Consider the following 106,989-nt stretch of genomic DNA (forward strand, 5'->3'; position numbering starts at 1 on the left):
AATAACAAATCAATAATTTCATGCAACACAAAATGATTGCTGTTGCAATGGCGGCACCTTTTATATCCCTCACCATCATACGTATAAATAACTTTAAGCGATTGCGGTTTTTGCTTCATCTCCCAAATAGAAATCTACGAAGGCCACTTACATACAATACTCGTACGAACAAGCGTCCGTCGAGCCCCTGTCGCCAACCCGAGACTGTTCCCGCCCGCCCGTCCATACCCGACAGCAACTAACTGCTGAAAAAAGAGATCCTGGTAAGAGTAGCGTCGCCGATTACACCAGCCAACAAAACCAGACTTTTATTTGTGAAATGGAAGCTAACCGACTTTTTCCCATAGACTCGGGTGGCTCCTGGGTTAATTTCGGCTGCTGCACAGTGTTATTGGAGGCCGCCGTCGTCGACTGCTGGCTGTCATCGTCAATTAGTTTTCTCACCGCAGACATAACAATATATTTTATGTATCGTTTGCTGACTCTTGCATCTGTGTGGAGTTCTTCTACGTACACGTACACGTATACGTATACGTAGTCTTGGCCGCCGAAGGTTTTGCATTTTTCAGCAGAAAGGACAGCAGAAGCATCGGCTCGGATCGGCTCAGCTCGGCTCGACCAATATCGTTGTCGCTTATTGAAAAATTTCCTAATTGGGTTGAAATTCCAATCTAACAACGATTTCGATTTGGCGCTGACAATTTTTAGCTGCCGCTACTGATGTTTCTCGTTCTGCTTCAGTTTCGTCGGTGGATCTGTATCTGTGCCTGTACAGCAGTCCTCGCCGCAGCTTATTTCGAACGCTACAAAATGTGGGAAATAATAAGTCGAAGCACCCGCAGGTGCAATATTGTGGGTTTAGTCTTCTTTCTGTTGCTTTTTGTTAAGCTGCAGCAAGATTTGTCCGTGCAGCAGGTCCTTCAATGTGGACGGGCGGGTAAATTGTACGAGTACGAGTGTACTCAGTGCCACATTGTTTCTCTCGAGCACTGTGCAAATACATACGATGTGTGCGGCCAACGGACGCGACACCGACGCCCTCAAGTAATGAGTAAATACTCGAATTGCAGCAAAGGTCCGTCCGTCCACCAGCCACACATGCTCTGAAAATCCGTAGTTGAGAGGCCAGAATCGAGCCGGCAATTTCCGAGATATCGGTTCTATTGCTCAATAGATTGCAGTCCAGACCCACAAGCTTTAATGAAGCTATCCATTTCAGGTCATTCCTGAATTTGTGGGCCCAATAATTTGCATGCAATTTCACCAAAAATCAATGGCGTAAGCTAACCTTTGATTAGGCCATGGCATAGCCAGTCAATCCAGTAATTGCGGAGTCAGCTGGCAGCCCCAGCTGCCATTTTGAATTTGTCTGCCCTCCGCAAAGGGCGTGAAACATGAATTATGCTGCTGAGGATGTTGCGGCCCAGATCGGCCCGGCCCTTGTCTTGGACTAAGACAATGGACGGACGGCAAAGCGTTGATCGCAAGGCGTTGAATGCGCTGGATAACCGCAAAAACACAAAACAATACAAAATACTCTGAAACGAAAGCATGGCAAGCAAAGCCAAAGCAAAAGAAAAACAAAAACGAATATGCAGGCAGGCTGCAACATGTCGAAGCCTCAATGGACAGTCCGGACTCTGGGACAATGGGGTCCATACGTCCTATACATAAAACCATCGAAGACACAGCCAGTTTCAGGCCGAGATCCAAGAAATTGCAGACGTTTCGGTTGTATTACGAATTTATCTACCTGAGCAGCAACCATCGTCAATCGTCCATCGACGTTGCTGCTGTGCTGCTGCTGCTGCTGTTTCTGCTGTTGCTTTTGCCGTTGCTGTCGCCGGATCCCCAAGGAGCAGCATCATAATGGCCACCGAACGCCAAACCTGGTGCTTCTGCAACCACCACACCACCGAGCCTCTATTTTGCGACCTCCGCAAGTTTCACATCCACATCCACATCCACATTGCCATTGCCCGATGTTTCGCCGTTTTCAGTGGAAATTGCAGTCCGAACTGTGCCCGAGTGGCAGTGGCAGTGGCAGCATTGGCAGCAGTGCCAGTGCCGGTGCCCAAGGTTCCTGGCTTATCAATACATTTGATATCTTTGCTGTAGGCACTGCGAACGTCGTCGCGACGTTCGTGGCATCCAATTGGTACGCTGCTTTGGAGCCGCATCCAACCGTTCTCGCCCTCACCCTCACCCTCGCCCTCGCCCCAGCCACAGTCCCATCCGCAGTGCTTCCTTCACGGCCTGTTGGTATTTCTTTTGCCTTTGAAGATTGGTTGCGTTTGCGTAGGATTCATGTTGTTACTTTGATGTGGACTGCAAGTCAACGCCATTGTTGTAGTTGTTGCTGCCGATTCTGCTGGAGCTGCTGCTGGAGGAGCTGCCTGGACGTCAGTTAACATTTCGAATGCCATACAAATCGACTATCGGACAGTGGCACTGGGGACGGGACGGCTGCCAGGGAGGGGGGCTTTGTTTTTGCTCAGTGGCATTGTTGCATTGAATCGTAGCTGGTAGTTCTGTTCTGTACAATGTTTCAATTTCCTCTTCAGCAAACATCGAAAAAACCAATTACTAAACTGGCAAAATCGCCAAAATTTCACATTTCCAATCGGAATTGTGTGATGTTTTGTTCTAAAAACCATTTGATGACCAAACAAAATAAGGTAACACGCATATGAATCCTCGAACTCTGGATTTTCGGCCAGTGCATGCACTGTTTTTGTTTTGTTTCCGAACCAAGGATATGTTTGAAATTAGATGTTGATGACTAAAAAAGAAATTAGCACCACAAAACCGTACAAAAATGCTCAAATTGGTATTCTTCTATTGTTTTTGCGCTGATACAAATGGTTTAAGCCAGAAAGAAACATTTGTAGATTAGAAATTCTAACAAATTTAAATCAGCAGCCATACAAAAATGAATAGACAATGAATGTGTGTCCCATGTCTGTCTCTTAGTATTCCAAAGGCTATACATTTTTGGAAATTCTATTTATTTCCGCCACCACGCGTGGAAATACTTGGCATTAGTACTCGATTAATACGTCTTTATCATACATAAGGTTGCAGGTCGCAAATCAAAATGCTACCATAAAAAGAACCCAATTTTGCTGTTTGCTTGGGTTACCTCAAAACACCTGAATCCGATCCAATTTCATATAAATTGTATATTCAGCCATGAAAGCAGTATTGAGATGGAGTACAGAAAAGATTGCCCTGTCTGTACTTCAACGGATCGTTTGTGTTGTAATGCTGCACGTTTTTGTGTGCAATTTGTGTGCAGTGTACGATAGATGTGTACTCTGGCTGGCAGCCGCAGGGCGTCGCTTACCAAAGCTGGACACATGTCCGCACATTTCAGTGCTTAGTGCCGGCAGGATGGATGGACGGTAGATACTCGTACTTGTGCAAGTGAACTGCGCTGCAAACCAAACCACTGCAGTGCAGACCACCGACCACCGACTACCGACCGCCAACCACCGACCACCGACCTCCGACCACTGAGAGGAGAGGAGAGGAGAGCAGCCAGGCCAAGCCAGGGCCTGTGGATTGGCGTTGGTCCATGTCCATGTCTCCGTCTACGTGCATGTCCAAGTCGAGATCCGAGCAGCAGTCAGTGCCAGAATTCTATTTATTTATTTATGTGGGTTTTTGCTAGCTGCTGGCAGGATTTCAACATTTGGTGCGTTTGACAGCAGCCCAGGCTCGCTGCTTGTCTCCCGAATGTCATGAGTTATGTGTTGGCTCCAATAGAAATGGAGGCAAACATAGAAGAAGCAAAAAGAGAAAAAAAGCATCCAAGAGCCAGGTCAGGAGATGGAGCTGGAGACGGAGACGGAGATGGAAACGGAGACGGAGACGCAGCCAGACAGAGCCGCCATTTCTTTTGCATTGCGCCTGTGCGCACAAAAGTGTGTCGCTGTGTGTGTGTGTGTGTGTGTGTGTCTGTGCTGTGACAGGAGGGTTAGGAGGGGGAGTTAGCGAAACGCCATGGAAGCACAAGAGTTAACCATGTATAGGTTGTCGTTACTGCCGCTGGGCACAAGCACAACCACTGTCAGCATCAACAGCATCAGTAACCATTGTTTGCCCCACCACGCAACCCACAGCGCCAGGAGTGCGGATGCTGCGAGCAGGAACAGATACAGATACTCAGCTTGAGCCGCAGCCAACCATCCCCAGCAGCACACACATCCCCATTCCAATTCCCCATCTACTTCCCCTTTCCATTCCCATTCCCATTCCCATTCCATCTCATGATGATACGAATTCGCAGCCCATATTCGAATGCGATTGCGTTGAAGCTGTGTGTACGTTGTATGTGGTACGTTGTATGTGGCATGTACATTGTTGCAGTTGCAGTTGCAGTTGCAACTTTGCAAAGTTTTCGTTGTCGCTGTCGATGTCGTTGTGAGATCCATTTACAATTTCTTTGTGTTATTCCTGAGTCTGTTGTTTGTTTGGATGCTGATGGAATTTATTTTGCCCATTTGCGAATGTTTTATTCATAACTTGCAATATTTGGCATACAATGTGGAGTCAGGTTTATTTAAATTTGTATTTTTCTTTCTTTTTTATATTTATTTGTACGCACAAGCAGTTTGGCATCTGTATTTAATGCAATTTTTCCATTGCATTTCCATTTCGATTTGCCATAAATAAATATTATCCTGCAGCCATTTTAACTGTCAACACACACACACACACACACGCAATGGAAATGACATGCAGTATATGTATGTATGTGTGTGTGTGTGTGTGTGTATATTTATATGTATGCACATATCGATCACAGAAAGTTCGTTGAACTACAAACAGCTTTTGTTGTTGACGGTGTGGACGTGGACGTGGACATGTGCCAGCCCCAATCCCCACCCCCAGGCTGGCAATTCAATTGACTTTTGCATTTCAAGTGCAGCCACAGCCCATGGCATGGCCGTGGCCACTCAGACGCACAGACGCACAGCCACAGGCACGGGCAAAGAAGAGCGAAGGAGACAGAGACAGAGGCAGAGGCAGAGAGGAGCAAGCGAGAGATAGACACAGAGTGGGAGAGAGACCGAATCGGAAGAGAGCGTTGACTAATGCTCTTGAAAATTTCAAGTGTTAATTACTAGCCTTTGCTGCACACACACACACTGCCATATATGTGTGTGTATGCATCTACATTACAGCATTCGTATGTAGGTATATGGCACAGCCATCGGATATGCCAGACGGGAGCGACCGACGAGCCTAATTGCTCAAGGTCACAGGCATGCGCATTTCTTCGTTAAATGTGTTCAAAATTAATTAAATACAACAACAGGCAACAGAAGCCGACAACGGCAACGGCATAGCCAACCGGCAGCAACCAGCGCCGACCGGAGCAACAAAGCGAACAAAACATTGCGCCGAAATGGAGCACAGAAGCAACGCAGATACCAGCCTGCACTTGTCTCACATTTGGCCCCCGCCAACAATCGCAACAAAATTGCCAGTGGGGGAGGAGCATCACCAGAAATTTCACTTTCCACATAATTGCTGCCATTTGAGAATCCGCGAAAGTGTCGCAATGTGATGTGTCGGTGGCGTAAAAAGCAAACAAAAGCCAAACTTTAATGAGTGGCAGATACCACTTATCGGACGGACTCCACTCTCCTCCACGTAACCAGTGGACTCGGACTCGGAGTCGGCTTGCGGCTGCGGCAGCGGCAGCGGCTGGGCCAAAGAACAGGGTCAAACGGGGCGGCTTAATCGGGGCAATTTAGGCAACATGTGTCTTGTAATTAAGCTAAATTCGCAGACCCACCGGATTGTTCATGCTGGCAAGGCCCCACTGTAGCCGGAGAAGGGTATGCGTGCAGCCCTCCTCGCTGCAGCTGCAATTTGTCGCAATTGCATTTCGTTTAGTTATCACGTAGCGTTGACACCTGTGTAAAACGCAATGAATTTGTTTGCCGATGGCTTCGACGGCTACTGCGACTGCGACTGGACCTGGCCAACTGGCTGCTCATTCATGGTGTTATGAAGCCGGGCTGGTAGCTGGCTTCGCTTCCCTTTTCCCAGCCACTCTCCCACTGTTGCTGTTGCCTGGCGTGGCACTGCACTCGGAATCAATGCTCAGTGAGTTTCTGCTCCGCTCCCTCTCCTGCTCGGCGACCACCTCATCCAACCCTTGCACATGCGCAGCAAAGTTTTTCATTTACATTGCAAATTACTTTTCATTCGCCGTTCGTCGTTTTAATCGCGTGCGTTGCTCCGATTGTGCGCTTAAAAATTGATTAAAGCAGCAGCACAGCAGCACAGCACGTCTAGTAGTCGTGATAATTGAAAAGACTGACAATTGTAAAATCGTTTTAGGAGGACAACCCAGCGTCCGTTGTCTCAGATTCATTAATAATTTCCCCTTGAACAGGGTACTTTTCTTTACTTTACTTAGTTGATGGCTAAATTGAAGCATTTTACTGATACCTGAACCAAGTTTCAGAGTCTGGTCATTGCTTAATTGTTTCTGGAAGATGTGCGGCAGGAAGTCTGGAAAAAACAAGTCCCAAATTGTTTTATTGGAGAACAAATTGTACAAATTGCTTCTCGAAATAACCAATTACAGATCTTTGGAGAATATGAGAGCTTTTGAATGTATTTCAACTGCAACTTAGTGGCTCGTATGACGTAGCAGAATGTTACAATAATTGGGACGGGCTCGCTCTGTTTGGCACGGCTTGTTTTTCCAATATTTCATTTTCATAATCAATGAAACACCATCAGCAGCGGCCCCACCCCAGTGCGATGGCCCTTGAATAAATGTAAATATGTACTTCAGATTTCATGGAACTGAAGTGCAGGTAGCCAACAAATAAATAAAATTCCTGGTAAGGCACACGGACATAAGAACAATGGGCGCGCATTGAATCGGAGCTCGCCACAATGAGGGGCGCTGCTGTGGACAGGTTCGGGGGCAGAGCAGGAGCGGGAGGAGGAGGAGAAGGAGCTGCTGCCACTTGCACAATTGTGTCGCTCTCGAAGGCTCCCTGCTGCCGCAGGCCACCATTTTAATCGATGCGCAAGGGCCAGGGCACCTTCGCCTTTTGCCATTAGTTACTTTTTGTAGCCCAAGCGCCGCTTTCGGTTCTTGTACCCCAATCCCCACCAGTCGCCTTCCGCCTTCCGTTTTGAGTTGTATTTTTTTCACTCGTTGCACAGCCTTACGAGTGGCACATGCACACCCCACACGCGCTTCTTCTGCCATTCGCACGAATACTTCACACGTCGCCCTCATTCCCCATATCCCACTTTCCGCTTCCCGCTTCCCACTTCCCTTCCATTTCCCCCTGCCACGAGCAGCCGGCAAACGTGTCGCATGCTCGCTCTCATATTCCGATCATTTTTTCACACGCAAATTCTTATGCTTATTCTTTTGCACACGCCGCAAGGACCAATCGCATAATGGGGGCGTGGTGACGACGACAGCCACGGCGCTCGCTCTCCATTTGATGTTGCTGTTTATGTTTCGCTATTGCGCAGCGACAAAACCAGGAGCAACTGAAGCAGGATGCCGGGAGCGGGGCGTCTGTCGGTGGCGATGTCGGTGTCAGCGTTGGCGGCGTCGGGCAGAAGGAAGGCGGCGAACTTTTTCTTAAGCAAAGCATAGTTTTCCCCGGGCCCAAGCGTTCGTTCGTCGTCCATGTGCTCGGGGGAACTTATCTCTTTTTTTTGCTTTGCTTTTTGCCTCCCTCGTCTTCGACTTTGCTCTCGTTGTGGGCGCCATTTTCCGTTTGTCTGGCTCCTGGGTTCGGCTCTGGTTTCGTCTCAACCGCCGCCATCTGCTTCACTACCCACAAGGCGCGATGCCAGTGGGGGCAAAAATGTGCTTAACAAAGTACCGTGTGGAAAAATCAATGAAGTATCCGAGTGAAGCCCTCATTGCGTATACGCATCGAGGACCACTCACAAGGCAGTGTCGCTTTGGCGCAGACAAATCAGACAATAGTCTTAGCATTTTTAAGCTCCTGTTTTGTTTTTCTCTCTTTTCTTTGTAATCTGCCATTTTTCTCCCCAGCTGTAAATACCCCAGAATGCCTAAGCCTGTTCAAAGGCAAAGCGATGGCAACAAGGCAGTTACACATTAAACATTCAAGTCATTATACAGTACGTTAGACTACATTGGGAGCATAAGGGTAGCGCATTTGCATGCAAATGATGGTCTGTCTCTGCAAGTGTGACGCTCTTGATAGCTGCATATATACACATTTATCTATCTTCATAAAAATCTTAATAAATATGAGAACTTGATACTTGCTTAACGCCAAAAGCTAAGCGAACGTAATCTACTTAATTTATGCATTGATATGTTGAAGCATTTGTGAAATTCGTTTGCAACTTAATTAAAACTACCGATTCGACAGCTCAGCCACAGAAAAAAGCCCAGAGAATGGAATAGCTACACTTACGAGTGTACATATTTGAAATGTGTACCAATAGATGTGCACAGAGAGTTGAAATGTGAAAGGCAAAAAAACAGGCGGCTAATGTTAACAAATGCGTTCTCAATATATGCTAAATATATGTAAAATAATATGTTTTTACCATTCCACGTTTCTCTGAGTGTATCTATGTACATATACATCTCTCATTGAACTTCCTTGGAACTCGCATTGAGGGGAGGCTGGAGAAAGCTACGCCCATTCACGGCTTACCCCACAAAGGATGGGCGCATTATTTGCCATGGCTTCCGCATTTCCTCGCTCGCTTGTCTGGGCGATGTGCACAATTGGCTACAATGCAACTAAATCCTCCAAATCACACGCACAAATAAACAGTTAGAGCCCAAGAGGAATGTACCGTTTCGACCCCGTTGCCCCCACACAACCATCAACCTTTCATAGCGGCCATTTTTGATAATCGCATCGATTGAAGTGCGACTGACATGGCGGGTGTGGGGTGAGCGGGGGGGCGACATGCCTGACCAGGGAGCGCTTTTATTTGTCCATTGGATTATCCCTTTGCCGTCAGCTGAGGTCGCTCGCTGCTCAGATACACATATTTGCGAGTCGCACTTGTTGGCAATGCGCACAATCATTAACCAAGGATGGGCATGATGTCGCATTTGGCTCGTGTTTGGCTTTGGCTGGTCTGGGCCGGGCTGGGATCGCGCTTTCGTTTGTGCTCGCGGGCACTTGGACCCTTTGAGGGGTTCGGCCTGCCGGCAACGTGCACGGATGACTTATCCTGCACCTGTCAGCGAAACGGCGGCGTCGGGCAACTCCATGCGTAAGAGCACAGACGCCTTTTTAAATGATTTATTTTAATTTAATCAGCTGCCAAACAGAGCAATGATAAGCACCCAGCAACCAAAGGCGCTCCTCCAATTATAGCGTGCAAATCGGCAGCAAGAGCCATGAAGCAAATGCAGACATATGTTGCACTCGGTTACAAAGCCGATGCCGATGCCGATGCCGCAGCCACATCCACAGGCACAGGCACAGCCACAGCCGAAGCAATGCAAGCGGCAGAAGCTGGAGTGCTAAAGGCGTGGGCCTGTGCCTGGGCAAAGATGGGGCTGAGGCAGAAATGGCCACATAATTGAGGGTTCAAGTGGCGTGGCTCAATTTGTGGGAGCGTTTCGCTTTATTACACACTTTCGACACGGCGACACACAGCACTGCCAGCGAACAGTACGTACACTCGTTCAAAATTCAACATTCGACTCTGGCTCAGGCTGGGAGCAAGCCAACCGTACACCGTACACCGTACACCCTACACCATCCGCCGTACACCGTACACCGATCCGATCCACTCTCAGTTGCAGTGGCAGTGGCGGTCCCAGCTCTCGGGCTGCCTGCTCCTTCTGCTCTAATGACTGACTAATAGAAAAATTCGCTCGCTGCTGGCAACCAAGTCTGTGCGGGGGGATGGGGCTGCGGATGGGGACGGGGACTCGGAGGGACTTTCTTTGACTTGACGTGCGCACGTTTCTTACAGCGGATTGTCGTAATAAACTTGTGTAATAGAATAAACGCCACACGGCACAAACAAACTCCCCGTTGAGCGTGAGTTTGGTTAATGGTCGTGTCGCTGGTTGGGTGTGGGTGTGGGTGTGGGTTCGGGTTCGGGTTCGTTCAGCTGCGGTGGGCCTTGCCACGTACGTTGCATACGTCAGCCTGTGTACACGTGCGGCTTGTTCTCATCGGAAAAATCTTTGCTTTGAGCACGTGCACGGGATTTTACATAATCAAGAGCCGAGAGCTTCACCAATACTCTGGCCATGCGGAATATTTGTCAGGATGTGTACGGGTGTACTCGCACATTCGTCAGAAACAACATCGACGTCAGGCAGGCTATCATGTTTTGAGAAAGCAGCTTACACTCCACTCCACTCCACTCCACTTCACTCCCACCCACCCACGGAGCAGCAGCAGCATGACTGAGCTACCCGCTGTGCCGCCTGCTCAACCCACCTGAGCTCGACCTCTGGCCAGGGCAGAGCTTCTGTTCTGTTTGCTCAAAAGATGGATTTTGACTTTTACAAATTTTCGCACAAGTCGAGCAGAGCAACCATATAGCCAGAAGCACGGCCACGCCACCCTCGGGTCCCAGCATGTGACCGGATAATAGCCTTGGTGGGGGGGTTGGGCTCGTTTCGTTTCGTTTCGTTGCCAATACCGCCGCAGGTATTTCCACGGATTAAAGCACGCAAGCCGTGTCATTTGACACCACTTGGTAATCCGAAATGCCGCAGCAGTCATCGAGGAACTCATTCCACCACCACCACTGCCACTCCCCGTCCCAATCCCCGTCCCCGTTCCACGCCCACTTACTCTCAAATCGCAAACATATTTATTTTTAATGACGCAAATCTCAGTAGCAATAAGGTTGAATTTTGTTTAAAAACAACCCACTCTCACCCCAGCATAAATAACTTTTCTTTTTCAAGATATCTGATACATTCTTGATCCTTCTGCCCATGTGAACTGGTGGCTGTATTCTTGATCTCTCCACGCAGGACCCAACTATTGGTGTTCTTGCAAATAGTTCCCGAACTATTAGTTCGAGCGAAAGTCGGCAATTTGTTGTCCGTTGCAAACTGAACAGCTAGCAGCTAATGGATGGCACGCAACATTTGTCAGGGGCCGTCCCCGTTTTGTCCTCGGCGCAATCACAGTGCTTGCCGTTATGTGTGTGCGCCGTTTGTGCCAAATAAGGCTGGCAATTTTTCTACGAGCGGCCATAAAATGACGCATGCAGCGACCATTACTGGACAAGTAATGCCCCTTGAAACGAATTCACGAATAAGGCCCATCTTCTGCCCATCTTGGTCGTGGCCTATCGTTGCTGTGGCCTTTCTTTTTTTAAATAATTTGATCCCCTGGGTCCTAATTTGTGACTACTGCGTTACGTTGTGGCACACGATGTCCATGCTGATGCTGCTGCCATGCCGATGGCCAGCGAGCTGCCAGCGGATTGACTTTGTGTCCTCATGGCGCGGGCTCCGTGTACGCAGCGACAACATGGAAACAACTGATTTTATGTGTCCCCAAGGCTTGCCTCATATTTCTCGTGGTGCTGTCATAAAAAATTATTGCTGCACACGTCGACCGGCGAGGAGGGATCGCGAGAGCGCGAGACCGCGAGAGCGCGGCGAGTGTCCAATGTCCTCGCACTTTTCTATGCACTCACGAAAGAGTTTTGCCAAGTTTTCGGCAGACATATGCTCATCTACTTGATTACTTGATCTAACCCACTCCCAGCCCATCGCCAAGTCAACGAGTTGCTTTGTTAACAATTTTCCATAACATAATGAAGTGGTCAACACTTGATTTGCTTCATTACGGGCTCGGGGTGCGACCCATCCATGTCCTCTGGGATCCCAGCCTCACATCAAATAGAGTTATGACGGCGATAATGCGCTCTAAAGCGTGCCGAGACACCGCCCATGCGATGAATGCGCTGTCCGGGGGTAAGTTAGAATCAGAGTTCAGCAGAGACTGCGAGACCGAACAACCCTAATTGAAATTATGCGGTGTGTCTCTGCAGCGATTGCTCGTTTAGGCTGGTATTCCGAAGGGAGTACTGCAGGATTTCATCGGGCCAAAGCGAACCTTTTGCGGCGGAACTGATTAGCAGACAATATGTCAAAGCTCGTCCTGGGGGAGGGTGGCAGTCGTGTAAGCATAGCTTCAGCCCTCGGCTCCGATGAGACTTTGAATGAGACTGGGACTGGGACCGGCCGCCCGGTTTCGAGGGTCGGTCGGTCGATAAGGGAAAAGTCATGACAAATAAACGGATACATGTGTCGGCAATAGTTTTGCTCATTGCCGCGATAATAATCGACATGAACAACAATGGCCTTTGTCCTGGTCCTGCTCCCTGTTCCCTGTTCCCTGTTCGCTGCTTTTGCTCCTGCTTGGGTGCCCATAAAGGCCATTCGCGAACGCGCGCCCAACAAAATTACAGGATCGCTTTTGCGGCGCGGGCAGCCGCTCACGTACACAGGTCGCTCCTGGCAGCAACAGCAACAGAAACAGCAACAGCCCGGAAACAACCCTAAGGCGATTATCTCAAGTGCTTGCCAGGCGTACGGCTCGCCGTACGGGTACAGGGTACAGGGTTCGGGGTACGGGGTACGGGTACGTACGAGAGTTCGTGTGTTGCCACAGTACACACTCCTGTTGCTGTTGTTGTTGCTGCCGATGTTTTTGTTTGCCTGTAGATGCTTATCGATTACACGGCGCGCGATGAAATCATTACTCCGAATTAAATAAACGTCATACTCGCTTTTCGTCAAGCCTTCTTTGACATCTCAATACACTCGTGGGGACGTTGAGCGGGGGAGCGCGGGCTGTGCATTTGCATTTGGGATTTGTTTGGTGCAAACAAGCTGTAATTAGTTGGCTTAAACGAGTGCCACCACAACACCCCCGCATACAAATCACTTGTGTGTCTGTCGGTGTTCCAGTTCCCGATGACGTCACGCGTCGAAGGTACTTTCTAGCTAGCTGCTTGGATGGGTGATGTGCTGTGCTGTGATGGGAGACAGCAGCTGCCTGCAAAGCCCAACTCTCGCTATCATTGTCCGACGACCCATGGCTCGTATTTGTATTTGTAGTGCGACTTTGTTGTGATTACGGGCGATAAAGCGCTCCAAGGAAAAGTAAATCACAATAAACAGAGGCCCGACCCAGTCGAGTCGAGTCGAGTCGAGTCTGACGGAAAGGTTCGAAAGAAAGTGTGAATAAAGTCGCGGACAATACCCAATAACAATGGGGCTCCCCCGGCCAACAATAATGAACGTACATATGTACATATGTACATTCATACATACATAAACACCTATACATCATGGATGTACGAGTACTCGTTTGTGCATGGCCATAAAAAAGTTATAAGCCATAGAAACAATAATTGTGGCCGCGTCATGGGCACGTCAGGCGCAACCAAGCAACAATTGTACGACACTTTCTTGGGTGTCGCCCCACGCTTCCACTGCCACTGACACAGTCGCTGCTTCTGGTGTAAATTAAGTTACTTTGTAGCTGAGGCAGGGTGGGAGAGGACAGGAACGGGTACGGGTACGGGGACGGGGACGGACCTTCTTCCGTTTGCTACTGGTCTTAGGCCCTCAAACCAGTTTCAGCTCCAGTTTCTGGCCTTTGTCCATCATCGGTTTGTGTGGTGCTGAGTTGGTCTTTGCATGCGTCAGCGTTAAATTAAATCGTCAACATATCATTGATTGTTCGAACTTCGAATACAAATTCTGCACGATCACTGCCGGCTTTTGGATCCGTGGGGCATTTCCTATTCTCAAATTCGTGGGACTTAGTGGACCAACGACACAGCACTCGGAGATGCCATCACGTATGGGCCCATTCCCTTGCGTTCATCGAATGATGGGAGAGAACGGGCTCCACGGAAATCCTTTTCATCGTAATGACACTGATGCGTTAGTCAAATTGCCTGGCAAATTATAGGAGACATGAAATCGATTTACCTGTCGTCGGGGGCAGGAAATGCGAAATTCGGTAGCCCGTTTATTAAATACAAAAATATTTCACTCGAATATTGTATGTGGGGCAGGACTTGGCAGGAACGAGACACTCCAGGTCTGGGTTCTGGGACCTGGTCCGCCTTCTACCTGTGGCCCGGAATGAGCTCCGAGATCACACGAAATAGGCGTAGCCATAAATTAGATGCTTATCGCGTTGCCCGAGCTGGAGTTGGAGTTGGAGTTGGACCTGGACCTGGACCTGGAGGGATACGCAAACAAAAACCTAACGTGTGTCTCAAGCTCTGGGTGGCTGTGTTGTCCCATTTGGGGGCAATCCAATTAAGTGGTAATTTTTAACATTTTGGCGTCGCTCGGCCGGTCTGGGCCCAGCTCCGATCTGAGGCTTCATCGGACACATCGGAATATTGGCTGACAAACGGAAGCGATATGTTGACATTGTTCTGCGTAAAAATTCCTGGGTCTTCCAACTGGGCCTGGGAGAGAAGTTCGGGCATTACCGGCATTTCGGTGTCCTCTGTGCCGTTGCGGAGGCTTTCCATGTGTTGGGTTGACTCTTTTTTTGTTTTTGTTTGACGATGAGTTCATAAAAAGTATTTAAGACTGTGCTGCTAATCAGTATAGCACATACATAAGTCGAGGCGGTTTGTTTGTATTGATTATATGCATACTATGGATGCATCATGGTGTGTAGGCAGAGGAGTCTTCGAGGCGTAGGTGAGAGTTTTGTTCATTGCAACTCGCATTGTTTGCCAATGGCGTCTGCCCCGTCTCTTTGTTCTCGGCTGGTTCCTCCGTGGGCCAAACGTCAACGCAGCGTGGTAATGCGGCAAGACTGGCGGCTCCCGGGCCTATTCAATGGCCTCATCATTTGGAGGCGTACTTTTGGGCATGCTCGAGCTTTGCCCAAGGCATTAACAGCCCCGCAATCGGTATTAGGTGTGAAATACTTTGATCATCTTCTGTAGGGTAAGTACACAGTCCCAGACAGCTACCTATAAGCACCCCCTAACTCGGTAGCACTCGATATTTGAAAGAACAATAATATTTTGTATTGATTTTTGCTAAACTGGATTTTAGAGGGGTACTCCATTTGATCTCAACCCGCATTTTTCGGATCAGAGTACTGTTCGTAAAACGAGAGAGTTATATTGCCCTGTGCTTAGAATAATAAATCGTTATCCCAAAATCAGGAAGTCGAAAAACAAGCTCGAACCTCGCCACAAAACATAAATGGAAGCTAAGTAACAAAGTTGTAATAAAGCACAAGTACAAAAACCTTCTTAAAGGTATAACTTAAAAGTTTTTTCCACATCGATTTGATCTTTGGCTTCTTTGGTTATAGTTTTTTCAGCAAATGGCCTGTCTAATTGGAAATAAAGTCAGATTAGTTTGAATTCAAAAACACACAAACACCACCTGCAAATCAAATGAAAATAAATGCTTACAGACATAATGGGCCCGGGAAGAAAGGCTTTAGAACTGGTGAGACAATTTATAACCACTCTAAATAATATTCAATGTGCAGCAGTAAGCCGAGTCGATATACATACATATCTACATATGTCTGCAACATAGCCCAGATACGTCTCTCTCCTTTGATGATTCAATACACTTGCAGGCAACATAATCGGCTGCCTACTTAGATGTTTGCATAAATTTCAGAGTTATCGGATGCACCGTCATTACATTACAAAGGTAATAGCATGTAGTATGTGAGCATTGTATTAAGTCAATCAAATACTCGACGATGCTTTCCACAGCGTGCCATAATTGATAATCTTGGGAGAGTCGATGGCTTGCAGCAAAGTGGTTAGAGCGGGTGGTGGCTCGGGTCTCGGGGGCATGTCAAACGTTAAAACAACAAACAACGATACCACTCGACTTCACCTTTGCACCACCAATGACAGCGGGTCGCTGATTACGAAACTGATAATTACAATACGCTTATGAGCGTTAAATCAGGACCAGCCAGGGGCAGGATGAAAGAGAACCATTCATCTGCTGCATGGCAATTCTTCTCTCTGCTCTCCTCTCCTCTCCCCTCCCCCCCTTTTCTTGCCACACACCACAAAGCTCGTTGCGCCACAAAGCTGCATTGTAGTCGGTTGGCATCAGGCGGAGGTGCACGAGCATCCCCATCCGCGACCGCATCCACACGGTAGCCGCCGAGGGAGTGGAAGTTTAACGAGACTGACACGTGCACGCCTTTAATTTGTTTACAAATCACTTCAGATGCGTTACACGCACGAGTACGCAGCGGGGCAGAGGCGAAAGGTGCGGCGGGGGGTGTCCTCGCAGCCTTTTCCACCTCGGGTTCGGTTCACACGCACACCGCTGCCATAGATGCAATTTTTTGACCATTTTCAGAAGTTCAACCCAGAATGGAATACTTGGCACACGCTCTGCAAACTTTTTATTTAACCGCATCTAGGGCGCATCTTTGGGCATGGGCCTGGGCTTTGGGTTTGGGTTTGCCGAAACTAAGGGCAACATATCAGATTTCCCTATCTTCATTGTTATGATCGATGAGCAGCTTACAAGGATTAAAAGAGCGTTCGCCGCTCCCCTGGGCTCCTGGATATTAATTGAACTAACAAAAATTAACAACATTTATGGACTTATGGGATTTAAAATAAATGTAACATAAGCATAAGAGTAGGCATTCATTTTCAGTTCAAGCTTTATCGTCTAAAGTTACTCTCAGCCTCCATTCTACTTTTGGTGTCCGTTCGGCAAACAACTCTTTTTGAGTTCAAAATTTTCAGTAAAATAAGAACTAAAATAAAAAGCAATGCAAGCTGAAGAGCTGAGTACTTCAGAGATGTGCGCGAGAATTTCGCATGAAAATAATCCAAAAGGGGCCGGGCAGGCGCGCATGGACCCAGCCTTTTTGAAGCTCGAAAAATATTCAAACATATTTGTTGTAGTTTTGCCTTCGTCGATTTGGCAACAAAACCCTTTTGAATTATTGGCATAGGTCTTAATGGGTGCAGATTAAATACACAGCATTACTTCATTAAGATGTAATATGGATGACAAATTAAGCATCGAACTCTGTTCGCGACTGCCCCATTCAGCTCCCATGAAGCTCGAAGACATCCACCACCGAATATTGCATTATTATTGGGTCCACAGAACCCTTAGAAAAGCAACTGTGCTCTGCCCTAGCATATGTCTCCCTCTTTTCGATGATTTTGAGCCGAGCATTTGGAACGGGGACCGGGACTGGGACTGGGACTGGGAGCAGGACCGATGGCCTCGCCTTTCATCGCACACTCGTGCGGGCTCAAAAACACACGCTCTTTGGCTTTCAGTCGCTCAGTCAATGATGCTAGGCAACGAATTGAAAAATCCGGGCTCAGAAAATTGTACACAATTTTCTGTCTATTTAACTTTTATGGCTCTGCAAGCAGTTGGAGGTGGTGAAGAAGAGTCGAGATGCAGAGGGGCGAAGGCAGGAGGGCGTGAGTTTGAAATCCTTTTGCCAGCGCCCACATAAAGAAACATAAAAACCTTTTCGCTTTGAAACTCGGCAAAAACACAACGTAAGCGCAATGCTTCTCTTCTAGTCTTTCTCTGTGCCGTGCCTGTCTCTGTCTCCCCCACAAACGGCAGCACCAGCACCAGCACCAGCCCCATGACGATGCACACCGCTGTGTAGGATGGCCTTCGGGCTGGCTGATGCTGGGAAGACGGAGATTGGGCGAGGACCTGCTCCCGCCACCCACCACATCGGCATCGGCATCGGCATCGGCATGGTTGTCAAAGTTTACGTTTCACTTCGAGTGCGGTGTGCTGTTTTATTTGTTGTTGCTGCAGAAGCAGCAGCAGCAGCAGCAGCTGCTTTGTGTGCGTAACGGAGCGGGGACTGGGAGGGCGTCGGCAGGAGTGGAGTGGGGCGAAGGATCACAGGGCAGGACTAACAGGGTACGCGTTTGTGTGTGCGCATGGCGGGTGCTGGAGCGGGTGCGGGTGCGGGTGTGCCCCACAAAGCAACCTTTTGGCATTTCAAAGTACACAGAAGAGCAACAAAAACTACTGCGACGGCAATGGCGACTTGTCGGCTGGGGGCTAGGGGCTGGTGCTGGGGACAGGGACAGGGACAGCGTGTGAGGTGGAACCACAGTTGCGTAAATACGAAAATCCGATATTACGTTTCCATTCGTCGGGCTGCATGTATTTCCATATGTGTGTCTGTGTGTCTTGTGTGGGTGTGTTTGCTTGTTACACAAGTGCTGCGCTTTGGCACTGCACTCAAAATACGACAGCAGCGGCATTGGATCATGGCGGCGGGGCTGCGGGGCAGCAGGAGAAAAGGCAACAGAGACTCTTTGCACGCAAAACTAGAGCCCGAGCACTCGCTCTTCCTCTTCGGAGCCTTTTTAAACACAGTACAACCCGAAAACCCCAGCGAGAGGAGCGCTGCTAAACAAAAAGTTGAAATGGCAAATTCAACGCAAAAGACAAGTAAACTCAAGTCTCGGCCTCGGTATACATATGTACATGTGTATGTATGTGTGCACATCGTGTGTGTGTCTGTGTGGGAGGATGGCGATGGGGCAGGATGGTTGTGGGTTCATCCAGCTGCCACACCCAATACAAAACGGGCCAGGAAGCTGCTGCTACTGAATGCCAGAATGCCAGAAGCTCGTTCGCCAGAAAGAAATAAAAGCTTGACATGAGACCACTCGACTGTTTGATATCCTGTTTTTAGTCGGACGGAAAGAGCTTAACTTTAAAAATTCAACAAGTTCAAATTATATCGAAAACTTGCACCACATAAGAAAAATAATAAAGTTAGATTTTTAATTGTTAGTTATATCCAATGCACAGCTGATCTGTTCTCTGAATACCCTGCAATACAGGGGGTGTGGGGCAATAAAAAATGCAGACTTCATGTACAGCAGCAGCGCGGCACAGAAAATATTGAAGAGCGTGTCCCGGGGCCAGCCAGTCAGCAATGGCGACGGCGGAGGAGAGGATGAATGCCGGAATGGATGGGGATGGGGATGTGGATGTGGATGGATGTGCATGTGGATGTGCATGGCGAAGGGCCGGACGGGGCAACGTCGCCGACAACACCACCTTTGTATCTTTCCGCAGACTTTCAACACTTTTAAGCTGCAAGAAAAATGTAAAAAGCAACTGCGAGTACGAGTACGAGTACTAGTACGAGTATCTGAAAGAAAAGGAAACCAGAGGGAGAGGGAGAGGGAGAGGCAGCAGAACAGCTAGCAAAAGGATTTCAGCACATTGTTTTTGTAGGATGTGTTTGTTGTTGTACTCGACAATTGCCGGAATGGATGTACCTGAACCAGAGCGCGGCAGGGGCGATCTGAAAGTTCTCCAAATACATTTGTACATATTTATGTACATATGTATGTACATATGTAAATATTTATGTACAAACATATATGCATAGACATATTGGATTGCTCAGTACTTGGAGCGCAAAATAATAACCAAATACCTTCAGCGAAATTTATAACAATTCTCATACGCAATATCACTCTCGAGTTACAGTTTTCACATATAAAATGTGTATAAAAATCGTAATTTGAATATTTGCATACATGTTTATACACATACATATGTACATATGCACATACACATATTCATATACATATATTCAGCGAGGGAAACGTTCATATTGTGGCAGCGAAACTTCCATTTAAATTGAGAGATTATTCTGTGTTCCCTTTCAGATCTTGCTTTCAATCTACAATGTTACCTGTACATCAAAGAAATGTTCTTCTTTAGATTATTTCCTCATAGTGCCTTAATAAATATCGATGAACTAATACTGGAAATAGAAGGGAGTGGAGTTTCCATTTGTGACTTTCCTTTTTGGCAGATTTTACTGTTCTAATTATAGCTTTCAATCGTAAATTTGTACATCCATACATACATATGTCATACACACGAGAAAGGTGCTCCATTCCCTTGTCAATTCATTCCACCATGCCGCGAGGCATCTTCAGCACACATCCACAATACACCTCCAGCACTTTTCTTTTGAATTTGTATTCTGAAATGCGAAACTCAATGACATCCATCGAGAACGATGCCAGAAGAAGCCGAGGCGCAGCATCCACATCCATCCCCCCAGCGACAACTCAAGCTTTCGATCCAGCGGTGCCATTGTAGCATAAAAATCACATTGTCAACTTGAGAGCATCTATCGACTCGTTTAATTGATCCTTCTTCCCTTTGTTTCTGCCTCGATAAGACAGCGGCGGGGACAGTGACGTTCCCAGGCCAGATGCATGTATTCTATTTCACATGGAAATATGTAATATGAAGGGCCCACTCGACTCCATACACACAATTAGTTTATAATTTAATCATTTTAACATTGTTTGTGATAGAATAGTTCCATTCATCACACAGAGTAAATCGCTTACCCACAGCCAAAGCTAAGTTTGCAAAAATTAAAAGAGCCAATGCACATGCCTCCTCCCCAAACCCTTCCAATCGACCCTCGACTCTTGCGAGCTCTTTTTCGTTAGCCTTTAAGGCAACGACAATGAAGAAGAGTCAGCAAGAAACGACTTTAAGGCCAAAAAGAAAAATAAATACACAGGTACAAACAAAAACAATAAAAAAGCAAAAGCAAAAGCGCTCACAAAAAATCTAAATAAATAAGACCTGCTCGATTTTCTTAAAACTTTTTGCCGTTTACAGCGATGGCAGCGGGAAGGTAGAAACAGGAAGGTGGGGAAACGAGGAGTCGCTGGCGACCCAAACGCACGCATACACACACACACACACACAGCCCCAACATCAACAACAACAGAAGAAACAGCAGCTTATACATACATACATACATAAATATAATATAATTGTATGTGTATGTGTGTGTGCTTGGATGTAGCAGGCGAAGGAACATCTTTTGCGAGCGCAAAATTGCTGTCATGGGTCCCCGATCCAGGTCCAAGTCGAGGTCCAACCAAGTGATGCCGCTGCCGATGCCTTCAGCCTTTAGCATGCCACTGCCACCGACACACGGTGGGGTTTTTTCTCTTCCAAAACCATAAAACTTACAAGTTTAATTTTTTTATTTTTATTTTACCATTGACTTATTGACTTACAGTTTATTGTTAAAATGAACTATGAAACTGGATATAAATATGAAGATGTAAAAATATTGTAGAAATGAATGAGCAAACATATTTTCGAATTATTCGAAATATTCGGTAAAAACAGTCCACTGTGCAACACCGCCACCGCCACCGTTGTTGCTTCTGCTTCAGCTTCTGCTGACTGCTGTTGCATTATTCATGTTTGGCAGCCAGCCATCGTGCCCCAAACACCGTCGCAGGCCCACTGCGCAGAGTGTGGGGGGCACGTTGACAACACACCACGCCCTCTCAGGCAGCGGCAAATCACAAATCAGCTGAGAGCGCCGCCATTTGCTGCAGAGAGAGCCGCTTCCCTCGAAGAATGAGTGCAAGCGAGCAGGCACTACTCGCACACAGGCCACCACACAAGCGCAAACTCACACACACACACACACACAGAGAGTCATGGGGAGGTTTTTGAAAAGCAGTTTTCCTGCTGTTTGAGTGTTCTGAACAAACATTCCCAGTTACGCAGCTCCGTTGACTGGTTGTATTTTTTATTCGCGCGAGTTAGCTGAGCGGTGCGGGTTCAGTGTTCAGTGTTTAGTGTTCAGTGTTCAGTGTGTTCGATTCGAGTCTGATTCGATTCCGAGTCGAGTTTTATTTCGTCGCTCCGCGCAAGCGGCACCACACAGTGAAACTGTTCCGGCCGCGGAACGCGATTTTGTTTTTGATTTGAATTAATTTTGCGTCGAGTTTGCTTTGGGCCCAGCTGCACGAGACGGAGCCATCGGAATAGAGCCGCCGGGGCCGTACACTCAACTGGCAGACAGCTTCTTGTTTTCTTATCAATCTACAACAACAACAGCAGCAGCAGCAGCACCAGAAACAGAAACACAAAAAAGAGAAACGAAAAACACAGAGAAAGAAGCTAACAAAAACTAACACTCTATCGGGGATTGCCCGGCAGTAAAGAGCAAAGCAGAGAAGCCGAACGAGCGCATCCGCCTCTCTAATGCCTTATCAGTAGCACGTATCTAGAACTGCCGTAGGAACACACAGGAGAAGGTCCGACCCCGACCCCAGCACAGACCCGAACCCAGAACCAGGCAAAAACCGACCACTACCACTCAATTTGGATTTGGAGTGCCATTCTCGCGCTGTCTCGTAAATTAATGTCATAAATTAATTTGGACCTCTGCCCGTCGTTGACATTGCAACCGGTGTCGCAGACGCAAACTCAAACGCAGCCGCAGTCCCCCGACTACGACTCCGGCCCGGTGTCGGCATCTCGTTGTCACTGTCACCGGCCCAACATCTACATTTCGGTTACGCCTGTGCGGTCAGGAACGCGTCCGTTTGGAAGCCATCGTCCGTCTCCCAACGATCCTACCTGCCGCAAAGTCAAGTGTGAGTTTGTTGTGCGTTGTGCGTGCTCGTGTGTGACCCTAATGTTCCTTAAATTACCTTGATGCTGAAAGAAAAAAAATAGATAAATTAAATAATAAAAATAAAATACGCAAGATAAATACGTATTTAATGTTATAAATTCGTCATAGTACATGCATACTCCTTGCTGACGACACGCTGATACGCCAGCGGCTTGCTCACAGATTTGAAGAATATGCTGAAAAGGTGTTTGTAGAATGTTCAACCTTTGAGGGAAGGGAACAACGTTCAAAGTGTTCTTGGACTGCCAAACCAAACCGATCGTAAATCAAGTTCTATTTTTTGGCAACAACAATCGCCCACGCATTTTCGGCAAGTGTCCAGTGTTCTATCAAGTTCATATCAATAAATACGCTCAGAGGATTACCACAGAGGACCAACATAGCACCGATACTTCCTCCGCCGGATAGCCACCGCTTCGACAGAGGGCAGAAGCCAGCGGAATACGAATATACAGGAGCAGCAACATACCACGCCAGACAGAAATCATCCTTGGAAATAGACCTCGTGTCATTCCAAAAGACGCACATGGGCGTCTGCACCGAGGAGCGCCCTGTGATGCATTGGGTAAGTTCTCAGCTCAGTTCTCGGACCACTGATCGGACTGCACTGCTGCAGGTTCATTGCGGTTCAGCGATAAGCCTGACAAATTTACGAAGCATTCTGCCTCAACTCATCTAAAGTTGGTTGGAAGCATTTACTTCAGTCAGGGCTTGGGAGCGCTGATTAATTTTTGATTTATCTCGAATCGATCCCGGGTTACTAGGAGTTATCAATGCCAGACCAGACCGAAAGCTAGCCGGGCAGAGGCAGAGGGCTGCAGAGACAACGGAAAACAGACAACAGCAAAGGCCACAGCTACAGCCGTTCCATGGCGATAACAAACCCCTTGTGCATTTCGCTTTAAAACATATGTACATACATATGTACATACATACATTCAAACATACTTATGTACATATTTCACAGAATTCTCGATCTATGGGTAGTGTTGTGTTGGGAGATCAGATCCCATGAGCTTTGGCTCGTAAGGTTCACTTTGTTCGTACAGCGTATGTAGCAATGCACATTTCACGGTAACGAAGGGCTCACTACTTTTGAATCTATTGACAATAAATAGATGTTATGGTAGATATGGTACTAGTACTAGTACTAGTACAGAGTACTTGTTTTAATTTACATGTGCTCATATTTATCTCCTCTGATTAATTTAAAACGAACCCAAAGGTAACAATACTCATTTTGCATGGATTCCTTGATAGATTCTTTGGGCGAGTTATCGTTATTATTATAGGTGCATAGTCTTTGGTTATAGTTATATGTATGATACGCATAGGAGGCTTACACGCAAGGCGGACTTCGATCTATGGACTTGATTGTGGATTATGACTGCTTTCGGAAATGCTCCCACGTTGCATGCTCGCTAAGAAACGAGAGAATTTAAATTGTGACGCTATCTCTCGGACTCTGAGTATATTTTTAGAGCTACGAATAGTCAATTTCATGATTATCAGTATGAAGTTGACGTTATTACGGCTCTATTTGTTATTTTGTGATTCATACGGGTTGACAGACTAGTCAGTGCAGAATATTATGAATCCAATTTAAGATTCAAAGTTAAAAATTTCTTTTGATTGGTTACGTTTAATATCAGCTCAAGACTATACACAAATCGGTGCACAGTCACATCCTCCACACAGCTAATACCACACATGGACACCATAATAGTTTTTGATCATATTTAAGCACTGAAATATTATTGAGAGTTGCAAACGCTATTTGTGTGGACTAAAATAGAGACATTCGTACATACAATAGACCTGCAACCTGCAACCTGCAAGACCTCTTCCATACATTTTGGTATACTTTTAATAACTTCAAGACATACTTTTTTGAAAGCTAATTTCATAATTTTATAATTATAAAAACACACAAAGCTCCACTGACTCCAAAGAAAGCACCCGACATAAACACTGGGCTCTAATCATGATTATAAATATAAAAGACTCAGATTCTCCCACGATTCACATCAGAATGGAAAGTGTCCTCTATACCCGCAATAAGGAAAACAAAACAGAATCGAAGACTCCGGCGGTCTAATATTATCACCTTGATATCGAAGATTCACAGTAGATCAGTAAAGCCTAAGGACATTTCGGTGCTAAGGCTGTGTTTCTGGACAAAGTTTCCCGACAAAGCGTCAAAAATATTGAAAAATCGGATTGAACTGGTAGAGAAATATCCATAACAGGCTGATTCTAGAAAGGAATATACATATACTCATTCGGAAGGAAGTGCTCTCCCCAAAAGTAAAAAAACTACCTTCCAAAAACGTTGCTTCAAAAATACTCAATTGATATTAAATCATAGTCATAGTGAGTGCAGAATATTATGATTTAAGTTATGGTTCCACCAAGGTTGGATGCTGAGTAATAAATAATACAGTAAAATAGAAGGAATGCTGTCCAAAACCCAATTGGCAAACGCATCTGCCTAAAGGATCGAAAGATTTTTGTTACCTTTAAGGGAGTATTGCACATTGTACAACTTTATAACATGACCATACAAGTGCTAGTTTATTTTTGGGCAGTGATTATTTTTCTATATTACGTAATAGTTTGGGTCCCGAACATACGAGTCCGATTGGCAAAAAAATTTGAGCCAAAATGGCAATACGAAATGGGCACAACGAATGTGAGTTTTGGCATGGGCATCGTGTTCCCCTAAAGGTAACAACGTGTTCCTAAGCGAATACACAACAAAATGTTTTTAAATTTTGAAAACAAATACAAAATCGAGAGGGAAACGCGGTGGGGGAAAATGTGAGAGGCTTATGCTGAGAGGCTGCAGGGAAACCTGTCATCCTTCTAACTCTCACTGCGGCGACACCAGCAGAGAGCAGCAGAGGGGCAGTGAAATAGGGGCGTACGGTCGCATCTATTTTCAACTAATTAATCAAAAATAAGTAAACTGGAGCATCGATGAGTCGTGGCGGGAGCAGGCGAGGCGAGGCGATAAGAGGTGCGATGGGGCGGGACGTGAGCACAACAGAGTTGCCTGTATGAAATCTTTTACTTGCCAGAGTGCGACATGATGTCTGATGCCTGATGTCTGGCCTCCGCTCGCGCTCGGTACTTGAAAAATTTTGTATGTTTTTCAATGAAAGCACTGCTGCCATCACACTTTGTCCTCCTCAACGTTAGCTCAGGGCCGGGGTGGGAAGAGATGGCATGGAATGGGACGGGATGGGATGGGATGGGATGTGAGCTGCTTTGTGACTTGGGCTTCCTCCTAAATGTGCCGCAACGTTTTCTGCGAATAAAGCGGAGAGTCTTTCTTTTTAATTGAAACGATCGTTGGCTTTGGCTTTGGCTTTGCCGCAGTTCCCATTGAAAATTAAACGCTTCATTTATAAGCCAGCACATCCTTTAATAATTATTTAGTATTTTAGAGCTTTGCATGTGCTCCGTTCTGAATACGTTCTTTTTCCACTGTGCAGCAAACCCATTAACATGTGCATAAATGTGTTTTTATTTTCCTGCAAATTACAGCAGCAGAGCGCAAGATTTCTTGGGCCCGGCGCAAGGGAGAAAAGTCCAACACCACCTGTAGCACATCAGGGGAGCAATCAATGTGGCAGTGCTGCAGGTGCAAATAACAATCACCCATTGTTTCGCACATGCTCCTCATCCTCGTGTCCAGATATTTGTGATCACAGTACAAAGCCGTTTGGCAATGCATACGGCACTGAGTCATTTAGAAGGTAAGTTTCATTCAGCCATAGCCAAACCGTCCACTCGTAGACTATAAACCTCTTTGCCAGCTATGAAACCGCCGATCGCGCTACCTTCGAGGACTCCACGGCCAAATTCTCGATTAGTCGCAGTCGCACGGACTGCACTGAGGTCAGCGATGAGACCACATCGGGCATTTCATTCAAAACGGAACCTTTCGGACCGCCAAGCAGTCCGGAGTCCACCAACGATAGCAAAAACACGCGCAATCTTGATGATTGTGCCGGCTGTGGGCGTCAAATACAGGTAAGATAACGGTGCCCCCTCCTTCAACTAAGCAATACCCAGCCTAGATACTGGAAACTATATAGTCAAAATATCAATTTTATTTCAAAACTTAAAAGCTGTTTATCTTCACGTTTTGATACATCTAAAAATGGATGGCTAATTATGCATTAATTCAGACAAACTGCACCACTGCACTGAGGATTCGGCAAACACTTGAGGATAAATATCCATTTGTAGTTTTAATTTTTACCCGCCCATAACAACGCATCAAGAATGCATCATTTTATTTGCAATATGTCATTTATGGAATGTGCCCTGACCTCTCTCTCTCTATCTCTCTCACTCTCTGTAGGATCGTTTCTACCTCTCCGCTGTGGAAAAACGCTGGCACGCCAGCTGCTTGCAGTGCTACGCCTGTCGGCAGCCGCTGGAACGGGAATCCTCATGTTACTCACGTGATGGCAACATTTATTGCAAAAACGATTATTATAGGTAAGTCGCTGGGCCAAAGCCCCATCCAACACCACATGCAGTGGCCGTTCAGTCCATTCAGAGAGTAGTGCTGGCTGGGCACAATTACTACGGGAGCAGCAGAAGCTCCTGGGAATCGAATCGCGGCTTGGAGCTGGTACTGGCACTGGGACTGGGGCTGGGCTAGGGCATGGGTCTGATGAATCAGATAACACCCCGACTGCATGCCAAGACATTGACTAGAAAATGATTTCCAAACACGCGAATGAAGTATTTATGCATGCAGCTTTTCCAAAAGCCGCCAAGCCCGTCATTGTTTTGCTCCACTGTGCGAAGGCTGAGCGAGTGCCAACGCGAATGCGAACGCGAACGTGAATTCGAATGCGAATGCGACTGCGAGAAGAAGCAGACCGCATCGGAGATCCGATACCAGCGGACCGACCGGGCTAGCGACTGGCTCCGCTCCTCCGCCTGACCTGGCTGGATGGATGGGTCTGCGTGTGTTCTGCTGCTTGCATTCCGCCGCATTCTCAAGAACGCTCGCTCACCTCGCTGCAGCGCACGCTAGCCTACTACCAAGACCACGACGAAGACGATGAAGACGAAGACGAAGACGACGGCAACGGCGACGACAAAGACGTCTACGGTGGACGTGGATCGAGGTTGGCTGGGTTGACAATCTTCGCTTGGGTGGGTTCCGGTGTCCCCCTCCTTCGCACTGGGTGAAAAAGGAAGCTGCAGTTGTGCGGCGATTTCACGCGCCGCAACCATCACGCGAGAACGGTGCATGTGCAGCAACAAAATGAAACAGAAACAGGTTATAATTATTCCAAAAATCCACCTTGGTGCACTTGCATACATATTTATGTACATACATATGTATGTACATATATGTACGAGTTGTAAAAAGATTCTCAATTGTGTGTTTTGTCAGACTGAGAGAGGCAGAGAGGAGACAACACCTGCTTACCACAGCGTAAATCAAAAAGTTTATCATTGACGCCGCCGCGGAGATGAGCAGTGAAAATGTTCAACTTTGCCTTCGCTTCTTCACAGGCGCACCATAAATCGAATGCAAGTCACGCTCGTCACTCGTATTTCCTCTCAAATGATTCTTGTGACATTTATTACCGCTCCATATTTCAAAATACCCAGCATGGCATGGTAGTCGGATTGGGAGTCACAGGCGGAGTCAGTGTCAGCGTCAGTGTCTGCAAGTGCGGCTGGTCTGGTCCCCACGGCAACGGGCACCGATGCAGCCGGGGCTGGGTCTGGGTCTGGCTCTGGATCTAGGGTCGGGTCCGCTGTGCTCATGCCCGGGTATTCGGATCTGTGTCGGTATCGGTGTCTGGATGTCTCTGTATCTGTATCTGTGTCTGAGTCTGCGGCCTGATCCCCCCATTGCAATCAGCGTAACCGAACCGCCGCCTCGCTCCGCTGACACGCACACAGGCACGGCACACATACCGATGCGGGTCGGATCTGTCAGCTTGTGTTTCGTGAATGCCGGGAGTGGGAGGATGGGGATGCGCTTGGCGGTCGCCATGTCATGTCGTACACAATCCATTCCTCCGTAATGTTTCATTTCGTTTCATTCCGGCGGCTTTTGCCGCCACTGCCGCTGCCACAGACTCACTCTGCCGTCGCTTCTGCTGCTGCTGCTGCTGCTGCTGCTGCTGCTGCTACTACTAGTCATTATCAATCACATCGAATACCGCGCTCGTGGCCCCTCCCCTGCAATCTACGAGTGCACACTCGCCTCTTGATTTATACTGCAGATGTCAAATATGACAGCGGTGGCTGCCTGCTGGCGGGGGGAGTGCAGAGTGTATGAGCAGGGCGACAGAAGCGAATTTATGCCCTATGCACCGTTAACTCTACGTAAATCTTGTGGGTGTTTGTGCATCGGGTCGCGAGCCTGACGGGCTGTGAATCGAAACCCCAACGAAAACGAGATCCAGCGCATCCAATGAAATAAATTCATGTTTTGTCAAATTGAAAAGCAAATATTTTCCACCAAAAACACGGCGGCTGGAGGGGGAGAAAATAAAATATCCGGCACAAGTGGACATGTGTGCTTCCTTTCATAAAGTTATACATAGCTACATATGTATTTACATCATATAAATGACATCTAGGGAACATCAATTGCCTTTTTACAAGTTGTTTACCTCATCGATTTGGCGCCTCTGAGTGTTTTTTAATTAGAGTTGATGAGATTTGGCCTTTGAAAAGGACTTAGAACTCATTCCCATAAGGTCTTTTGTCCCTATATATGTATATTTACAGAAAAATATACAAAGCACATGGGGAACCGTGCATGGGGCAAACATTTCCATCCATCAATTTTGTGTTGTCCTCAAGAAAATATATTTTCAATGGAATTAGTTGGCTTATGTTTTGTCAGTACTTGTAGGCAGTTCAGGTCGATAGCGGAAATTTAGAATCATTTAAAGTTTCAATGACCAAAAACATTCAGTAGATTAATTTAGAAAACGACAATAATATTGATATTCGTCACATAAATAGATAGAAATGTACATACATGTACGTAGACATTAATGTGTAGCCCCTGCTCTGCTAATTAACGGAATCCTATTAATTTAACAAATTGATTTCCGATATGTAGATATGTACAAGAAGCAAGTAGTTATATAAGATGCATACATATACATATGTATATATGTACATAATGTTATAAATATATCTGCCACATTCTTGCGTTTCCCTGTATATACATACATATGTACATAGCTGTTGAATGTAAATGTGAATGGAATTTTGGGAAGTCTCATCTTTCCACCCCACATCACCTTTTGCAAACTGAGAACTATCAGAAACTATCCAGAGCTGACTGCAAATTAATCTAAGCGTGGCTTGAAATATTGATTCATTTATCCGAATCGAAACAGTGCAATCGTTAGTAATCGTTTGCACATTTATATCACATTGCAGATTTGCGAATTAACTTAGATTTTTCAATTAAATTCACGCCTCTCATACACGATGCCAATTTTCGGAAAGCCCCTGGTGTGGAGTTGCAAAAATATCCGATAAGCTGGAAACATATGTATGTTAACCAGCTACTGGTTGCTTAGAGTCTCATTCAGCGACTCCGCCAGATCATAGCAGCATAGAAAAGATACATATACATACTCGTACATGCAGACAAGTAACTAATGTTTTTGTATCTCACTAATCTCGTCATCAAAACACATGTTTGCCACTGGTACCGCCTCCTCCGCCGTCAGCACAGCAACTGCCGGCACTGGGACGGAGACGGGGATGGGATGGGATGGGATATAGTGACTGGGCTGGGCCTGAGAGCCGTTCATAATTCTGTTGCTTATGTTTTAAGCTCTCGAGCAAAGCAAATAATTGGATTGTTGTGGATTATACGACACCGTTGGCTTCTGATGCCGATGCTATTGCAGTTTCAACATTGCCTTTGCCGTTGCCGTTGCCGTTTCTGTTGCCTTGTACATGTGGCCATGGTGGGTTTCACCATTGTCCCCGACGAGAGCCCCTCTCAGTGGTGACATTTTACAATCGGGCAATGTACCTGTTTCGCCTGGCAGTTCTGGTTTTTCCGCCAGTCAGGAGAAGCGAGGCGAAGGAGTGCAAAAAAGTATGCTGTCACCTCATTTCTGCATATTTCTTGGCCCTGGCTGTGGCTGACGCTGCTGCTGCTGCGAGTGTCTATCGTGATAATGTTGTGCTGATGGTACAACGGATAAGACCAAGCGAGCAAGTGAGTGGAGGCTGTGATCAAGGCGACAGTATCAGATTGGGTCGCTTAGCTCGGGCAGGACCAGGAGGCTTCTTGGGCAGCCATGGGCAGTATTTCGGACCGGGTGGACACTGTACAGTGTCATAATTTTCATTTTATGTGGCCCCTCGGAGCACCGGACCCAGTCGGGGGAAGAGGGAAAACACTGGAATTGGCTTCGTTATCACTGAAAAGGCTTTGCTCCAGTGCAATCTCAGAGGCAGGGGAAATGTCTTAATCAGCGACCAGGGATGCGCCCTGCTCCGTCCACCCCACTGGTGCCAGTGGCTGGAGTTGACGGTGACGGCGGTGACGCTGACCACAAAAGAAGGCAAGTGGAAGAAAAAGTTTTGGCATAAAATGTTTACAGTTTTAAAAGTCAGCGAAGCGCAACCATTTAATTGTGGCCAGCGAGCAAGAGACTCGGCCACCGAATTTATGGCCCCTCCGAAATCGCGGGTTATGCAATAAAATAATTTCTTCCCCCAGCTCTAGCTGCCAGCTAGCCAGCCAGCCAGGCAGCTGGAGCTCCAAGCTAGAATCATAGAAAGTATAACGAATACATTAAACGAACAAAAAAACAAAAGCATCTGCGTGATGGAAACTAAAATATGAAAAAAATAAAACACAAACACTCCAGACCAGAACCGGGCTGAGCAAAAGCAGTATTCAAGGGATTGGATTCAATCTCACGTTGGGTTTTTATGTTCTAGTCGCCGCCCCCAACGGTAGGCATCGCATCGGCCCTGCCCCAGTGTCTGTCTGTGTCTGTGTCTGTGGCCTCATCAAAGAGTTGAGCAAAAGTTTAATTTGATGGTGGTGGAAAGAGCATGCACCCAGCAGAAAAGGCTGAAGCGCAGTATTTATTTTTTATGAGCACTTGTCAGCGACCTCATGTAGCGCCACTCTGTCGTTCGGCAACCACAAAATAGTCACCGTGGGCAAACATGTGCAACTGTCCGATCAGATATGCCCTTACCGGTGAAGCTTGACAGGTAGCCTCATGGTATAAAGATATTCTTATATTTATCATTTTTAAATTACATTTATTTAGGTTTGGAGTAGCCTCGCATAGGTTGATATCCATCATCTGTAGATCATTAGCATTCATTTAGGTATCGTTTTTTGCATCCTTATAAATACATAAACAGTAGATAGTAGTTTATTCCAGCAGTTTGAAGCTAAATCTATCATTTCACCCACTGTGCTGTCGACTGGTTCTGGAAGGTGCCTCTGCGCTCCTTCATGTCTGATCGGAGATCGCTCGCTCTGCTGCACAATGCTCTAAGTCTCAGTTACCGCCTGGACACTCGGTCGACAAGGTGTAAGAGGGTTTAGAAGAAGAGCAGATACAAACATATACATACATATGTATGTGTGTACAGGGGCAGCGCGATAATTAAAATGTTTAATAGGCATCTTAAAAAATCATTTTACGCCGAATTTATGCGATGGACAGCAAGACCCCGACAGACAAATCTTTGAGCGGTGACGGTGAGGGGGGTCAGCGGTCCGTTCCAGCGTCAGCCAACTAACAATGGGGCGCTAATCTAATCTACTTGCCTATAAAATTATAGACAGAATGCCATTGGGCATGGGCTTGCGTTTCTTGGAAGCCGGAAAAGTCCTATTAAAGAACGCTTAGAAATGCAAATTTAAATGTAAATGTAAATGTTAATGAAACTATTAAGAGCGGCGTTGGAGTTGGGCCAAGTTGAGAGAGTTGAGACTTTGGGTTGAGTCTGAGCCAGGGGGTTGTTGGTAATCGGTAGTGGCAACAGTATCACCATGTGGCATAAGCGGCAGCGACCGTACGCACAGTCGAATAGACAGCAATCCAAACTAATTTTCCAGTGCATTTAACACGTAAAAAACACAAATCTTCACCAGAAAACTCATCGATCGGCTCATGTCGACTGATGTGGTGTGGTGTGTAGTTGTAGTTGTAGTTGTAGGCACAACAAAAACAAACCAAACCCCAAAATACAAATATAAATGCAAATACTCGTAATTATTGTATACGTTTAGGCAGACGCCGGACGAGGGCCTAGAATCGAATTATCACCATGGGACGTCATCGTCAGCAAAGCACCGAGGGAGAGGTAGAGGTAGAGGCAGAGGCAGGGGGAGGAGCAGGAGCAGCTTCGATGCGCTCTCACGAAACCCGGCAGCGAATATTTTTACAAATTCCGTGAACGGGGAAGGTTTGGTCGGGTTGATGTTGATGTTGCTCCTGAAGCTGGGTGGTGGCGTCTGGGAAATCCGCTGCGGCCTAGTTGTTTCTTTTGTTGTTGTTTCGGTATACTCGAACATACACTCGTACACGTGTAATCGGAAGAGCCAAGCCCAGCGGGTGGCACTTGAGACTTCATCGCGCAATCCCGATCCCTCTGCGCGTTACAAATGCTCTCACGTTACAAAACGTGGCCAGGGGACGAGACGTGGACGGGGACGGGGACGGGGAAGGAGGGCGTCCGTATCCCGGCCTTCTCTCAGCGTCCAGTCGGACCACACGTCGGTTTACACTTCGGTGTGCACAGCGCTCCTCTATGTGTGTGTATATGGATTTCCGCCCTCCAAACAGAGCTCGCCAGATCCGTCTCTTTAGGGTTTCAGCCAGCCCATCCATCGCTATCATGGGGTCGAGCCGTCAGGGCATCGAGTGGCCGCGAGTGGCCCTGTGAGTGCAACGCTGCGCCACTTGGCCACGATTCCATTCAGCTGTTATCATGGCAGCCTCCAGTAGCCCATCTCCACCCTCCCTGCGTGATTTAATCTATTTGCGTAATCAAAGGAAAGACTTGACTTTTTACTGTTTGCCGTGAAACAACATTAAATATGAGCCTCAACAGCCAGCCAGCCAGCCAGCCAGCCAGCCAGCCAGCCAGCCAGAGCCTGGGTACGTGGCTATCGTGTTGTATCAGCGCTGATGATCAGCAGTTTCCTCACACGCACACATGTCCCATGCTAGTACGAGGCAACACAAGTGGGGCTACGCCTTCTTTGCACAGTTTTCTGGGCAGAGCAGAGCAGAGCGAAACAAGTGCAGTGTCGCCAGGATACGAATGATGCGATGCGATAACCGAGGCATCGGTTATCTTACAGAGGTAGGGACAGATGCAGTGGCAGAGGCAGATGCAGGGCCAGGTCTGGAAGGGGTTTGATGGGCGCCGCGTGGTGTGTATTATGTACAGTAGTATGGTATTTTTGCCAGAAGCTGCAACGACATGTCCGCATCAGAAAGCTGTCTTTGGGGTTGTGGGTCTGGCTATGGCCTTAGTTTTGCCTACTAGCTGGAATGGATGCTTTGAAAACTGGAACTGAGAACGATAGCGGGACCAGAGTGTTGTCCGCATCCAGAATGTGGCTGTGTGTGTGAGAGAGAGTATCAGATTTCGAGCCCTCGAAAACATAATCATATATTAGGCGTTGTCACTTTGACATTTCGCCTGCTCTTTTACATGGCAATAATCATAATTCATTTTTCTCTCTCGCTCCCGCTCCCGCTACCGTTCCCGTTCCTCAGCCGGCCGGTCTCGGCTTTAGGGCGCAGGAGGGGCGTGCCAGGACGGTGGAGCCCATGAAATAAAGTGCTGTGGAATGAACTCTGCTGAAGCTGAAGCTGTGCGAGTAGTCTGAAACAGTTTTATGAGTTGGTAGCCGGGACTCCGTCGCGCCGCACCGCCGCCGTCCCCCTAGTCGGACGTAGCTGCCTGCATCCATGTTTAATATTATTTATGGGGCTCGCGTCTCCCGCAGCAGCACAAGGTACATATAGATGTACATACATCTGTATGTATGCATGTACATACATACATACATACGTATGCATTTGCGGCCTGGAATGAAGAACGAACGAACCCAAGTGAAAGATCGGGTGAGAGTTGCCGTCGACGCGACTCGTGTAGCGACAAGATGTGCGACAAGGCGAAATGACAAAAATCTCGGCGTCACATCCCAAATAATATTCAAGAAAATGAAAACACAGATGGAGGAGATGGGTGAGAACTGGAACGGGAACGGGAACGGTAACGGGAGCGAGGGTCTGTCTTGAAGTACGCTCCGCGAGTGTTTGAATATGATGAATTTATATGGAATTGTTTGTGGTGTCTACCCTGGGCTGCCTGCCTGGCTGGCTGTTTATTTTTGCCAGGAGCCATCTAGCACTCCAAAATGTGAGAATGAGTATGTTGAGCGAAGTTGAAACTGAAGTGAAATGCGCCAATTATTTTGATTAATGTCAAAGAAATCGCGTGTCTTGCGCATTTGATGTTGCATTTCCTTTCCCCTTTTTCCATTCCATTCCGTTCCTTTCCTTTCTCCACTGCTCACAGGAAAACGCTGCCATGCCACAGTCGTCATCCGTAGTGCGGGCTCCACTCGTCAATTTTGGCACGAAACCAGCAACTCCCCAATGATTATGGTGTTGCTGGTAATCTTTGATCTGTCATTTGCGAAAGTGAAAACAGTAGCCGCCAGGCCACAGATCGAAGCCCAAAACGAAAACGAATACGAATAAGAAGACGAAGACGACAACGACAACGACGACGCAGGCGTACACGATGACGATGTGGATGTCGATGTCGATGTCGATGATGAGTAGGCGTTTGAATTTGAGGGCCACTCATTGTTGGGACCCCTGGTCTGATCTGTCTGGGTGCCCCTGTTCGTGATTACTGGGACAGCAGACGGTAGCTGCGCAGCTTCCTGCCAAACATATTATTAGTTATGAAATTATAATTCTGTTGGGGAAGCCGACACAAAATATACTTAGCATACATATGTATGTATGTATGTACATACTTATTTATGATTTTTATAAATATCATGCCGAATAATTGTATCCAGTTGCGGGGGTGTGCAGAGGGAGTACACAATAGTTGCCTGGGCTTGCCAATTCCTTTAGAATGTTGCGGACTTATTCTAACAAATGTATGAACACATTATTTTCTTACAGTTTTTTCGGTACTCGTCGTTGCTCCCGCTGTCTGGCTTCCATCAGCTCCAATGAGCTAGTGATGCGCGCACGGAACCTGGTCTTTCATGTGAATTGCTTCTGCTGCACGGTCTGCCACACGCCCCTGACCAAGGGCGACCAGTACGGCATCATCGATGCGCTCATATACTGCAGGTAAGCCGCGCCAGTCTCAAATCTCCAGACGCCAATAACGCATCTTTGTCCAACAGAACCCACTACAGCATAGCGAGGGAGGGAGACGCCGCCTCGTCCAGCATGAGTGCCACGTATCCATACAGCTCGCAGTTTGGGTCGCCGCACAATGACTCGTCGAGCCCACACTCGGATCCAAGTCGGAGTATTGTTCCTACGGGCATCTTTGTGCCCACATCACATGTCATCACCGGGCTGCCGCAGCCGGCGCGGCAGAAGGGCAGGCCGCGCAAGCGCAAGCCCAAGGACATCGAGGCGTTCACCGCGAATATAGGTATGTTGGCTATGTTGGGCCATAGGCTGTAAATTCCGAACTGTTTCGAGGTACGAGTGGGCCATAAAAGCAGCAGCATGCAGCGTGCAACATGCCGGCTTGGCCCGGCCCGGCCCGGTCTTTATGGCCACTGGAGCTGGGATATTGGCGCCATTGAGGCATTAGCAAAGGCAGAAGCAGCTTTTATGGGTCTTCGTCATAAAACTCGGAAGGAGCTGTAAAAGTCTACAAGAGTTTCTGGATTGATTGCAGATCTCAACACAGAATACGTGGACTTTGGCCGAGGATCGCACATGGGCTCCTCGTCGCGCACCAAGCGCATGCGCACCTCGTTCAAGCACCACCAGCTGCGCACCATGAAGTCCTACTTTGCCATCAATCACAATCCAGATGCCAAGGATCTGAAGCAGTTGTCGCAGAAAACGGGTTTACCAAAGAGAGTCCTACAGGTGAGTCTTTACCCAGTCCCAAACCCAACCCCCACCCCAACCACAGCTCCACCTGATGACAGTTTCACATTTGCAACGCTTCCCATTCCCAATTTCCATTCCCATAGGTCTGGTTTCAAAATGCTCGGGCCAAGTGGCGCCGCATGATGATGAAGCAGGATGGCAGTGGAATGCTCGAAAAAGGAGACGGCACCCTGGACCTGGACAGCATCTCGGTTCATAGTCCAACATCGTTCATAATGGGCGGACCCAACAGTACGCCGCCCCACAACATGGACTAACATCTGCTCAGGGAAAATGGGAACGATGCTGCCTACAACATGGAGCTCGCGCGCCTCCGCCAAAGCTGCCCCTGTCCTTGTGCTGGTTCCGTCCGGGAACAAAGCCTATTGGTGGACCTGTTGAGTGGCAGTGACAATTAGATCGTGTGGGACCCGAATACCACATTCAAAACATATACTACCCCTAGAGAATGTTGTTAGACAAGCTAGCTAGCTGCCCGCCTGCCCGCCTAGCCTGCCTAGCTGTTGAAAAGCGCATAACTTATGTATTTTTGTAGTCGCTTCTAGCTCGTTGCCAGCACTAAATAAATATATTGACTGGGTTTCAGACGACAGCTCAGCTCCATGACTGCTCCAAGGCTTTCGGTAGTAGGTATTTTTGCGCTGCAGGAGGTCATCCCCGATGCCCCATCTCCGATGCCCTATCCCTGATCCCCTGTCCTCGATCCCAGTGTTGTTTCTATTTCTATCGTTCATTTGTAAATATGTACTGAAACCTTTTAGCAGATGTACTGGCCTGGCTTAGACACCGGATATTGTTAATATATGAATATTATTTATAGCGTACACGTACACTTCATCACATATGTATATAAAATGCATATATCTATATTACATATTTATATGTATTTAATATTTATTGCCCAAATTTAATAGTTAGAGATGAATTTAGTTTAGCGAGAAGCGGTCTATAAAATATAGTACATATATGTATCGTACGAGTAGAATAACAGTGCTCTACTGGCTTGCAAACACTCCGACAGATGGAGATTTAAGCGCGCTGAAAGCGAAACTGACATCAAGTTATGAGCAATGACATACTTACGAGTATACAGCTGTGAAAAAAATAATAGCACCACCACCACAAGCAATTTTCAAATAGTTGCCCAACTCACATTTTTAACTTTAAGGAAACTTTAAGCACATTTTTTAGAAAGGGAAGACTATCTGGGAACAACAAAAAAAATCACCTTTTTTTGTAAGGCTTTTAAGTTATTTAAGGAACTTTAGTAAAACTCGTAAAATTAGGCGAAAAAAATAATAGCACCACTTTTGAAAAATGGATTTAAAATTTAAAAAATGACCAACAACTAACGAATTTCTTAGTTAACACTTTTGAACTATTAATTCTAAATATATATTTATCATTCAAGATATAGTTCAGAGTCCTATTTTGGCAACATCAGCTGCGCAGCGTCATGGCATGGAATCCACTAAGTCCAGGCATAGCTTTTGAGGAGCTTTGGACCAGGACTCTTAAATTTGTTCTCAAAGTGATCCGACAGTGGTTGGTTTAGAATCAGCAACTGCCTTCTGGACGTCGGACCACACATTTTCGATGGGTTTTATGTCAGGCGACTGTGCAGGCCACTTTAACACGTTCAGTGTTGGCCCCGAACCATTCCTTTGCTTTCATGCTGGGGCTATTTTCCGTTTGAAAGACCCATACGAGTGGAATTTCGTATTCTGCAAAGGGTAGCATTACTGTCTCCATGAAATTCAAGGACACGTGCTGATCCATGATGGTTTATAGTCAATGTATTGGCCCTACTTCATAGTAAGAGAAGCAGGCCCATACCATTAAATTCAACCTTTTATTTTAAATGGTTTTCTTTGGTGTACTGGTGTTCCTTGAACGTCTTAAGTATGATCGAGATCCCTTTTCAGTAAATAAAACACTTTTTACTCATCTGACATTAAAATTTATGCTCCATTATAGGGATGTCCAATTGGCATGCTCCCTTGCAAACATCATGTGCTTAGTAATTTGTCTGGCGTTTAAAAGTGCGATTTTTTTTGGGCAGCAGGCTTTTAGGCTATGTTGTCTAAGATATTTCCAAACTTTCTAGCCCGTCGCTTTTATTTTAAGCTCTTTTTTTAAGCTCAATAGCAGGCTTGAAGGGAACCTTCTTGCTCTTGCGAATCAGCCTTTTGTCCCTAAAAGGGGTCATAGATCGTTTTCATCCACGTGTTTTACACTTTTCTTCATAGTTTAAGGCGTTTTTAATCATTTTATTAAAACTGCCTACCAATTGACCAAATTCTCTGTAAGTTTTTACGTCAAACATAAATTTTTTGCAAGGGTCGCGCTTTTTCGCATTTCAGAGCTTTCCACGTATTATTGTATTGATTATTATTAGCTTTTATGATAGAAACAATGAAATATTAGTTAAAACTAATAAATACGTGGTTTATACAAAGTCAATTCCGCGAAATTACGGATATTCACTTAAAATAGTGCTAACGGTGCTATTATTTTTTTCGCCATATTCGTGGTATTTTTTCTTAAAGTTCAAAAAAAATATATAAAGACAGAATTTTGAAGAAAGGCAACACTTTGTTTGTTAATGGAGAATACTTAACTATATGAAAAAACTAAAAATTTAGAAAAATCGCAACAGTAATTGCTTTTTTTTTGTCTAAGAACAAAATGTGTTGTAGTGGTGCTATTATTTTTTTCGCAACTGTATGTATGTATGTATGTATAACCGAAGCAAAGTGAGCAACAAGAGATTTGTACTTACAAATAGTTTAACCATAAGTCGTACCATAGAAGCCAAATAAAAATTATTAAAACAATCGAACATTTGCTTTCTTTTAATCGTCCTTAATACTGGTTCACCACTGTAAAGGAAAATGTGTTGAGTGGGAGACCACTTTGCCTATAAATAGATTTTAATTGTAATGGCTGGTAAGGTTGTAACGATTGTCAGGCATATACAATTTTTAACTGGTGTTTGCTATTTTTTATTTATGCATGTGTACATATGTATGTATCTGTCGCACGTACTTGACAAGAACCTGGAGAAGATGTGAGGCAACCTGAATCCGTATCCGAATTTCGGAATGGCTTGATCTTGAATTCGCGCGTTTCGTTTCCATACTGCAACTTGGAGTTACCACTAAGTATTTTACCTTAACTGCTGATCCCAATTCTAAGCCATTCTAAGACACAATCCTCAAAGACAGAAATTAAGTCACCGTAATAAGAATACAATTTGTTACCACATGTGAAAAATAATTTATTACAAAATATTAAAAATTAATTGAGAGTGAGATTGAGTGCTTTTTTATTTGCAGCTTCACAACTTCACAACTTCACAACTAGAATAATCAATCTCAGTTCATGCAGCTGTTAATATGCCAAAAAAATATATATATTTATGTGTGTATAATTTAGATTCGTTACTTTTCAAAAATGAATATAAAAGATCGATTTCTCTAATACAAGGGATTTGTTAGCGTTTTGTGTTTGTTTTTGTACCTATTTCTTGTGTAATTACGCAAGAATATATGTCTTTTATAACTGTCATGAACAATTTCAAGTAGTTTAGAGTGCGTATAGCTAAGTTGCTTAACGAGCGCAGATAAGGCAAATTTTATAAACCATTAAAGGCGCTATCGAGCCCATCAATGTCGCTATCGATGCTGGAGCATGTGGCTCACTGTATCGACCCACTAAAAAATAAGGCGGGCCGCTGGTGGCTTGCTCTACATTTGTGACACAAGAATAATCATGCAGTTCAGCTCCACCGTGTGCATTTTAGTTGGGACTAGTTAAGGATTAATTCAACTAGGAATTTCTAAGCATATGTAGTATGGTCTTGTTATGTTTGTGTGTACGAGTATGAGTGTGGTTTACATTTGTGAGTGTGTTAAGTTTAAATAGATTTATACCTAGAGAGCATGTATTGCCGATTGCAATGAGCACTATTTAGCTGCTGTTCTTCACGCCCAAAAAGGCAGAACTCTCCCCGATTCCTTCCCCCTGCTGCCCTGGGGCGTCTTCACAGGCAGTTGGACTCTTAGTCCCAGCGGCCAGGGCCTCACGGCGTTGACGCTTCATCTCCAGCAATTGCTTCCTCTGGGCCTCACGTCGCAATGCTGCCAACGAATTCGCAGTAGCTGATTTCGAACCATTTGCTATTTTAGTCGATCCGGCCGTTTTCGCTTTCAAATTTCCCGCCTTTGCAGTTTTTATTGTTTTAGTGGACACCGTCTCCACCGCAGAAGGTTCAGGTTTCGCCTGGAAATGCCAACACAAATTGTTATTGCAAATTAAATGTTAAATTTTCAGTGCTCACCTTCCAATCATTCATTTTAAGCTGGTCTATATCGGCGAATATGGAATCAACCTGCTCCACCTGTAAATACACCATGTCCCAGAATCCCTGCAAATCGTCGCCTGTTGTGGGAAACGCGTCCTCTGGTGAGGGATTCAAATTGTTGTGACAGAGGCCTGAAAACCAGAGTTTATCGAAATAAATTGCACCCTAATAGGAAAAAAAGCTGCTATTCACTCACCCTCAAATTGCTTCATTTTCTTCGAGGCCAAAAGACGAGCCTTCCCAGAGGCAGACCGCAGCAGTCCAAAGGTGTCCTCTGTGATAGCGGGATTATTCTGCGGAAAGTTAAGGTTCAGATTGTTAATAAACGAACAACTGTAATAAACATCAGGTCTCTCACAGCCAAGGCATCTGTGTACTTTTCTGCAAGGGCGGCCAGCGCAAGCAGACGATCCTGTTCTCCTTTGAGTATTTTAAGAAAATGATTTCCATCCTTTTCCTTTAAAGGGGATGTTATAATTGATGTGTTGACAATATACTGCTCCGAATCCAATTGGGGAATTTGTACGGCCTCGTGGTCAACAACATCTATTGCAGCTGGTGCCGACAGTGGTTCCCCAGTGGCCAGATTTACCTCTAAAGAGGCAATGGACCGGGGCACACTTCGCTTCGGCGACACCGTGGGTAACTGGGCACGGAACTCATGACTTAGGTGCCTAAATACAGGCAAGTCTACGTCGCCGTTTTTCTCTGGCGAAGACTCCTCTAACTGTCGCGTCGTTGCAGTCTGGGAGCAGTTGTTGTGCAGCTTTTTCCGAAACTCTCCGTAATCCTTGCTGGGAGAGAGCTGTTTAAATTTGCGAGCCAATTCTGAGTTTTGCGAGGTCTCCACTTCGAGCTGATGCTTTGACGCCCACGCTGAGGATGGCGAATTGGACCGGCCATGCTTCTTTGGGCTGTAGAAGCCCTGAGTCAAAGCACTTGCCCCGTACAGGCGCTCCACACGCTGCTTTATGAAGCTGCTGGTTGAGCCATTTCTGCCGCTGCCACTGCCGCTTCCATTGGCACTACCATTGCATTGGCCGATAGCTGAATCCACTCCATTCTCCGGACTGTGCCCCTTGTTATTGTTGCTCTCCTCGACCAGGCTGTACTTGCTGGGCGTGCAGGGCTGTTTGATGACAGGCATGCTATTGAGAACTGGGGCCGCCAGGGAATTGTTGCGCTTGCAATATTGCAGACTGCTGGTGGAGGGGCGGATCGGCGAGACCTCACGCGACTTGTTGATGTCTTGGCGAATCTTCGAGTCGTAGGTGGTCAGATTCGAGTATCCGTTGACGCTGCAAGCCAAGTTCAGGTAACTAGGCTTTTTCTCAGCTGCAGCGATGGCGGTGGCGGTGGAGTTGATGACAATGGAAGAGGCTCCAGCGCAAGCATCGATGTCAAAATCGACGCCTGCAGCGTTCGGCTCATTGGCGGACTCTGCGGCAACAGGTGACAGCACCATACGCACCAAGCCCGTCCCGGGATCTACAAAGGCGGTTGTAGTGTGCTGTAACTGCTGCGGCGATCGCAGAATGCAGCGCTCACGTAAGTTGGCGGTAAACTCGCGTGTGATGTCCTTCACAGAGAGCGGCGTTGGGAAGTTTAGGCTGCCACTGGTATCTGCAATGTGCCATAGAAAGAAGATTCAGAGTTAGTCTCGTTGGCCGGTCAAGTCGCGAACGAACGCAAGCAAAGAAACAAAAAGTACAGCAAAGAGCAGGCAGAAGAAGCTGAAACGCAAAACAAAAGGTAAACCAATAAATAAACTTGAGGCAGCATTCAGATTGAGGTTAGATTGAGGTTCAGCAGCAACCCATTTGCCATATGCCATATACCATATACCTGATATATCGGAAGAGTCCGCGTCTACATCGAGTGAACAGCTGCCAATGGAGTCCAAGCTGCGATCCATGGGAACTTTGGCTTTGCGTTTTGGAATCTGGGCTCTGGGTTCTGGGAGCTTTCACAATTCTAAAATTTGTGGGGAATAATATAACAGATTGCTGACTTCCGGAAGCCTGGCGAAACGAACGCTCGCTATCTTGCTCAAAACCAAATTAACGCCCATTTCTGTTTTACTGTGCACTCGGAGCAGCACTGCGCCCCGAAGAGAAATGCAATTATTTGTGTAATCGTTAAAACAAAGCACAAGCACTTGGTTGGTGGTTGGCCGAGACACAGCACAGGCACCGCGAACGAGGGCGGTGGCAATTATTTGCCATTTATGCAAAGCGGAAACTCGACTGACTACTGATCGTTGCGATCGCTCTTTTTGGGCCCCGCACCAGACTGCTGCGACAAATGACCAAACTGTGAATTGTGACTGTGTTGAGTCTGAGTCTCGAGGGCAACAATATCGAGCTAAAGATCAATGGAAACGACTCTTGGTTTAGCTGCTCTCCACTTTCATGCCATACACATGTACATATGTACATAAGTATTAATGTATGTACATATGCATGCACATATTGTTGCTGCCGCGATCGACAGCTTAGAAGATGGGAGCGGAGAAGCTCTAACGGCACTGTCATCTACATTTCCAGTTCCGCTTTGGTAACTTTCTGCCGTTGCTTCGACACTCCGTTCCGTAGTCTTGTTGTTGGAACTAATAATTGGCACCGAAAATCAACTCGGCCACAAACCGACACAGACGCAAACGGAGTAATATACATACATACACACAGCAGACACGGCAGACATACTCACACAACTATTTATAATCCGGCACAACGGAGAAGACGGGAAAGGCGAACGCAACAGAAAACATGACGATACGATGATGATGTCGCCTGGTATTTGGAGTTTGCAAACCAACCCAAGGCGACAGAAACAAAAATGAAACAGACGGAGCACTCACACGCAATAAGTTCTATTTTAGTCTCTAATGTGTATCATAATGACCTTTGAAAGCCAACAGTGGACGCTCCTGATGCCTGGTGTAGAAGAGCCACTCAATTCCCTCCAGTTTAATTTATTGGAAAAATATGAAAAATTGCGAATGAAAACACTTTTATGCAGCCAGTGTGACCGCGGATTTATCGATCAGCTAGACCGCACTTCCCTCAAAAATATACCAAAATATACCTTCTCATTTTCAACAAATACCGATTAAACCCATATTCCTTGATTTTAATTTTCCACTATAATTTTATTCGATTGTCCAGATTAGCAAGTTTTAAAAAATTGAATAAAAATTAATGAAAAGATTTAGCTACGATCGCCAAAATATCGGAACATTTGTGCAATACTGGAAATAATTTGTCGGTCACATCAATAGCCGAATTTGCATTTTATTTTCAGGCCGATTTTTGATATACTCGTATAGACTATACAACTTTACTTAAACCTAGAAAGTAACCTACTTGCCGGCCGCACTTTGTAACACTATATCCACTACAACTACATTATTCTTGGCGTCTTTGTGCCGCCACCAACGACCCAGTCGATGCTCCTGCCCGACGCCCACATAGAGTTTAGTGCCTTCGGCATTAAAAATGAGGCCGTTAACGAAGCCAACTATGGGTATGCTTTGAATCTGTTGCAACTTGCGGGCATTGGGATTCGTTTGCCAGAGTTTCACAAAGCCATCACAGGAGCCTGAAATAGGATGGAGAATGTAAGACAAGGTGGAAATATAAGTTAAAGAGTGCGCCCAACCTGTTGCCACTAAATCCGTATTGACCACCACAGCGACGGCTGTTATCCAGTTGGCGACTCCGTTTTCTCCCACACCATGGGCCAGCTGTGTGGTACAAATGGGTTTCTTCTTTAGGGCGCTCCACAAGCTGATTGCACTGCAAATGTTGGGAAATTTTATTAGTCTGCCAGTCCCGAGATCTTCTCTTACATACCCGTCCATTCCACCGGACACAAAGTGCTCATCGTTCATTAGTTTTACACATTCAATGCTGTCCCTGTGTCCATTGTAGATCAGTTGCGACTCTTCTGTAATTTTCCATATTCGCAGGGAACAATCCGAACCGCCTGCGGTAATGGCCCGCTCTCGACTCAGCGCATCGATGCTGGTGACTCCAGTTTGATGACCAAATCTGCAGATGAAATGGTTTAAAATATGTTTAAGGGTGTACGCTGTCCGTCACCTACAAACTCTCCACATAGGCCATCTCGTCCAGTGACCAAATCTTCACTGAGCGATCTTTAGCTGCCGAGTACAAGTCGTGCGTGCCTTTGCGGAAGACCAGGCCTGCGACGCTATCTCTGTGACCCTTCAGTGTCTTTACGTGCTTCATCGTTTGTGGGCACCAGATTTGAATGTGCGGTCCGCCTTCAGCCAGGGCCATGTACTTCATGTCCGTGGACAGACAGATGGCTATGACATGGGAGCGTCTCTTCTTGCCAGTCTCGGGCTCTTCTCGGTGTGGTGAAACATCACATTTGTCCTCGACCTTTCCACTCTGCGTAGACCACTTCAGGACAAATTGAGATTTGGCTCCCGCATAGAGGAACTTGCCGTCTGGACTAATCGCCAGGGCACAGATTGGCGTGTGGTGGAGCTTGTGCTTGAGAACACTTGTCGCTTCATTGGTTTTCAGGCTGCCAGCGATGTTCCGTCGCAGCTTCCCCACACTATCCAAGTAGTCAGTCTGTAGCCGCTGCTCGACACTCTGGCCCAGCTCCCGATCTTCGGCACGTTCCGACTCCTGCTTCTCAATCTCCGACAGATACTGCTTGGCCAGGCGCAGACGTTTGTCCTGTGCAGTCTCCTCCTCGCCCTCGTCGGAAGAGAACGCCAAAGCGTTGTGGCCTCCGTCGCCCAGGTCACTGTTGTACTCCTCGTCATCACTCGCGATTTCCTCATCCTTTTCTTTGGGACGCCGTTGCTTCTTCGGCACTGGCCCTTCCGAACGAGCATTTTGGAAGCCTTTCCCCGATTTCGCTGCTGTTTTGACGCCTTTACCTTTTGTAGCTGCGGGATTCTTTTTCGAACATTAAAAGGTACGTTTCGTTTTACGCTGCTTTTAGCTTACCTTCCGTTTTTTGTTGGCTTTAGCGCCTGCTTTTAAAAAGAAGGACGATGACATCTTGATAATATACCAGTGCAAGGGCTTTAATTCAATATATTTATTTTATAAAAAAGAAATTTGTTTAAGCGCCGCACCACCACGTGCATACTATAAGGCGGTAGGGATTTTCTAGTACATAGCAACAGCTGTTTAGAAGGTTGCCATTTCTGTGATCAGGCAACTCTGTTTTGGGCGCGCATTCGAATATGTCTCACTTCAAGTATGTACATTCACGAATTTTATTCTAAACTGCATTAAATTGAAAAGCAAGACAATTTTATTTGTGATTAATATACTTTATTTCGAGTATTTATTGATACAATTTAAGTATGGATAACAATAACTATGCGATTCAAAAGTATTCAAGTAATTTGGTTAATTCAGTTTTTCTGTTTATTCTTTTCTTTCAAATTAACATTTACAAATAATTAGCAGTCACAGAAAAGCATGTGGATGTGTGGCTCTTGTAGGGTATTCTAATTCGTTTTCCTGTGTTGTAAAATTATCACAAAGTATTTTATTCAGTTTTTAGATTGTAATTGTTTTTTTTATTAAATTTTGCCAAGGGTTTGCTTCCGTAATGAACGATGAAGACGAATGTGTATTGGCTAGAGGCTCCCGGTGGGAGGAGCGCTCGGCCCCTAGTGCGTAATGGGTACCTACAAAGAACAAATAACGCTCCGCGATGGAGAACGTTTGCATAATTATCTTGCTAAAACTAAGTAACGTGTAAAAATAATTGCAAAAAAATTAAATAGGAATATCTGTGTTCTCTCTCTGCCGCGTTACATGATCGAGCAGAGACCCGAGGTTTCGGTGCCATTTTGCACCTTTTTCGTTCGTTTGAGCGTCACATTCCGTAACGCTGGCTTCAGTTCAACCACCGGCTCCGGATCGGCATCCACAGCAGGCGGAGGTGTTGCTGGTTTCTGGGCAACGACGGCAACCCCCGCCGAGACTGTTGCCGAACTCGGTGCCATTGTGGTGGCTATTGTGTTGGTGCTGCGACTGTTGCTGCTGCTGCTGATGTTGCCGTAGCTGCTGCCAATGACTGAGATGGAGCTGATATTGGCTGGAGCACTGGTGGCAATCTTGGGCACGAATGTGTTACCGCCGCAGAGAACTGGAATGGTGGAAATGGTTTGAATTGCGTTCACCTGCTGCGAGGTCTCCGCAGAACTGCAGTTTCCGGATCCGCCAATGACACTGATTGCCGAGACTTGCGTATCCGCTCCCGATCCCATCGTTGCTGCTGTTGCTGCCGGCGTCGATGAGGCGTTGGAGGCACTATTATGACTATTACTACTTGAATTCTTAGTGATATTTATTTTTATTCTATTAACTAAGCTAGCCAAAGGTAACGCCGGTGCCGGTCCCGCTGCGCTCAGGTTATGCATCGACTCTTGCGGCTCTCCATTCAGTTCTGTTTCCGCGCTGGCCACCGTCGCCACCGAGTCGGCGGCCTCCAGCTCATCGTCGTTGGCAGGAAGAGAGAGAGAGGCCACCGATGCTGGTCGCTCCACGGTGGCCGGCGATGGGGAGGACCCAATCGTTTGGGTTTGTGTTTCTGCCATGATGCCAAAAGTTTCAGCTTTTTGAGCTTCAATAGCTGTTTGCGGGACACACTTACCGCTGCTATTGATGGATATCTCATCCTCGGGCAACGGCAGCAGTGGCACTACCGTTCCCACATCTTCGAAGCCATCGTCTTCATCCTCCTCGTACTCGTCCTTGGGCTCCTCTTTGATCTTTACATTCAGCAGGGCCAAGCGCGTCTCCTCATCCATCTCCTTCTCCACATACGTGTCCAGATCGGTGAAGGGAATGTTCGGCTCTTGGATCTCCACATCGGACTCGTTGGCTGATTCATTCTGTGGCTGCTGGCTGCTCTTCTGCTTCTCCCCATCCTCCTCGCAGCCAGAGCTCTGATCCATCTTGTCCTTGTCCTCGGCCTCGACACCCATTTCGGCACGCGTCACATTAGCCGGGACATACTCATCTTCATCGTCGTCGATTTCCGTGACGCTGGGCTCCTCGTTGGGCAACACAATGACATCATCATCGTCATCATCGAACAGGTTCTGCGACGGCTTGCTCGTGTCTATTCACAAAAGGGAAGAAATCATGTAGAAAATCACAGGGTAAAGCTTAAGCAGCAACTTACCATCTGACTTATCCTCATCCTCCAGCTTAAGTATCGTGTCCATTGCATTGTCGTCCGTGTTGTTCATGTCCACATCTTTGGCGTCGGTCTGCTCGGCCTTAGCTGGTGCTGGAGGGTTCAACGAGGCCTTGTAGTCCTCGTAGCACAATGGATGGTAGATCTTATCCTCGACGCGAATGGCACTGCGCAGGTGCCATTCCTCCAGCTCCTCGTTGTAGAACTGCTCGAACTTCTCGTGGCACATGTCGCACGAGCGGTCCACATCATCGTTACCGGCTGCGCAGGTGGGCACTGGCGAGTCCAGCGATCGTTGCTGGGAGAGATCATCGATTGCATCGGGTCCGCCCGACTGGCCCTGTGTCTCCAGGAAGTTCTTCTCACGCTCTTCCGCATCCTCGATCTCTTCGTACTGCCGCCAGTCGTTCAGGTCATAGTACCAGCGCCGGGAGATCGCCTTGCGGGTCGAGTCACGCTCCCGTCGGTTCTGACGGAAGTGCCAGTCAAGGTGCTGGCTGTACTTGATGGTCTGCTCGGGCGGGAAACGCACACCGCAGCTGCTGCACTGCATTCCCAGGTAGAGCGTGGCCACCACGGCCGACTGTCTGGTCTTGATAGTCTCTGGCCTCTGCAGATTGATGCGTTTAATGGGCTCCGTGGGCGGCGAGGTGTACACCGGTGCGGCGGCTGTTTTTTGGGCTTCCACTGGAGCTGCAGCTGCAGCTGCAGGAGCTTCTTTGGTGGAGCCTGAGTCGGCACCCGATATGCCCGGAATAGAAGAGTTGGCGGCGCCACCAATTATTCCAGACGAGACTAGCTTTTGGAACAAGTCATTGATATTCAGATTGCCAAGAGCAGCGGATGCAGCTGGCAGGGAGACGGCTGGTGCTGCTGCCTTTGGCTGCTCCAACACGGGCAGGGGCTGGACAATCATCGGTGGAGGCTGGGGTGGCTCAGCGGGGGCTTCTGTCTTGATGTAGACCATATCAGCCACGTGCGTCTTGCCGGCCACAACTCCTTTTGGCAGCGTCCCGAAGCGAATGAAGCAGCTGCGTCCGCCATTAAGCTTCATGCCCTTGGGCAGGCCGCCATATTCGATCTTCTGGAGCTGGCCATCGAGGAGAGCGTACTGGAAGCTATCCACAAACTGAATGGAATGCTGTTCGGCTCCTAGCTGGAAGGTCTGCTGTCTGGCATCCAGGAAGAGAGGCACAATGGTGTGCGCGTCCACAATCATGTTTATTTTGCCAACCACCAGGTCGCGACGCACCCTGCCAATGTCCACATTGGGCGGAGGACCCTCCGCCTTGAGCACGTGCAGGCTGTTGCCAATGGGCAGAGAGACTGGCGGTCCTCCAAAGTAAATCTCATACCAATGATCGTCGATGTAGAGCTCGCGGGAGGGGAAGCCAAAGCGAATGCGATGCAGGGCGCCATCCAGCTGGATCGGCTTGTAGTCGTCGTTGAAGCTCAGCGGCAGTGGCTCGTTGTGGTCGATCAGGATCACGCGCTGGCCATGCTGGAAGCCAATCTCGTGCGGCTCGTCGCCATCCATAAAGATGATGGCCACCTGGTTGTAGAACCGAATCTCCTTCGACCCGCCATCAATGGTAATGCTGCGCACCACATCCGCCATGGGGTTGTCCAGTGAGTTGATGGCCTTGGTCATTGTTACGGGCGGCACTGGTGGCAGACCCAACATCGAGGGTGGCTGCGGGGGTGGCGGTACGACAGTTTGAGGCATCACAATCGCTGGCGGCTGTTGCCAGGGCATTCCACGGAACCCGGCTGGCACAACAGGCATCGAACCACCACCTCTCTTGTTGTTGTTATTGTTGTTGTTGTTATTGACATTGGCCAGCTGCCAGGCGGCTCTTTGAGCAGCCGCCGGATCCACCTGTTCACCCCATTTGCTGGGCTTTCGTCTCTTGTTCTCTCGCTTGGACTTCTCCCGTTTGTTTTGCGGCGGCTTCCCGGGTGACGTCGATCCCTGCGTTGCCTGATCCTCGTATCTGGGAGAACCATCGCTGCGTGGGGAGCCAGTGGCAAGATTCTCGTTGCTCTTAAGCTTCGGTATCCGCTTGCGTAGAACAGCATCTCGGGCTGCATTGCGCTCCACTTCGGCACCATCGGGACGGCGCCGGGACTCCTTGCTGTTCAGCTTGCTGTTCTCGTTAATGGCCACAACCTTCTGTACGAGGTCCTTGTACTGGTCCTCGTTCATATTGTGGTTCTCGAACATCTCATGCGCCTGGCTGAGGATCGTGCGCATCTTCTCGTCGTGCGCCTCCTGCGAATCATCGTTGGCCTTAAGCTCGGCCAGCTGCTTGATGCGCTGCACCACAGACTGATCTCTGGCTTTGTCTATCGGCATGGGAGATGCTTCATTAGTTCTTCCCTTTGCTGCTTGGGGTTATGTCTACTTACCGGCCTTCCCGGATGGCTTCTGATGACGGGCAGATTTAGCTAGCTTGGCGCGCAGCTCACTGAATGTTGGCTACAACACACCATACAAAAAAATGTAAATTTTAAATAGTTATACAACACTGAAAGTAGCAGTAGCACCGGCTGGGAAACCTACCTTTTCCACGTCGCAGTTGTCCATTGAGTCATCTTCCACGACGATGACTGCGTTAACACTTCCAGGCTTTACCACAGCGGGAATCTCGCGCCGCAGATCAACATCCTCACTGCCAAAGAGACTGAGGGGAAAATGGGGTTATAGACGAGCTTCACGTTTAGCCTAACACTCCAAATATATAATCAGATCACTCACGCGTCCAGTTTAGTTGACTTGCTGCGTTTCTGCTGCGGCGGCTGTCCCTCCTCGTCGATCTCTGGGGGCATCGAATCTGCGGGACGCTTCTCCCCGGTGGCACCTTGGACCTGCAGCAACTTGCTGATGGATTTCTGCAGTGCCTCCGATACATTACCCTGATTGACCAGCGGTGCAGATGCGGCGGCTGATGTAGATGGGCTTAGCAGTAATGCTGTTGATAAATTCGCTGTAGATTTATCTAATTTATTAAACTGTTTTTGTATTTTGAACGACACTTTTGCGGGCAATTTTGAAGAAGACGTAGTACTAGTAGATGATGGCGATGATGCGTTGGAGGCGCTACTAGCAATTTTTGTTGTGCTGCTGATGCTGATGCTGTTGCTGTTGGATTTGGATGTGAATGGGGTAGTCGTGTTGGTGTTGCTGGTGCTGGCGCTGGCTCTGCTGCTCTGGTCGACTGGTTTGCTTTTGGTTATGCAGAACGATGGAGGAGGCGGCGTCTGGGGCCGCCTCAAGTCAATGTCCATACTGGATGCCACCATAATGGGTGGACTTGGAGCTGCAGGAGCTGGAGGGCCTGGTTCGAGTATTTGAAATGTATCTAGAAAATTGATTTTGCTTTTGGGCACACGTTTTGTTCTTACGGAAAGGGGAAAATGAGATGGAAGCAAGAGAAACGACCAAAGTAAAAGGAGTAATAAAAGCAGAAAATGTGCTAAGCAACTTAATTTTGGGGGAGCACCAAATGTGAGCAAATCATAATGAAATCATACAGATAAGAAAGGACAGGCACAGGCCATGAATCATCATCATCAGGCACAACAGCCAGGCTAGTGTTGAATTAGTGAGAAATTAAATAAAATAATACAAAACTCAAAAAGAAATGAATGTGATAAATCATAACTGAAGAGTTCCAACGGGCAGGGGCTCCGTTCGTGGAATCAATGAGGCGAAATGAGGGGTTAGACTATCAAAAAAAAAAGAGGATTAAAGGATTAAAATGGTATAAATACTAGGGGTAAAAGTGCCGTTCTACAAATACAAAAATAAGATAGATGTACATACAAATAGAAATACAAAATACAACTAACTGGTGAGTGGTTGGGCTGGCTGGCGAATATACAATACATATGGGGGAAGCCAGCTCAACTATAAAATTACGCTTCAAACAATTATAGGTATAAAATAAATATATAAGTCTCGCTTGTCTTGCTTTTCTGGTTGATATTCCAATATTTATAAATTAGTATGTTTTAAGTTTCGCTTTTGTTTACACGGTTGGTGTTGACAACAAATTAAAACTGCAGTCTTTATTTTTTTATTTTAGTTTCTCTTTCATCTAATCAATCAATGTTTTATCAATAGGCGGTTTAAGTACAAAAATTACTTGACAGTTATCATTCATATTGTTTTCTTTTTTTTGTTTGTTTGGCTTTTTTCGCTCGTTTCAATTTAGTTTTGTGCTTTGTTTGGTTTGGCATTTACAGACTGTAAATAAACTACAAATCACACCAAAGGCGGCACCCTGGCTACATTTTGCATCAATTAAAACAACTGGGAATGCAAAAGGTTTTTAAACACATTTTATTTACACTTTAGATTACGATTTGATTTTCAAAAGGTTTGGTTTTGCTTGGGTTCTTTTTCGATAGCACTCTTAATTATTAAAAACAAAAATTCCATAAATATTAAGTGATCATTTGGTGGCCAGGCTGCGTTCTATTCCCCCCAAACAATGGACCAGAAAACAACGAAGGAACCAAAACATTTCGGTTGTATTCGTAAAGTGGAAGGTTTCTACAAAGTGTAAGAATGTTTTAGAATGGGTTCTAACGATCCTCTATTGAGAATGAAGAGCACACGAAGACATGACCAAAGAAAGTTTATCTCGTTTAACCATTGCCATTTGCTCGGTTGATTTTTTTACTCTAGATTACTTTAGTGCAATTTAATATTATTATTTTTTTAAACAATGCTAAGCCTTGACAAACTTTCTGTCTTTAGGATGAATATCACAATTAATCACAGCGTTTATTGAGGGAGGGAGAGGAGGAGGTAGGTAGAGCAAAGAGACCTTACGATGGGTCAACAACACACGCCCACAAGAGCCCGCCCTTCCACCTGCCTAAGCCAGAGAGTGCCGCCGATTTGGTTTGTAATTTCAGCTTTCTCAACTACTTTGCCTGTACGGCCATGAGCTTCGAGGTCGACTTGGTTGTTGGCTAACAAATGTGAGATTAGAATTAAAAGTTGGTTCTTACGTTTCTCTAAATCATTCGTGATGACTGTCACTTTTGCCGCTACCGCCGCCGCCGCCGGTGCTAATGCTGATGTTGATGATGGTGCTGATGCCACTTGAGATGCCGCCGCTGGAGTGGTAGATTTCTGTTCAGGAGATTTTCGACCACCACTGCGCAGGTCCACGTCCATGAAGATCGGCGAACGGCTGCGGGATCGAGTCGAAGACGACTTTCCTCGCATGGACGATGACGATTTGTGTGACGCATTGCGCTTTGACTTTGATGGCGAGGAGGTTGGAGAGGTGCTCTTACGCTTCGAATTTGACGGTGATCCATTGCGGTCATATCGCTCGGAATGCTCCTTTGCGGATTGTTTAGATGAACGTTTGCCAGGCGATAGTGTGGAGCTGCTGCCACCGCCAACGCCGCTTTTGTGTCGTACATCGGAGCCCGAAGAGGATGTTGAGCTCTTCGACTCGCTGCGTTTGCGATTCGATGAGCTGTTTGGATGGGAGCTGTTGCCATTGTTGCTCTTGGTCGAACGACTGTTGCTGTTGCGTGACGGTGACTTGCTGCGCGATCGACTAGATTTCTGTGAAGATGAGGATTTGCCTTCCAGACGGGGATCGGACGAGCGTGAGGAAGCAGCGTCCTGATGAGGTGACTGTGATTGCATCTGTCGTGCCAAACGGGGGTCACGATGTCGCACAGAGTTTAGTAGAGCCGGATTGACCGGAGTAACCCTTGGCTTTGCGGCAAATGGCTGTGTGGGAAAAAATTATGTTAGTGGCAATTGATATTAAAACTCTATGCCTCCGGGATTACCTGTTGTGCAGCTGGCGTATTTGGTATCGCAGGAATCCCAGGGGTTCTAGAACTTCGGATAGCTGAATCCATAATGGGTGGACGTTGAGCAGCAACAGCAGCAGGTGGCGCTGGCATAGCGACAATGGGTGCGACAGCAATGGCATCGGTCGCCTGGTTCAGCTGACGCTCCTGCTCCTCTAAATGCTTTTTGGTTTGCTCCAGCTCAAGCTCCAGTTTGCGCTTCTTGAGCTCCAGAAGCTCGCGGGTCTTGGCCTGAAGGATCTCCTCCATGTCGCTGGACAGTGTGGCAACTGTAGCAGCTGGCATCCCAGGGACCATACCCTGTTATGAGTCCCCAGAAACAACAACGTTAGCCAATTGATTTCTGTGATCACGGACTATTAGCGGACTGCTTACCGTTTTCAGAAAGTCCGGATTAACATGAATGGCGGGATTAACATGTATTTTGTTAGTGGGATTCTTGGCCGTAATGGGCCAGTTATTATCCAGACGCTTCACCTTCACGTCTAGGGCATACATCTTTGAGGGCGGAAATACCTCGTTCCAGGTCTGTCGCAGGGCGTACATTCGTTCGCGCACCTTCTCCAGCAACTGCGACTGGGAATGCTGGACCTATGGGTGGATGAGAGTAATGATAAACGTGGTTAGCTTCAGGAAAATCTGAATTACTTAATATCAAGAGATATGTGACTTACCGATTCAAACGCGTTGAGGAATATGTTGACTATACATTGCGCAAACAACTGTACGTAGCTGCTTTTCACATTCTTAATTATCGAATCAATTAAATATAGTATGGGCAATTTAAACTCGGGCGGCACCTGTTTGAAGTTTGGTAAAATAGGTAAGAATATAGAACAATAAGTTTCTACGGAACGTCGCTAGCAGTCAGACAGAGGGGCAGAGTCAGAGATAGAGAAAGAGAGCGAAAAATAGGGGACAGACAGACGACTTTCTTCCATCGGCGACATCATCAGCGACGGCACAAATGTTATTTCTGATATCATCAAGATATAACTGCACAACGCTAGACAAAGCGAGACTCGTACAACAGGGAACAGGGATACTTCTAGGCATCCGAGCAGCTGATGAAGTTTGGATGAATCTTTGTGTAATTTGTATACCAATGTGATGAACATGAGTTCGAGCAAATGAATTTGTTAGACTGTTTGTTTGTCCTTTTCCACTGGTGTTTCAGGTGAGAGATATTTATGATTCATAACAAGAGTTTACTTTCGGATTAGATACAAACATAAGCTAAGTTACTACTGGGTCGGCTTTACTTTTACCAAAAAGTGCGAGATCTTTACTTCGCAATAACAAAAATTGCTGCATTTTTCTTTCATGGTTATTTAGAAGCAGTCAACGTTTTTGTATAAAATAAAAGACAACTTGATGACGATTGTTTAAGTATTTTCTGTTTTTATTGCATTTTTCAGTTTACTTGTGTTTTTTCTTTTATTTTTTGTTTTTTTTAAGCTTTAAACTCAGCGTTCTAAAGTGGAAAGAAAGTAAAATTGAAGAGGAAATCAAACTTCTTACCTTTGTAGAGGATAAAATCAGTCTCGGCTTAAAACCCAAATTATGTCATAAATATTTAGATATAGAACCTAACTAGAATTGTAAGGGATCTGATGTGACTATTTCCAAACGAAACCAACGAAGACCCAGGGAAAAACGATCGCATTTCATCGCAAGGGAAGCTGATGTCTTTCGTTGGTTTCCTTTGAAAATTGGCAAACAGATCAAGAGGGTTTTTAAAGAGTACCCAAAGTTCCTATCACATATCGAAATGGAGATTCACTGTTCTCGTCCCAGACAGCTGACGAGGACGATGACGACGACGACGACGGGGGCTTACTAGTCACTGTTTTGTGTGATTTGGGTGTCTTGGTTGAAATAAATATGCGTATTATGTTAACCTGGCTGATGTAGTATTCCACCACGCGGACTATGACGTGGGCATAGTTGATGTTCTCCTCAGCCAGCATTGTGAGCATGTTGATGAGCGGTTTGCTATTGCAGTTCAAGTCCTGTAGACTCGACAGATACTCCTCACCAATACGCCGCTCATCATCCCGGTAGGATTGAAATAATTGATCCATCTTTGCCGTTCTTCCCTAGGTGCCAATCCTCGATCTGGCTATTGATCAAATTAATGCTTAGAAGAAACACGCAGTTGCTATGGATAACGCTACAAGGGAGAGAGACAAATTGTAGTTAGTACCTGCTAAGCAACCGTATTGAATTTGCTAAGCAACAGTTTTAAATTTATCTCAATATGCAAATTTTTTCAAAAAGATAAGGGATGGGAATAGAGTTGATTGGCGCAGAGGCAAGGTAAACAATCACGCGCGTCTGAAAACAAACCACAAGCACACCCACATACATGCCAACAAAATTCAATATGGCGCCCATCAGACACATTTCTTTGATGGCTGCAATTGCAAATTGCATTCTGCAAACGCAGGTCGATTATTTTAAAATGCAAACTGTATTTCACTTTATAGTCTGCATGTTCAGCACAAAAGTTTCTAACAGTTTTGTACACAGCCTCAATGTTTATGTATCTTTTGCAAAATTTTCTTAGACAAAGCCACGTTTATGTTACCAACACATTCACACGCGTTTTTCACAGTTTTTAAACCAGCATTTAATGCTTATAGCGATTTCATACACATACCTTTTCTTGTTAATACATTTGTACAATCAGTTAAAGACACTTTCATGAATTGAAAATTATATTAAATCACTTTTAAATAACAAAAACTAGCGTTGAAAATTTTCACGTAACAAACTGCGATGTTGGTGTTAGGGATGAGTGTGACAGCGCATTTTTCGATCAAATATACCTCTGACCTCAGAAATATACCGAAAAATACCTTCTCAATATCCAAAAATACCGAAAATATATCGGAGATAACTGGGTTATATGATTTTGAATTTTCGGTTTAATATTACCAGCTAGCCTGGACTCTCCGTACTTGACATATAATTTTATCCTATTGATGAATACATTGTCCACAAGATTGGCTAATTTAAACGACTCCCTTTTATTGGATTGTTTCTAAGATAATGTTTCGGAACGCTGGTGTTAGGTATATAAAATATGAAATATCGATATACTTGTAGGTGATATTTTTTCGGACTGCCTGGCGAAAATGTTAATATGGATGTATGGATCAACTTACCGAATTAAAGTAATTCACAGAAAATTATACAATGTTTTGTTGCTTTTTTGCTAGCCCCTTTGAAATATAAAATGCAATGCTTACCTCCTGACAGCTGGGGCGATATTTTTAAACGATAGTTATTGAAGTGCAATTGACAGTGCAATTAATTATGCATAGTATTATTAACTGGAAATGGAAGCCAACACCTACCTTCGCAGCGCCTACCAAGTTGCGATAATACCGACAGATCTGCATCATGAGGCGACCATAATCAAAGCAGCCCAGTCACTGGACTGTCTACACAAAACAATAAATTCTATATTCGAGCGGATTGATGCCCGCCTCGAGAGAAATGGTGCCAAGGTCCAGGATATAAACAGACGTGTGAAGCGGGCCCAGGGGAAAATAGATGCACTGGTCGGGTCCAAACGAGCGATTAAAATCTTCGCTCCGGCCCGATTTCCCGCCGGCGAAGTTTTCGCCAACATAGCCTCCACCTTTCCACAGGTGGCCGGCCAACTAATGGAAGGGAACCACGAAAATCCAGACTGTCGACAGCAGGAGATGGCATCAGTGGCCGATGAAGATCCGACTTCCTTTCATGTGCGTGCCGAGCAGGAACATGAAGCGCCTTTGGTCGCCGAGAGGAAGCTGACTAATCGGACTTCTGGCTTGGGTGGTCTGCCCTTGAATGGCGTTAGATCCGTGCCTTCGCTAATGCGCTTCAACACCAACGAGTTTGCCTACGGCGATGATCTAAACGCCTGGAAGCGTTCTCTTCCCCCGCAGCGGACAAGACGAGCAGCCAGCCAGAATAAGATCACGACGGAGAACCTTTTAGCACCGGCTCCTCATTCACTGGCACATGGCACCACAAAGTTGGCGACTCCCGCCGGGGACTTGCGATACAATCCAGCTGCTTTGGCTGCTCCAGCCATCGATGTGCCCCTGGATTTGCCCGACCTTCCAGGCATAGCCAACGACTTGCAGTACGAGCCTGTCGAAGAGAAGACTCCCATTGCTCCGTCCCAGCAGTTTGGAGAGTTGCCAGATTTACCCGGATTGGAGGTGGTAGAGCAGGAGATCACAGTGCAGGCTCTGGCAGCTCAAACGCACATTCCAGCGCCAGTGAAGAAGACATTAAAAGGATCAATTGGATCAGATCCCGTTTCGTGCACACCACCACCACCACCGCCGCCACCTCCACCCCCTCCACCGACGCCACAGCCTCCTAAAACAGAGTCCCCGCAACCAACCTTTTCCACCCAAGGTCCTATTAAACCACTCTCTCCTTCTCGTGAAACGCCCCTGATTATGCCACCGCCTCCACCACGCCAGGCTGATCCACGATCGGAGCTTATGGCTGCCATTCGAAATGCTGGTGGAGCACTGGGCGGACGTCTCCACTCGGCTGCGGCTGCACCACTCGACGTGGTCGACACCACAAGACCCAAAGCAGGAACCCCTGCCACGGGTGATCTTATGGCGGATCTCCACAACAAGCTCCTGCTTAGACGCAAAGGAATCTCGGGCAGTCAGAATCCCGGGGACCCAACCGCTGGAAATCCGCTCATGCAGCAGCTGTCTAAGGTTATACCGCAGAGAAAATCCCCTCAATCCAGCGACGGAGAGAACTCGGAAGAGGACGTGGATGCGTGGACGTAAATAAATTAGACGTACAAATATGCTTTAGCACCATGTTCCATGTGCCTTCCACGGGTTTAAACACTAGCAAAATTGTTACCTCTTTTGCAAAACGAATGTTTGGAAAACAAATATGCAAAATTAGCAAAGTTACAAAATTTTAATAAAAATACAAACTAAATGCCCTTCAAGGATATGAAATGGAGCGTTCTTTGACTTCGGGTATAGATAGTATTAGGTATTAGCTCTAGTTTATTTAGTTAAGCGCCCATATTTTTTGGCCATTTATACGCTAAAGTGCCACTACCACGAGTTTTCGTTGCTCAACACTTAAAAATACCATTTGCCTGATCTTACTTTTCGGTTTTTATATGTTCTTATTAAAATTACTAGCCAATAAGGACCTCAGACCATTTATTGAATCGGATAAAATTATATTTTTAGGGCTGAGCGTCCTAACTAGTTGGTAATGTTAAAAATTGAGTCACACATATATGATTCAGTATATTTTTGAGGGTCAGACGGTGTAAGATAAATATAACAACAATATATATAATGCTCCGGAGCATTATCAATTTCGGAACCATCATTTAAGCGTCTTGCCAACTGTAGAGGGGGACTGATTTTATCACATTTAACCTTATAATGTCCGCTCCGTCGCGAGATATTAACGATTTGTTTGATGATATAGTGCTAACCGAGGAGAAACACGCTCGCACTGGCTACGACGAAGGCTTGAAAGACGGCAATTCGCAGGGGAACGAGGAGGGTTACAAATTGGGCTACTCCCAAGGCGTGCAACTGGGCGAGGAACTTGGCAAAATACTCGGAGAGGTGGTGGCTCAGCAGCAATTTTCGCATACGGAGAGAGTACGACGAACGCTTGACCAGCTGCGGTCCCTCATTGAAGGATTTCCACGCAAGAACGATCCGGAAGCGGACATTATCGGAACCGTAGAAACCATACGCAATACACATCGTCGCCTACGTGCCCTATTGGGTACCAAAGGAACAGCTTCTCGTGAGCCATCTCCTGCCAATCGCAAAGACTATAGTTTCTAGGCGTAATGGCCAAAGGCGTGACTCAGCTGGAAAAACGCCTCGATGCGCTGTTGTTATACATCCAGCCCCATTGGGATTTCCTCAATTGTCATATGGTTAACTACCTGACCGATCAGCACTGGAGCCGATTTATGCCAGAGGCAATGCGAAAGGAGATCAATAACAGGAAAGACCTAGACCTGGCCATCGAGAAACTTTTCTGGCAGAAGGAGCGTTCCAGCAATCAATTTCCTGAATGGGAACGTTTCTTAACAAACGGAGAGCACGAACGTTTGTCTGAACATCCAGAACTACTAACAACAGTGGACCAACTGATAGAGGAGCAGGAAAATGCGACCCAGCTCAACATCAGGGAATTCATGAGTGCCAAAAAATGTCATGAGGTATGAACAATAAAAATTGTTTGCTAAATCTAGTCCCTCATGTGATCCCCGTCACAGGTTGAGCTTGCAGCCGCTCTGGTCGACAATCTGATACAGAGCACTGGACATCAGCATGATTTCTGCATTGTGGATGCGGGAGATGGCAAGGGGTATCTGTCCTCGCGGATGGCGCTCCAATATGGGCATCGTGTGCTGGGCATCGACGCCAACGCTGCCAACACGGAAAACGCCTTGAACCGTAATCGGAAACTTCAGGTACCACTCGACTACAAAATAAATACTTATTTATTTCATTAGTTTTATACACTTAATATAAGTAGAGTTTCCAAGTAGCATTAATTTCTCCGCGAACTGCTGCCGCGTTCGTTCCTAGTCGCGCATTTCACCCTCCTCGTCGTCATCCTCCATGCCCTTTATGTAGAGCACATTGTTGCAGCGTATCAGCACCTCTCCCAGATTGCCGGTGACAGAACCCTCGATGACTTCCTCTGTGTTGGCCAATTGCATGTTCATGTAGCCGTCCACGGAGACCAAGAAGCCTTTGTATTCCTGTCCCCATTTGAGTTTCACCAGCACGGGTTTCCCAGTAAGACCATTGAGAAATGGTTTGGGGTTGATTGGCATACCAGCAGACATAGTGTTTGTTTTATTATTAAACGGTTCTGGAGTGAAAACAAGTAAATATGGTAAAAATGCCGGGCTTTTCGCGTGGAAAAAGTGTGAAGAAGCAGAAGTAGGGATGGTAACAGTGTGACCGCAAAGTAATCTGCACCACAAAAAAATACCGAAATATACCGGTATTTGTCAATATACCGATACATATTTTGTTTACTATTTTTTGGGACAGCTGCAAAGGCAGGGCTGTTTCACGCGTTCAACGGTGTTGTATAATTAAACATTTTTGAATTTAAACTGGGTTTTTTCATTTTATTTTAGCGCGCATGGAATGGACTTACAGAACGCGCCGAGCTTCAGAGCCAAGGAATCACACCCAAACGGCGTGGCAAAAAGTCTCCAACGAGAAAGACAGCGAAGAGTATGCCCGTTCTGGAAAACTACAAGACGACTGCAAGATTCATAAACACCGAAGTAGACTTCGGTAATTTGCTTGCCGAGCACTTCCCGACAGTTCCTTCGGCGGGTAATTTAAGCATATGCCTGACGGGACTGCACACCTGTGGAAATCTGGCTGCCACCTGCCTGCAAGTATTCCATGCCCGGCCCGACTGCCAGATACTGTGCAACATTGGCTGCTGCTACCACTTGCTAAAAGAGAGGTACTCGCAGCAGGAGTTCTTCGGGAATAAGGCGTTGATGGACATGCAAACAGACTTTGGATTTCCGCTTAGTCAATATCTCCAGAAGCTTCAGATCCGATTGGGCCGCAACGCGAGGATGCTGGCGGCGCAGTCCATTGAACGCACCTTGGATGCCAAGGAACTTCCCAATGTAACGCTCTATTACCGCGCCCTGCTTGAGGTGCTAGTTTGCCGGCACGCCCCGCACTTGAAGAACGAACTGCAGGTGGGCAAAGTGCGCAAGTTTGAAAACTTCCAGGATTACATCCAGAAATGTGCCAAGAAATTGGACGCACCTTGGCTAGCAGCCATCGATGTTGCGGAGCTGCAGTCCCTTCTTCAGGAATTCGCCCAGGATAAACACTCTTTGGACATGTTCTACCTCGTACGCATGTCATTTGCTCCTTTATTGGAGAGCCTTATTCTGCTAGACCGCCTGCTTTACCTCAAGGAGCTGGGATACGATCGCAGCTATCTGATTGATCTGTTCGATCCTGTTATATCGCCCAGACACTTTGCCATTGTGGCTCTCAAGACAAGCCTCTCTCAAGCCGGACAATGACATGGACATTGATGAATGCATCAAACCGGCTCTGCGTGGCATTTAATTAAACCGAAGCATGCAATAATTTAAATACATTTTAATTGATCGATGCTTGTTGTTAGACACACAAGCCACTACCTTTCTCTACTCGTTTCCCATTTATAATGTATTTTAAATATACATTTTAAGGTGCCGTGCCCTAAGCCTTTCTAGTTAATTGTGGAAACTTCCTATTAAACTTCTGTTTAGGCAACTTTAATTTAAAATTAAAATTGCAAAAGTAAACTTCGTTAGGGGCTCTTTTAAATGTTCCCTTCATACATTTTTCTTAACTAATTTTGGTACCCCCGTATCTGGGCTTAAATGATAACTATTATCATTCAATTAAGAAACTTGGCCTATCTAGCAAGTGCTACTAGTCTTCCATTTGCACAGGCATACACACGTGCCTGAGATTGTTTTTGCAACAAATTTATTTAAAGCCTGTCAGCCTTATGTACATGAACTGTAATCGCTGTGTACATATGTATGTAATCGCTATCTCGCAATCATCTATAAATATGGCAGCACACTTCAAATTCGCGTTAGTCTTAATTGTCGGCGTTAAAAGCGAGGACTTACAAAAACTTGACTGAAATAACTCAACTTGTAACTAAATTAGGTGAGTTGAGGATTGGGAATTGATTGGCGAGAACAATATGCACAGAACTGCTACGGGGTGTTTAATCAAGTTTAAAATTTAACAACAAAAACTCGAGTGACAGTGAACATTATTGTAGAAAGTCCTCTTTGATCCTTGCGATAACTTAATTTATGGACTGAAATTATAGATTTCTATGCATGGAAAATCACTCGTGAAAGATTAGATTCAAAACGCGTAATTAAAACAATTCGCTGTAAACAAGTCCAGCAAAACACTTGGTGGTGGAGCTCAGCAGCCACTTAGCAAGTGCGATAAGATAGACCAGAGTACTGACCTACTGGTATCATAAGAACTGGTACTTAAGAACAGACTTAGGTATAATCGATTGACACTATCGTATATTGATATTTTCAGGAATAAGATGGCTTTGACCGAGGCTCTCTTCCTGATTGTGGGTGCTTTGAGTGCCGTTTACATATGGTTCCAGCGGAGCCACAGCTACTGGCAGCGCAAGGGCATTCCCTACATACCGCCCACACCCATCATTGGCAACACAAAGGCCGCTCTCAAGCTGGATACCTCCTTTGGGCTGCACCTGTCGGATATCTACAACGATCCCAAGATGCAGGACGAGGCTGTGGTGGGCGTGTATGCAATCAATAAGCCCGGCCTGATTATCCGCGACCCAGAGTTGGTGAAGTCGGTCTTGGTGAAGGACTTCAATCGATTCCACAATCGTTACGGCCGCTGTGATCCCCACGGCGATCCTCTGGGCTCAAACAATCTCTTCTTTGTGAGGGACACGCACTGGAAAGACATCCGCAATAAGCTGACGCCCGTTTTCACGAGTGGAAAGGTCAAGCAAATGTACGTCCTGATGCTAGAGGTATGAGTATACAAGGTACAAGTAGGATTCAGTTAGAATCTCACGCGTTTCCCTGCAGATTGCTAACGATCTGGAGGAACATCTGAAGCGGCATGGCCAGAGCAATCCCGGAAAATACATCACTGAAATCAAGGAAGTCTGTGCGCTGTTCTCCACGGACAGCATAGCCACAATAGCCTTTGGCGTTCGGGCCAACAGTCTGCAGAACCCAAATGCAGACTTCCGCAAACATGGACGCAAACTGTTCACCTTCACCCTCGCCCGTGCAAAGGACTTCTTTGTGGCCTTCTTCTTGCCGAAGCTGGTATCGCTGCTGCGTATTCGGTTCTTCACCAAGGAATTCTCTTACTTCATGCGAAGCACCATTGACCATGTCATGGAGGAGCGGGAGCGCACCGGGACCGTTCGAAACGACCTAATCGATGTCCTGGTTGGCCTACGCAAGGAAGCGGCCGAGGAGCCCACCAAGCAACACTATGCCCGTAACTTTGATTTCCTGGTAGCCCAGGCCGGTGTATTCTTCACTGCCGGCTTCGAGACCTCTTCGTCTACCATGTCCTTCGCCCTGTACGAGCTGGCCAAGCATCCGCAGCTGCAGAGTCGCTTGCGCCAGGAGATCAACGAGTCTCTGGTGGAGGGTGGCGGTACTCTATCCTACGAGAAGATCCAATCTCTCGAGTACTTGTCCATGGTGGTGGACGAGGTGTTGCGCATGTATCCAGTGCTGCCCTTCCTTGATCGCGAGTACAACAGCATCCAGGGCCAGCCAGACCTCTCCCTCAAGCCCCACTATGACTTCACGTACGAGCAAGGCACTCCGGTCTTCATCCCAGTCTATGGATTGCAGCACGATCCGAAGGTAACGTTAACGATGAATGAAGACCAAAAACCAGATTAGGTCTCAATGGTTGGCCTCTCTTTTCTTTCATGCAGTACTGGCCCAATCCCAAGCAGTTCGATCCGGAGCGCTTTTCGCCGGAGAACCGAAAATCCATTGTGACCATGGCCTATCAACCGTTCGGATCCGGTCCCCACAACTGCATTGGCAGCCGCATTGGTCTGCTGCAAACGAAGCTGGGACTGGTCCACCTACTCAAAAATCATTCGGTTAAAGTGTGCGCAGACACCATGAAGGAAATGAAATTCGATCCCAAGGGGTTCGTTCTGCAGTCCCTGTCAGGCATCTACCTGGAGATAGTCAACGATCGCCTCTATGAGGAGAGTGCAGCTAAGGCTCAGTGAGTCGAACTCCGACTACAGATTGTTGGGTATAAAATGATGAAAGTTAGACAGAGAGAGTGTGCCAGTCGCAATGTGATGATTAGAGAGGTTTATGTTGTTATTGATTGTACAATAGTTCGAACCAGAATTGGCAGCCGCGTGATAAAAGCGATCTTTAGTTGTCTGTTGCAGAAAAACAAAATTATTATTATAATATAGTTATCAAATTGCATTTAATCTCTCACTTTGTGTGGTTGTGCGTTGAGCTTGAAAACCTGGAAAACTGCGCCACCAATAAATAAATATAATCTAAAGTTAGTTGAATGCACTTTTAAGTGTTTCCAAAACGCCATAAAGTTAATGGGGGATTAGGCGAGTATTAGGGAGCGGCGATTGAGCCTAAGAGCAGCGAATAAATGAATGAAAAATGCCCAAAGAGAGGGAGGATAGATTGATATCTCGTGGGGGCTAGAGAGTGCACAGATACTATGTAGACTCGGTAATCCGCGTGTGCTTCTTATTGCTCCGATAGACACGCAATTTTCCAATCAAAATGCACTCCAAGATCTGACAGTCTCGGCTTCCCAGTTCAATTTTAAATGACAGAACACGCGAATCTCGGACTTAGTTCACATTCAGTTGCTGTTGGCTGCATTGCTCCGAGACCCAAAGCTAGGTGAGTCATCTATTGTATGTGCATTAGATGCCCAAAGGATTGCGCACGAGCCTCAGGTGTATGCCGCCGTGGGCCTGCAGTATTATTGCCTTGGGATCCAGCCTCATGCGCCGCGGAGTGCGCTCCGATGTGGTTACCTGGTGATTGCGCAGCAGATTCACCAGCCCCACCTTGGCCTGGAGCAGTCCAAAGCGCTCTCCGATGCAGCCATGCGGACCCAGGCCAAAGGGCATGTAGGTGTAGGGCGTCTGAAGTTTTCGGTTGGCGGGCGAGAAGCGTTCTGGCTGAAACTTTCGCGGCTGTGGAAAGTACTAGAAACGTGGAACGAGGTCAGCTATATAACCAGCTATGGAGATTGATTCTGTGCTCACCTGGGGATCCATGTGCAGGGCATAGCAGGGTATGTAGATGGGCATTCCCTTGGGCACACGGAACTGGTGATACGGCAACAGGGAGTAGTCCTCGTCCTCGGCCGTGCACTCTCGGTCCAGGAACGGCAGCGGCGGATACATGCGCAGAACCTCCAGCAGTATCATCTGCATATACTCAAGGGAGTCGATTAGCTGAAGTGTCACCTGTCCTCCGCTGGCTACCAGCGCCTCCTTGATCTCATGCCTCAGACGCTGCTGAATGTCGGCATCCTTGGCCAGCTCGTACATGGCAAAGGCCATTGTGGAGGAGGAGGACTCGAAGCCGGCGGTAAAAAAGAGCACAGCCTGTGCCACCAGGATGTCGCCCTCGAACACAAACTGGTCCTGATCCCCAGCAGCCTTTGCCTGTTGTGTGCTGCGGCGGAACTCGATGAGGATGTCGATGAGATCGTTTCGCGTCTTCTGCGACCGTTCGCGCTCGGCCATCACATAGTTGATGGTGTTGCGCAGAAACCGCGTAGCCTCCGCGGGGACCACCTTGAAGCCAAAGAGCGGCACCAGGTGCGGCAGGAAGAAGACCAGCGTAAATTCCGCCGCCCGCTTCAGGCTAAACTCGAAGACGGATCGGCCGTGCCTGCGGAATTCGCCGTTGGGCTGAGTGAAGCTATTGGCCTGGACCCCGTAGGCCACCGTGGCAATCACGTCCGTGGTGAAGAGGGCGCACAGCTCCTTGGCTTCCAGGTCGAAGCAGCGGGTCCGTTCGTTGTGCAGCGGCTGCTCCCGCAGATAGGCGTCCAGATTGGAGCCCACCTCCGCGATGAGCGGAAACATGTTCTTCAGCTTGTTGCTGGTGAAGAAGGGCGACAGCTTGAAGCGCACCTCCTTCCAGGCCGGATTTTTCAGGAAGAATATGTTTTGCGATCCCAGCGGATCGCCCTTAAAGTCCGAGTTGGAGTATCTGTTGGAAAACTTGCCAAAGTCCTTGATCATGATGCGCTTGATCAGGTCGGGATCGCGCACCAGCAGCGCCGGCCGGTGGAACACGTGTATGCCCACAAAGGGCTCGTTGACAGCATCCGGATGATTGTACAGCTGCCCCATAAAGTCCGCCGGACTGTCCCTCATGCTCAGCAGTCCCGCCAGGTTGCCCACTATCCAGTGGGGTCGCAGCTCTCGTACTCCTCGACGCCGCCAATAGGCATAATGCTGCTGCAGCAGGAAGCAGAGAGTGGCCAAAACTATGACCACCAGCAGGAGCAGTAGAAGTACCATGTTTGCCCCAAGAGATTCCTACGGCTACTGAGGGTTTCCCTAGCGAGCTCATCGCGGGTTTAAGCAGCTTCGGGAGCTGCTTGGGTATACCAAACATCAAGGGTTCATCAAGATGGTCCCGGGATTTATGAATGAATTTAGTTTCTGAATGGGCGAGGCGAGGCTTTTGTAATGCGAATTCTATTCTCTGTCAAAGTTATGTCAAGTTTTTGTATGAGAAGATCAAGGTGATCTTTAATCTACACCAAGCAGCGATTGGTGGATGGATATATTTTTGAAAAATGTATAATTTTATCATTGGTAGAGTATCATCATCATGGTTCCATTGTGGCTGCTGATGCTCGCGATTCTTTCCATCTACCTCTGGCTGCGGCAAAGGTACAGCTACTTTGAGCGCCATAACATCGTCCACCTGCCCGTCGCCGCCTGGACACCGCTGGGACACCTCAGGCAGTTGCTGCTGCTGCGCATCTCGTTCGGCGATCTCTTCCACAATATCTACGCTGATCCGCGCGGTGGTCAGGCCAAGGTAGTGGGTTTTTTCCTATTCCAGACCCCAGCGTTGATGGTGCGGGATCCGGAGGTCATACGCCTCGTGCTCATCAAGCACTTCAACAGCTTTCTCAACCGCTATGAGGCGGCAGATGCTGCTGGTGATCCGATGGGATCGCTGACACTGCCGCTAGCTAAGTACCACAACTGGCGGGAGAGTCGTCAGTCCATGGCGCAGCTGTTCACCAGCGGGCGGATGCGGGAGTCAATGTACCCCCTGATGATGAGAGTGGTGACCGACCTGGAGCAATATCTGCACAGGAAGCTCGGAGACCGGTCCGAGCGGATGCTACCGCTCAGTAAGATGTGTCAGCTATACACCACCGATGTGACGGGAAACCTCTTCTACAGCATGGATGTGGGCGGACTGCGCCGCGGCAAGTCCCAGCTGCTGAAGAAGACCAAGGAGCTGTTCGACCCCGATCCTCGGAAGGTCTTGGATTTCATGAGCATCTTCTTCTTGCCCCAGTGGACCAAGCTGCTGCGGGCCAAGGTTTTCAGCAAAGAGTACGCACAGTTCATGCGCAGCCTAGTGGGGCATCCTCGGGAGCGGAGCAAGGGCGATCTGATCGATCAGCTGCTGCACCTTCAGAGCAGTCGACCCTCCAGCCACTACGCCCAGCATCCGGACTTCATAGCCTCCCAGGCGAGCATCATTCTGCTTGCTGGCTTCGAGACTTCCTCGGCTCTGCTCGGTTTCACCCTCTACGAGCTGGCCAAGCAACCCGATCTGCAGGAGCGTCTAAGGGAGGAGCTGGCAGAGGCATTTTCACTGGCTCCCACCCTCACGTATGAGACGCTGGTCACCCTGCCGTTCCTTCGGATGGTGTGCCTGGAGGCACTTCGTCTATATCCAGCCGCTGCGTTCATCAACAGGGAGTGCACCAGCCCAGATCCCAAGGGATTCTCACTGCAGCCACACGTGGACTTTGTGATTCCAAACGGGATGCCTGCATACATCTCCATCCTGGGCCTGCATCGCGATGAAAAGGTAAGACTGAAGACGAAGACTCAGAGACGCACCGCTCATACTGCTCCATCCATTTCCATTACAGTACTGGCCGAATCCGAATCGCTTTGATCCCGAACGATTTGGTCCAGATCGGAGCAACGATATCGTGCCCATGACCTATATACCGTTTGGAGCTGGCCCCCACGGATGCATCGGCAGTCGTCTGGGGTCCTTGCAGCTGAAACTGGGTCTGGCCCACATATTGAGGCTGTGCCGGGTGGAGGTCTGTGAGCAAACGGTGCCGCAGATACGCTTCAATCCGAAAACGTTCATGCTGGAGTCCAAGGATGAGATCTATTTACGATTTTACAGGGACAAGCTATAAATGAACAGCAAAGTGTCACCGCCTGGCTGTGGTACTTGGGTATGGGGAAGTGGGAAAGTATTATTTGAGAAATTGCATTCTTGAAGTAAATTTGAATTGTTTTGTTTTATTTTATTTGGATGAAACACCTTTTGTTTTGTGGGGTTATTTATGTGGCGACAGACACACGCAATATGGATTAGCATTCACTCGAGAGCGAATTATATTTTCTTTACATTTTGAATACTTTATACACAGTGAATACTTTATACACACATAGTATAGTATAAGATAAATATCTCTCCAAAAGGAGAATCTCTTTTAAATTCAGCCAAGGTTTTTGTTTGCAGACTTAAGCCCAAGCTACGCGGAGCTGTCATATATCTGTATCTCTTTCACCCTTTCACCCTTTCCCGATCTAATCGGGATCGACCGATCGATCGATCGATTGTTGGCTCTAATTGACACCGTCCAAGTGGCTGAGCTTATCCTCAATATCTTTGATACGGCAACGGATTTCGGGGGCCGAGTCTCGCTGGAACTTGGTTAGATTCAATTCGAAGCTCTGCTTGATAAGGGCCAGCGGCTGCTGATCCTTTGCCATGCTGAGGCGCTTGATGAGCATGAGAACAATGTTGAGGGCCTCCTTCTTGAGGCCCGTGTGCGGGACACCAGCGGCCAGCGAGACTGCGGCCAGGACATCGCTGCAAATCTTGCCAACAATGGCCTCACGCGTCTGCAGAACTGGCGTCTCTGTCTTGAGCTTCTTCTCTTGATTGATCTGCGACAGATCGGGTAGCTTGGCCGACTCATCAAAGATGTACAGCCGTTCGATGTATTTGGTGAGGGCGGCCAGCAGACTCACCTGGACCGGGCGCGTGCTCTCGCTTAGGATGCTGGTGCAGTTTGCGGCGAAGAAGAGCTGATATCTGTGCTGGGTCTCGATCGAGTGGCGTGGCCACGACTTGCCCAGCGTCTCCCAGACAACCTCCTTCAGTTTGTTCAGAGTCTGCGCCCGCTTGTTGCGTTCATCGGCTGTTAGATCCTTGCTTGTGCTTGGCTCGTCCTCATCATCCGACTGCGGGTCGCGCAGCTCCTTCTTCTCCAGCAGATTCCAGATCATGTCGTAAACATCCTCGAAGCGATCTGCCTCCAACTGATCCAAGATGTCGCCCAGAGCAGCCAGGGCCAATGTGCGGTAAACTGGCTCCCGTTTGCGGGCCTCGCGCATTGCCGCCTCAATAATGCTCGGGCAGATCTCGTTCTTCCGGTCCAGACCCTTACAGAGAGCAGCCAAGGCCTGCAGCAGTCGCTCCTTGCCCTCGAACGTGCGTCCCTGCAGCCCACTCAACAGCAGGCGAATGAGACGGACTCGCTCCGGCTCCTCAAGGGTGCTGCACAGACGTGTGGCAATTGTCTGGATGGCATTGGCTGCCTGGGCCTTGCGTGACCAGCTGGCATCGGTTAGCGAGGACTCCAGTTTGGGAATGATCACGTTCAAATTGAGACGAATTCCCGCATCGCCGGGACTAGTGTCATTCCACAGATCCTTCCACAGCTCCACATTGGCTTTCGTCTCCTCCGTGGCCTCCTCGTGCATGGCAAAGAAGATCAGCGGCAGCATGCTATCCATGTAGTCCTTGAGCAGCTCGTGGTGACGCTTGTTGATCGACTGTATGGTCAGGGCAATGGACCGGTTGCTCGGCTGCTCCAAGTACAGCTCATCCAATTTGGCAAAAAAGTTCTTGATCGACTGTTCCTTGGCCAGACCCAGCAGATGTCCAATCGCGCTGGCATTATACTTGCGTACAGTCACATTGCGATCCTTGATTCCCACAAAGCAGGCGCGCAGGTATTTGCCCACCACCGGCGTCATCTCCTTGCCCAAGCGGATGCTGATCTGAAAAGGAGAATTGCAATCGATGAGCTTGGGGAAACAATCAATCAAGCGGCTGGGGCACACTCACCAGGCAGACAAAGTGGGCACATCCAATCTTGGTGCCCAGATTCACGCTGGACTTCATCAGCTCGAGCACTTCGGGTGTCATCCGCTCCAGCACGGGGTAATCGATGTAGCGCACGCACTTGCTGATCGTCTCCATGGTGTGGTGAGATTTGGCCGCCTCGGCGCGCAACGTATCCACCACCTCCTGGGCCTCGTTATCGGCGCCGAGGCGTGTGGACACATAGGATAGCTTTGTGTTTTCAAGTTCGCCGGTGGCGCGGAGCAGGCAGGGAATCAGGGTAACCAGGTGTGGGGCGATGAGGGCGCCGGAGGAGTCGATCATGTCTGATATGGTTTTAATGCTCACTTTGCGTATCTCGACCACTTTGTGGCCCACTCCCGTCTCCAGAAGGTAGGGCAGAATGGAGGCAGCGACAGCTGTGCCCGACTTGCCATGGTCCGAGGAGGCTGCGATCACACAGAGCTTGCCCAGAAATGAAGCCGTGCCATGGGCAGTGACCCGGGTGCCCTCGTGTATGTCATCCATGACACGGAAGAGCTGAAACCACAGTTCCTTCAACTCCGGTTCGGGCGCCTCGTCCACCTGCATGGCGTCGGGTGTCACTCGGCTTGGACTTCCAGCGGGCCGAACCAGCTCCTCCGACCGAAGCTTTAGCCCATTGGGACGCTTCAAAAGATCCCTAACGGCCAGACAGCAGGCGATACGCACTCTCCACTCCTTGCTGGTGAGATTGTCCAACAGCTCGCGCAGGATATCCCAGTAATACTTCTCGGTCACCTCTTTGGAGTCGTTGACAATGGTGTCCCATATGGAAATCATCGAGTTCTGTATCTTGGGCGTAGGATCGTACTTATAGCGATAGAGACGGGGTATAATTTTGCCCAAATATGGCTGCATCTTCTGTTTGGATTCGGCGGAGAGGGTCTTCAGTCCGAAAGCAGCTCCCAGCTTACTGGTCCACGCTGCATTGTGGTTCGCCAGCTGCATGAACTGATAGATCATGTCCGGCTGGTTGAGATCCGAGGCCAGGGAGCACAGCTCCTTATATGTGGTTATGTTTCCACCGGTCGGCGTCTTGCCCAGCATACCTTCCGCAAAGAGTTCGGTGTCGGCAGCGACCTGATTCACCTTCCGCTTGCCGCCAATGAGCTGGTCCAGCAGCGAGTTGGCCAAGTCGGTTTGACTGCCAGCATCGGAGAGGGTGTACACGAGTCCCAGGCCACGGGAAGCCACATCCTGCACAAATTCTGCAAATAACAAGCAATAATTAGTTCAACACTCTTCTAGTATGCAAAATGTTCTTTCCTTACCACTATCATCGGATAGTAGCTCGGTGAATGCGAATTGTAGGAGCTCCTTCTTGCGGAGCACAGCGGGCCGTTTGCTGCAGTGCTTGACCACGGCCAGCAGCCATACCGAAATGGCCTGGCGGGAGTGTGGATTGGGTTCAGTGACCAGTCGGATCAGGGAGTTGAGGAACTCCTCAAATGTAGCGTCGTTGCAGTGGACATTGACAAAGTCCTCGGCCGGCTGTCCCTTGTTGACATCATAGCCGCAAAGGGTGTTGACAATCGCCTCCGATATGGCTATATTGAGGGCTGCATCCTTTTGAACCTTGGCGAGGGTGAGGAACTTTTCTAGGTTGCGCTTGGTGAAGTGCTCGCCATCGCCAATTGCCAGATAGCCCAAGCACTTGGCCGCCTCCTCGCGATTCTTTTGGCGGGACGAGGAGCTGCGCAGCAGTTGGAAAACAACACCAAAGATGAGTAGCTTGGTCGAGGCCTCAATGTTCTGCAGCTCGGTCATTTCCGCATCGTCGTCGCCACCATTGCTGCTGACGGCCGCTTGTATCTCGACTTTGACATTTGGAATCTGGACTGCCTTGCCGATCATGGACAAGCACTTAACGGCGGCCGAAACGAGCAGCCATTGCGACTCGCACAGGTTTTTGGCTGGAGGAATAAATCCAATAATTATAATATTGGAATTCTGTTTCAATCAAGCGACCACTTACAAATAATCTTTACGGCCTCGATAAACTGCGGCCATGTGGAATAATCCTTTGGCGTGTTCGCCTGCTTGAGCATGGCAATCTTTCGATTGAATGCGTGTCCCAACACCAGCAGCCAGCCATGCTTGTGCTCAAGAGTTTTCTGCGTGAGGCTGACCATGCACTCAGCGACCTCTTCATCGAACTGATCATCGTCCAGCCCAGAGGCCCACAGAATGGCATACACCTGGGATACATGGATGCGCATGGTTTCGGACACATCTTTCAGGGAGTTGCTCAGAGGCTCCAGCAGATGCAAGTTCTTTGCCGCAAACAGGTCAGGGGCGGCAGTCAACAGGTCGTACAGACAGATAAGATTCGATTCACCTGGGAAAAATGGGGAGAAATTGTAGCAGAGTCTGAAAATGATTCCATTCGTTTACTCACTCCTTTTGGCCTCCACGCCACGCTGTACAAACTGCACATATTGATTGATGGCATTCCCTTCCGCGTCATCGTAGTTGATGTTGATGTATTCGCGCAACTCCGGGGTGTATTTCTCATCGCCCGGAGCAGCCACCACCCCAGCCGAGTACCACAAACACAGACGCAGATAGTCGAGCAGCTCTTCGTAAACCTCCAGGCTATAGGGAAGCTTGGTACGACCCACCACCACACACGAGCTGTTCTTCTTCAGCCGCTTGTTGGCCATTTCATGGACATGCGACATCATTACCTGGAAACTTGGCAACACCACACGGCGCTGTTCCAGCGAGAGATGGTTAAAGTCGCTGATGGTCTCGCTGTTGCTGTGGTTTCCCGCCTTCTCGATGGAGGAAATCAGGCTGTAGTTGACATGATCCTTCTTCGAAGTGCCGTACAGATACGTGGTCACATTCTCGCGCAGAGAATTGCTGAGCGTTGAACGAGAAATGCATCAATAAGATACATGGATCGGTAATGAATAAAAGCATGTAGTTACCGTTCGCCTGCAATGAGCAGCAGCAGGTATCTGGCAGGCGCAAAATACTCCGGATAGCAGCTGGTTAGGAACACGCTTGTCACATTCTGGACAATCTGTACCTTCGACTCGGCGTTATCCAGCAGCATGGCCAGAAGCAGATGGTGCTGTCCGTCCAGCTTCACCTCAGATGGATCATCCACATCCATTGCCTCGGAGGTCTCCTTCGTTTTCCATGCGAATGCCGGAGCCATGGAGACTAAAGCCTCGCGTATGGAGGAATGTAAGTCTGGGGCACTGTTTGCCAGGTTATTGAAGTAGCCCAGCACCAGCTTTAGGTCCTGATTGACGTCATTAGGGAAACTGCGGGCATGTTGAGCCAGCGCTGAATAGGCCGCATTCTGCACATCATTGGGCTCGGCTGTGTCGCGTCCAATGACTTTGGTGATGCCAGTGAGGATTACCCTGGAAACCTTGGAGACCAAATCACGTGGTCCGCTGTGGACGGAACAAAAGGTAAGCGTAACATGAGCGCACAGGAATTTGAGTTAATACAATCTATAAATCTATTTCTTACTCTTTAAGAACCAGTTCCACAAACTGCAGCGCCAAAACCTTGCATTTTTGATTGGTGTTTGTGCCAAACAGTCCCTCAAAGATTACCTGCAGGCCCTTGGTGACATTGATGCTCTTACCACGGCACCTGATCAGATACTGCAGCAGCTTCTGACGGACCCGGGCGCAGCAGGGACGCGTCTGACGGTCTGGTAACTTGCTCTGATTACCAATAAAGAGCGTGTAGAGGGGAGCCGTGACGGCTGGATTGCTGAAGTCCAGCATGGTGCACAGCTTGCTCAGCTCAGCTATGGCCGGAGTGGCCACACTGAAGCGAGTGTCTGCTGAAGCCACCACGAGGGGCACAAAGACTTGGAGATCGGTGAAAACGCCGGCGCACAGGAACCGAACGATGCCCTTCTTAACCTTCTCCAGCTCCTCGGCCCGCCAGTTGTTGGAAATAACCCGCTTAAAGTTGTAAACACTGAGACCTGCAGGGACATCGTGCTCCTGGGTGATGCCATAGGGAAGGAGCAGTACGTCTTGAAGGAGTGAAAGGAAATTCGTGCTTATCGAATGCTTTCCCTGCAGATTCAGCAGGGTCGCCCGCTGTGCGGGATCATCCGGTATCTTCATCTCGCTCAGTATCGGCAACAGCAATGTGAAGAGTTTGTCCTGGTAGGTTTCCAGCTTATCCTCGCTTCCAACTACTTTGGCGGCCAACGCGGCTTGCTGCTCCAGCGAAAGGCGCGGGAACCCCATCGCGATGAATATGATGCCAAAGTTCTTGAGAAATGTTGTGCTATTATGGGCTGCATACTGGTCCAAAAGAGCCTCAACGGGGATCTGCACTAGCGCCCGAGAGGCGAGCCGGCGCTTGATGTGAGTGAGCACCTCCACAACCTGCGCGGGGGGAAGTGCAATATATCAGTACAAAATGACTCAATTTTTTGCAGCGTCATTCTACTAGACGGCGATGACGACCGGCACCAATGGGTGATCCGTTTTGGCCATTTACTTGCCTTTGTGCGGACTTCATTGTGGGGGGAGTTGATCTTAAGTATAACTGGAGTCAGAAACTTTCCCACCGTGGCCTCCAACTTCTCATCGCTGTCTGTATTGCCCAGACGCAACAATACGCGCTCTAGGAGCTCTGAAAAATTGAATGCAAGTTGTATTTTCAATAAGCCAAAAGCTTCGTTCGCAGCCGGTTTATGCATCGATCCAGGCCGACCTGAACCGGGCCTCTTATATTCAGCTAGGTATGCTTTTCAATTTAATATTACCAATTTCCGCACTAGGTCCAGTTTCCATTTTCTTGTTTTTCTTTTTGTATTCAGTTCAGTGAACAGTGTTGCCAAGTTCTCCGTGGACAGCTGCTTTTTCGTATATCGAAATTAGTTCAGTTCGATATTAAGTGTTAATTAATGCCGCCCCGCAACTGTCTTTTTGAAAATGTCCAAGAACTCCTTTTTATTGTACAAAAAATTTGTACATACATATGTATGAATATATGTGGTCATATATTCCTGAAAAGTTTCTTGCTCGGACTTCCACTTGCATCAAGCTGGAAAATTCTGTGTAATTGTCATGATGCACAAGCGCCTATCAGCATCTCCATGAACTGCATTATTCCGACGATGTTTCCTTTGTCTGTTCATAAGAATCAATCCAATACTGAGCTACATTTGCGAAATCAGTTCTTGGTACCCGTTCTTGGGAAAATTCTGCAAAAAAGTCACGAACTTATTGACTATAAAAACTGCAGCAAATGTTCAAAAGGCATCAGTGAGCTTTCAAACGATTCACAAGATGCATTACTCCTCGTTGATCTTGGCTGTGGCTGTAGCAGTGCTGGTGAGAATAATAGCACATCAAGCCTTTGAGTTTCCTTATTCAAGCAATTTGTTTTCTAGGGCCTTGTCAGTGCTGCTCCAAGCCAAAATGACACGGAGATGGTCTGTGAATTTCTGGAAAATCTTGAGGTGGATCGCCAAATGATGCTAGAGAACCTAGTGAATAAGGCAGCAAATCTTGGACAGGAAGCCATTCGGCAGCTGCCACCAAACTCGGGTTTTGAAAAATGTGTGGGTCGGGAGCTATCCGTATGGTACCTTACTCAAGGAGCCGAGTCGATGATTCGCTTTCTGAAAAAGATCAGGTGCTCCTACAAGCGAAAGATACTCTGTAATAGGAACTACCAAAACCAGCCCAAGTTCCGGAACGCGTACAACGCATGGAAGTCCGCAAGTAACGATATAATCTCAGATTTTGATAAGGAGCTGGCCAAAAAGGTTGAAGGGCTGTCTCCAAGAATTTCGTCGCGTCATAAGTTTGAGTTGCTGGATTCAATTAACTCCTACATAAATCGCAATGGAGTGAACCCTCACGATATGTTCGATCGTTTTTTTAATTCCGCTAAATCCAAGTACGGTTGCACCTTTGAGTTGACCTTACTCTAAACCAATTTTAATTAGAAAAATTAAATTCAGATTCCAAGATGTTTTTATTTAAATAAATCGACACCGTTTAAAATTATTAATTAATGCAATCTGTCACGAGTTTTAGGTCATCTTGAGTTCTGAAAAAGATAAATTGCATGAGTAAGGAATTGAGATAATTGCTTATTAATGTAATATTTAATTGAAAAATTTCAGTATTTTTACATGTTGTAAAAAGAGTCAAGGTTCTTCAGCAATTTGTTTTATGAAGACCGTCATGATTTTATCATCAGAATATCAATTAAATACACATATGTCTTATATATCTTTATACACACCTTTGAGTTAAGTGGTTGCCAGCAACTTCTGAAAATGCTGTGGAAACTAAGAGGACTGGACTGTGGAATAATAGCGATTAAAGTTAAATTTTTGTTTTATTCAAAATGAATAATTGCTACAAATATTATCTTTTCCGCTGGTGTTTGTCCTCATTTAAAACTTCTTGAAGCTCTTCTTGGCGCCCTGACCCTTGTTCACTTTCAGAACATTGAAACGAACAGTCTTTGAGAGAGGACGGCACTCGCCAATGGTGACAATGTCGCCGTGCTCAACATCTCTGCAATGACACAAATTAACAATTTCCATTAGAAGATATTTCCACCAGTTCGTTGCGCCTCGGGTTAGTTTCGGGATTCGTTCAGTATTTTTACATTTAGTAAAAAGAGTCAAGTTTCTTCAGCAATTTGTTTTATGAAGACCGTCATGATTTTATCATCAGAGAAGGGAACGTAAGTTCGTGGCGCCTTAGGTCGAGATTCGCAATATTACCTGAAAGCAGGCGAGCAGTGGACGCTCATGTTGCGGTGACGCTTCTCGAAACGACTGTATTTGCGCACAAAGTGCAAATAGTCACGACGAATGACAATGGTACGCTGCATTTTCGCCTTGCGGACAACACCAATCAGGATGCGACCACGAATACGAACATCGCCAGTCCAGGGGCACTTCTTGTCAATGTAGGTACCATCGATGGCCTGCGATGGAGAAGATACAATTATTAGTTGTGGAATACTTTAACATCGAGTGGGGACTCGTCACCTCACGGGGGGTCTTGAAACCCAGACCGACATCACGATAACGGCGGAGGATCTTCTTCTTGGTGACGCCAGGCTTCACCTTGCGGTTCAGGTTGACACCAAATTGTTTTTGGAAGGCGCGCTCGTTCTGGTTAGTTTAGGTGGGAGCGTATCGAGGGCAGGTGGCAGGCAGGAACGTTCAGCGTGCGGGATTTAAACGGAAACAAAACGAAAGGGGCGCAACATTAGTCAAAGTTTGTCTTTGAACCTCTTACCTCGGCCGGAGCCTTAAACCCCAAGCCAATTTGCCGGTAGAAACGTGGCCGCTTCTTGAGATTGATGCTCTTGCGACGCACTGTGGCCACCGCATGTTGTTTGCGGAATGCACGTTCAGTTTGCTGGAATACATTTCGTGTACATTTTGTCAGATACCATGCGCTAAAGTTGGGTTAGGTTGAACTTGGACCACTGTTTCTTCCTCCGCATCACTTTATATCCCACCATCCAACGTCCATTTACGCACAATTCACTTACTCTCACGTTTGCACTATCCCTTTGTCTTACATCCGTCCCTAAACCGCCTTAATTCATTAAATTTTAACACATTCAGAAATCATACCTGGTCAGCCATGTTGTTGAAGCAAAAGAAAGGAAGTTCGGTGCAGTGTGACCGCACTTGGCCGAAAATACCGCCTGCCCCTCCTAAATATACCTACTTATTTACTAAATATACCGGAAATATACCAAACAGAATATACGTGCACACTTACATATACCGTAAATATGAAATCATATTCCTCGATTTTGATGTTCTATTTGTTATTACTATCTTGCAAAGACTTTTAACACTGAAACAATCATTTAATCTGATTGTAAAATCAATTTGGCTTATTTTGAATAATCCATTTTATTGGATTGAATAGCTTAAGACCAAATATTTTATTTTGGAATATTTCTTTTAAATCAGCATCGTGAGCTTTGGGTTCAGTATGTAAGTCTATTTATATTATTAACAGAGACACATGTGTGTTATCTGATATTATTGACATTTAGTGAAAGCGCGCGTAACAAAAGAGGAAAAGAATTCTATTGTTTTCCTAAAAATGCCACAAAGCGTGTGGTGATAAGGGGACATAAGTAAATATTATAAGCTCGGAGTTGGTAGTTCATCTAGCGAGCTTTCAGGAAACAAGGGAGCTTTCACGCTGAGAAATTTGTGTCAAAATAATTAGGTGTCGACAAAAGGTAAATACGTCACAAAAAATTTCAGTGGCGCCAGGTAAATTACACCGGCGATTTAATTATACTTGGGAAGTTCTCCCAGGGAAGCTCTCTCCTGTGTCTAAAAGAAAAGGAACGTGAACCCTGAGTTTGTACATTCTACATGAGGCCAGGAATAAAACCAAGTGTAGAGGGCGCTTTTGTGCAGTGACAGGGTTGCTTTTGTAGGTCGTTGACTATTTGAATAAATTATTTTCCTTGATTTTTAGATTCACTTCACTTAAATTAGCATTTCGCTGATTCAACTTTGCGCCTTAGCAACTTTGTCTCTGCTATTGACCTTCATCTTGGCTGACGTTGCTAAAGCCAGGCCACATATTTCTTTAGCGCCACTTGAGAAGAAATGTCTTTGTGACAGCGTTTGATAGTATTCTTTTTGTCATGCACATCATAGCTTGTGCTTGTTCTGCTCCCCACATACATAAATACATATGAGGCAATGCCTTGTATAAAAAATGACACCACACTAACTTTTAAAGGAACGCCTGAGCGCTAATTCTCCACATAGCTGTGGGGACTGCAGAAAAATATGTCAGATTAAAAATAATGACAACGTAAAACGAGTGCAAGTGCACGTCCTTGAAATGCCTGCTAGTTCCTCTCTCTTTTTTTTCTTCTTTTCTGCTCTCTCTCTCTCTCTTTCTGGTATGACCAACCAAGGCGAAAGCTGCTGCAGCTGCTGTAAATCCGTTTAGTGCTAAAACGTCACTACTGCCTGCATTTTCATTGCCATTGTTAAATGTCTGCAGCATAAACTAACGGTAAACGCTGCCTTGGGCTCTGACGTTGGGGCTGGCGGGGCCGTTAGGCGTGGCATGCGTGTGCCGGTGAAGGTTTTCTGCATCGTCCTCATTCCTTTCCTCGGCAAGGTGAAATCGCCGAGCCGAGCCGAGCTCGATGATGGCAATGAAATCCTTTTACTGTCCTTCTCTGTTCCCCGCCCAAGGTCTCTCCTCCTCTCCACAAATAACGGAAACGGTAAGAATGTGGATTGTATGGAAGAGGCGCGGGCCCAGTAGCTTTGAGGTTAGTTTATCCGTACATATTCCATTCCTTAACAGAACATCATTTGGTATTTATTGATTAAATAAGCCCCGGGACATCATAAACAGCAGTAGCAAAGTTGATAACTTTCTCCCCCTACTCCTCTGCATGTCTCTCTGTTATTATGATTTCATGCTTATTGCCATTATTGGTGTTGTTTTGTGCTGCGGAAAATGGAAAAAGTTTTATGGCCACCAAAAGTTTCCACTGCTCGCAACCATTTAAATGCAATGCTTTAATATTGCAAAACACTTTAAAGTCAGAAACTTTTCACTTTCGCCCTCAAATTAAGAAAATAATTTCCATGCTGCCGAAAGCCAAGCAAGAAACAAAGAGCCCTCCCCTAGCAGATAGCGACATCAAGTGCGCAGCTTAACGGTACATTAGGTAAACAGTGTTGTCAGCACGGGCGCGGAGAAACAAAAGTGAGTAGATGTGTATGTATGTATTTATATATGTCTGTATACTTGAAAGTTGAAAGTGGGTTGAAAGCCATTAAAGGAGCAGAGCAGAGCAGGAGCATGAGCAGGAGCATGAGCAGGAGCATCACGGAAACCGCACTCCATCGAGGTGGGATGTGAGACTGTGGTACGCACTGTGGTGTGTGGTGGACAGAGCGTGTATTTGAAAAGTGACCGAGATAATTTTTGGCATGCTTTGTTTGGTTTTACTTTCTTCCTCCGTGGCGCCCCAGCTCTCTTGCCAGCTCTTCGTGCAGCTTTGATGAGCAGCAGCTGGGATGTGGTTTAGGTGCGTCCCTCCCTGTGAATCCGCTCTCTTGGTGGGCTGTTGTTTAACAAGTAAATTTATGCGCTGCGCGTGTGGGTGTGGCTGGGACAGAAGTTTGCCCACCCTACATCTCCCTCTCACTCTCCTCGTAAAAAGCAAATGGAAAGAAATTACTACGATGCTGTATTTTTTGGGCAACGTTCCCCGGACCGCTCCCTGGACCCACACCACCTGCCCACCTGCTGTGCACCCGAAAAGAAGGGTTGAAAGCCGTAATTATGTTAATTTTACGTCAACGAAACATTCCTTAAATATTTTGAAATAAAAGCCGGAGCCTTAATGATGGAAAAGCTTGCCAGATCACAGCCCCAATAATGCTCTGACGCTTTCCGGGTAATTATTGGGAAAGCTGACAGATTGAACGGAAATTAGCTTAGGAAACGTAAAGTCAATTTCCGCCTTGTCAATTATCCAACAGCCTGGATAAGGGGATGTACCTAAATGCTAATGCTGTAAAATCGTGGCAAACCCGGAGGGAAGGAAATCAGAGAAAATCCACGACACACAGAAGAACAGCCACTTCTCCTATTGACTCTATCTCTCCTAAAGTTCCCCGGAATCTTGCTAATTAGACGTGAACAACAGCACAACGGTACTTGACTACCGTCTAATCGGAGCACCATCCACCCACGTTGAAATCTACAAAATCACAAAATCACACAACAAACAACTCTAATGAAGCCTGGCCGGGGGGGTCTGTGCTCTGGCCACCTTACCACTCCTGCACACTAATTGAAAAACTTTCGGGCTATCCCCCAACTAGGAGTCAGGAACACGTGCCACCTACTGATTCGGCCGTGGGAGGCACTGCATCAGGCCATTCGGCCCATGTCTGGGTCGCTTGGTCTATTTAAGGTATCAACATGCCTCCCTGCCATCTCTGGTTCCACCTCAAACAACACAACTCCCACCCGCTCCTGTTCGTGCTCTGGCGTTCGCATAAAAGGACGTAAAAATGATCGAAATTAAAGAGCAACAACGATGGCGGCCGCGCTGGCAATAAAAGCTTGTTCCAGGCAGAACACAGAACTTGGGGGCTTCAAGTGAATTTTACCAACAGTTTTCGTGCAGTTATGTTATCAGTCTGGGAAGGAAATACTTATCAATATAATTGTAATTGTTTCATCGACAACGCTGCACATATGCTCGTCGGATTCAATTGTATCTAGAGCTGTGTTAGGCTCTCCCAGGTACATGTCTTTGTAGAGCATTAAATACTCGACTTGGTGTGCCATTCATGTTTTTTTTGGGTTGGTTTTGTGCTTGGTATCCGTTACCGTTGGGTCTTGGGCGCTAAGTGGCCTGGAGCTTCTGGTCTATCTCCGTCTTCCTGTCATCCTGCACCTCGCCGCGGGGATTGTGAGGCGTGGATTTATTGGCCGTGCCCGCTGGCAGACCGTAAAAACGAAATTCGCATTAATTTCTTAAATTGAAGCGTATTCCAGGCAGACAAACGACGCCAGGAGAGGCAGTGGGCAGAAGGAAGTAGTAGAAGACGAAGATTGTATTTCCTTTCATTTTTGGGCGCCGTCTTCTACAGGCACCATAGGATCCGGAAGAGGTAGAGAAGCCAATCGAAGCAAAGGAAATAGGCCCGAAACCGAAACCGAGGCCTATGTGGTCTATGTCTATGTGGAAATGGAGTATTCATACATACATATACATATGTATACACTGTACATTGCGTGTCCGTTAATTAGAGCGATTTTATTTTGTCCTGCTCTGGTATATCTCTGGTTCTGGACAGATTCAGCATTGTCCCATTGTTCAGCGTAAATTGATGCCAGACATTGTCATGATTTATACGAAAATTTGGGTTTAAATTACCATTAAGTGGATTTCGCTTTTCCTCCCACTTACAGTCACTGCAAATATTAATTTAGGTTTTTAAAAATCCATAGAAAGGCGAGTAAATTTAACCATTAATGAATACAAAAATATATATATGTCGTCCCAGAATATATTTAATTTAAAGTTCAATGAAGTATTAGTAGCCAATTATTCATTTCATTTCCTTAGTCATTTCATTCGCATGCTCTTCGAATGCACTGTGCTCCATGAAACTGGGCCAACAAAGATTTGTGCCTCTGCATCCCCACACACACATTCACATCCTCATCCTCATCCATATCCAGCCATTTCTAGAGCTAGAACGAGAGCCAGAACCACATTCATGGGACAATAGTGGCTCATGTTTATGGTTATCGCTGTTGCTGTATTCATCGATTGCTCCCAAAAAGAAAGAGATGGATAACGGAGGAGAGGAGTGGAGTGGAGTGCAGTGGAACTATGTATTGTAATCATCGACAAGGATTTACGAGTGGCATTTATGGGAAAACTTTTGGCCGAGGACTGAGTCGTCCCTCCCCTCCCGCTCCCGCTCCCGCTCCCGGACTCCTCGTATGAGTAATGCCCGATTTGTAATTGCCGCCATACATCAATTGTTAGCTGCCAATTTGGCAATCGGTACAGAAGAGAGCGTGCGATGGCCATTAACACATAATCATGAACACGAGCAGGAGAACTGGACCACAGGAGACCATCATACGAGCCAGTCTGGCCGTCACCTTCATTAAATCTGCGGCCAGGCAAAAGCAAAGCCAGCCATGTGTGTGCCCTCAGCCATGTGTGTGTCCTTCGCATCAAGGATGTGCTCGCAAACGTATACGTATAAGTATACGTAAAGCCATAGCCATGTCCGGGCTTGGGTAGCATCGTGCAATCGCAAATAATCATCCACTTAACGTCGTCCAACTTTATGCCGGAGATGGTACCCAGCTTCTCCTCCACTTGGAGTCAGCTTAGAGTGCCCTGGACACAGGCATGGCATGGTCATAGTCATAATAATGTTTATTATGGTTGCTGGCGATCGGGCACATGCTAACGGTTTGTTTGCTCTCAAAGGATACAAATGTACCTCCACCGCACACACACAATGCCCTTGGAGATGTGGAGGAGTGGAGCCTGCCCCTCTGGTCGTGACAAGTGAAATGGGTAGAACATGAGGTTCCGAGTGCTTCTGGGCCAGTTATTTTGATGGGGATGTATTTTTAGAGTCGAGCCGCTCGTTTCTACTGTTTCAAAAACATCAAAAGTGACTCCACAGAAAACTTGTGTGTTCTCGTCCGCTCTTCAACGCTTCAAACCCTTAAAGGGAGACAGTCCCTAAATACGGACGACAGTGGTGGGGCGCATGGTGGGGCGGTCAGCAAAGGAAGTGCAGTCATTTCTAGCGCATCCTGGCGGGTCCAACAGTGCACATCCTGCCATTCTGCCATCCTGCTTTACCAGCCGGCCAGAAATTGCACCAGGATGTGGGACCAGAACCAGGAGCAGAGCACTCTCCCAATTCTATTTACTCTATCTATTTCTGCAAATATAAATTTAACTTTTGTGTGAGAATAACTATTGCTGGGCCAGCCCGGCTAATGCTTTTAACTGGTTCGGTTTTGGCTCAATAGATTTGCTCAATAGTTGAGCAGAGTCCTGGGAGCTGGAAAACTGCAAAACCGAATGACCAACAAATCAAATAGCGGAAAACTTTTATTTTGCGAAAGTTTTCCCCAATGCATCCGGCCCTGGTCCGCCTTCGCGGGCATCTTTTGCCATTTTGGCTGTCTTGGCTCGGCCCCATAAATAAGCTGGCAAATTGCACGCCTCGGTGCCTCATCCGAATCTGAATGCCCACAGGCGGAGGGGACTGGACGCGGGATGTGCCAGCAAATTGATGGCTTTGTAGCAGTTGCGGTAAATTTGCAGGACCTTTGGCCCTTCCTGTTTGCTGGATACTCGCCGGTTGTTTCCTTGAACTCTGACCAGAAAATCGTATTTATGCTTTAATTATTTCATTAACGCCCCATTGGGTCTACCCCTCAAAATTATTCCAGCCTACTGCATTCAAGTGATTTTGATTCTTGGCCATTATGATGGCCAGGCAGGCGTGTCTCAATATCAAGCCCCCACCCCGCACTACTACTGCTCTCGCTATGCAATCGCTTAGAAATGGAATTTAAGGCTCTCCGAATGGGTCTCATTAGGGGACAGTTGTTGCTCCCAAATGTCCTTCAATCAAATGCCCGATAATCAACAATCAAATGGTTAGTGGGTCTCCAATCGGGAATTCAAATAACGCACAGGTAAATCAACTTAAAATTAATTTAAAGGTTGCCCTTGCTGAAATGCGTTTCAAAAATAGAATGAAAATGTATGATTCATAGAGCTCCTGGCAAAGTGTAATAAGTAAAGCACTGTGTCGATTCCGGCACTAGAAACCCGTATTGTTCCGGCATGTTAAAGCTTTTCAATTGTTCGGGACGTACCGCACACTTATCCCCTGGCAACGTAGCGCACAATTTCAGTCATTAAAAAGCTCCCCACAAAAAACTGACATTTGCCAGCTTAGTGTGGTGGTAGTGGTAGTGGTAGAGGGGGGTGCAGAAGAACAGGTAAAAATAAGCTGAACATCAGGTGAAAGTAAATGAAACCCGAAGAATGTGGGGAAAACGAGAGGGCGGCTGGCACCCGACATGAGAAGCTCATAAAGACTCAACAAGGCGAAATGTTTAGGTTAAAGTGAGCGCCCAAAGGCGGGCAAATGTTGAGGGGAATGGGAATGGGAATGAGCTGCTTGCATGCCGTGGCATGCCCGCCTGCATTTAGCTAATCCACAAGTTTAGCACAACAAAGCCAAAAGGCACAGGAGGCACAGAAGGCACAGCTCAAGGTCCTTGCGATGGTGGCTACGACTACACCGGAAAAAAACCATAAAAATCATTAAGGCACCCAGAATAGTCTCGAAACTCTTCATCACTTACATACACTCGTTTCCAAATTAGTATAAATATTTTTCAGTGTACCATAATGGTCGGAGAATGGGTAGTAGTGGGCAGGAGTGGATGGCCTCTGTAAGTGGATGTGGGAGGACTCTGCGACTACTTGACAGTCATGGCTGTGCTTTGTTTCTATGAGTCCCAGCCCATGCCCCACCATCTTCAGCCGTTGCATCCTACTTGCGGGTATTCTTGGGCGTCTATCGTGGGGCGCATCTTAAATTTTGTTTCATGAATTTATACTCGTTCTTGTGGGTGGGTGAGGCTGAGCTCTGACCTGCTCGCATATGTAAATTGATGGCTTTGTTTGTCTTTCGGGCTGAGCTCCCAATTCGTAAATCCGTTGAAAATCCTTTTTAACTTTTAATGATGGGGCTGTCGACGTCCTCTTTGCTCAGTTGCTCAGCTGCTCAGCTGCTCTTGGCTTCTGCGGCAGAGCTTCTTTACAGCTCAAAGTGGGCCAATGTTTTCCCATGGGATTTGCGTAAAGTATCTGCTAAAAGCTTTCTCCGTTCTGTTTGCCTGTCGCTGCTATTTGGCCAAAAAGGCAGCGCTAACCGCATCGACGTCGACATCGACATCGACATGGCCATCGCCATCAACATCGTCTGGTCCCTGGTCCCTGTCCCTGTCCCTTCCATTCCCAGGAGTCAACTCCAATTTCGGTTTCATCAATTTAGTCCGCACGAAAAGGCAGCTTTGGTGGGGCCTTCGCTTTGATTCCGGCTCGTCTTAAGAACCAAAGCGGAAAACAAGATGAAAATGGGAGAGAGCCAAAAGTGGATAGCGAGGAAATCCTTGTAAACTTTGTAGATTTCAACCCAGTTTACCTTAATTTGCCCTCTTGAGAAGTTGAGTGTGACCACAACTCTTGACATGGCTGGCAGGATAACAGAATACCAATTATACTGTATCACAGGCCGTATGACTAGTTAATTGTGGGAGCATTATCGATAACACAATGTCTGTAATTTGTAATAAAATTCTCCCATAAATAGTAGCCATTAAATTTAATATACATAAACGTATAGGTCCTACCCCCTGTGCTCATCAGATATAATTTATTTAGTTGCCACACACTTGGAGACAGCTGGGATGTTATTACACCTTTTTGTCATTCGGAAACATAAATTTTTAATTCAAATCGCTGCTGGGCGCCAGTTTGAACTTCGAGGCAGACAGACAGACAGAAAGACACAAATTTTGTTCACATTTGAACACCGTCCATCCGACAAAGACAAATGCTCGTAATTATCTAAGGAATCTATGAATAAGTGGAACGCAGGATGGATACACAGAGTGCCATTGGTTGGCACCATCGCAAGGACACGCACATAAACAGGGTTTCCGAAGCACGTGCGCAAATTATCTTCAAGGCGAACGCCTGAATAAAATAACAGCTGCAAACAGAGGCATAAACAAATGATGATGATGGCAGCGGCAGCGGCAGCGGCAGCACTTTCCCAGCTTCCTCAGACCACATCGGATACGGATTGAAACTAAGCTAATTAATTATACAGAAGGTCCTTGGATGGGCCTGGGGCTGTAAGGCAAAGAAAGAAGGATGTGGGATGTAGGATGTAGGATATGGGATAGTGCTTGCCCGGCCATGAATACTGCAATGTGTTCGTAATCAACTTTGCCAATGAGCGGCAATCAACATTAAATATGCTTTCGATGTGCCTCTCGATTGCTGGGGCTGGCTGACTGATGGTCGAACTTAGCTCAAACGATTTCCATTAATGGATTTGTTCGGGAGAATCCTTTTTTTATTGATACTTTTCCTGCCATTTGTCGCACGGAGTTTGCTTAATTTCTCGAACATCGCGCCAACCACTTTTATGAGATAATTATCCAAAGAGACATCGTTTGAGGAATAAATGACACACCTCACCTCGGTCCTCATTTCTTTGTCAAAACTTGTCGAAACTTTCAGTCGAGAATGTCAAATCAGAATGTTTTTTGGCAAACGCGTAAAGTCGTTTATTTGACTTGTGCCTGGAGGAGCATTAATCAAAATCAATCCATGTATTTGTTTCAAATGGGACTGAGACTGAGACTGGGTACTGAAGGAACGTGCCCGACGACATGCGTCAGTCAGGGTAAAAAGTCTGTGCCAGGCACGTAATAAAAGCGAACGAATTGGCAACTGAAGCTAAAGTAATTTGCACCCAGTGGCCCGACAGCTGCTGCTCCAGACGTATCCTGCCCCAAGGATGTCACTCGTTCAACGGAAATTAAAGCGTTACCAGTCCCAGTCTCAGCCCCTGACTGGGATCCTTCGTTAGCTGCTGTCTGATGTTTGGCTCAAAGGCATTTTAATGATTTTAATTAACTGCATGTTTGCCTGTAATTACAACGGCAACAATGCAATTATGGCCCACACACACACACACAGCCAGGCACAAACAGAGACAGAGAGAGAGCCAGAGAGACTCGTAAATAACCAGGACAGGACCAATCCAGAGTACAAGGACAGCTGTCCAACCGGCAGGCCTCGGATGACAGAATAATTACATGCACAGCCACCATTGGTCTCCCACCTGGACGTTGCCCTCCTCTGTCAGTGGGAGACTTTTGGTCCTGCAGAGAGCAATGCCAGAGAAGTGCATCATCGACATCTCAGCATGGACAGTGGTGGCATGCAAAAGGGGTGCTAGAAATATTTAGATATCCCAAAAGGGGATGTGCCTAAGATAGGATCCTATGACTATTTTCGGAACGCGATGGTCCCTTAGCTTTTCCTACATTTCCACCATTCCCTTAAGAGTACGCCCCTGCATTGAGCACTTATTACTAATACGACATGTGACCCGCTTCAAGGTACATGTGTAATTATAGCCAGTAAATGTCCTTTCACTGTCCTTGAGTGTCATAGATGCCAGCCAATACTTGTTGCACGTCTCCCAGCATGTAGCCGAGGACAGCAGTTGTTGCCTTTCTCCTTCTCGCTCTCTCTCTCGCTGTCTCTCCCTGTCTGTCTCTGTCTCTTTTTCACTGTTGCCGCCTCTGTCTGCATTGTGTGTTCAGTGACCGTAAATATCAAGTAATTTTCTGCAATTTTTCTACGCTGCCAATTGATTTATGGCCTGCTGCTGGTTTGCCCCCCCACCCTACCGGCAGCCATGCTTTGTTTGCTAAACAAAAGACGAGGCAAGTGAGCGCCGTCCTGCCACAAAGGATGGAAGGATGGAAATACGAGTATTTGTGTGTATGTTGAGCCTGCGGCTATGGCCCGGACTTGTCAAGTGGTCGCCCGTCGCCATTCACCGCCATTCCCCGCTTGTATGCAAAAATGTATCGCCCCCGCCAGGATTCTCGCCCTGCAGGGCATTAGGGGTTGTCAGAATCCCCCCCATACACATCCCGCCCTCCACAGCAGTGCACTCGGCCAGCTCGGCATGGGGCGTGGCCATTTTTTTTGCATTTAACAAGAAAATTCGTTTAAGGAATTTCATTAACATATCTGTGTTGAAAAAAGCAGTAACAAAATGAAAACTGGAACAGTAAGGAAAGCTCAGGGAACGACTTGGGAAGTTTGGGAAACACTCGATTGCTGCTTAGAGTCCTCAAAATATACTTTAGAAAGATTATTGTTGATGTCAAGTTTTACTTGTCTTTCTTGGGATATAAAAGACTGATCGAGAATCTTTTGGGAATCTCTATGGGGTTGAGAAATGCCTATTTTCTGCGCTGTATGGTGCCTAACAAAATATGATACATGTCCTCTTTGCAGGCCATTGGCATCAAACATCATTCAGTTAAGTGGAAAACAATGTGCCTGCGTAAGCGATATTTTGTATGCATATTTCGTCCGCTCCAGATACTCCATTTTCCATATTGGGCTCTCTCTGGGGCCACTTTGGCTTAATAATAAGGCGTTACGTTGCTCCACGTGGTGTAACGCAAGGCCTGCGGCCCCTCCACTTGACCGTTGTAATATGATCTGAGAGGGGTGGCGCAATTATTTATGCATGTGCATACTTTGCTCTAACACGATTTTCCGCCTCCGCACTGAATCCCCCGTGCACTTTCTGCATGCAAATGAAGTAATTTGATTGCAAGTCGATTCCAGGGAGGGACACGGGGGAATTAACTCTCGGACATCGACAGGCAGTTGAGTGCTGCACGGATCGATGGAAAGGGGTTGTCTAGTGCAGCCCACTTGGCATTTTCTCAGCGCAAAAACAATAACCGTATGTCATGCTAATAACCACAAAAGGTACTGTCTAAGGCGACAGTTTTGCGTCAGTTGCTTGAATGGATTACCTACGGATTGCAGCTGGAGAGTATCGATTGGTGCACTCCTGTCACACCTCTGACCAACCTGGGACACGCAAAACCGCATCAGTTCGTGGAATCATTATTAGTTTCTGCGGTCAGCCTGTCAGTCGCTCGACAATCCTGCCCGGGTTTGCATCTCCTCTGTGCCGTTGCACGTTTATTACCCATCCAGTCGTATTTTCATCTCATTTCAGCTGTTCGTTCAGCCTTGCAGCCACTTGATACACCAACCAGCTGGTCTGTCAGCTACCAGCTACCAGCCCATCTCCATCCCGTTTCATGCTGCTCTGACGAGCTCGTAATTTGAAACGGCTGCACAAGCCACAGTGGCACATCCCACCCAGGAGCGAATGCCCAAGGGAGGACTGCAGACCAAGCGCAGAAAAACGCGCCATGGTGACCTTTAGCTAGGCCCTGGAACCGTCACAGAGCCTAAGCCGTACTCTTATGCGGAGGGAGGGGGCTACAGGCAGAGTGGGATGAGCAGGAGGAAGACCCAACTGCGTTGTGCATTTTCCCTTTATTCATGTGCAGATTTGCTTTCTTTCCCGTTTTTGCCTGGTCTTATTTATGACCTCCCCAGGCTCATAGAGTTGCATATACGATTATGCAACGTTGCCTTGGAGATTTATGGCTGGTGTCTTATTATGCATAAATTAGGGCAGACGACCCTGTCCGTCTCCCTGGGTATCCTCACTTCAAAAGAAGTCCAACTTAATCACTTTGAAGTCACTCTTAACCTAATCGCATTTGTAGCAATCAGATGTACGCCACGCCCATCAACAAATATACAATGACATCCAGGGTTATCCACACATCGGATTGACTTGATGCCCTCCCACAGCTGGAATGCTCCCTCTGCTGTTCTGCAGTCTATGTTCCCTAGCAAACCTCTCGATTTTCTCTGTCAGGTTACTCCTCTTACCCATGGTAGAAACCCAATTTGGCGCTCCAAAAGTTAACACGCGCCTCTCATTGCGATTGATGGTTACGTCCACATGTACATGTGTAGGTGCATGCATGACTGATTGATTGACTGACTGACTGAACGATTAATGGTTCGCCTTGTAATTTCATTTAGCTGAGCCATTCCCAAAGTTGTCACTTGGTTGTGGCCAGGTGAAAGCTGCCAGAGTTCAGACGCAAAAGTCAATCGATTTCGGGGTCGCGCCCTCTTAACTTCTCCTGGCCATTACTCCTAGGACTTTACTCCTCAAACTGTCAAATGCGAGCACGTCTAGGCTGTTATGACATATGGCTGGAAGCTATGGGAATTTCTTTTACGGGTGAGAAATAAATTTAGTGCTGTCAACTTTTTTATGGTGGGATTGGCTACAAAAGATTGACTCTGATTTTGGGAATGCAGTTCATCGGTTAGATTGGATGGTAAAAATATATTCGTACCCATACTCGTATATCGGTATGTTCCTTGATTGACAAATCCTTGTTAGCATTCCATTAGCTCAATACTGACGCCCATGGAAGGACAAATTTTCAAGGCAGTGGGTGTCGAGAGTGGGTGGCCCCACTGCCACTACTTCCTCCAGACTCGTATAAATGAATATTAATGTAATCCTGAAATTCCAGCAAGCCAGCATTCAAAAGAACAACAGAGAAAAGCAATTCAATTTTACTTAGCATTTTAATCTAAATACTCAAAGCAGACTGATTAAACCAAATGAATATGGCTGTAAAGATTTGCGTTGCTCGTAAGATTTTATTTGACTTGCGACTGTTTGGTTTTTAATATGATTTTTGTAAGTTTCGGCTTCCTATTTTCAATCAAATTATCGTTTATTAGACATTTACATTCAAAAGGATTTGCCTTAAGCTGAGAAGGAGGATCCAAATCGAATTCGATGCCACTAATTTGAATAGATTCTTTTCACATTTATTTGGTTTAATTTAGTGTTGGGAACCTGTCAATCTCACTGATCCCACCCGACATTATCATCCATCAGAGGTCTTTCAGCTGCATATACTTGTAGAATTAGGCTTGAGTCGGGCGGGATTTAATATGTGTAGCAAGTGAAACCAATTACCCTGCTTAGTTATGCATGTAGGATACAAGCGGAGGGGTGACGGTGGTTGTCGTGTGACAGGCAGTCGAGCCAACAAATGTCCTACGTGTCGTGCAGGTAGAGCTCAGCCCAGCACAGCATCATCCACAACAAAAGAGAGTCAAATAAACTCTATCCCGGTGCCCCTGATGATGAGATACGACGAGGAGCAGAGGGAGTGGGAGAGAGCCCTGGGCAAGCATTATCATTCAACCCATATCCAGCAACGCACAAGGCGCGTGACGGGGTTGTATCCCTATCCCTACCCCGTTTCCCGTATCACGCATTTGTATTTGTATCTGAATCTGTGTCGGGCGGCTCCTTCCCATCCTGCAATTGGCGTTTCTGCTGCGCAAAATCCAAACTAATAATGACATTTTGCAAATTATTCCACATCGCAGCCTGCTTGACACACTGACACTGAAACGACGAGCCACAATAGCAGTGGGAAAGGAGACAGGAGCAGGAGCAGGAGCAGGAAAAGACGTAGCTGCAGTAGTCGGAGCAGGAGCACCCAGGGTCCTGGCTGGCGGTGGCACTGGTGTGAAATTTATTTGCTGCCAGGACTAGTCACGTTCGGGTCGTATGTGTGTGGGCCGTAAAGTTATTCAGCAAAGACCAGGGAACACAAAGGGTAGACAAGTGACAACTAAAGATGCTTAGGGATACAGTATAAGGATATTTAAACGACTACTGCTGATGCTGATCAACTCAAAGGGGATCGTATATTACTTATCAAGAATTTCGCTCCAAGCTTCTTATTTTCGCTTACCATTTCCTTGCTTTCTTTCAGAGTATCTTTCAGTCGAATCGCTTGTTGTGAGCTGGTGATTTTTATACAAAGTCGTCGCTGTGAAAATGAAAATGTTTGCTCCGCTTCGCCGTTGAATTCATTATCCTGCTGATTGCGTAACATTTATTCATGTCAATTAGCCTTGGCAAGAAAATGCAGTAGTGCTGTTGATGTAGCTGCACTCCCCTTTGTCCCGTACCCCTCCTCTCTGCAGCCAAGAATTCTTGGAGATGCTGATTTCTGCCCGCTTTTAGTTTATGCAAAATTTTTGGCTTGCATAAGCTGCCCTCTTGGCCGCAAATTGCAAACGTCGTTGAAGCATGTTTTATGAACATTTTCGGTACACCGAAGATCTGTTTACTCTTCCTTAGCCCAAACCTTAAGCGCTCAAATTGCTTCTAAAGCTCTGTATAGATTTAAAAAATAAATTAAAAATCTAAAAGCTAGACTAATGCGTCGAAAAGTCATTCTACATTCATATATTTCAAATTATAAATTAGATGGAACAAGCCTTGAACTCTGTTAATGCAAATTACAAATCGAAATTCTTAATATTTCGGAAAATAGCGCCAAGGCGTTGAGCCAAAACTACTCTTTGGGCTCACATAAATTGCCTTTATGTGTGTGTGTGTGGAAAGTGCTAGGTCTGGTCTGGTTCAGCCTCAACATGGAAATGTAATCCTCAAAGTTTACGTAGTCCACCTGGACCGCATTTGCCTTAACAATACGAGCAATGGTATGCTCATTAACTAACTCTCTTTAGCTCTTTCTGTTGCATTATTTTGTAGAGCTGCAGTGGGAGAGAGAGCTGCTTATTCTCAGTAATGGAGATGCATGAGACACGGCCAGACACTTGTTGACAACTGTTCCGACACCTTCCTGTTTTGCTCAACTCAGAGCACACTTCCCTCCGGCTCTTACCCTGTGGGCCCGAGGCAGCCTTCTATTTTAATTTAGCTGCTCCAACTAATGGATTCGGGCTTACGTAACTTCAACACTTTGGCCATAATGCGGCACCGAGCTACCCCGCCCTCTCCTTTCCCCATGCTGTGCACCGCACCCTTGGAGCGATATTGTTGCTGCAAAATTAAGACTTAATTTGCATTTACAGCAACAACAAAAGGACGTTTTGCACGTACCAAACTATACGTAAATATGCATGTATATATGTATATATACAGGATGTATTATATAAGGCAGAGTTAGATATACATACATATGTACATATGTACAGACATATGTACATATAGACTGTTCTCGCACTTTTTGCTTTCGGGCTGGCCAACTATTGTTGTTAGACGCAGGGACTCGTGATGGCTGGAGGGTAGAGGGCTAGAGGGTGATGGCGTTGACTATATATAAATTAAGTATACGCAGTGCAGCCCCTCTGTTGTCTCTCATTTCTCTCTCTCCCTCTCCGTTTTGGCTGGAACTACCAACTGAGCCAACGTCTCTAATGACCACTTTGAGGGTTTTAAAATGGGCGACAGTCAGGCAGCGGCCACATAAATAACACGACGAGCGTCAGCTCCGTCTCCTTTTCACCATTTCTACATTTCCCCTGCTGCGGACAGAATGAAATTAACTTATTCATTAGCAAATGGCAGCCAGGGGACAAGCCTCAAACATACATACAAATATGTACTTACATATGTACACGAATTTATCTATAGCCACATTCGAACAAAGGAAGTTGGCGGCATTTTCCAAAGGCGCTAAATGTCAGACACTTTCTACACCTTAGAGCAATGGTAGTCGTCTCCTTCACCTATGCTGGCACACTCTGGATGGACTAGTCGGGTATATCGGGGATGTTCTTTCAGCTGGCTGCTTTTATTCGAATGTTCGAAGGGGCATAGGGATCTGTATTATTAATTTGTAACTAATTATTATTGACAAATCAATTTGTTTCAATTATTTCCCAGTCCTGTTTTATTCATTTTATGGTTTTCATTACTGATGTAACTTTCCTCACCCGCTTCTTACTGTCATCAGTTATATATTTTAGAATTTAATAATTATTTCTTCCATTGAATACTAAATCTTGCGGCTCTTTTCATAAGAGAGCCAGGGTATTTCCCATGGCTTTAGTTGTCGCTTTCGGGCAGCCCGCAACATTTGGCAAAGTTTTCTTTCTTGTTTTTAATTAAGAAACATTTTCATTGCAGGTGCAAAATGGCTGGCAAATTGCATAGAGAAAACAAGGCAGGACCCGACACGACCCGACCACCAGCGGCCCAGACCTGGGGCAGGACTTGGGGCGTCATTTTGAGTTGCTTTCCTAACGAGGCGCTTACACACACACGAACACACAACAATAAACTCGCCCACTGACTGAGTAAGTGCCTGCGTTTTGCAGTTTGTTTGGCATCCCCACACAAACACCAAACCAGCCCCCAACACCCCACTGTGGCCATTGTTCTGCTGTTTTAAACAACACCAAAAAAGCAAAGAAAAGAAGAAAGTTTAATTAAGTTTTCAGGTTTATTTTTAGCTCGAGTTTCTCGAATTTTGCATGCGTAGCAACAACAATGGGACGACTTTTGACAGCTGTCTGCCTGTAATTTATAACAGTATTTAGTTGCAGATTTTCTGACGTAACTGTACATATATGTATGTACTTGCAACCAACTGCGTTAGAAAGTATTTGGCATGTGTGGGTTGTGCTAAGAGAGAGCTTGAAATAATAGCGCCCACACATCAAAATTAAGGAGATTTACCGTTTAAGCTTAAACTAAACTTTCTTTTGGGTTTGATATGCTCCAGATAAAGTTTTAATTAAATTTTAGAAGTATGATTTTCTGGCAGTTCTACTTTATATAAGTTAAGATTTTGAGTATAAAAAACATTTACAAGACTTTTGGCAGTGAAAACTCGTTCTTGTAACATTTTGGATGGCTTTGATTTGCACCATCGAGATCCTCCTACATATTTATCTGACCATCTGCTGTCTCAGCTCTCCTCTTGCTCCCCTTTCAAACCACCTCCATCTCATTGTTATTGGATTATTATGCCATCTGTTCGACAGCTCTCGACAGAGATAATGCTCCAGTGATTGCCCGCTCTTGCCCAGACCCTCTCCAAGTTCATTTGCACTTTTCATACCCATTATATGAAACTTTTTCATCTTCCTTGCTATTTTTTGCATAAGGGTGCATCACTAAATGGAGCGGCAGAGCCAGTGGCAAAGGATCCATTTAACTTGCAATTTGAATGCAAAGGACTTACAATTGTCGCCGACAAATTCTCCGTTTTTTTCAACAGTCTGCCGAGAATGGAACGTAAATTCGAAAATTCTTACACCTCCCTGCTCTTGGCAGCTTAGTGCTCCGCCCATAAAAAAGAAAGAAAGAAAATGAGGAAAGGGTGGAATCCGCTTATAATGTGTCAAGTTGGGCAGATAGCTGTGTTCCGTCAAACGATTTCTTCGCGAATTCACAAGCTTTTCAAAAATTCCTCAAACATTCGCGCAAAAGGGCGATCACATCAAAATTGCTAAAAGAATTTTAATACATTTGTTACCTCAAAGTTTTTGCTCATTTGATCCCTGGTTTTCCATCGATATCAGTGTGGAAACACACTCCCAATCAGGACTTTACATTTTCGTCTGCTCTGCTCCAGGTGGACAGGCAAATTGTGAGCACATTACCAGGAAAAACTCAGTCTGAAGCACACTTTGAGGGGAAGTTGGGGGATCTCAGGGCGGAGGCAGAGGTCTCCATTCCGTGCAAGTGCGAAATATTTTCGCTGCGATTCATGGGCTTGGGGGTAGGAAAAAAGGAGGCCGCTTGATTTGGCGCCGCACATAAATGCAAATGCAAAAGTAGCCTGGGGTGGTGTATGGGCCGTGGTGGCGACGGAACCGTGGAGCGCAAAGTGTGGCACATATTTAGGCGTCGCCGCATGCAAATGTTTGACGTTATACAATAATAAAAGAAAATCCGAGGCAAAGAAAGCAAAGGGAAAACATATTATTTCTGTTTTTGCTTTTTTTGCGACGTCTTTATTTGCATTTCTTCTGGTTCTTTGCATATTTTTCTTACTCGATTTTTATCGTCGTCGTCGTCGAAAATGTTGCGCAAATATTTGCGCTTTTATGTGCAAAGCCAATGCTTCTTCCCCCATCTCTACCCATAGATTCCCACCGTTCGTTCACGCTCTTTCTCCTCGTATTTCCTTTTATGCATTCAGATTTACACACCCTGCCAGAGGGTATAACAACTTGGATGCTTCTGAAACACAGAAAATAATCATCAGAAAATAACGATTTTAAAGCAAGGAATAATATCCGATCACCATTCCAATAGAAGCAATAGGAATTGTCCCTTTTAAAGGGCATCCAAACCTCTGGGCTTCCAAGTTTTCCTTTCTATCTTCCGTTTTTATACCCGGTACTCGAAGAGTAAATAGGGTATATTGTATTTGTGCGGATAACGGTTGTATGTAACGCACAGAAGGAAACTTTTCCGAAAAAGTATATATATTCTTGATCAGCATCAATAGCCGAGTCGATTGAGCCATGTCTGTCTGTCCGTCCGTCCGTCCGTCCGTCCGTCCGTCCGTCCGTCCGTCCGTCCGTCCGTCCGTCTTGTTTGTCGGCTAGTTCTCAGAGACTATAAGAGCTAGAGCCACCAAATTTTGCATCCAGACTGCTGTATGCTCACACTGAAACCAGTGTATTTCAAAAATGAGCCACGCCCCCTTCCGCCCCCGCAAAAGGGCGAAAACCTCCCAAATCTACAATTTTGAAGATAACAGAAAACTGAAAACGCCATTCCGTAGGGAATGACCATATCTATCAGATCACCAAATTGGGATCCGATTGGATCATTATTATAGCCACAATGAAGAAATTAATTTTCAGTGGCCAAACCCACCCCGTTCCGCAGCTTATATTTGTTTTTTGAAAATTCTCTCATTCACACTCTGCTTCGCGCAGTGGCCGCACACTGGCCGTCTGCCGCTGGCTCTGCCTCTGCCGCTGGCTCTGCCGCGACTCTGCCCTGACTCTTCAAAGTGTGTCTCTAGGGGAGGGTGGCGAGCTAGAGGAGCGTGTTGGCGTGAGTAGTGTTGTTTGACAGATGAAGAAAAATGTAAAATTTGACAAATAACCGCTAAGTTGCAGATGTAGTACTGAGTGCCGGGTATAAAAGTTGTGACGCGTAAGAAGCGTCTCACACGTCCCTTCTCGTTTGTGATTTACTTGTGCTCTGTGTTTGTACTCTCTTTCGTGTTCGTTTTTGTGTTTGAATTCGAGCCGGTATTTGTGTGTGTACAGCGTGCACTATACACTGTTGCAAAGGTAAATTGGATTGAGAAATTGAAATCGCATTCAGCAGCAACAGCGTGAGAGAGCGAAGGGGGAAAAGAGGGCGCAGAGATAGTGGAAAATATACTTCATTTTATTCACCTTATTGATTTTACCGTTGGCTGTATGTGTATTGCTCTGTAGCCAAGGAAATGATAATCATCTAGCTGCAGTTGGGAGTACAATCTCCTCCTTCTAGTAGAGAAACTTTAATGGATTTTGTTCTGCTTTGAGCTCCATGTTGTATGCTACACTTACTTATGTCCTCTTTCAACTACATGCACACATTCGTGCAAATATCCTATCACCTTTCTTCCTGACTTTGCTGAAAAACTGCCGCCTGACAATCCCCCGGACATTCATCAACGTCAGTCGCTAAAACCATTTCCTTGTTGCTGTCGCCCAAAAAACAAATTGTCAAACTTAAATTATGTTTCCCATGAGCTCTGGGCCATGACGTCATATTTAATTAGAGTAAAACTGTGGAAACTCCCCCCTTATACAAACTATGCCATGCACATCCAAATTAGTTGATTAAATCATCCATGTTTGACCTCATGTCATTTGTGAAAAGAGCAATTCTGGCCTGCCACTGACCAATTAATTAGGTGAGGCAGGCCCAGGAAAGGGAATTGGGAATTGAATTGCCCCAAACTATGATCCCAAGACTACATTTTTGTATTGAGAATGATAAGGATTGCCTTGCAGCTATAGAACTGGGTTTTTGGAACACATCTGAGAGCGTTTTCCTTGATTACTGTATAGTTACTGATAATATTTAAAATGTTTATTTAAATGTTGAAACACTAGTTGCTACGACAAATATTTTCAATTATTTGGTATTGTGTATGTGTGTGTGTGTGATTGTTTGTGTTTGTATAAGATGATGACTTAAGGACATAATGTTGTTCCGCTCTACTAGTATTCCTATGCCAAACCCAAGCACCCAAACATTAAGCACCCAGGGTGGGTGCTAATGCTGCGTCCCGCCTAACACTGGCGCTGCATGACTCGATCCAGGTCATTCCAACTACAGGAGTAGTCGATCTGGAGCAGACCCTTCTTGCTCAGTCCGAATTTACGTGCGTAAATTCCCGAGTAGAGCGAGGAGTCGCCTCCAGTGGAGTGCGGGGAATCGCACTGAGTGCGTGGGCGACCTGCTCCAGATCCGACACCGGCCAGAGTTCCGTAGAGGGTGGAGGGTGCCGCGTAGATGAGGGATTTTGTTTGCTGCTGACACTCACTGCAATCCGGAATGCTGCAGTACGGCAGTGTAGCATAGGGATTGCAGTAGTCATAGGCTGGTGAAAGCGGGGGCGGGGCAGGGAAGTCGATCTCCGGTGCTGCAGTCAGCGGTGGGGCAGACTTGCCGCTGCGCTTGCGCCTTGGATGCGGTGCAGTTCCATAAATGTTGCTGTTAGGCACCTGAATGGGAGCCGAGCGGCGTTGGAGGGTGGCCGCTCGTCGTTGGGGAATGGGCAGCTCGTCACCAATGGAGGAGGGGTGCTCGGTGGAGCTGGTACTGGAGAAGCCTATGGAGGTATACAATTAACGATTTAAATTAAACAATTTCCAGTACGAAGAAATTTGTACTGTCTGTGATGTTCTCACCACCGTAGCCGTTGTATAGCTGACGCTGCTCTGCGTAGAGCTCCTCCCGTAGCTCCTCTTCCTCTTCTGCATCGTTGACATCGTTGTTCAGATGCAGCTGCCTGGTCATCGTGGCCATGTAGTCGTCGTAGCGACTGGGGACACCGTAGATATCACTCCTGGCGGTATACAAGGGTTCTTTGCGGCTGCTTCTGCTCCTCCGCCGGCTTCTTTGTGGCACACAGCACTCGAGCTGGCACTGGGAGCGCGACACGCGACGCGTCTGTGTGTGTGGGCGTGGCATGGTAGCCGCCATGCCCATTCCCATTCCGTAGATTGGACTTGGGCTTTGGGAGTCTCCATAGTGGATTTCATCCACCTGCTGGCCAGTACCATCATCGATCTTCTTGCGCACATAGTCGTAGTTCTCCAGGTCCCAGGGATCGACGTAGCACCGCTGCGAGGGCAGCAAGGTGGTGCCATAAATGTCCTCCGTATTGTCGATGGTGTAGTAGGGAGACTCCAGGGCACCGATTCCCTCGTGGCTGCCGGGAAGCGCCTGCTTGGGACCCGCTCGACGGCGTCTGGGAGTTGTCTGACTGCGTTCCCGCATGCTGCCAGAGAGAGGGAGAAAGACAGAGAGGGGAGGCGTGGGTAAGTGCATCAACTGGTTGCAGTTTCAATGGTTCGATTATGCAATCGATGGCACCTCTTCCGTCAACCAACGAACCCGTTCCCTCAATGCTGGCCGCGAATTTTCCCAGCTCCGTGCAGGTGTTACACTTCGCTCTGACTAGCCGGTTTATGGATCTACATAACTTTGCATAGCCAATTCAATTGGCATTCCAATGGTTTTTCATTAGCCCAACCAACTGGTTTACATAAATCCATTGGTCTTGGTCTGAGTCTCGGTATCGATTTGATGTTTTTTTTGTAGGAATGGGTTGGGGAATCACCAAACGAAATGAGTTCTTTTGGCCGTTAAAACCAAATTGGTTTAGTTATCAAATATCTAAAACATAAGGATACATATATGAAAATATTTTTCAATTAAATCCCCAGCAAATTGCACTGATACGCGAAACCCACTCAACAGAAACTTTATTAAAATATGCAAAATAAACAAAAATCCATGTGGAAAATGGTCTTTGAAAAATAAATTGATAAACTGAAATCAAGAGTGGGGGGCTGCGAGGGTGCCGGAGCCTCGCCAATTCACAGAGAAGGTTGTCTAGAATCGAATGTATTTATCTCGGTATGTACATACATACATAGGTAGATATATAATTTATATTTATATCTAAAACCCAAGCCAAACCCTTATTGATATGGGGTTTTCCAATATTGCTGAAACTCTTTAAAATTATGATATTTTTCAGTGGGCATTGGAGTCTTTTTTTTTGGGTTTTTTCTTATTTTTTTCATAAATAAACCCAGCCCATTTGAACATTTTTTACGCAACCCTTTCGTGGAATTTGTAGTTTCTGCATTTGCATAAAATGTCTTGTTTTGTGTTTTGTTTTGTTTTGGGCGTTTTGTTTTAATCGTTCGGTTATCGATTAACATTTGTATGGCTTAAACAAGCAGCAAAAGCGCTTTCGGATTGGGAAAATAATTTATAAAATACACAAAAAAGCAACGTGACTTGGCTGTGGCACGCAAATGAAATTGCCTGCTTGCGGCTCTGTCGTGGATCATATTTATATATGACATATATCCAAGCAATGGACTCATATAAATAAATGCATTTTGAGAAGTTTGCACGCAAAGGAAAATAACTTTGCATATGTTTTGGTCTTCAGCTACATACTCCTACCTTTGAGCTGTCTATTATTCAAAACGAGACAAGAACGCAATGCTGCCATGAGAGGCTTTTGATATTGTTGAGTCTCAAAATGAATTCCATCATTGAATTCAATCATGTTAAAATCATAATATGGCCATTTAATTGCTAGTTTATATTTATTGATTCAGTTTCATTTTTGATGAAAGAAAATATCAAATAAATTCATCGAAATCAAAGAAAATACAATTTTTGTATATTTTATGAAAGCAGAGCCTCTCGCATATGTTTGCATGCACATATGTATGTACATATATAAGTACATATGTATGTATATCACATCAATGACAAAACTAAATCCGTAATTATATCTGTTCAAAGGACCAATTATCAACTTGAGCCCGGGTCCATTGTGCGAAATGAATTCCCTGCCAAAGATGGCAATTAATAAACAAATTAATTGGCTACTTTGACGGATATTTTCTCTGCTTTGCGGTAAAATAAGAGCCGCGGTCAGCCACTGCTTCAGCCTCAATGCCAGGTGCAGCGTCAATTGCCGCTATGGCTTTAGCTTTGTGCCATTTGCATATCAAATGTGTCATGCTCAAGGGAGATTATTTTTGAAGGCAGCTGAATTGGCCAAGAGCTAATGAGAGGGTGGTGGATGGCCTGGAGTTTCTCTCCTTTGCAATAATAAAAGACTTTCCATTCAATTGCTGGATCAGGCAGGAATCATCGAATTGTTGGTTCAATATCCGGAAAAATAATTACATTTCATAGTTAAACATGTTTGAATGTGAGAGGCAATGTCTATCTACAGAGTTCCTTTAATTTTTATATAATTCAATGCTAATATCTTACTAAAGCTGATGTTTATTTTTTTGGCAGTCAATTCAATTTGGTCAATAATTAGCGTACGGCTTCTTCCTCAGATTATGAATACAAAAAAACCTAAAAATAAGCACAAATATTTCAACATCGAATGTTAATGCAAAATAACTGGAAACTAGTTTGCCAAATGCTTGTTGAGCATTCGATTTTGAATATTTGATCGTGTGATATCATACCCACAATCGTTTGTACATATTTACATGAGCACCACCACGAATAATCAACATGGAATTCACAGAGAGCTTCTGCCGCACCCACAGAGGGAAGGCGAAAAAGAAAGACAGTTGTAAGTGATTCACCGTCTGAAGAACCATTCTCCCGCATGCCTGGGCGTACTGCCTTCCGTTGTATGTGCTCCCAAAATGGTCATCATTACATTGGGATTGCAAGAGGCCCACGCTGAAGATAATTCAAACTTGACAGGCCCGCCCATCCCCTCAACAAAGCAGATGTGGATGAAGATACCCGTACGCGTTCGCCTCAAAAGATCTTGGGACTCTGCCCACATAAGTACTACATAATCACATGGACTGGGACAACTTTCTTTGCTTTTGACACAGTTTCCTTCGTTTCATTCACCTTATTTGGTTTTGGGGTTTTTATTTATTTGTTTGATTTGTTTTCTTCACTCGTCACCTGCTAGGTAGAACTCTTTTGGGGACACTTCTTTAGGCGGATATTTCATTCGCGAATTTCAGACACGTTTCAGTCGCGGCCCACGGATACCGTTGATGGGCTTTGCTGGCATGATCTATCGTCCGCGCATGCGCTTCGCGTACCGTTCGCTCTTGCGTTCAAAAAAGTTGTAGCATTAAGCTGCAAATGTTGATATCAAGCCGGTATAAGCTACGACGTGTTCGCAGGTTGCCAGTTTGTGCGTGGCAACAGCAACAGGCCACTGCATGCGAGAGAAGAGCAAAGCAATATACCGCAAACAGTTGTCTTCGGCGAAGAATCTCATCTTGTCGTGTCCGATCTTGTCTGTCTGGTTTGGTTCGAACTTTATACATATGTTCGAGGTTCGAAGCGGTATGATCATCATGTTTTGGTCGCAGCGGTTCGTTTGCGGTTGGGTCTTTTTGATTTGGGCTAATTTCCATTAACATTTAAATATGCATTGGGTTTTCACTGCTTTGTTTCAAGTGTAATTGTTGCCTTTCTGTTAATTAATTAGCAGCTAATTAATGTGACAGCCTGTGATTATGCCACAGGCAGAGTGCTCTTCAAAGTCACATTGACATGCAAATTTTGGAATCGTTGAAATGAGACTGCGGTTGCTGCTGCGGCCAACGGTAAAGAAATGCCAGAAAAAAAGGTTGCAGAAAAGGGGCAAAAGACATTGAATCGTAGTTACTCTTCCTCCTATAAATTGTGGACATTGTAACGAGAAAAGCCAAAAGCCCCTTGAGCGAGCCAGTCTGTACAAACTTCTTCCAAGAGTAGGAATAGCCTTGGGAAGAGTACTCTGTTAGGTGTAAGACAGCATCTGCCTCCAAGTTCAACTCGAGTCTGGCGATGAAAGGCCCGGAGAAATTACATCACATTGGGGTTTCAACTTCAACTTGAACCGTCACCTTTTGTAAGGTGGGGTATGCCTCAAAGCATTGTCTAAGCGGTTCAAATCCGCAAAAGAAAACAGCATTTCTCATTCAAAATATTTCCCACTATTAATTTTTTTTTTTAAATCTAAAATATTTTCAATAATTTATGTATGTACATATGTATGTATGCAAATGCATAACAAAAAACCAAAAATTTTGTTTTGAAAACAAATAATAGAGAAAAAGCTTTCACTTTCAGTGCGGTGGCGGTCTTTTTTTTGTCCAGAAAACGTGTGGACTTTATGGGTTTTATCTAGTGAGGTAAGTTATTATTTTTCCACCATTTTTGTGGTTCGGTTTGAGTGCAAACAACTATTGATGGCCAACAGCCCAAAGCCAAACCAAAAACATTTCAATTAAGCCAGCTGAAGTGGCCCACAGATTGTGGTTAGCCAAAGCCCCAAAAAGGTGATTAGCAAATAATTGTTTTGGTGTTTATTGAGATTTATGCAATCGGCATGACCAAGAAATATTAGATAAATATTCTTTGAAGATAAGAGTGCCCGATCATATAAGCGTTTTAGTCAGAGGATTGAAATGGCATCAGCAATAAAGGATATTCGGTGTCATGTGTCGCAATATTGGCAATTGTATACATATCTATCCCTCTTTCCACCTTATAAAATCTACAATCCTCATCGTGGACTTCATATTTGCCCCCATTCAGGGGTTCTCAGAGCAATTTGCCACTCTTTATGGCTGCAAGCATTTTTGGATAGGCAGCACACGTTGCACACGACGCACAGGAAACCGGCTGCACCTGGCCACCCTGCGGGAAGGGGTTTCTGGGATTTCATGTGATGTGGAACCGCTCGACCAGATGTTTGCCTTTGACTGGCGGCAGACTCGTTGATCTCTGCTCCAATTCCAATATGTGTGTACGCTTTTTTCTACTTGCTGTATCTGTCTTGTGCTCGCACCATCGACATTGTGCAACATGCTCTTCGATATGGCAAAAACCTGCCCCTCCTCCCATGTGGTGGCAGCTGCAACAACCATTAGAGATGCTGAGTCGCAGATTGTGCTGCACCCAAAACCGAACCGAAGCCAAGCGGAGGCGACGGCGACTCAAACCAGGCCGTTTGGTCTCCTCTTGTCACTCGAGTTGCCACTTTCGATTTTTCATACCTCGCTTTATTTTTGTGCTATTCACTACTTCTGCTCCGTCCAGTCTCCGTCCCCAAAAACACCCTCCCTCTTGTCAGTGCTCCGCTGTGGCAATAATTGTGAGTGGACCTGGGCATTTATGGCGTTTACCTCTTTGGCCCCATTTGCTTGTACTTTTGCACGTGTTCAGCCCACAAAAGGGAAACAAGCTAGAAAGAGAGAGAGAGAGAGAGAAACAGGTAAATAGGGAGGCAGAGCGGACAAAAGGGGAGACAGCAACAGGGAAATACGGAAAAAATGCTTCGTAATTGTGTGCTTCCCATTTATATGTCAGCAGAAACGGTTTTTTGTGGCTCCCTTTCCAAACGGAAAGGGACACGACTCATGACTACTCGGAAAATTAATTTTTCCCCAAAATGATTTCCCGCTCCTCTTCAATGACAGGAAAAACATAAATTAATCATCCAATTGCAGGAGTGGGGTATACAGAAAGGGAAAATTAATATTTCGGCTATATGATAGAGGGGGTTCTCGTTCTGTCCTTTTATTTGGGACTTGGACTATTTTCCATTTCATTTCCGGTGGCACAAATCCGGAGATATGGCTTATATTAAAACCGAAGAGTGTCCAAAAGATTCCAAATAGGAAATTTGGAAATTTCACTTGAACAGTCAGTAAGGAAATATCAACGTTATCATGCCTCAAACCTGATAAGGGCCTGTTCCTAATAACAAATAATTTATTTTTGTATTTTACTGATACAAAAACTGCAGCCATAAATAAAAGAAATATAAATCTTTAACAGATCTTAAATCGATAGTCCCTTGTGGGGCTTAGTTGAACGACCGGGCCACAATGGGCCATAACTGCAAACCATTAAATGTGTATTTAAATCCACTCATTGCTCAATCTGTTTGATGATGCAATAATGCCTTGTACCACAGACAGACATCATCAGCAGCAAAAAGCAGCACCAAGAAAATCAACATCGACGGCAACAGCATCAGCGCCAGCAGCCACCCATCGCCATCGCCATCATCGACATCTGACATGCGGAGGGCCGCACTTTCAGGCATAGCATCCACGTCTCCATCTTCATCTCCGGCATCTCCCTCAATCATTGTCTGGGGCTCAGTCTGACGCATAGTTCAAGTGGCACGGCACAAATCATCATTTTTGCAGAAACAAAAATACACATACTCGTCTGGGGAAAAACAACAAAAATAATGACACCACTTGGAGCTAGACAACATCCGAGGCAGCTTTGACATGATTTGGTCAAAATCATTTGTGGTTTTTGATGATGTGTTCTTTAAAGTTTTTCCAATGCACTGCAACAGAGGTCGAATCTGAACTTTCGAAAAACAATTGAATAGCAAAAAATCAAATAAAATATAAGTTGAGTTAAGCTACAATTTGTAAAAACAAATCGTTCTATCTATATGTACAACATTTTTCAGCCATTAAATGAGAGCTTTACCTCGTAAACTTCTACCGTTCGACAGT

At 46.4% G+C, this 106,989-nt stretch overlaps 14 protein-coding genes across 22 annotated transcripts; 6 read left to right on the forward strand and 8 right to left on the reverse strand.

Moving 5' to 3' along the window:
• Positions 1–21,744: 21,744 nt before the first annotated feature.
• On the forward strand, positions 21,745–37,258 carry LOC117892514 (protein apterous). 3 transcript variants are annotated; one of them, XM_034798798.1, is made up of 8 exons: positions 21,746–23,079; positions 26,067–26,275; positions 26,336–26,552; positions 26,887–27,026; positions 35,732–35,905; positions 35,962–36,218; positions 36,471–36,667; positions 36,775–37,258. In XM_034798798.1, exons 1-8 carry the CDS (start codon positions 23,041–23,043, stop codon positions 36,946–36,948), a joined length of 1,407 nt encoding a protein of 468 aa, XP_034654689.1. In that variant the 5' UTR covers positions 21,746–23,040; the 3' UTR covers positions 36,949–37,258. The 3 variants fall into 3 exon arrangements, with proteins under 3 accessions (XP_034654690.1, XP_034654689.1, XP_034654688.1); XM_034798797.1 differs by having other exon boundaries at positions 21,749–23,079; positions 26,064–26,275; XM_034798799.1 differs by lacking the exons at positions 26,067–26,275; positions 26,336–26,552; positions 26,887–27,026 and having other exon boundaries at positions 21,745–23,079.
• A 2,776-nt stretch (positions 37,259–40,034) lies between these two features.
• LOC117892507 lies at positions 40,035–44,112 on the reverse strand. Of its 3 annotated transcripts, none has more exons than XM_034798787.1 (5): positions 43,962–44,112; positions 41,416–42,680; positions 41,254–41,350; positions 41,034–41,188; positions 40,035–40,975 (listed from the first exon to the last, which is right to left on the reverse strand). In XM_034798787.1, exons 2-5 carry the CDS (start codon positions 42,520–42,522, stop codon positions 40,664–40,666), a joined length of 1,671 nt encoding a protein of 556 aa, XP_034654678.1. In that variant the 5' UTR covers positions 42,523–42,680; positions 43,962–44,112; the 3' UTR covers positions 40,035–40,663. The 3 variants fall into 3 exon arrangements, with proteins under 3 accessions (XP_034654678.1, XP_034654679.1, XP_034654677.1); XM_034798788.1 differs by lacking the exon at positions 43,962–44,112 and adding an exon at positions 43,767–43,910; XM_034798786.1 differs by lacking the exon at positions 43,962–44,112 and adding an exon at positions 42,903–43,037.
• Positions 42,464–61,092, reverse strand: LOC117892517 (small nuclear ribonucleoprotein F). The gene is made up of 2 exons (XM_034798803.1): positions 60,723–61,092; positions 42,464–42,479 (listed from the first exon to the last, which is right to left on the reverse strand). Exon 1 carries the CDS (start codon positions 60,988–60,990, stop codon positions 60,724–60,726), a length of 267 nt encoding a protein of 88 aa, XP_034654694.1. The 5' UTR covers positions 60,991–61,092; the 3' UTR covers positions 42,464–42,479; position 60,723.
• On the reverse strand, positions 44,315–46,264 carry LOC117892513 (U3 small nucleolar RNA-interacting protein 2). The gene is made up of 5 exons (XM_034798796.1): positions 46,049–46,264; positions 45,165–45,997; positions 44,912–45,109; positions 44,718–44,854; positions 44,315–44,657 (listed from the first exon to the last, which is right to left on the reverse strand). Exons 1-5 carry the CDS (start codon positions 46,100–46,102, stop codon positions 44,419–44,421), a joined length of 1,461 nt encoding a protein of 486 aa, XP_034654687.1. The 5' UTR covers positions 46,103–46,264; the 3' UTR covers positions 44,315–44,418.
• LOC117892506 lies at positions 46,630–56,918 on the reverse strand. Of its 3 annotated transcripts, XM_034798785.1 has the most exons (13): positions 56,776–56,918; positions 56,015–56,286; positions 54,788–54,913; positions 54,489–54,704; positions 54,090–54,413; positions 53,286–54,027; positions 51,503–51,601; positions 51,022–51,463; positions 50,827–50,947; positions 50,673–50,742; positions 48,249–50,609; positions 47,715–48,185; positions 46,630–47,651 (listed from the first exon to the last, which is right to left on the reverse strand). In XM_034798785.1, the coding sequence occupies exons 2-13, from the start codon at positions 56,195–56,197 to the stop codon at positions 46,870–46,872; spliced, it is 5,937 nt and encodes a 1,978-aa protein (XP_034654676.1). In that variant the 5' UTR covers positions 56,198–56,286; positions 56,776–56,918; the 3' UTR covers positions 46,630–46,869. The 3 variants fall into 3 exon arrangements, with proteins under 3 accessions (XP_034654676.1, XP_034654675.1, XP_034654674.1); XM_034798784.1 differs by lacking the exon at positions 51,503–51,601 and having other exon boundaries at positions 51,022–51,235; XM_034798783.1 differs by lacking the exon at positions 51,503–51,601 and having other exon boundaries at positions 51,022–51,250.
• On the forward strand, positions 57,443–59,105 carry LOC117892512 (WASH complex subunit 1). The gene has a single exon (XM_034798794.1). The coding sequence runs from the start codon at positions 57,458–57,460 to the stop codon at positions 58,928–58,930; it is 1,473 nt and encodes a 490-aa protein (XP_034654685.1). The 5' UTR covers positions 57,443–57,457; the 3' UTR covers positions 58,931–59,105.
• Positions 59,442–60,003, forward strand: LOC117892516 (protein LTO1 homolog). The gene has a single exon (XM_034798802.1). It carries the CDS (start codon positions 59,555–59,557, stop codon positions 59,969–59,971), a length of 417 nt encoding a protein of 138 aa, XP_034654693.1. The 5' UTR covers positions 59,442–59,554; the 3' UTR covers positions 59,972–60,003.
• Positions 59,941–62,390, forward strand: LOC117892511 (methyltransferase-like protein 25). The gene is made up of 3 exons (XM_034798793.1): positions 59,941–60,354; positions 60,412–60,609; positions 61,291–62,390. The coding sequence occupies exons 1-3, from the start codon at positions 59,977–59,979 to the stop codon at positions 62,212–62,214; spliced, it is 1,500 nt and encodes a 499-aa protein (XP_034654684.1). The 5' UTR covers positions 59,941–59,976; the 3' UTR covers positions 62,215–62,390.
• A 337-nt stretch (positions 62,391–62,727) lies between these two features.
• On the forward strand, positions 62,728–65,178 carry LOC117892508 (cytochrome P450 6g1). Of its 2 annotated transcripts, XM_034798789.1 has the most exons (4): positions 62,728–62,857; positions 63,254–63,725; positions 63,784–64,584; positions 64,659–65,178. In XM_034798789.1, the coding sequence occupies exons 2-4, from the start codon at positions 63,261–63,263 to the stop codon at positions 64,965–64,967; spliced, it is 1,575 nt and encodes a 524-aa protein (XP_034654680.1). In that variant the 5' UTR covers positions 62,728–62,857; positions 63,254–63,260; the 3' UTR covers positions 64,968–65,178. The 2 variants fall into 2 exon arrangements, with proteins under 2 accessions (XP_034654680.1, XP_034654681.1); XM_034798790.1 differs by lacking the exon at positions 62,728–62,857 and having other exon boundaries at positions 63,222–63,725.
• Positions 65,179–65,614: 436 nt separating this feature from the next.
• LOC117892509 (probable cytochrome P450 6g2) lies at positions 65,615–67,284 on the reverse strand. The gene is made up of 2 exons (XM_034798791.1): positions 65,994–67,284; positions 65,615–65,933 (listed from the first exon to the last, which is right to left on the reverse strand). Exons 1-2 carry the CDS (start codon positions 67,263–67,265, stop codon positions 65,646–65,648), a joined length of 1,560 nt encoding a protein of 519 aa, XP_034654682.1. The 5' UTR covers positions 67,266–67,284; the 3' UTR covers positions 65,615–65,645.
• A 285-nt stretch (positions 67,285–67,569) lies between these two features.
• LOC117892510 (probable cytochrome P450 6t3) lies at positions 67,570–69,214 on the forward strand. The gene is made up of 2 exons (XM_034798792.1): positions 67,570–68,808; positions 68,873–69,214. The coding sequence occupies exons 1-2, from the start codon at positions 67,582–67,584 to the stop codon at positions 69,152–69,154; spliced, it is 1,509 nt and encodes a 502-aa protein (XP_034654683.1). The 5' UTR covers positions 67,570–67,581; the 3' UTR covers positions 69,155–69,214.
• A 262-nt stretch (positions 69,215–69,476) lies between these two features.
• Positions 69,477–75,971, reverse strand: LOC117892505 (proteasome-associated protein ECM29 homolog). Its single transcript, XM_034798781.1, has 9 exons — positions 75,893–75,971; positions 75,629–75,759; positions 74,629–75,509; positions 74,073–74,549; positions 73,538–74,004; positions 73,115–73,477; positions 72,411–73,052; positions 71,101–72,347; positions 69,477–71,033 (listed from the first exon to the last, which is right to left on the reverse strand). The coding sequence occupies exons 1-9, from the start codon at positions 75,918–75,920 to the stop codon at positions 69,591–69,593; spliced, it is 5,679 nt and encodes a 1,892-aa protein (XP_034654672.1). The 5' UTR covers positions 75,921–75,971; the 3' UTR covers positions 69,477–69,590.
• A 1,491-nt stretch (positions 75,972–77,462) lies between these two features.
• LOC117892515 (40S ribosomal protein S11) lies at positions 77,463–78,810 on the reverse strand. 2 transcript variants are annotated; one of them, XM_034798800.1, is made up of 4 exons: positions 78,743–78,810; positions 78,146–78,271; positions 77,876–78,081; positions 77,463–77,663 (listed from the first exon to the last, which is right to left on the reverse strand). In XM_034798800.1, exons 1-4 carry the CDS (start codon positions 78,752–78,754, stop codon positions 77,540–77,542), a joined length of 468 nt encoding a protein of 155 aa, XP_034654691.1. In that variant the 5' UTR covers positions 78,755–78,810; the 3' UTR covers positions 77,463–77,539. The 2 variants fall into 2 exon arrangements, with proteins under 2 accessions (XP_034654691.1, XP_034654692.1); XM_034798801.1 differs by lacking the exon at positions 78,146–78,271 and adding an exon at positions 78,399–78,521 and having other exon boundaries at positions 78,743–78,777.
• A 20,508-nt stretch (positions 78,811–99,318) lies between these two features.
• Positions 99,319–103,562, reverse strand: LOC117890218. Its single transcript, XM_034794956.1, has 3 exons — positions 103,355–103,562; positions 100,123–100,715; positions 99,319–100,043 (listed from the first exon to the last, which is right to left on the reverse strand). Exons 2-3 carry the CDS (start codon positions 100,712–100,714, stop codon positions 99,502–99,504), a joined length of 1,134 nt encoding a protein of 377 aa, XP_034650847.1. The 5' UTR covers position 100,715; positions 103,355–103,562; the 3' UTR covers positions 99,319–99,501.
• Positions 103,563–106,989: the final 3,427 nt, after the last annotated feature.

This window comes from Drosophila subobscura, chromosome E (genome assembly GCF_008121235.1).
Source record: "Drosophila subobscura isolate 14011-0131.10 chromosome E, UCBerk_Dsub_1.0, whole genome shotgun sequence".
Classification (NCBI taxonomy): domain Eukaryota; kingdom Metazoa; phylum Arthropoda; class Insecta; order Diptera; family Drosophilidae; genus Drosophila; species Drosophila subobscura.

Excerpts from the sequence above, each read along its gene's own strand:
- LOC117892509 (XM_034798791.1), bottom strand. The coding sequence starts at position 67,265 with ATGGTACTTCTACTGCTCCTGCTGGTGGTCATAGTTTTGGCCACTCTC. Across the intron at positions 65,934-65,993 it reads CCCTGCACATGGATCCCCAG|TACTTTCCACAGCCGCGAAA; the intron begins GTGAGCACAGAA and ends CCACGTTTCTAG.
- LOC117892517 (XM_034798803.1), bottom strand. The coding sequence starts at position 60,990 with ATGTCTGCTGGTATGCCAATCAACCCCAAACCATTTCTCAATGGTCTT.
- LOC117892511 (XM_034798793.1), top strand. The coding sequence starts at position 59,977 with ATGGCCAAAGGCGTGACTCAGCTGGAAAAACGCCTCGATGCGCTGTTG. Across the intron at positions 60,355-60,411 it reads GTGCCAAAAAATGTCATGAG|GTTGAGCTTGCAGCCGCTCT; the intron begins GTATGAACAATA and ends TCCCCGTCACAG. Across the intron at positions 60,610-61,290 it reads ACCGTAATCGGAAACTTCAG|CGCGCATGGAATGGACTTAC; the intron begins GTACCACTCGAC and ends ATTTTATTTTAG.
- LOC117892514 (XM_034798797.1), top strand. The coding sequence starts at position 23,041 with ATGGGCGTCTGCACCGAGGAGCGCCCTGTGATGCATTGG. Across the intron at positions 23,080-26,063 it reads AGCGCCCTGTGATGCATTGG|CAGCAGAGCGCAAGATTTCT; the intron begins GTAAGTTCTCAG and ends TGCAAATTACAG. Across the intron at positions 26,553-26,886 it reads GCTGTGGGCGTCAAATACAG|GATCGTTTCTACCTCTCCGC; the intron begins GTAAGATAACGG and ends CACTCTCTGTAG.
- LOC117892510 (XM_034798792.1), top strand. The coding sequence starts at position 67,582 with ATGGTTCCATTGTGGCTGCTGATGCTCGCGATTCTTTCCATCTACCTC. Across the intron at positions 68,809-68,872 it reads GCCTGCATCGCGATGAAAAG|TACTGGCCGAATCCGAATCG; the intron begins GTAAGACTGAAG and ends TTTCCATTACAG.
- LOC117890218 (XM_034794956.1), bottom strand. The coding sequence starts at position 100,714 with ATGCGGGAACGCAGTCAGACAACTCCCAGACGCCGTCGAGCGGGTCCC. Across the intron at positions 100,044-100,122 it reads GCTATACAACGGCTACGGTG|GCTTCTCCAGTACCAGCTCC; the intron begins GTGAGAACATCA and ends ATACCTCCATAG.
- LOC117892512 (XM_034798794.1), top strand. The coding sequence starts at position 57,458 with ATGGAAGCCAACACCTACCTTCGCAGCGCCTACCAAGTTGCGATAATA.
- LOC117892516 (XM_034798802.1), top strand. The coding sequence starts at position 59,555 with ATGTCCGCTCCGTCGCGAGATATTAACGATTTGTTTGATGATATAGTG.
- LOC117892513 (XM_034798796.1), bottom strand. The coding sequence starts at position 46,102 with ATGTCATCGTCCTTCTTTTTAAAAGCAGGCGCTAAAGCCAACAAAAAA. Across the intron at positions 45,110-45,164 it reads ATGGCCTATGTGGAGAGTTT|ATTTGGTCATCAAACTGGAG; the intron begins GTAGGTGACGGA and ends TTTCATCTGCAG. Across the intron at positions 44,855-44,911 it reads GTGTCCGGTGGAATGGACGG|TGCAATCAGCTTGTGGAGCG; the intron begins GTATGTAAGAGA and ends CAACATTTGCAG.
- LOC117892505 (XM_034798781.1), bottom strand. The coding sequence starts at position 75,920 with ATGGAAACTGGACCTAGTGCGGAAATTG. Across the intron at positions 75,510-75,628 it reads ACAATGAAGTCCGCACAAAG|GTTGTGGAGGTGCTCACTCA; the intron begins GCAAGTAAATGG and ends CCCCCCGCGCAG. Across the intron at positions 72,348-72,410 it reads GCTACTATCCGATGATAGTG|AATTTGTGCAGGATGTGGCT; the intron begins GTAAGGAAAGAA and ends TGTTATTTGCAG.
- LOC117892515 (XM_034798800.1), bottom strand. Across the intron at positions 78,082-78,145 it reads GTTTCAAGACCCCCCGTGAG|GCCATCGATGGTACCTACAT; the intron begins GTGACGAGTCCC and ends TCTCCATCGCAG. Across the intron at positions 77,664-77,875 it reads CACTGCTCGCCTGCTTTCAG|AGATGTTGAGCACGGCGACA; the intron begins GTAATATTGCGA and ends GTGTCATTGCAG.
- LOC117892508 (XM_034798789.1), top strand. The coding sequence starts at position 63,261 with ATGGCTTTGACCGAGGCTCTCTTCCTGATTGTGGGTGCTTTGAGTGCC. Across the intron at positions 63,726-63,783 it reads TGTACGTCCTGATGCTAGAG|ATTGCTAACGATCTGGAGGA; the intron begins GTATGAGTATAC and ends GTTTCCCTGCAG. Across the intron at positions 64,585-64,658 it reads GATTGCAGCACGATCCGAAG|TACTGGCCCAATCCCAAGCA; the intron begins GTAACGTTAACG and ends TCTTTCATGCAG.
- LOC117892506 (XM_034798785.1), bottom strand. The coding sequence starts at position 56,197 with ATGGATCAATTATTTCAATCCTACCGGGATGATGAGCGGCGTATTGGT. Across the intron at positions 54,705-54,787 it reads TCCTCAACGCGTTTGAATCG|GTCCAGCATTCCCAGTCGCA; the intron begins GTAAGTCACATA and ends ATCCACCCATAG. Across the intron at positions 51,464-51,502 it reads GCCGCCTCCTCCATCGTTCT|CCAGCGCCAGCACCAGCAAC; the intron begins GCATAACCAAAA and ends AGAGCAGCAGAG.
- LOC117892507 (XM_034798786.1), bottom strand. The coding sequence starts at position 42,972 with ATGGATCGCAGCTTGGACTCCATTGGCAGCTGTTCACTCGATGTAGAC. Across the intron at positions 41,351-41,415 it reads AGTACACAGATGCCTTGGCT|AATAATCCCGCTATCACAGA; the intron begins GTGAGAGACCTG and ends AACTTTCCGCAG. Across the intron at positions 41,189-41,253 it reads GAAAATGAAGCAATTTGAGG|GCCTCTGTCACAACAATTTG; the intron begins GTGAGTGAATAG and ends TCTGGTTTTCAG.